Source organism: Tamandua tetradactyla, chromosome X (genome assembly GCF_023851605.1).
Source record: "Tamandua tetradactyla isolate mTamTet1 chromosome X, mTamTet1.pri, whole genome shotgun sequence".
In the NCBI taxonomy this organism is placed as follows: Eukaryota; Metazoa; Chordata; class Mammalia; order Pilosa; family Myrmecophagidae; genus Tamandua; species Tamandua tetradactyla.
This window is the reverse complement of record NC_135353.1, coordinates 68,599,522-68,708,965: the sequence shown is the minus strand read 5'-3', so window position 1 is coordinate 68,708,965 and position 109,444 is coordinate 68,599,522. Positions and strand designations below refer to the sequence as shown.

Below are 109,444 nucleotides of genomic sequence, written 5' to 3'. Positions count from 1 at the left end.
AGATAGTCTCAAAGATCTTTTTGGAACTTAAGGTATGCATGTATGTAAAGTACACAGGATTGCTTTGTTAAAGAAAGGAGCACGGTTTTGTCCTCCAAAGTGTGGAGGAAGAAACTGGGTGAATATGGAAAGTTGTGGAAGATTGTGGATGTGAATTTTGTTTACTGTCGTCAACATTAACAAAATTCAATAAACTTGGCTAGGGAGTGTAGTTTTCTAAATGGCTAGTTTTTTGTTTTGTTTTGTTTTGTTTTGTTTTTTGTCCTCCTTTTTATTTTTATTTTATTTATTTATTTTTATTAATTAAAAAAAGAAATTAACACAACATTTAGAAATCATTCCATTCTACATATGCAATCAGTAATTCTTAACATCATCACATAGATGTAAGATCATCATTTCTTAGTACATTTGCATCGATTTAGGAAAACAAGTAGCAAAACAACAGAAAAAGATATAGAATGATAATATAGAGAAAATAATAATAATAATAATAATAAATAAAAATATATATATAAAAAAGGAAAAAGAAAAAAACAAAAGACACATACAAACAAACAAACAAACAAAAACTATAGCTCAGATGCAGCTTCATTCAGTGTTTTACCATAATTACATTACAATTAGGTAGTATTGTACTGTCCATTTTTGAGTTTTTGTATCTAGTCCTGTTGCACCGTCTGTATCCCTTCAGCTCCAATTAACCATTATCTTACCCTGTTTCTAACTCCTGCTGGTGTCTGTCACCAATGACATATTCCAAGTTTATTCTCAAATGTCGGTTCACATCAGTGGGACCATACAGTATTTGTCCTTTAGTTTTTGGCTAGACTCACTCAGCATAATGTTCTCTAGGTCCATCCATGTTATTACATGCTTCATAAGTTTATTCTGTCTTTAAGCTGCATAATATTCCATCGTATGTATATACCAAAATTTGTTTAGCCACTCGTCTGTTGATGGACATTTTGGCTGTTTCCATCTCTTTGCAATTGTAAATAATGCTGCTATAAACATTGGTGTGCAAATGTCCGTTTGTGTCTTTGCCCTTAGGTGCTTTGAGAAGATACCTAGCAGTGCTATTGCTGGGTCGTATGACAATTCTATATTCAGTTTTTTGAGGAACCGCCAAACTGCCTTCCAAAGTGGTTGCACCATTTGACATTCCCATCAACAGTGGATCAGTGTGCCTCTTTCTCCGCATCCTCTCCAGCACTTGTCATTTTCTGTTTTGTTGATAATGGCCATTCTGGTGGGTGTGAGATATCTCATTGTGGTTTTGATTTGCTTTTCTCTAATGGCCAGGGACACTGAGCATCTCTTCTTGAGCCTTTTGGCCTCTAAATGGCTAGTTTTAATGTGTAAGACAAAACCTGAAAATTTTAGAAAATTTTCACTTTGAAAGTGAATTCTTTTTGTCATAGCCAATGCTGACCAAAAATGTGATAGGCTTGTGTATAATATTTTGTAAGAGCTTTTTGTGTCCAACTATGTATTCACATAAAACTGGAGTTTAGTGTTCTCTCTGCTAAGATAATGCAGATTTTTGTCTCCTCTTAATGAAATGTATAATTCTTCAGAAGTATGACTGCTGTAAGAGCTTACAATGTAGGCCCTAATTTCTTTGTAAGTATTTTCTAAATGAAGCTGTTTCCAGAGATAAAAACATTTGACAATTGACTTATATTGGGGTCTGTATTAGTTAGGGTTCTCTAGAGAAACCATGTGGTTTAGTGTTCTCTCTACTAAGATAATGCAGATTTTTTGTCTCCTCTTAATGAAACCTAACTACCACACATATGTTTAGCAATTGTATAAAATTCCTAAAGACTTGACAATGTTCTCACTTCCCATATTATATCTTAATATTGACATAGATCATGGAAACAATCAAATTTACTTTGTCAGTTATACTGTCTTGCTCTTTGCTTCACTAAAAGTACATGTGGTTAACAAAAGGGGATTTTAAAAGAGAAGCAAGGCAAGTGTACATTTTATATTCTACCTGTTAATTAACATAACCCTGGTATATGTGTAAAGGTGAGAAAGGACAAAACTTCTGCTATGGTTTGCGGTTGATGACCCTGTCACAGTCAGGTTCATGTGTCAACTTGGCCAAGTGGTGGTACATATTTGTCTGGTTGGGCAAGTGCTGGCCTGTCTGCTGCAATGAGGACATGTCATAGAATTAAATCATGATCACATCAGCTGCATCCACAGCTGATTCAATTTTAAACAGCCAAGGGGAGTGTCTTCTGCAATGAGTGATGCTTAATCTAATCACTGGAAGCCTTTTAAGAAGGATTCAGAAGAGACAGGCTCTTCTTCCTGCTTCAGCTGGCAAGCCTCTCCTGTGGAATTCGTCCACACCCTCCATCAGAATCGTTGGCTTCACAGTCGCCCTTTGGATTTTGGACTTTGCATTCCCACGGTTACATGAGACACTTTTATAAATTTTATATTTGCAAGTGTTTCCTCTTGATTTGGTTTCTCTAGAGAACCCTAACGATTACAGACTCCAATATAATTCAATTGTCAAATGTTTTTATCTCTGGAAATAGCTTCATTTAGAAAATACTTATAAGGAAATTAGGGCCTACATTGTAAGCTCTTACAGCAGTCATACTTCTGTTACTTCTAAATTCCGAGATACTGTGTGCTTTTTGTATAACCTGGTAGCTCCCTGGAACTTTGGTTATCTGTGTGATGCCTGAGACTCAGAATCAGAGATCTCAAGCTCTAGAAGTACTGAAGATGCAACAGTACTCCATACAGCAGTGTTAAAGAAGCTGAACTAGATTAGACTTCAATTAGGGGCATTAATGAGGTTGATCTGATTAGGACTAAAGTAAATCAAAATACAGGCTAAAAATGATATTTTCTGTATTTTAAAACTTTAATTTGTTTTGTGACACCAAATGAAGAGAGATTCGTTTTATCGAAAATCTAAATTTTCTTCTGCACACTATTTAATTTGATCTGTCTGGTCAGTTTATTTGAAGAGCCTAATTCAGTTTTATGTGGCATGGAAACTAGGGAATGAGATTTTAGTATTCTGTACAAGCTGATATAATACCCTGTTATATTTCAGTGTTTGGGGCATAAAATGAAAAAGTATTTGCAAGATCCCTGAGGCACTGGGGAAAGGAAACATGGAACTATCAAACTTCCCCACCTGGGGAATTCAAGCAATAGGGGTTCCTAATTTACTCTAAAATATATGAGCCCATACTAGGCATTATACCTAATATGACATGATGCCTAAGAGTTCTCCCTGAAATTTTCCATGTTGTTCAAATATGGTCTCGCTCTCTCTAAGGCTAATGCTGCAAATAAACTCATCACCTTTCTCCCTATGTGGAACATGACTTTCAGTGGTAACGTTCCCTGACACTGTGGAATTAGCAATGGATTCATGGTTTAAGGGGGAAAAAGAAAGAAAGTTTCAGTGCTAAGAAACCTCAAATAGAGTTGGAAGATCATTCTGAAGGTTAATATTATGTAAGTCTCAGCCAGATATTCTTGAAAACCATAAGAAACACCCCTGGTTCTATCTAAAATCTATAAAAGGTTAGTTCTCAAATGTAACCTAGTTATAAATCACCTCCTTCTCTTCCTTTTATTTAAACCTATAGTTTTCAATTTACTTATTAAGTTTATTTTTTAGAGACTTAAAGCCTCCAGATTGTTCCTAAACCAATTAAGCCCTTAAACCAGAGGTACCAGTCTCTCCAAGAATGACAACCAGTTTCATTCCTCTACCTCATAATGTCAATGTCCCTTTTCAGCTTGAAATTACAACAGTCACCAAGATATCCCTCAAGATTAAGGGATAAACAAAAATAAAAGGGAGGAATTGTAAGTGATAAATTAAGAATTAACAAATGATTATGATTACGGAATCATTATATAGGTGTTTTTCTTTCTCTATTGTAGAACAGAGAGAATTTAATACTTGAAATGACTAAAACTCATCTAGTCTCAGCCCTGTTTATACTGTTGTAATGGCTATTCTAGCCTAGTCTCACCCTTATTTATACTTAACTCCTGAACTGATTCTTCTAGCCTAGTCTCAGCCTTGTTTACAGTTACTATTGGAATGGTTTTTATAGCCTTTTCTCAACCTGTGTACACTTATTATTGTAATGTAACAACTCCATCTCCCTTGTTTGAATCCATAAAAACCCCAAACTCCTTAGACTCGGGGAGACAAATTTTTTGGGCAGATGGGCCATCTGATATCCTGCTGTGCACATAGCATTAAACTCTCTCTCTTTGAAACTCCAGTATCACAAATTGGCTATTTTGGGTATTGGGAAGAGAACTCACCACATTTGTTCAGTATCAGGAACTTTTAATTAGGTTATTTCAATTGAGATGGGACCCACCTCATTCAAGGAGGTTCTTACTGCTCTCACTGGAGTTTTTTATAAGAGGATAACACACATACAGAAGCTAAGAGATGAAATTAAGAGAAGCGCACAGAAAAATCCCCCTGGAGAAGCTAAGATACGCTCCACAGAAAGCAGAGAGGAAACCACTGAAGTCAGAAGCTGAAATCGATGAAATATGGACGAGAAGGACCAGAAGATGCTGGCTATGTTCCTGCCCATGTGACAGAGGTGTCACAGATGATGACAGCCTGTCTTCAGAGTCCAGGTATCTTCTGTCAATGCCTTGAGTTGAACATTTTCACAGCCTAAGAACTGTAAATTGTAAATAAATAAATCCCCATTGTAAAAGCCAACCCATTTCTTGTATATTGAATTCTGGCAGCTTTAGCAAACCAAACACTGTAGTACAGATTTACTAGAAAAATTAAGAGAAGGTTAAAAAATACTTTGTCTGTCTCAAACAAGTGCCACACAAAAGAAATATGAAATGTTATTTTTTAAATGTGGGACATATTTTATAGAGAAATGTTTAATATTCTTTTATAGAAATTGCTCTAGTTTGCGAGCTACCAGAGTGCAATTTTTAGAAATGGAATGGCTTTTCAAATGGGAAATTTAATACGTTATACTAGTTTACAGTTCTAAGGTCAAGAAAATGTCCCGAAGCAAGTCTATAAAAATGTCCAAATTACGGCACCAACAAGAGGTTACCTTCACTCAAGAAAGGCCGATTAAGTTCAGGGTTTCTCTCTCAATTGAAAAGGCACATGGTGAATCTAGTGACATCTGCTGGCTTTCTCTCCAGGCTTCTTGTTTCATGAAACTCCCCAAGGATGTTTTCCTTCTTAAACTCCAAAGGTCTCTAGCTACGTAGGCTTTGGTAGTTCTCATATCTCATCATTCTCAAAAGGGACTCTCTTTCCAAAATGTTTCCTCTTTAAAGGATTCCAGTAAACTAATCAAGGCCCACCTGGAATGGGTGGAGTCACATTCTAATGAAGTTTCCACCCAGCAATAAGGAATGAGGATTAAAGGACATGGCTTTTCTGGGGTCCATTACAGATTCAGACCAATACATTCCATCCTTTGGTCCCCCAAAAGACACGCTCTTTCCAAGTGCAAAATACATTCATTCCATAACATTATCAGAAATCCTTAAAACACTTTAGTAACAATACAAATGCACTACAAAGTCAAGAGCAGTATAAAATCTCATCAAAGTCTGTTACAGGCATGGTCTGTTACAAGGAAAAATTCTCCTCTGGCTCTGGACCTGTAAAACACAGGAAAATTATTTGCTGCCACCATACAAAGGAGGAACAGTCATAGGATACATATATCTGTTTCCATAGGTAGAAATGGGAAGGAACGCAGGGGTCTCCAGACCCAAGCAGTTTCAAAAACCTGCAGGGCAAACTCCACTAGATTTCAAAGTCTGAGAGTCATTTATCTTTGGGACTTTAGAAGGCAAAAGTCCCACCCTTTCTAAGGGCCTATGCAGTTGTCCATCTCTCTCCAAATGCAACCTTCGTGGACACTGGGGAGACCACCTTTTTTACCGCTCTGCTCTCTCCAAGTATCAGGGTTGTACCTTGTCTCTCTGCCATCTCTGGGACATACACTCAACCCCTCCATATGGTGGCAGCTAGTCTCTCCCCAATCCCCAAGGAATGTGTGCCACCGTCTCCAAGGCCTGAGGCAGCATCACTCTTCCATTGCAACAAAGTGGAAGGCCCATCCTCTGCCTTTGGAGCAAACTCACCCTCTCCATATGCTTGGGTGGGTCTGCTCTCCTGGCTCGAGGTTTCTTAACTTTAGACTTTAGCTTCCATAGCTCCACCTCGGAAGTTATTTTTCCTCCAATCGGTACCTTTTCTGTCCTTCTCAGTCCAGACTGGCAGTGGTTCTGTTTATACAAATCCCACAACACTCTTGTTGACTTTCTATGTAGTAAGGTCAGATTGTGCCCATCAGACATAAGGAGTTTCCACAAATCCTTCGTGGATAATTCTATCTCCAATCCTGGTTTTCTCTGAAATTTTGGCTGACTGATTCCACATTTGGTCATATCGTCACATGAGGCACCATTCTCTATGATCTCCCATCCTGGAAGCCCCAATTTTTCCAGAACATCAATTTCTAGTTTCTTTGTACCCAAGAGTTCCGCTTTCAGCCTATTTCTCTCCTGTTGCATTTCATTATAAGCTGTGAGGAGAAACCAGGCTGCACTTTCTACATTTAATTTGTAAATCTCTTCTGCCAAATATCCAAATTCATGACTTTCAAAATCTGCCTTCCAGCCAAAGCCACCAGTCAATTTTGCCAGGTTATCTGCCATTTTAAAACAAGGATCACCTTCCTTCCAGTTTGCAGTAACACATGCCTCATTTCTGTCTAGAGCATTGTCAGAGGTATTCCTAGAGTCCACAGTTCTACCAACATCTCAAAGCATTCTAGGCCTTCTCTATCAAGCGCCTCACAACTCATCCAAAATCTTCCCCTTATCCATTTAAAAAGCCGTGCTAATGTGTTTGGTATTTGCAAACCCACAAGATTGGATCAGGATTAAAACGTGGCTTTCCTGGCGTACACAATACTTTCAAACTGGCACACTCCCTCTCCCCTTCCTTGTAGTGCTCTTTCTCCGACCCTCCCTTCTCTCCAGGGCAGTGCCTGGTGGTAGATAGTGTGTTTGGGCATGTCAGCTGGCACTCAGTGTTTTATGTAAGTGGGTAGCCCTGGCATTTTGTCTGTACAAGGGATCACTCACAGTAGCTTCTTACACCTCTTGGGTCCCTGTTCTGGCCTGCCTCAGCTTCCCTCTCAGTGAATTCTAGCCCCTTAATTTTTTTTCTTTAAATAGTTTAATTGAGAAATCTTTACACACATACAGTCCATCCATAGTATACAATCAGCGATTCACAATATCTTCACATAGTTGTGTTTTCATCACCATGATAATTTTTAGAACATTTGCATCACTCCAGAAAAAGAAATTTTAAAAAACTCATATATCCCATATCCCTTACCACTCCCTCACATTGACCACCAGTTTCCAAAACTACCCATTTTTTTACCCCTTATCATCCTAATAGTTATTTTTATCCTTACTCTCTACTCATCTTTCCATATCCTAGATAAAAGGGGCATCACACACAAGGTTTTCACAATCACATGGTCACCTTGTAAAAGCTATATATTTATACAATTATCTTCAAGAATGAAGGCTACTGAAATACAAGTCAACAGCTTCAGGTATTTCCCTCCAGTCACTCCAATACACCATGAACTGAAAAGGGTTAGCTATATAATGCATAAGAATAACCTGCACGATAACCTCTTGACTCTGTTTGAAATCTTTCAGCCACTAAAACTTTATTTTCTCATTTCTCTCTTCCCCGTATTGGTCAATCCCACGATGCCAAGTCCCAACTTGTCCCTGGAGCCCTGTCCCACATTGATAGGGAGATTTACACCCCTGAGAGTCACGTCCCATCTAGGGAGGAGGGCAGTGAGTTTACCTGCCGAGTTGGCTTAGAGGGAGAGCTAGCCCCTTAATCTTAAGGGTTACTGAGGATGAGGGTCTGTCTTCTGTAGCTGCTTGCTGCTTGTCAGAGGGTGTAAGCTCTACCTGGTGGAGTATAGAACTGTTGGCTACCTCATTTAGGTTGAGAGGGGAGGAATCTGGAGGGGCAATTGTAATGGCTGAGTGTCCACACATCAGCATTAGTTTGGTGTGAAAGGCTCCTAGTCTGGAAGGAGTAAACGTTTTTTTAAAAATGCAGGGACCAATCAATAGCAAAAGGAGGATAGAAGTGAGTGAGCTTTGGAGATGCATTAGCCAAGAGAGACTGGAGAAAAGGGAAGGGAGTGACAGTCCTTTAGGTCCAAGAGTGAATTCTAGCTGGGTAGCTCATTCCTGATCAACTGGTGAATGAGAGGGTGCACGTAGCAAGTTAAGGGGTGCAGGAATGAGGCGGTTGATTGGGATGTGACTTTAAGATGAAGTTCTGACTTATAGCTGGCCACATGTACTTTTAAAGAAGCCTAAGAGCAAAGTAGTGTAACTCACAAGTAAATATGGTTATTTTTATGATATGTATCTTTTTTCTAAGAATAATTAAGGCAATGATTCTGTATTAGGACATAACATGGACAGTGAGAATATTGTTAAGTCTTTAGGAATCTAATCTCTCAATATATGACTAAAATATCACGCAGATTTATCTAACAGAAGGATAGAAATTATCTTCTAATTATTAGAATACTTCCTAAACACTTTCTATGTAATATGTTAAATTACTTTTACACTTCACCTTTACAAGGTGAAAGAACAAATTCTTTGTAACAGTCTCCTTTAAGAGTGAGGAGAGTTGTGTTTTGAAATAAAGGATTGTAAGGCCAGCATAAACATTTAGAGTACTCAGAAGGTTAAGAGAGAAGCACTGACACTAGAGTAACTTTCCAGAAACCTAAAACCTCCAGATGGGTTCCTGGACCAGATAAGTCCTGAAACCTAGAAGGCCCAGTCTCTCCATGACATAAGAGGGTTCCATCTCCCTACTCCATATTACTGACAAACCCTTTCAACATGAAAAATTTAAAATGGCCATAGCCCAAACACCCCTAAGAGAGGGGTGAGAAAGATCAAATGTGATGGTGGAGTTATGGTGAGAAGATAGGATTTAACAAAGTAATATTATTACTGAATCATTAAATTGATATCTCTTTTAGTCTCCAGTATCTTAGAGCAGCTAGAATAAAAACCTAAAATTGTGGAATTGTAACCCATGCCAAACTCTGAAATCTGTTCTAGAACTAATTGTGGTGCTGTGCTTTGAAATTTATTGCCTTTATATATATATGTCAGTTTTCACAAAAAAAGAGAAAAAAGTCCATTGTGATGATAAAAAAAAATTTTATTCTTTCTAGCCTCCTATATTCTGGAGCAGCTAGAAGGAAAAATCTGCAAGGTTCATATTGACAAATTCTGGGATCTGTCCTGTAACATTTGTTGAGGAGTGCTTTGAAAACTATTGCATTTTCTTTCTTTGCGTTGTATATATGTTATATTACACAATAAAAAAGTAAAAAAAAAAAAAGAGAGAGAGATGCATTGACTATGGCAGACGGAATTTATTTTCATAAACTCTCTATAATTTTATATATCTATCCAGGGCTTGTAGTTAGCATTGACTACAAGCAAAACTCACTTTCTTAAACTCTCCACAACATTCGGTATCCATCTAGTGATTGTAGTCAGCAAAGACTACAAACAAAATTCCCTTTCTGAATACTAAATTCACTTTCTTAAACCTTCTGCAACTTTGCATATCCATTGGGGTCTCGTAGTCAGCAAGGACTACAATAAACAAAATTTACTTTCATACTAGGAATATGTTAGTTCAAAAAATTAACATATTGCAAGACTGTGCTTTTAGGAGTTGGAGGTTAGTAAGGTCTGCTGGGAAGGCATTTTTAAAGATATGGGGACTATTTTGAAACTCTTGAAGCACCACTACGTTAGCAAGGTGGGAATCTTCTCACTAGTCTTTGTCGTTCAAAAAACAAATAGATATTAAGAGTCAGGGTGAAAAAGGATATGAAAAATGTGTCTTTGAGATTTTGGCTTGAAAACCTGAATGCAAACCGAGGCTTTGGGGATTCTAAGAAGCCTTGATTTGGTAGGGGCCTCTGGGCAAACAATGGGGTAAACGCCAGTCAGTTCTGGCCTTATGGTGGCTCCTGTGGAGTGAAAAAGTTCTCTCCCTTGAACGGGGGCGGGTCATTCAGGGACAGTGAGAAATTGATGGAACACTAGAGTATCCCCAAGCCTACAAAGGAGAGAGGTCGTGAAGATTTGAGTGTTGGCTTTACCGTCAACCCCCATAACCAAGCAAGTTTGGAGTGGAGGTAGCTCCAGAATGGCAGTTCAGAACAGAGTCCATGGATCTAGTATTTAATTTTAAAATTAATAATCTTACCTGCCATGTTGAGTGGTATCCGAGGCTCCTTTAAGTCGTTGATCAGGTGTGAAGTCAGTGGAGCCATATGTGATTTCAGGTACTTTCAGTTTTCTTCACCTGCCATGAGCAGGGCTTGAGAGGCTGTCCTGCCCCCCACCCCCACCCCACTTCAGGAGACAGTGCAGTCCCTGGTCGCAATGCCCATGTTGGTGGCACTTGGGACAAGGCCCCAGTGGGTCATGAGGTCAAGGGTTGTCTCAAGGTCCCCTGACCCAAAGTTGAAGCAAGGCCCTTGAGGCTTGAAACCATGATTCGGGTGACAGCGTGCTTTTAACAATGACTCAAGGAGACAGGGTGCTTTTAACAATGACCGCCACAAGCTGAACCTGTTCTTTGGTTTTCTGCTTCCCTCTCATTGCCTTCTTCTCCTTGGCCTTTTCCCAATTGTTAAAGACAGAAAAGACAGTTTCGAACAGCTTATTAGTGGGAGTTTTCAGGCCCATGGAGAGCTTTTTCAGCTTTTTCCAAATGTCAAGGGCAGACTGGGGGATATAATGGTGCCTGGCAAAATTGGACTTTCCTGGGAATCCAGACTCACATTAGTAAACTTTTTTAGGGCTTCTACTAATTTCCCCTCAAACAGGGCCAGGTTTTCCTCTTCGTCCTGAGTGATCTTCTTTGGCTTTTCACAATTAACCAGCTCAGTGTATATTTTCTCATGCCTTTGAGCAAACAAGTTTTAAAAGGTGATCATTAAGATGAGCTCTTCTAATTGAAGTTGAGATATGGGCATAGCAGAAGATACAAGTCCCTCTCAGGTCCATGTCTAAATAGAAAGCTATAAATATCTGGGCATAGGGAATTTCTGACTACTTTTCTTGTCTTTTACAGACTGGAGGATGGTGTGTAATTGAGAGTTTCATTGGAGGGCTATGCTTCCATACCGTTTAGCTTATTTTGGCTTTTGTCATTTCCCATTTTCTCTGGAAAAGGAAGTAGAGGAGTTTACAGACACAGCAACTTGAACCCTGCCCTTGCCTGGAAAGATTCCAAGAAATGCTCTTGGAAAGCCTCTTTCGTGAGATTCTGGACCTATGCTTCTGAGGGAGATCCCAAACACAGGTCAGGTACTTAAATCCCTCTCTGGAAGAGTTCCAGGACAATGCTCTTGAGGAGTTGGGAGCTCAAACCCCGCTGTTTCCTAAGAGATACCTGGATTTCTGCTTCCTGGTGGTTCCAGAAAACGGGTCAGGGATTTTAACCCCATCCTAGCCTGAAAGAATTCCAGGACTATGCTCTTGAGGAGTCAGAGACTCAAGCCTGGACAGCCTCTTAGCTGAGAGATGTCTGGACCTATACTTCCAGGGAACTTCCAAGCATGGGTAAGGAACTTTAGCACGACCTTTGCTCAGAAGGATTCCAGATAAATGCTCTCGAGGAGTTGTAGATTCAAATGACCTCCACCAGCCCGATGCCTTGGAGACACAGGCAGTGAAGTCACTGGTCATCTCTGGGATGTTCTTCACCATGAGATGTCTAGATCTATGCTCCTGAAGGAGTGCACCCCATGCAAGAGAAGCCTAGAGCAATGCTCTCAAGAATAACTTTGTACTCTAATTTCCTGATTTCTGAGAGTTAAAAAGTAAGCATGTGCTAGAAAAGCTTTATATTCAGCCCCAGTGGATCTCAATAGAGACTAAACTATGAAGACATGGAGGGGAGACACTTCCACTGGAAAATATTCAGTTATCATAAGCACAGATCAGAGGTGACACCCTAGAATGTCAAAGAGAACACCTTGTTTGGTACAAGAATCCTTAGCCCATAAGCTTGTGTTACAAAACATGGGATGTCTCAAAAAACATTGAAAGTCAGACAGAGGAAAAAGAAGGAAACTTTCATGAAGCAGGAAAGAGGACCTCGGAATAGAGGAACAGATTTAGCAGGAGGAAGGGTCTACATCCCCAGAGGAAAGGAGAGGGGGGAGTGTGGGGAAGTTTCAGGGAGCTGAAGAGAGAGAGAAAGAGAGAGAGAGAGTGAGAGAGTGAGAGAGTGAGAGTGAGACTTGACTTGGCATCAATGTGACTTAAAAAAAATTTTTATTAATAAAACCAATCAACATACAATATGATCATTCTTTTCTGTCACATGGTTGTATATTCATCATCATGGTCATTTCTTAGACATTTTCATCAATTCAGAAAAAGAAATAAAAAGAAAACAGGAAGAAACATTCATACATACCCCTCCCTTTCATTGATCACTAGTATTTCAATCTATTAAATTTATTTTAACATTTGTTCCCCCTATTATTTACTTACTTTTAATCCATCCATATGACTCTTGCATGACACAGGGAAAATCCTCCAGTCAGGTTTCAAGGGCAGCATCACCCACCACAATGCGTCTCCTTGGATCTGCACGGTGTGGAGATGGGCTCCTGCCACCTCCAAGGAGGGAGCCAGAGAATTCAAAGTAAACTGAATTTATATCCTGGAGGAGCCGGATCAGAGTCCCCAGATTCCTAGAGACACAGAACTGAGCCAAATGAGAAGCAAAAGCAAAAGCACGTGGCCAAGGCTCCCAGTCAGTAGCCATGACGTACCAATCCAGTTGGTCAGAGAGGAGAAATGTCTTCTGGCTGGCTTGCCAAAATATGTTTCTGGATTTGAGTCTAGGCTCTTGGCCATGCCATGAGAAAGAATTCAAGGGCATAGCACAAAGTAAGCAGGTAGAAAATTTATTAAATATGTATGCAGAGAAGGAACATGTGCGCCCTGTTGCAAACAAAGAGATGAGGGGCAAGAGGCCCTGGCACTGTGGGGTCATCTGCCTTTATTGCTTAGCTTTACTTACTCCCCCTCTCCCTTGTTCAGGTCTTTCTCTTAACTTGCCTACTCTCCAGAGCAGTGCTTGGTAAAAGATAGCGCATTTGGGTGGGTTGGCTACTGCCAGGTGGTTTACATAATTGGTTAGCCCCATGAATGTTGTTTGTGCAGGGTGGGCCCTCCAAACCTTGATTCACATCCTTGCTCAAGGGTTTTATGCTGGGTTGAAAAGCCGTGGTGTTCCAGTTTGCTGGCTGCCGGAATGCAATATACCAGAAACGGAATGGCTTTTTAAAAGGGGAATTTAATAAGTTGCTAGTTTACAGTTCTAAGGCCAAGAAAATGTCCCAAGTAAAACACGTCTATAGAACTGTCCCATCTAAGGCATCCAGGAATAGAAACCTTGGTTCAAGAAGGCCGATGAAGTTCAGGGTTTCTCTCTCAAGTGGAAGGGCACGTGGTGAACACAGTCAGGGTTTCTCTCTCATCTGGAAGGGCACATGGTGAACACGATCAGGGTTCCTCTCTCATCTGGAAGGCAGATGGCGACCACGGCGTCATCTGCTAGCTTCTTCTCCTGGCTTCCTGTTTCATGAAGCTCCCCGGGAGGCATTTTCCTTCTTCATCTCCAAAGGTCTCTGGCTTGTGGGCTCTCTGCTTCTCATGGCTATGTCGTTCTTCTCTGCTTTCTCTGAATCTCCTTCTTTCTCCAAAATGTTTCCTCTTTTATAGGACTCGAGTAAACCAATCAAGACCCACCCAAATGGATGGAGACATGTCGTCACACAATCCAGTTTAACAACCACTCTTGATTAAATCAGGTCTCCAAGGAGATGATCTGATTACAGTTTCAAACATACAGTATTGGATAGGGATTATTCTGCCTTTATGAAATGGAATTTAGATTAGAACATGGCTTTTCTAGGGGACATACATCCTTTCAAACCAGCACACTTTTTTTTTGTTTGTTTGTTTGCTTGCTTCATTCTTTAAAACATTTTAATCTGAATGTTAACAAATTTAAAAAATGCTAACATGTCAACAAAAACGAAATAAATTGTGAAGTACATTGCCACAAGTGAGTATAGAACAGATTTCAGAGTTTGTTATGGATTGCAGTTCCTCAATTTTCTTTCTAGCTGTTCCAAGACACTGGAGATTAAAAGAAATATCAGTATTATTCAGCAGTCATACTCAATTGTTGAATCTGTCATCTCTTTCATAACTCCTCCTTCTCCTTTTTTTTTCTATTTTGTGAAAAATAACATATTTACAAAAAAAAACAATAAATTTCAAAGCACATCACAACAATTAGTCATAGGATAGATTTCAGAATTCGGTATGGGTTGCAATTCCACAATTTTACGTTTTTACTTCCAGCTTCTCTAAGATACTGGAGTCTAAAAGAAATACCAGTATAATGATTCAGCAATCATACTTGTTTGTTCAACTCTACCTTTTCTTTTTACTCCACCATCACCTTGGATCTTTCTTCCATTCTTTAGGAGTATTTGGGCTATGCCCATTCTAAATTCACGTTGGAAGGGGCTGTCGATAATATGGTATAGGGGGATGGAACTAGTTGATCTTCTGGAGAGGCTGGCCCCTCTGCACTTCAGGACTTATCTGGTCCAGGGACATATCTGGAGGTTGTAGGCATCTGGAAAGTTATCCTAATACGTGGAACCTTTGTACAATCTTATACAACTGCCTATGTGTTTGTGCTGGTTGGGAAGGATATATGTACCCTAGAAAAGCCATGTTTTAATCCTAATCAATCTTGTGGGAGCAATGGTTTCTTCTAACCCCTATTCAGTACTAGAGCTAAGAAACTTGATTAGGTTATCTCCACGGAAATGTGACTCAATCAAGAACGGGTATTAAACTTGATTAGATGGAGACATGCCTCCACCCACTCTATGTGGGACTTGATTAGTTTACTAGAACCCTATAAAAGAGGAGACATTTTGGAGAAGGCTGCAGAACACGGGAGAAAAAAGAGAAGCTTTCGGCCTTGGATGTCATGTCCCACATAAGGGGGAGGGCAATGATTTCACTTGCAGAGTTGGGCTTAGAGAGAAGAGTGGCCACATCAGAGCAACAAAAGGGGTCTTCCAGAAGTAACAATTATCCATACCTATAGGTAGGCGAAGCTTCTCTGCTACATACATAGGCTTCACAAGAGCAAGCCTAAAGATCAAGGACTTGGCCTATTGATTTGGGTGTCCCTAATGTTTGACACAGTATGGCTTTTCAAAAGCGTGTTTCTCTGGTGGTAAAGTTTAATAGCTATATATTTTTTCTCCAAGTCATCAAGGGAATTTGCCAAAACTTTTTGATTATCTGTTTAATATAATCTTGGATGCATGCAGTGAAAAGCCATGTTTTATCATCCAATCCTGTGCGGGCAGATGTATTGTTGGATGGGACCTTTGGGTTAGATTGTTTCTGTGGAGATGTGATCCCATCCATTTAAAGTAGGTCTTAATCCATTTTTTGGAGTCCATTAACAGATAGACACTTTGGAGACAGCTATGGAAAATAGAACATAGATGCTTGAAATCAGAAAATGCCCTAGAAGGTGCGAACCTAAGTGATGAAATCCAGAGTTGCCCCAGAGAAGAAAAGAGAGGTGCCACAGATGCCTAGAGAGTGAAAAGCTCTGGAGACACTACGAGAAGACCTGCAGGACACAGAGAGAAAGCCCCTGGAATCAGAACCTGAAGGCAACGAACCAGGAGCAAGTACTAGCAGAGCCAGCCATGTGCCTTCCCTGCTGACAGAGGTGTTCCAGACGCCAGTGGCCTTTCTTCTGAGTCCACGTATCATCTTGGTGATGTTTTAATTTGGGCATTTTCATGGCTTTGGAACTGTAAAATTGTAACTTAATAAATGCCCTCTGCAAAAGCCAACTCATTTCTGGTGTATGACATTCTGGCAGCTTTAGCAAACCGAAACAGGCTCCTTCACAGTATCTTATCTCCCCTCCCAGGCCCCTGTACTATCCTGCTTCAATAGGGCAATGACATCTTGTAATTTACATAACATTTAATCCATTTAGCTAACCTTCACAGTTGACCTGATGGTTCCCTCTTTACAGTTGATGAAACTGAGTTTCAGATCTCTGGCATGACTGAGGCCAAAGCTTCTGGATGACCTTCACTGCCTTTGTGATTTCCTCAGATGCCCACAAGGACCCTATGCGGGAAGGAATCCTCTCCCCACTCCCTGGGTAGGGGACCTGAGGCTTGGGGAGCGTAACTGTCCTCCCCTGCCACATGTCATTAAGAGAGTCCAGAATGGGATCCATGCCTTCTTGACCCCAAAGCCCTTACTCTGTCCACTGCTTCACCCGGCCATGCATTGATTGTTGGATATAATAATTGTATGGGCTTTGTTTCTGACCATAGAGGGATTTGCACTCATGTTAGACAATACGGAAGACAGATTCAAGGATGGAGGGGAAAATTCCATTAACCAACAATCCCGCAACCCAGTCACAAACTACGGTCAACTTTTGGGGTTTCTTTTCTGACACTTGAAAACCATTTAAAAACTAGTTTCAACTTACTGTCACGTTTGCGACAACTGTTTGTCTTCATTTCTACAGTTTTACATCAATTACATGAATATTCTTTTTAACAGAGGAGGAAAGTTAAGTATCATTTATGTTTCAGAATGACATAACTATTGCAAGAATATCACTGCCAAACCCTGGCAGAAACCCTCAAGGAACATTGTTCTTGTTTTCTGAGAGAGTGTTTCATTTTAAAGCAAATTGCCATTACAATCTGCCTTCCAACATATTTACTTATAGATAATGCAGGCAGAAACCGAGGGTAAAATTAAGTTGATTTTATACATGCTCATAGGAACTTGAACAAAATTCCTGAATCTGCCTAATTATGTGATACAGCAAGATGCCATTTAAATGCCATCCATCGTATTCTCAAAACAAATATGCCTGAGTGCAACTCACTCATTTTCTTCCCTTCGAGACAATTAATTTTCAGCTGCTTGGAAAATAAGTGATTTGGCAGAAGGCTTGAGTACAGCCTGTTAGATTAAAGCACAGTGGTGAACGTTCATAATAGAAGGGAAATTGACTTTCTACTGGAGAAAGAATGACATATTCATACTTTACATTGAGCACTAAACAGCATGAGAAGACAAAGTTTGAAAGCTTCATTCACGTCATGATTTCCTCTTTGAAAATCACAGGCATGTGTGATGGTGCACTATATGAACATAAACAGCCACACTTCACTTATCTCAACCCAGTCCTTTCCTGACTGCACAGGCTACATTCTACCTGTTGGCTCCTTTGTATTTTCTTTTTTGTAATGTTTCTTTTCATTGTGAAATATAACATATATGCAAAATAGCTATAAATTTCCAATACACTTTAACAAGAAGTTACAGGGCAGATTTTTAATAATCATTTTAATTGTGAACTATAACACATATACAAAAAAAGCAATAAGTTCTCAACTACATTTGAACAAGTAGGTTAAAACAGATTTTAAAGTTTGGTATGGGTTACCGTCCCACATTTTTCGTTTTTTCTTCTAGCTGCTCCGAGACATTGAAGACCAATAGAAACAGAAATAGAATGATTCAGCAGTCGTACTCATTTGTTAAATCCTATCTCCTCTGTTATACTCCTGATTCTCTTTAAATAACATATAACACATATACATATATATATGTGTCTGTGTGTGTGTGTGTGTGTGTGTGTATACTAAATTTCAAAGTACATCACAAGAATTAGTTGTAGAACAGATTTCAGAGTTTGGTATGGGTTACAATGCCACAATTTTGGCTTTTTCTTTCTAGCTGCTCTAAGCTACTGGAGGCTACAAGAAATATCAGTATAATGATTCAGCACTCATACTCGTTTGTCAAACTCGGCCTTCTCTGTGCAACTCCACTACCACCTTTGATCTTTCTCCCACTCTTTCAGGGGTATTTGGGTCACGCCCATTCTAACTTTTTCAGGTTGGAAGGGGCTGTCGATAATATGGAGTAGGGAGATGGAACTAGTTGATGTTCTAGAAGGGCTGGCCCCTCGGCATTTCAGGACTTATTCGGTCTGTTGGCTCGTTGTTTTACATGGAATAAACACCCCCTGGAAGAAGTGAGTCCTTTCCCCTGTGCCGATCTCATCTGTAAGAGGACAGCACCGAATCTCGGTGGTCAGGACAGAGCACATGAGAGTGAAGCAGATATGGGGTTAAGTTCTGGTTCCATTTCCTCCCAGCACAGTGGTGTCCAAGTTTGCCCATCATGCGCTGAGATATGAAAACTATACAGAAGATCTTTATCTCTGGGTAACTGGTCTGGCCGTCCTCATTGGCTTCATCCTTCATCTACACCTGGCTTTGTCTAGTCCAGTACACTGTCTGTCCCCTTAAGTACTCAGCCTCTCAGGTTTGCTTTGCCTGCCATCCTATCATTCTCCATCATGAATTGGCTTATTCACAGCTGGATGGTACTGTTCTCCTGTTTAACGGAAACCATCTCACAGACACCAACTTCAGGAAAAGTCACTCTGTGACTATAACGAAGCGAGAAAAATACAAGACCACTGTGCAAACCACAAAAATAATCAAACACCCCTTCTCCTGGCTACTGTGAGTGACTTGTTTCTTTACCAAATACATCCTTAGCCTTGCTGTATTCTTCCCTCCTCGTAGATAAAATTCACTAAGATACCCACTCTGAATTATTCTTGCTTCTTGACAACACCACCACCAGAGCACACCTGACTTTCCGGATGTCGCCACGTGCCTGTCCATTTGAGAGAGAAACCCCAAACATCCTCGACCTTCTTGAACCAAAGTGTCTCTCCCTGGATGCCTTAATTTGGACATTTTTATAGCCTTGCCTTAATTTGGACATTTTCATGGGGTTAGAACTGTAAACTTGTAACTTATTAAATCCCCCTTTTTAAAAGCTGTTCTGGTTCTGGTATATCGCATTCTGGCACCTTACTAACTAAACATTGGGACTGTGTACCCAGGTGTTCACCTTTCTAATTGATTGGTTTATAGGTGAGATTGAAAACTGATCTGAAAGTGATAAATGCATTGTTTAAGGACAGGGATTGGACCGTGCCCATTTATATGTTCTCCTTAAGCTCACTGTGAACATTAATAATCCTTGACTCATAAAATGGTAAATTCCCATTCAGTACAACAACCATACCAGAAGTGCAGTGTTATGGGTCTTTAGCACATATTAGATATCTGAGTTTATACTCAATAGAATACATGAAGTGCTTATCACAGTGCATGTTACCAAGTGACTCCTGTCTCCTTCCCCATCTGACCCCAGCCTCAGGTGTCCCTTCTAATTAAATTGAAATATACTTTCTAGGAGGCAAGAGAGCCCAGCTTGATTTGTAAACCTTATTTACCTTCAGCAGATCACTTAAGGCCTCATGTTTTCATTTCATCTCTTTTATGGCATAAGGGAATTGGTCCATATTACCTCTTCTCCAAAGGCTCCCTAAATCTATGATTTCAACTCGAGAGAAAAAGCATCTAGCATACTCCATCAGGACCCACGGGACCTGACAGAGGAGGGCATTTCCCATGTGAATAATCTGCTAAAGCAGCTTTCCTTAAACCATGTTCTTTGGTTGGAAAGAGTATCCTCGTACATGTGCATTCATTTCAAAACCACCAAGAATAAACCACAAGAGCCTCAAAATAATGATTATATTCATTATTTTATTGTCAAATTAGAAATAAAAATAAACTGTGAGAAGTTGCTAGGGCATACAACTTCATGAAGATTATGGAGCAATGGAGGCACCCGTTGTGGAAAGTTAAATGTGGCTTATCCTGTAGGGAGTGCAAGGGCTACAAACACAAAGGTCATTGATGGTGAGACTACTGACAGCATCAACCATCTGGAATTTGCGCACCAATGGGAGTTTTAAAATGAAAGTAATGGAGCGTTGGAACCCTGACCTCTGAGGTAGGAAGTATGGGTGAGAGAACAGAAAAAGATACCTAAATTCTCTAAAAACATGTTACTTTACAAAAAACAAGCCTATAACCAAAACATGCAGGTCATGCTCAAATTTGCTCTTGCAAGGAGACCCTCGGTTTATGATGTTTGGATACATTCTTTCTCCTGCTGGATAGCTGGGGGTGGGGGTGGGGAATAAATTATTAAGAGGGTGTTTTCCTAAGATTAAGTTCAGTTTCTTCAAAAAGAGCTCCCTGCCAAGCAATGGGAGGTTACCATACATGCTTTAAAGTTATAACACCAAAGCACTGCTCACAAATCCTCACAGTGAGCTGTGTGTGTGTGTGTGCCTGTGTGTTTCTTTGGGTGCGTGTTAATCCCCTGAACATTCACTGGAATCTATATCAGCTGTTTTGTAATTTTTCCACAAGAGGTAGACTTATGGTGTTACCATTTTTTCCATAGATTACTCTGAGACTGAGGAGCTAGTTAAGCATTTTCTTCAGATTTATCTATCACTATACAATTAAGAAATTATATCCTTTCAGACAAATTTAACTAACTTTGGAACCCTCAAATATAATGTCATGACAAAAAGCGCCCCTTAGCTTTTGTGAATATACTTTTTCCAGCAGGCTGTAACTCCAGAAAACAAAACTTTTCCCTTGAGCCTGGGAGCCTTGAGTATACCCACGATCTAAACTTGCACTTCCACCTCATCTTCTTATCAGGCAGAGGAAGCAAAAACTACAGTTCACCTGGTTCTTTAGGGATCAGATCACGGACCTCAACTGCTAGATGCAGAAAAATGCCAAACAACCACCAAGTGGAGAAAACTGAGATTTTTCTAGCGCTATGTCCGATGTTTCAAGATAGGTTTTAAGGTGGTATTAGTAATTTTCCAAGAAGGAACTAGGTGTTTTGTCCCCCCATTGCTACTAGGGCCTATTATGTAAGAATCGCTTATATAATCCAAGTCAGAAGACAATTTCATATTTTTAGCTATTTTGTTAAATACAATGCTACTCTAATTATTGCTTACTTTGTCACAAAATTTACTTAGAAGAGTTTATTTACTGAACTTTCACCACTGATTGGCCTTATTAGAAACCCCCGTGACTTAGTTTCCTTCAAGGGGAGAGTATTTTTTCTTCAGTATTAGTTTTCTTCAGTTTTGACCTGCCAAACTTTTCCACTTCGGACAAGTCTGGCTTATCACTCGTCTTTCCTAAAAGAAAAAAACAAAACATTTTTAAAAGCTTAACTGGCATAACTATGCTCAAACTAAGGACTCACACCCAAAATCCTCACACTTGCCATCAGTGTGTATTTTACTTTCTGATTTTCAATAGGAAAATACCAACAGAGATCAGAAAAGTCAGGTTTTTATTAGTATACTTTCAATTCCACATCATCACTCTGCTTCTAACAGGCAGTAGCTGCCTTTTAATCAGGATGCACAAGAAACTAACATGCTCTAGAAACCAGCAGCTAAAACGTCCGACTCTTTTAAAATGACATCAAAGGTAAAATGGAGGTGATAAAAGCCCAAGAGCAGGTAGGGATAAAAAAGAAAATTAAGGACTGGGTTGAACCAGTTAGTTATTAAGCAACTTCACTTTCTATTCAATACTTTGGGGCGGGGGCGTTTTATTACTTGGGGGTAGGGAGCCGGAAATAAAAAGCATGGCTTAAGTTGAACTAGGTTCTTTCCATTTTGACCTGACCGAAGACAGTAGACTAAAAGAGAAACAATAGGACAATAAAAGAGGGAAGGGATCTGATCAGGAAATAACTAATGACATGTCTCACAACAAGGTCCTGGTGCCACTGGCTTGTAACTGCTCTAAGAAATGAACAACTAATTAGGATCAGGCCTGGCACAAGAGCAGAACTGGACAGACCAAATACAGTTGTCTTATTGCACCACTTTCTCTGTCTCCAAAAGCAGAGGCAAGGACATGAGGCTTAGAGGTGCGTGGCCGTCCGTGGTCAGGATGAATGCCTGGTACCCCGGAAACATTCCATTTATCCCGAACTGACCATAGGACATCCTAGAAACTGGAAAGCAGAGGTCTCCTGCGCATGCCTAGCTCCACCCTCGCGGGGTAGGAGCCGTCCAGGGCCCAGAGTAGAATAGAGGCCGCCCAATCAGCTAGAGTCCTGAATATGCCTCCATCCAGTCGAGGTCACCCCAAAATCTCTGCTGAGCGATCAGACTGCAATCTGCAAAGCTAGGGAAACCAGGACCAACCTTAACGACAGGGCTGGTGCAGTGACTTTCAGGAGCAATTTGCATACATCTTTTAATGACTACCGCTGTGGGCGCCCAGCCTAATGGCTTCCAGGGGGAGGGAGAGAGGGGCGGCTTCGTCTTCGCAGCCTCGGAGCTGTAGCTACCGCGGCGGCGGGGTCGGCTCTGGGCGTCCACTCCCTCGGCCTTCCCCGCCCCACCCCCGGGGGATCCGGCTTCGGGGCGGAAGATGCGGCAGGAAGACAGAAGCACAGACTCACCCTGTGGCAGCGCAGATTTCCAAGGCCAGCCGGACACCGGCCCCTCCAGCGCGCGAAGACCCGACACACCGCACCCGCAGCCCCCGGGCGTTCGCCTCCTCTGGCTCCCGGAGGGGCCGCTGGTCCTCACCTGAAGACGTGAACACAGTTAAGAGACAACTGCCCGGTGCGTGCAGCTCCTCACTCTGCGCTAGGGTAGCGTTCCCGCGCAGAGCTCTGCAGTTATAAGTCCCGGGCGGGCACCCTGGGCAGGAACCCCGGGCCCCGCCCAGCTTTCCCTGATTGGCCGAGAGCCCGCGAGCTCGCCTCCCGGCTCTACCTGGACTTTCCTCTTGTGGGCCTCCGCCCACTCTCTCCCCAAAGCTTAAGACCTCACCCGGGCAACCGTGCTTGATGATATCATCAGGGCCCGCCTCCCAGACGCCGCTACAGCCTTCTGATTGGCCGAAGGACCGCGGGAGCACTCCCCTGCCCCTCCCCTTGCTCTGGTGCCGCCGCCTGCCTTCCCTTCATCCCACATAAACTCGTGGGCCACGCTTAATAGTATCCTCCACAATTAGCAGAGACATCTTCTCCGGTTAGTTTTGAGCGTCTGCGAACTCAGATATCCACGCTACACGCGCCGGAGTCTGGCTTTCTTGGTTCCTGTAGCCACAGCAGTAGAAGTACGCCGTGATAACCGAAAAGTCATTCGGAAGCGGTGCTCAGTATCGTCTGTGGTGTTGAAGGAAGGATGCTCATGGCAAGGGATGGGTTGTTCAGGGTCATTCACCCCCACAGGTGGACATTTCTATGATCGTGATGCTCCCTTATGTAAAAGTCAAGTTCTAACTTTTATCAGCCTCTGAACGTGGTAGCACTCATTTTAGGACAATCAGAAGAGTGTCTAACCAAAGATCATCTTTTTATTCCCAGTCCCTAGCGTTCTGCTTGGCTCACAGTCGACTCTGGATAAAACAGGTCTCTAAATGGAGGTATTAAATCCATGCTAGAGCAGAAGTTTTGAACAGCAGCACCACCATCACCTCCCTGCTAGGGAAGAAAAGTGAGGATCCTTCAATAACTTGAAAGGACTGGATGTTCAAGGTCATTTTTCTGGATACTCACTCAGAAACTTGGAGCATTAAGGTAAAATTGGGGTAGGACTATGTTTTTAGCTTGCATGCCACATTTTCCATATGGTTTATGTATAGTTATAGATCTACACAGATCAAGAATCACACTCTCCACGAGGATTTCTCACGCCCTTCCCATATTTCGCATCCACATCACGCCATTCCTTTTTCTGTGATCCTGTAGCCCTTTCTGTTGGTTTGAAAGTTTGGGATATTTTTTGGAGAAACTTTTAAAGCACAAAGATACACTCATTCAACAAATAATATTCACTGGGTACTTATAATGTCCCAGACATTAAATATGATAAACACCAGAATTTCCACCAAATTTGAAGGTTGTTAACATTTAGTTATATTTATTTTGTCTTTTTATTAAATTGTGAAGAGATTACAGAAAACTGGAGGTTTCCTTGACCCTCACTCCGTATTCTTTCACCTTTCCACTTCTGCAGGTGTAGTCCTATCCTTTTCTATCATTACAAATATATGTGATCTGTTACACAGATATATGTGATCTGTTCAAACAGTGTGTTTGATCCAGTGTTCAGGATTCCAACTGCACTCCCCACATCATCTGGGGTCAACAAGAAGCCCCACACACGCACCTCTTCCTATTCCAACATTTAAAACTGTCAACCCTAACCGCTTTGAATCCATCAGAATTCATTTGTAATATGTTTCTCTCCATTTGTGCTGGTCACCACAAGAAACCCAGGGTCCGCAGGACACCCCTCAACTCCTGCATCCTAACCTCATTAAGCCTGTGTTCACAAACAGCTCTTTAGTTTCCTTCTCTGACCCCTCCTCAACTCCTGAAACACAATATGCCTTCAGTAAATCCTCTTTATTCTCAACTCTTTTCTGAGTTCTGTCCTCCCTGCCTTCCCCTGAAGGCCACTTAAGAGGGGCAAATGATTCCCCCCCACCCCCACCATCATCGTATCACAAAGCCTGGGGGTCAGGTAAGTGTTTCCTTGTTTCCTATTGCTTCCCTTAGACGATCCCCACTCCCATCTCCCTAAAACCTTTCAGATTTTGACAGCTTGTGTCACAGCCTAATCTTCACTCTTGATATCATCTGCCAAACTCCAGTTATTCCGTCTCATTTCTTGAGGATATTAGTTCCTGGCACCCGTAGACTCTCAATAGTAGTACTCCTGCCTTAATTCTTGGTGGGTTCAAGAATGACCCCTTCAGTTCTTTGTACTTTTCTCCTCCATGACTTTGTCCTCAACCCCACCTCAGATTTTTACATGGCCATTCCCTCGGTACTGTCATTGCAATTATGGCGCCCCTCCATAATCTCAATTTCAAGCATCCCTTTTTCTGACCATTGCCTCTTCTCTTTCTAACTCATTCGTTTTGGTACTATGACCACACTATCCTTCAACCTTACCAGAATCTGTAATCAATTGATCCTATCAGCTTTTCACCATCTCTTGCTCATTTATTGTATTCTCTCCTCCTTTTCCCTAGCTCAAACATCATGTTCAGTCTTTATAATCACTCCTTTACATATACCATCCACTATTCTGTCCCTCTCTTTGTATTGTTTCCTTGGCCAATTACAGTCCTGGTTAAATTCAACTATACCTCAACATGCCTGCAACCAAACAGCTAAACGTGGCTAGAGGAAAACACACAACCACTTGACTAATCTCACTTTTAAATTCATAACCATGAACTTCAAATGGGCCATTTTTAATGCTGCCAGTTATCACCCTGAAGGTCTCCTGTCCCTTCATTTTCCAACACTTGTAACTTACTATTTCACACCTTCTCTTTCCTCAGATTATCAACAGCAACTCCTCATCCCAATTCTTAGCTTACTTACTATTTCACTAGAAAATTTAACTCATTGGAAGAGAACTTCAATAGCTGTACATCACTACATCACTTTGCCTACTTGCATCTGTTTATTTGCCCTTCCTATTGATATCATACATGAAATTTCCATACATACTCCCCTCTAAAGTCAGGTCCTCTACTTTCCTGCTAGATCTCTTCCTCTCACACCAATTTAATGATATCACTACCATCTTTCTGCCTCCCACATCATCAATGCTGGTTTATCTACTGCATAAATTCTATCAGGATGCAATCATGTTATTGCTCCTGTTCACACATATTTACTCTCATTTTGTATATATATATGCAGTCTCTTGACTCTGTATCTCCCATCTGCTAACATCCCACTTCTTTGCTCCCCTTTCGTGCAGATCTCTTTTAAGATATACATGATAAAATGCAATACCAATTAAAATACCAAAAACTTACTTTTCAGAAATAGAAAACCAATAACCAAATTTATCTGGAAGGGCAGGGTGCCCCGAATAGCTAAAAGTATCCTGAGAAAAAAAAAAAGAAGTCGGAGGTCGCATGCTACCTGACTTTGAGGCATATTATGAAGCTACGGTGATCAAAACAGCATGGTACTGGCATAAAGATAGACATATTGACCAATGGAATCAAATAGAGTGTACAGATATAGACCCTCTCATCTATGGACAATTGATCTTTGATAAGGCTGTCAAGCCAACTCACCTGGGAGAGAACAATCTCTTCAATAAAAGGTGCCTAGAGAACTGGATATCTATATGCAAAAGAATGAAAGATGACCCAAATCTCACACCCTATACAAAAGTTAACTCAAAATGGATCAAAGACCTAAACATTAGATCTAAGACCATAAAACTGTTAGAAGAAAATGCAGGGAAATATCTTATAAATCTTATACTTGGAGGCAGTTTCCTAGACCTTACACCCAAAGCAAGAGCACTGAAGAAAGAAAGAAAGAAATGGATCTCTCCTCAAAATTAAACACTTTTGCGCATCAAAGAACTTCATCAAGAAAGTAGAAAGACAGCTTACACAATGGGAGACAATATTTGGAAATGACATATCAGTTAAAGATCTAGTATCCAGAATTTATAAAGAGAATGTTTACCTCAACAACAAAAGGACAACCAACCCAATTACAAAATGGGAAAAAGACTTGAACAGACACTTCTCAGAAGAGGAAATACAAGTGGTCAAAAGGCACATGAAGAGATGCTCAACTTCCCGGGCTATTAGAGAAATGCTAATCAAAACAACAATGAGATATCATCTCACACCCACCAGAATGGACATTATCAATGAAACAGAAAGTGAAAAGTGCCAGAGAGGATGTGGAGAAAGAGGCACACTTATCCACTCTTGGTGGGAATGTTAAATGGTACAACCACTGCGGAAGGCAGTTTGGCGGTTACTCAAAAAGCTAAATATAGAATTGCCATATGACCCGGCAATACCATTGGTAGATACCTACTCAGAGGACATGAGGGCAAGGACACAAATGGACATTTGCACACCAATATTTATAGCAATATTATTTACAATGGCCAAGAGATGGAAACAGCCAAAATGTCCATCAACAGACGAGTGGCTAAACAAACTGTGGTATATATATACGATGGAATATTATGCAGCTGTAAGACAGAATAAAGTTATGAACTATGTAACAACATGGATGGACCTTAAGGACGTTATGCTGAGTGAGATTAGCTAGAAACAAAAGGACAAATACTGGATGGTCTCACTGATATGAAATGACATTATTGAATAAACTTGGAGAATTTCATTGGTAACAGAGACCATCAGGGATAGAAATAGGGTAAGATATTGGGTAATTGGAGCTGAAGGGATACAGATTGTGCAACAGGACTGAATATAAAAACTCAGAAATGGACAGCACAATACTACCTAAATGTAATACAATTATGTTAAAACACTGAATGAAACTGAATGTGAGAATGATAGAGGGAGGAGGACTGGGGGCACAAGTGAAATCAGAAAGAAAGATAGACGATAAAGACTGAGATGGTATAATCTAAGAATGCCTAGAGTGTATAATGATAGTGACTAAATGTACAAATTTTAAAAATGTTTTTGCATGAGGAAGAACAAAGGAATGTCATTACTTCAGGATGCTGAAGATAGATGGTAATTAGTATTTTAAAATTTCAATTTATGTGTGAGACTAAAGCAAAAAATGTTTATTTGGTACAAAATTTATATTTTGACTAGTGCATTTCCTAATATAACTTATGTGGACAGCTTAATTGAACACCATAAGTACATGGAACCTTGAATAGGACATGAGATTTTGTTGGTTTGTCCAGAATGATGCCTCAATAAATCCCAGAGTGCTTTGAACAATGAATAAAAAAATATTTGCAAAGTCCCCTTCAGGGAATGGTGAGAACGGGGAAAAATTCAACTTCCCCAAGTTGAATTCTTAATATTCTCACAAGCAGTGTGGACAACGAAAGCTATAGACTGAGCCCCCAGTCTTGGGATTTGTTCATATGAAACTTAACCCCACAAAGGTTAGGTCAAACCTACTTAAAATTAGGCCTAAGGGTCACCCCCAAGAGAACTCTTTAGTTGCTCAGATGTGGCCTCTCTCTCCAGCCTCACCACCCTCCCCCTGTCTACATGGGACATGACTCCCAGGGGTGTGAACCTTCCTGGCAACGTGGGACAGGAATCCTGGAATGAGCTGAGACACAGCATCAAGGGATTGAGAAAAACCCTAGAATGAGCTGAGACTCAGCATCAAGGGATTGACAAAACCTCAACCAAAAGGGAGAAGAGTGAAATGAGACAAAGTGTCAATGGCTGAGAGATTCCAAACAGATTCGAGAGGCTATCGGAGGTTATTCTTACACATTGAGTAGATGTCACCTTGTTATTGAAGATGTAATGGAGAGGCTGAAGGGAAATGCCTGAAAATGTAGAGCTATGTTCCAGTAGCCATGTTTCTTGAAGATGATTGTGTAATGATATAACTTTCACAATGTGACTGTGTGATTGTGAAAACCATGCGTCTGATGCTCCTTTTATGTACCTTGTCAACAGATGAGTAGAACATATGGAATAAAAATAAATAATAGGGGGAACAAATGTTAAAAGAAATTTAGTTTGAAATGCTAGTGATCAATGAAAGGGAGGGGTAAGGGGTATCGTATGTATACATTTTTTTTCTGTTTTCATTTTATTTCTTTTTCTGAACAGATGCAAATGTTCCAAGAAATGATCATGATGATGAATATGCAACTATGTGATGATATTGTGAATTACTGATTATATATGTAGAACGGAATGATCAAAATAGGAATGTTTGGGTTTTTGGTGTTTTTTGGTATTTAAAAAATAAAATAAAAAATTATTTTAAAAATACACATGATAAGTTTCAATACACAGTATGAAGCATCATTTGAACAAGTGTTCTTGGTCTAAGATCACAGTCCCCAGTCCTTCTACCCACATCAATCTGGTATCAAGAAGAAGTCCCAGACAACCATTCTTCTCTACCAGCTTACCGTCTCTGCCTGCTCTCCTCCTTACTCATTCTGCTCCACTGTGGTCTCTCTGCTTTTCCTCAAACAAACCAGGCTCACTGTTGCCTATGACATTTGTAATGTCTTTTCCATTGGTCAGGAACTTTTTTTACCCCAGTCATCCATTTGGATTACTCTCTTGTCCCCTTGTAACTGTTGTCTCTATTCGCTTCATATTCTCTCTTCTCTTGTCTCTCTCTTTCTCTCTCTGTCTCGCCCCCTCCCTCCCTCCCTCCTTCCCTCCCTCCTTCCCTCCCCTCCCCAATTGTGGTAACATATATACAAAATAAAAATTCTCATTTTAACCACTTTCAAACATAAAATTCAGTAGCATTAATTAAATTTACAATATTGTACTATCATTCCCATCATGCATTACCAAAATGTTTATATTATCCCCAAAAGAAACTCTGCATCCATTAAGCATTGATACCCTCCTCCCCTATACCTGGTTTACCCTATACTCTACTTTCTAGCTCTATAAATTTGCACATTCCTGTTATTTCATATAGGCAAAATCACACAATATATGTCCTTTTGTGTCTGGTTTATTTCAATCAACATCATGTCTTTGATGTTCATCCATGTGGCATGTATTAGAGCTTCATTCCATTTTGCAGCTTAATTTTCCATTCTATGTCAATATATATGGTATATATATTTTCTATATCCATTCATCTATTGATGAATGCTTGGATTGCTCGAATTTTTTGGAAGTGGGATTGCCAAATCGTATGGTAATTCTATGTTTATATTGTTAAGGAACTGCCAAACTGTTTTTCCATGGCAGCTGTACCATTTTACATTCCCACTAACAATGTATAAGGGTTCCTATTTCTCTGCATCTTTGCAACACTTATCTTCTGTTTTATTTTTAAATAATAATTGTCTTTCTACTAGGTGTGAAGTGGTATCTCATTGTGATTTTGATTTGCATCTCTCTGATGGTTATAGATACTGAGCATCTTTTCATGTGCTTAATGTCCATTTACATATCATGTTTTGGAGAGATGTCTTTTCAAGTCTTTTGCCCATTTTTGTGATTGGCTTGCTTGTCTTTTTGTTCTTGAGTTGCAGGAGTTCTTTATGTATCCTGGATATTAAAATCTGTTCAAGTATATGATTTCCAAATATTTTCTCCCATTCTGTAGGTTGTCTTTTCACTTTCTTGGCAATATCGTTTGTTGCACAAAAGTTTTAAATTTTGATCAATTCCCATTTATGTTTTTTCTTTTGTTGCTTGTGATTTTGGTATAAAGTCTAAGAATCATTTGCCCAATATAAGGTCCTGAAGATATTTCCTTATGTTTTCTTTTAAGAGTGTTATCATTTTAGCTCTTATATTTATGTCATTGATCCATATTGAGTTCATTGTTTTACATGATATGAGGTGTAGGGGTCCGTTTTCATTAATTTGTCTGGGATATTCAGTTTTCCTAGCACAATTTGTTAAGAGACACTTCTTTTCTCATTCAACGGACTTGGCACCATTTGTCAAAAATCAGTTGCCACATTTAAACAATCCAAATACAGGGAGCTCAGAATAAGAATGAGGGCCTTTAATCCTGTAAAACTTAATGTAATTCCTGGTTACATCCCAGAGTATATTAAGCAGAAAATCAAAAAGTATTGACAGATCAAGTCATGATTAAGGTAATTTAGAATACAGGGGTAAGAAAGACATTGTCTGTATTTTAGATCCTCATCTATTCTTTGAGACCAAACGAAAAAAGGTTTATTTTGTCTAGAACCTAAATTTTCTGTAGCACATAATCTAACTCAACCTGTCTGCATAGATCATATAAACACAGGAATCCAAATACAGGAAACCCAGGATAAGAATGAGGGCCTTTAATCGTTGTAGCTTAATGCAATGCAATGCTTGAATAAATCCCAGCATATATTAAGCAGATAATCAAAAGTATTGGCAAGGACCCTTGAGGGTTGGGAGAAAAATATGGAACTATAAAACTTTACCACTGTGGAATCCCCTAATACTGTGTCAAATATTAGGGACACCCAAATCAATAGGCCAAGCCCTTGATCTTGAGTCTTGCTCTTGTGAAGTTTATGTATGTAGGAGAGAAGCTTAGCTTATCTATAGGAATGCCTAAGAGTTACTTCCGGAGGACCTCTTTATTTGCTCAGATGAGACCTCTCTCTCTCTCTAAGCCCAACTCTGCAAGTGAAATCATTACCCTCCTCCCTACATGGGACATGACATCCAGGGGTCAAAGTCTCCCTGGCAGTGTGGGAAAAAACTCCCAGGGATGAGCCTTGCCTTGGCAAATGCCATCCTAACCAAAAAGGGGGAAAGAAGTGTAACAAATAAGGTATAAATGGCTTAGAGAGTTCAAATAGAGTTGAGAGGCTACTCTGGAGGTCACTTGTATTCAAGCTTCAGTTAGACATTTCTACCTATCATAGCTTCCCAAACCCAACCAAAACCATTCCTGCCAATCCTGAAGAATGCCTAAGGAGTTATGTAAGAATCCACAAAGATTCCAGCAATTAGGATGTCTTTCCAGAAACTTACAACCTCCAAATGGGCCACTGGACTGGATAAGTCCTGAAATGCAGAGGGACCAGCCTCCCCAGGATGTCAGCTAGTTATATCCCTCTATCTCACATTATCGACAACCTCTTCCAACATGAAAAAGTTAGAATGGGCATAGTCCAGATACTCCTAAAGAATGAGAGAAAGATCAAAGGTGATGGTGGAGTTATACAGAGAAAGTAGGGTTTAACAAAAGAGTATGATTGCTGAATCATTATATTGATACTTCTTTTAGTCTCCAGTATCTTAGAGCAACTTGAAGCAAAAACCAGTTTTAAAACTGTGGCATTGTAACTCATATCAAACTCTGAAATCTGTTCTACAACTAATTGTTGCGATGTGCTTTGAAATTTATTGCTTTTATGTACATGCTATTTTTCACACAAATAAAGAAGTTGATTGTGATGGTTAATGTACAGCTATATGATGATATTGTGAACCTTGATTGTATACTTTGGTGATTACATGGTGTGTGAATCTATAATATATATCAGTAAAAAATAAATAATTGAAAATAAAAAAATTTCAAAGCAGAAAAAAAAAGTTGGCCATCCCTGAATAATATATGTGAATGTGATTAATTGGGGGCATTTTAGGTAATATGTATGCTACCAGAATAAAAATTAAAAGATAAAACATAGGACTGTATACACAGTGAACCCTGTTGTGCTGGTTAGAAATTGGCGTACCCCAGAAAAGCCATGTTCTTTAATTCTCATTCAATATTTTTGGGTGGGGCCTTTTTAATTAAGTTGTTTTTATGGAGATATGACCCACCAAGTTGTGGGTAGGACATTCATTAGGTGGTTTCCATGGAGATATATCTCCACCCATTTAGGGTGGAGTTGCTTACTGGAATCCTTTGAAAGGGAACCATTTTGAAAAGAGCTTCAAAGGTGACAGAGCCAACAAGAGACCCAGATCTTCGAAAATGCAAAGCCCAGTAGAGTTTGCCATGTGACTGCCCATGAGATGCTAAGCAAGTCAGAACCTGGAGAGAGCCAAGGGAAGCCAAGAGATGAAACCCAGTCTTGGAGAAGTAAAGTGAGGAACCCCCACAGGAAACAGAGGCTAAAAGCAATGGAGCCCAGAAGCAAGGAACCAGCAGATGACAGCCACATGCCTTCACAGCTGACAGAGATGTTCCAGATGGAATCAACCTTTCTTGTGTTAAAGTGACCTCTTTTTGGTGCCTTAATTTGGACATCTTCACAGCCTTAGAACTTTAAACTTCTAACTTAATAAATAAACTTTATAAAAGCCATTTTATTTCTGGTATATTGCATTCCAGCAACTTTAGTAAACCAAAACAAATTTTCATACCAGAAGTGAGGTGCTGCTGCAGTTTGCAAATACCAAACATGTTGGAATGGCTTTTTAAATGGATAAGGGGAAGATTCTGGAAGAGTTGTGAGGATCTTGATAGAGAAGGCCTAGAATTCTTTGAAGAGACTATTGGTAGTAATGTGGACTCTAAAGATACCTCTGATGAGGCTTTAGACAGAAATGAGGTCTGTGTCATTGCAAACTGGAAGGAGGGCGACCCTTGTTTTAAAATGGCAGATAATTTGGCCAAATTGAATACTGCTGTTGGATGGAAGTTAGAATTTAAAGGCGACAGCTGAGGATACTTAGCTGAGGAAATTTCCAAACTAAATGGGGAAAATGCAACCTGGCTTCTCCATGCAGCTTATAATAAAATGTGGCAGGAAAGACATTGTCCTAGTTCGCAAGCTGCTGGAATGCAATATACCAGGAGCAGAATGGCTTTTAAAAAGGGGAATTTAATATGTTGCTCGTTTATAATTCTAAGGCCAAGAAAATGTCCCAATTAAAACAAGTCTATAGACATGTCCGATCTAAGGCATCCAAGGAAAGATACCTTGATTAAAGAAGGCCAATGAAGTTCAGAGTTTCTCTCTCAAGTGAAAAGACACATGGCAAACACAGAGTTTCTCTCTCATCTGGAAAGGCACCTGGCAAACACATTCAGCGTTTCTCTCTCAGCTGGAAGGGCACATGGTGAACATGGCATCATCGGCTAGTTTCCTCTCCAGCTCCCCAAGAGGCATTTTCCTTCTTCATCTCTGAAAGTTGCTGGTTGGTGGATTCTCTGCTCCATCGTTCTGCAGCAGTCTCCTTCTCTGTCATCATTCTCTGCTCTCTCAGAATCTGCCGTCATTCTCTTTTATAGGATTCCAGTAAACTAATCAAGTTCCACATAGAATGGGTGGAGACATGTCTCCATCTAATCGAGTTTAATACCCATTCTTGATTGAGTCACATTTCCGTGGAAATAACCCAATCAAGTTTCCAACCTATGGTACTGAATAGGGATCAAGAAAAACCATTGCTCTCACAAGATTGTTGAGGATTAAAACATGGCTTTTCTAGGGTACATAAATCCTTTCAAACTGGCACAGAGATAATCTGAGAACTGAACTCCTGGGTATAAGAAACCATTCATTGCTATTCTTGAAAATTCTGGGCTTCCAGAAAGTGAGACCCTAGTGACTAGGACCCCACATGCGGATTTAACCAAACATGGAAGCAGTCAGCCATTACAGGACAAACAAAGATTGGAGATGACATAAACAAGAAAGAATGTGTGGTAAGTCCTATTTTCTGGTGGTTATGATTCCTGCATCCTGCATAGAAAACTGACAAAAGTATTGTGGGATCTGCCTGAACAGAACCACTGCCAGTCTGCACTAAAAGGGGCATAAAAGGGACAAATTGAATTTAAAAATTACTTCAGAGGCAGAACCATGGAAATCAAGGTCTGAAGCCAAGAAATCTCAGGCCAGAGGAGTGGAAAGGAGAGCAGATCCACCCATACAGGTGGAGAAGATGAATTTGCCCGGGAAACAGAGGGAAGGCCTTCCACTTTATTGTTCAGGAAGAGTTTGGGTGCCCTGGGCCTTGGAGAATGTGGAACATATAACCGTGGGTTGAGTCTGGCAGTCACCCCACTATTCTGAGGGGTTGTGCATGTGTCCTGGAGATGGCAGAAAGCCAGGATGTGCCTCAATATTTGGAGAGGGTGGAGCCACGAAAAGGTGGTCTCTTCAAGGAGCCCCAGTTTACAACCCTCACCCTAGCATTTGGAGAGAGCAAGGCCACTACATAGGCCCTTGGGAGGGTGCTACTGACAATTTATAAAGCCCCAATGATAAATGACTCTCAGACTTTGAAATCTAATGGAGTTTGCCATGCAGGTCTCCAGAACTCTTAGGGTCCAGTGACCTCTGTTATCCTTTCAAAATTTCCCTATGGAAATGGAAACATGTATCCTATGATTGTCCTTCATTCATATATTGGAAGCAGATAACTTGTTCTGAGTTTCACAGGTCAAGAGCCAGAGTAGAATTCTTTGCCATAGGACAGATCATGCGTTTTACATTTTTTATTTTTTTTGCGTGGGCAGGCACCAGAAATTGAACCTGGGTCTCAGGCATGGCAGGTGAGAACTCTGCCTGCTGAGCCACTATGGCACTGCCCCAGACCCTTCCTTTTAGCTGACTTTGGTGAGTGAGTAAGAGGGAACCATTTTGGAAAAAAACTTCTGAGCGGTCAGAGGCAACAGGAGACCCAGACAATTGAAAATGCAAAGCCCAGCAGAGTTCACCATGTGACTTCCCATGAGATGCCAAGCAAGCTAGAACCTGGAGAGAGCCAAGGGAAGCCAAGAGATGAAACCTAGTCCTGGAGAAGTAAAGTAAGGAACCCCCACAGGAAACAGGTTGAAAGAAACGAAGCCCGGGAGCAAGGAACAAGCAGATGCCAGCAACATGGCTTCCCAGCTGATAGAGGTCTTCCAGGCAGCATCAGCTTTTCTTGATCACCAACTCTTGTTAGTCCCTTAATTTGAACATTTTTCATGGCCCTAGAACTGTAAACATGTAACTCAATAAACAACCTTCATAAAAGCCATTCCATTCTGGTATATTGCATTCCTACAGCTTTAGCAAACCAAAACACCTATTATAAATGACAGACTATTATTTATAGGATGATTAGAAAAGTGTTCTTTCATGAATTATAAAAAACTGTACTACTCTAATGCAAGGTCTTAATAATAGGGGGTATATTAAGAAAAAAATACACTCTAATGCAAACTATGGACTATAGTTAGCACTTCAATTATATTCTTTTGTCAATTGTAATGGAGGTACCACACTAGTGCAGACTGTTAATAATGGGGGGGGGGGTATTAGTTAGGGTTCTCTAGAGAAACAGAATCAACAGGGAACAGCCCCTATTATTTTCTTGTTCCCCCCTGTCATGGTCAGGTTCATGTGTCAACTTGGCCAAGTGGTGGTGCATGTTTGTCTGGTTGGGCAAGTGCTGACCTGTCTGTTGCAATGAGGACATATCATGGAATAAATCATTGGTACCAGGAGTGGTGTACCAGGTAATATATCTTGGTACTAGATGTATTGCCATGGAGTGAGTTGGCAAAAGAGATAGTCAAAATATCACCATTTGATTCCCCTAATGCTTCGCTTGTTCGAAGCCAGGCTCTGGGAGATAATGTTTTTGACACCTTTATGGAGTTTTGTGGAAATAAGAGGTATAGAGATGTTGGCTGGTTGTTGTTAGAAACAACAACAGGAGTGAAAAGTATGGGCTTAAGACTTCAAATGAGAAGCTTAAAGCGCCGTCTGACAGATGTCGATGCTTCTATGAGTATCCTGAAGGAAAATCTTATTTCCTGTAGCCGTAGACTTGAGATCTCCAAAAGTCAGACTCAGAATCTTATTGTTAGAGTAGCAACTTTACAACATAAACTGAAATCTCAATCTTGCGTGGTGTCTGCCATTAAAGTGAGGGCATTGATTGGAAAGGAGTGGGACCCTGGAAAATGGGATGGTGATGTATGGATTGATAATGATATCGGGGGTGAGGTTGAAATGCTAGGTCATACTGAGTCTTCTCTAGATAACCCTGTAATAGTTTGCCCTAAGGACATAATCACCCCACCTCCAGCCTGTCTTGAGGAGTTGGTCACCTAACCTCCTCCTGAAGGGATTAGCCCTAGAGTGATTAATCCTGTTTCACCAGATGAAATGGCAAATGAAGGCCCTGAAGCAAATGGCTTGGAAGATATTTCTAATTATTTTCATGACCCACTCACACCACCCTGCATTTCTTCCAGACCTATAACTAGACTAAAGTCCCAACAGGCCCCTAAAGGTGAGGTACAAAGTATCACACATGAGGAGGTACGTTATACTCCAAAAGAACTGTGTGAGTTTTCCAGTTTATATAGACAGAAATCAGGGGAATATGTGTGGCAATGGATTTTAAGGGTGTGGGATAATGGTGGGAGGAATATAAGGCTGAATCAGGCTGAATTTATTGATAGGGGCCCACTAAGCAGAGATTCTGCATTCAATCCGATACCTCAAGGGATTAGAAAAGGTATTAACAGTTTGTTTGGATGGTTGGTTGAAACATGGATAAAAAGGTGGCCAACATTACCTGAGGTTGAAACACCAGAACTGCCCTGATATAATGTAGATGAGGGGATCCAGAGGCTTAGAGAGATTGGAATGTTAGAGTGGATTTATCACGCAAAGCCTGCTCTTACACCCCAGGAATGTACGGAGGATGTACCTTTTACCAGAACAGTGAGAAATAAATTTGTGAGACTAGCACCATCATCGCTGAAGAGCTCTGTGGTTGCACTTCTCTGTAGGTCAGATGTTACTGTAGGAAGTGCTGTCACTGAGCTGGAATCCTTAAACACAATGGGGATGACGGGATCCCGAGTTGGCAGAAGCCAGGTGGCAGCACTTAATCTCCAAAGACAGGGTAGACGTGGCTATTATAATAGACAGCAAACTCAAAGCAGGCGTCAAAATTATACGACTCGCAGAGGTTTGTGGTCTTCGCTAGTAAATCATGGGGTACCTAGAAATACAATAGAAGGGCAGTCTACTAAATTCTTGTTTGAGCTGTATAAACAAAAGAGTTTTAGGTCAAGTGAACGGAAGTCTAACCTTAATTACATAAACACAGAGTCACAGCCCCTTAATCAATTTCCAGACTTGAAACAGTTTACAGACCCAGAGCCCTTTGAATGAAGGGGAGGCCAGGTCACTTTGGGGGAGAGCCCTGTTACACTGCCACAAATTTATACTGTTAATCTTCCTCCAAGTCTTCCCCAAGGAGACTGATGGCCTTTTACCAGGGTAACTGTGCATTGTGGAAAAGGAAATGATCAGATATTATGGGGATTATTAGACCCTGGTTTGGAAGTGACATTAATTTCAGGGGACCCAAAACGTGACTCTGGTCCACTAGTCAGAGTGGGGGCTTATGGAGGCCATGTGATCAATGGAGTTTTAGCTCAGGTCCGTCTCACAGTGGGTTCAGTGGGCCACTGGACCCATTCTGTAGTTATTTCCCCAGTTCCAGAATGTATAATTGGTATAGACATACTGAGCAACTGGCAGAATCCCCACACTGGCTCTCTAACTCCTGCAGTGAGGGCTGTTATGGTGGGAAAGGCCAAGTGGAAGCCAGTAGAACTGCCACTACTGAGCAAAATAGTAACAGAAGCAATACCGGATTCCTGGAGGGATTGCAGAGATTATTGCCACTCTTAACGACTTGAAGGATGCAGGAGTGGTGATTCCCACCACATCCCTGTTCAACTCTCCTATTTGGCCTGTGCAGAAACCAGATGGGTCTTGGAGGATGACAGTAGATTATTGTAAGCTCAACCAGGTGGTAACTCTAATTGCAGCTGCTGTTCTAGATGTGGTATCATTGCTTGAGCAAATCAAGACATCACCTGGTACCTGGTATGCAGCTATTGATCTGGAAAATGCTTTTTTCTCAATAGCTATTAGTATGGACCACCAGAAACAGTTTACTTTCAGCTGGCAAGGTCAGCAATACACTTTCACTGTCCTACCTCAGGGGTATATCAACTTTCCAGCCTTATGTGATAATCTTGTTCGCAGGGACCTCGATCGTTTCCCCCTCCCAAAGACATCACATTATATTGATGATATCATGTTGATTGGACCTTGTGAGCAAGAAGTAGCAACTACTCTAGACTTACTGGTAAGGCATTTGCATGTCAGAGGATGGGAGGTAAATCCAACAAAAATACAGGGGCCTTCCACCTCAGTGAAATTTCTAGGTATCCAGTGGTGTGGGGCATGTTGAGATATCTCTTTTAATGTGAAGGATAAGTTGCTGCATCTGGCCCCTCCTACGACCAAAAAGAGGCACAACACCTAGTTGGTCTCTTTGGATTTTGGTGACAACATATTCTTCATTTGGGTGTGCTACTCTGGCCCATTTATCAAGTGACCAGAAAAGCTGCTAATTTTGAGTGGGGACCTGAACGAGAGGAGGCTCTGTGACAGGTCCAGGCTGCTGTACAAGCTGCTCTGCCACTTGGGTCGTATGATCCAGCAGATCCAATGGTACTGGAAGTGTCAGTGGCAAATAGAGATGCTGTCTGGAGCCTTTGGCAGGTCCCTACAGGAAAATCACAATGCGAACCCTTAAGATTTTGGAGCAAAGCCTTACCATCTGCTGCAGATAACTACTCTCCTTTTGAGAAACAGCTTTTGGCCTGCTACTGGGCCTTAGTAGACACTGAATGCTTAACCATGGGCCACCAAGTTACCATGAGACCCGAGTTGTCTATCATGAGCTGGGTGTTGTCTGACACACCAAGCCAGAAAGTTGGGCATGCGCAGTAACACTCTACTGTAAAATGGAAACGGTATATATGAGACAGGGTCAGAGCAGGTCCTGAAGACACAAGTAAGTTATATGAAGAAGTGGCCCAAATGCCCATGGTCTCCACTCCTGCCACATTACCTTCTCTTTCCCAGACCAGAGCTATGGCCTCTTGGGGAGTTCCTTACAGTGATTTGACAGAGGAAGAGAAAATTCGGGCCTGGTTTACAGATGGTTCAGCACAATATGCAGGTACCAGCACTACAACCCCTTTCTGGGGTGTCCTTGAAGGACAGTGGTGAAGGGAAATCCTCCCAGTGGGCAGAACTTTGAGCAGTGCACCTGGTTGTTCATTTTGCTTGGAAAGAAAACTGGCCAGAGGTGCATTTGTATACTTACTCATGGGCTGTTGCTAATGGTTTGGCTGGATAGTCAAGGACATGGAAAGACCATAATTGGAAAATTGGTGACAAAGAGATCTGGGGAAGAAGTATGTGGATAGACCTTTCTGAGTGGGCTAAAAACATGAAGATATTTGTGTCCCATGTGAATGCACACCAGAGGGTGACTTCAGCAGAGGAAGGTTTTAATAATCAAGTGGATAAGATGACCCGTTCGTGGACACCAGTCAGCCTCTTTCCCCAGCAACTCTTGTCATTGCCCAATGGGCTCATGAACAAAGTGGTCATGATGGTAGGAATGGAGGTGATGCATGGGCTCAGGAACATGGACTTCCACTCACCAAGGCTGACTTGACTACAGCCACTGCTGAGTGCCCAATCTGCCAGCAGCAGAGAACCACGCTCAGCCCCCAATATGGCACCATTCCCTGAGGTGACCAGCCAGCTACATGGTGGCAGGTTGATTACATTGGACCACTCCCTTCATGGAAGGGGTAGCGATTTGTTATAATTGGAATAGATACATACTCTGGATATGGGTTTGCTTTCCCTGCATGCGATGCTTCTGCCAAAACTACCATCCATGGGCTTACAGAATGCCTTATCCATCATTATGGTATTCCACACAGCATTGGTTCTGATCAAGGAACCCACTTCACAGCAAATGAAGTGCGGGAATGGGCACATGCTCAGGGAATTCTCTGGTCTTACCATGTTCCATGTTCCCCATCATCCAGAAGCAGCTGGATTGATAGAACAGTAGAATGGCCTTTTGAAAACTCAATTACGGTGCCAACTAGGTGGCAATACTTTGAAGGGCTGGGGTACTGTTCTCCAGGAAGCTGTATATGCTCTGAATCAGCATCCGTTGTATGGTGGTGTTTCTCCCATAGCCAGGATCCATGGGTCCAGGAACCAAGGGGTGGAAATGGGAGTAGTATCACTCACTACTACCCCTAGTGGTCCACTAGGAAAATTTCTGCTTCCTGTCCCTGCGACCCTGAGCTCTGCTGGTCTACAGGTTTTAGTTCCAAAATGGGGAGTGCTTCCTCCAGGAGAAACAACAATGATTCCATTGAACTGGAAGTTAAGATGCCACCTGGTCACTTTGGGCTACTTATGCCACTGGATCAAGAAGCCAAGAAGGGGATTACATTATTGTCTGGGGTGATGTATTTCTGTTCTTGGTCATTGAAATGGAGAAAGAGAAGAGGAAGGGCAAAGGGAAGGGCTCTTTGCTAGTATCGCTATATCAAGAAGACAGTTTTAGATTATAACCATAGTTCTATGTGCATTTTTTGTAAAATACTTGTGTTTACTAAGATTCTTTATTTCACATTTAAGCATTTTAGATATATTGTGGTGACAATGTATGATAAGTAATAGAGCTAGTGATTAATGAATTTATAAATATCATTTTATTAATAGAATAGAAGCATCTTTGGCATGGAATTGTTAAACCACCTCTGAGCAATATGCATCAGGACTTGTTCATTAGGTTGGCTGCAGAGGGACAGAAGAAAGTATAGGGAGAGGGATGTATGCAGATGTATTCATATTTTCTCTTTTTTTTTTTTGCTGAGCAGTGGGAGTCACATTTCATTCTTTTTCCATGTGACTGTCCTGTTATCGCAGTGTTATTGTTGAATTTTTTTGAGGGGGTGGGGTGGAGTGGAGTGCATGGGCCTAGAATTGAACCATTGTATGTGCGCATCTCTTGGCTGTACCATAGGAAAATATTTGTTAAATAACTCAATGGAAACATACTTTGCCTTTATTTTGATATAGAACTGACAATGAATTCTCTTAGATGCACTATAGTTTTTGTACTCTTGCTTTATGTCTAGTTTTAAATTTATCATTAAAGGAATACAGTATTTGTAACTGCCAGTATCTATAGAGGCCTGTTACCATTTTGTCTTTTACAAAATTTTTGTTTTTAAGAGAGGCAGGAATACATTTTTTCCCCCGATTGAGTTGGTGTCATGTTTTCTTGTTTACCACAATACTCATGGCTTTGGGACTTTGAATTGGTAAATACTCATGAAAAACATGATACTTTCTGTGTGATCTCAACCACATAAAAATGTATGCACATAAAAGACCTAGAAGGATATGTCAAACTGTAAACTGCTTATGATTCTGGATGGCTTTTGTGTTCTTTGCTTGTGCTTTTCAGTTTTCTATACTGCACAATTAACTTTAAAAAAAATTTAAAAACCAAAAAAAAAAGTCCATCCTTTCTCCACTCCTCTTACAATGGCCCATCTTTCAAATGCCAATTATATATATATATATTTCTAATTTTGCAATCAATTTGATGAGTTCCACAAAAAAATGGGCCTGTTAAGATTTTGATTGGAATAGTATTGGATTTATGGATTAATTTTGAGAAGAATTGGCATTTTAATGACAACTCCCATGCATGGAGTATCAGGAGGGGCTATTCGCCATAGGCCCTGAGTGTACCTGCATGTTCTTACAGAGTATACCAAAAAGATAAGGTCCTGACCACTATTCACCTGGGCTATTTCTCAGAGTTGTGTTTGCGGCAAGCAACCCTAAGAAGGAAACACTTCCCCATGGACAAAGAGCAGGGTTTCTTATGCTTTCTATAAAATCAGGGAATCCTCCAAGCTCATTTTCTCCTCTCCTTTAACACAACCCACTGTGAGTGCAGCCACCCATAATGGGTCCTTTGCACTACCTTTGTGGAACTTAGGGAACATGGGGGAACAGACAAAAACGAACATGAAGTTCTGGCTACTTCTTTTGGTTTGAATAATAGAGTCCTGTGTCTCTGATCCAAGATTCTCATGTCTTCTGCCAGCATCCATAAAATTGTGGTAGGCTAACATGTTAGCTTGTAAATAGAGTAAAATCCTAGACCCTATGCACTTCTTGACAAGTATATTTCTCTACTGTCAGATTTATTAAAAATTTCCTTTAATACAATTTTATACTTTTTTGCATGATTTATGCATCTTTATTAACTATCTTCCTAGCTGCCTTATAGATTTGTGGCTCTTGTGAATGGCTTATTTTTCTCTTGCATTTTTAAATTGGTTATTGCATTCTACATACTTTGTACATGTCATATGGAAAATGTATTGTTTCCCTCAATAGAACATTGAATTCTTTTTAGAGCAGAAATGATGCCATATTCATGTCTGTATTCTTCCAACAAAACATTCAATTCACTAACATATATTGAGCAACTACTATATACCAGATGATGAATAAGATAAAAGAAGTATACAACCATAAATAGACAGCCTGCACTCAAGGAATTTATAAGATAGTGAAGAAGACAGACACAGCCACAAAATATCACCATTAAGAATGTAGCATTACTGTTATCATAGCAGAGATATGAACAAAGTGCTATAGGATCAGGGGTAATTTATTGTGACTTGAAGGGTTCTGGATGTCCTTATACAATAAGTAGTGTTATAATCAGGCCTTTAATGGTAACTAGGATTTAGAATGGGGCAGATAGAGAGCTGGGGAGGGGAGATGATTTCTCATACTATGCCTGGCACTCAAGGCCTTCCACAACTTAGCCCCAAGCTACCTTTCCGAAGCCAGATCCTATGTCCTCAGGAAATAAAACTTAGCCTCTCAAAAAAAGCTCATCCATTAACCATCTTCCATACTCATAATGTTTGAGTTCTCACCTAGTTATTTTGCATTATAGCACAATGACTGGAGCAAAGGTTTTGGAGTCAGACAAATTTGGATTCCGGTCCAAGCTCTAGAACTTATTAGCTATGAGACATTGGGTAAATGAAAACTAGTAATTGTGCTTATCTCATTAGATTGTGTGATAATTAAATTAGATAATTCTTGTAAAGCTTCTGGCACATGGTGTGCTATCAATAAATATTAACTCTCATGAGTGATACCATCACTGTGTCCAATCTCAAGTCTGTTAACACATACTTATTGCATATTCACTATGTGTAAATGATTATGTTAGGTAGTATGAAGAATACAAAGATGAATAAGATCCCATCTCTGTCAGGTAGAAGGTATAAAATGCATACATAGATAATTGCAAGGCAAGGCAGATTAAAAGACCAAAATTCTCATTCTGGCCCTCAATAGCTCCAAGGAAGTTGGACCACATGATCACCAAAACCTTTTCTAAATCTAACTTTATGATTCTGATTTCTATGATTGTCAATGCTACATGGAAGTTGATAAGTGCTAGGGGAAAATGGAAACCTAATTCTACTTGGGAGAGTCAAGGAAATCAGCAGAGAGGAAATGGCATTTGATTTGGGTTGTATAGGATGAACAGTATTTGATAAGGGTAGAAATGGGGGCGAAGGAATGCCAGACAGTGGGAAAAAATAAGAACCAAGGGAAGTGTAGGGCACATTCAGGAATTATCAAGTAGTCTTGTGTGGTTGAAACATCAGGATCTGCGATGTTTAAGTAGGAAAAGTAAGGTGGAAGAGGTAGACTGGTATCAGATCATAGAGAACCTTGAATGCCATGCTCAGTGGTTTGGATTTTATCCTGTAAGCTATTCACAGTGGAAGGTGGCAAGGAACCCACTAAAGAGTTATGGCGATTTTTTAGATATAAAATGATGAGGTGCTGGAAAAGAGTTGCAGGTCTAATAGTAGAAAGGAAAGGAAAGAAGTCTTTGGCTTTTTCCATATATTACTTTCTGGCACTTGCATTGTTGAATATTTTTTAATCGAATGCTTCTTGAGGACAGGAACCAGTCATTCATTCGTTCTACAAATACTTATTGAGCACTTACTATGTGCACAACTCTGTTATGGGCACTGGGATTACAGTAGTGAATCAAGATCCTGTCTTGTTTTAAAAGTATTGGAAAATTAAAACACTGAAAGTGGGAAGACTACGACAAGAACAAGTTGGTAGAAGGAATAAAGAGTTTGATTTTTGATATAGTAAGTTTGGGATGCCTATAAGGTACCACGGTGGAGAAGTCAAGTAGGCAGTTGAATATAAATATTTTGAGCTTCTTTCTATTCCATACAACTATTCTTCTTCATTAAAATAATAATTTAAGGTTTGCTTTTTAATTTTTTTAAAACCTAATGAGTTACTGGCATCTTTATGAATAATTGTATATTATATGAATCAATTTATAATTAGTAATAGTATTATCAATATATTAATAATATGTCAACATTAGGGATCAAAACACATAAACAGATTTCGTAATACATGATATATATTTTGTCATAAAACAAAACAGAAGAAAAAACATAAGAAATTCATTATAACTCCATTCGTGAGAATTCTCTTTACTGTTACAATTTTAAAAAATTAAGTAACCAATAAAAATCTAAAAAAATGTTAGACACTATGAAGAATGTTATGAAACATTACTGAGAAACACTAAAACTAGAACATCAACCATTATTTTTGTTTACATTAACAGTTACTTTTGCTGGAATGAAAATCTCAACAGTAGCTTTTACATAAAATGAAATCTCAGCATTTATTTTTGTAGATGCTGATAAGAATAGTTAAGAAATTCTGAAGGAACAAGAAAAAGGTGGAAAGACTTTCCCTATCAGATATCAAGACTTACTACAAAGCTACAGTAATTAAAGCAATGTTGTACTGGCATAAGGATAGACAAATAGACCAATGAAACAGAACTGAGAAGGCAACAGTCACAAGCATATATGAACATTTGATATTTAACAGAGTTGATATTGTAAATGAGTGGGGAAAAGAAAGATAACTGATACTGGAGCAAGTGGGTACTTATAAGGAAAAAAATGAACTTGGATCTTATTCTCACTTCTACACAAAAATCAATTCCAATTATATTAAAGACATATGTGAAAGGCAAAATCAAAAAAAATTGTAAAAGTTAGTATAGGGAAATATCTTCATGATGTTACAGTAGAGAAGGAGCCCTTTGAAAAGACACAAAAGGCACTAACCACAGAGAAAAAAAATCAATAACTTTGGCTATATTATAGTTAAGAATTTCTACTTGCTAAAAGAAACCATTAAGAAAATTTAAAAAAAGAACAAGCCACCAAATGTAGAAAGATACATGCAACACATATAAAAGACAAGAGATGAGAAAGTATAATATAAAAATAATTATCTACAAATTAATTTGAAAAAGTCATGCAATTCAACTTAAAAATAAGCAAAAGTCTTGAATAGGTGTTTCACAAAGTAGGAAATCCTAATGTCCAACAGGCATGTGAAAAGATGCTCAACATCATTAGTAATCAGGAAAATAAAATTATAAGATGTCATTTTATGTCCACTAAATTGGCAAAAATTTAAATGTCTGATAATGCCAAATATGTTCAGAAGGTGGAGCAATGTCAAACTGCTAGTAAGGGTGTAAATTCATTAGGAAAAGTTAGCCATTAGGAATCATTAGGCATCATCTAGTAAAGTTTAAGATGCCCATACACCATAAGCCAGCTATTCTACTCTTAAGTACACACTTTAAAGACACCTGTGTCTATGTACATTACCAAGAATATTCATAGTAGCACCGTTTTGTAATAGTAAAAACTGGAAACAATGTTCCCTCCAAATTAGAATAGCTTAATTGTAGTATAGTCATACAACGATGCACTATGCAAGAATGAAAATGAACCAGCTACAGCTCCCTGTATCAGCATGGATGAATCTCATAAACAATATGGAGTGAAAGAAGATAGTCACAAAATAATACATACAGACAATTCCAAGCTATATAATATTCAAATATATGTAAAATAAAACTGTTGTTTAAGGATGCTTACACAGAAAAATAAACCTAAGTAGACAAACAAAGATATGATTATCACAAAAGCCAGGATAGAGGTTAAGTCTATGATGGGGGGAGGGCATATCACCAGTGAAGCAGAGGGGAGGGGGGCATTTGGGAAGAGCGGGAAGAATGGGAGGGGGTATCAAGGTGTTCTATTTCTTTTTCTGGATCAGATGTGGGAACTCATGACTTGGGTGATTATTAAATGCATGATAGCTTTAGAAATGATTTTATAACTGGTGGTTCTCTTCTGAATGCTTCTCTTTTCTTAATGAAATAGAAAGCAAGTTCATCAGCTGGGAATGATGATGGGGAGGACATATTAAGGATTTGATAAGTAGGAAGGTGGTATGAAAGAAATAGACATTGGAAAAAAGACGAATAGGGAAATATAATATTTTTAATCTTATTCTTTAATGAAAGCTTTTCAATTTTTCCTCATTTATTATGCTTTTTTCTTTCATATATTATATTAACTTTAAAATACTGTCCTACATGCAGTTATTTCAAACACTTAGTTAAAGTTAGAATGCTACTTGATGTTTAAAAATACTTTTAAAATCATGTTTTAAAATCATGTTTTAAGATTCTCCCATGTCACCAAGGAGTCTTTCACCCCTGGATGTCATGTCCCACGTAGGGGGGGAGGGCAATGGTTTCACTTGCAGAGTTGGGCTTACAGAGACTGACGCCACATTTGAGCAACAAAAGAAGTTCTCCACCCTGGTGGCATGGGAGATGACTCCCAGGGATGAGCCTGGCCCTGGCATCATGGGCTCAACAATGCCATCCTGACCAAAACAGGGAAAAGAGGTGTAACAAATAAGGTATCAGTGGCTGAGAGCGTTCAAATAGAATCGAGATGGGTTAAGTGTTAACAATAGATGAATTCGGGTAAAGGGTATATGAGTGTTCTTGGTGCTTTCTTATGTTTGTAACTTTTCTATAAGTTTGAAAATTATTTCTAAACAAGAAGTTAAAATGAAGAAAAGGGACATAGATTGACAGTTACATTAAGTAGAAATTGACAGTGTGCTTGGAAATAAATGCTTCTCTGGAATAAAAAAAAATGGGGGGAGTACTGATGGTTTATAACCTTCTTTTCAGCTTCAAAACCAAGGCCATAAGCTAAGTTGTGACTTCTTACAAATAATAATAATAGGTAATATTTTCTTCCTTTGGAGAGTGAGCCTTAAAATATAACTACTGGATGTTCTATTTTTCACTTCCTTATGCAGAATCTGTCTCCTTGAATTCACAAGTAGAGTACTGTCCCAATCCATCGATGTCTGCACAGGGATCAGATGTGGGAACTTAGCTGTAGCTATTCTGAACCAGTCACTTTCAGTTGACCTTGCTGGCAGATGCCCTCTGATCTCCTATCACCAACAGCTGTGTGTTTACTTTCAGTGACATTCAGTGAGGAATTCTTACAGCTGGGATCTACAATCAGGTCATTATAATTGAAAATTTTATTTCCGTAAGAAGGTGCAAGTAGATGGCATTATCATATCATCTACAAGGGAAAACTGCAACACATGTTATCTGGGAAATACTCAAAATTCCAGAGTTGAAACAAATGGGACAGTTATACAATGTAATTCTGCTTGTGAAATTTCAGTTCCTAAAGTGGTGCTAATAGCAAATATGTCATCAATAACACAAACTCATCAAGTATTCAAGCTGAAATTTATTTTTATCATCATCATCATCATTAGCATTAGCACAAAACTAAGTCCTCTATTAAAAGAAAATAAACAATCCCAAAGGTATGTGCCTTGCTGACAGAGAGTCAATAACATCTTTATGTAAAAGGGACAGCACCCTGAGGATACAGATCATATCACAGTTTAATAATCAGTTCAACAATTCAACACATTTATTGAGCACCTAGGCACAATGGGGAATTTAAAAATGCATATAAGAATTCCCACTTTCAAGGAGTTTTATAGGCCAGTAGGAGGTATTGAAGAATACCAAGAACTCATGGCCACATGAGATCAGTGACAATGGGATCAGTGCCATAAGAGATGTATGAACTTCTATGGAGAGGGCCATGGAGGAGACTAACATCACAGTCAGTTGGAGGAATCAGAAGACATTTCATAGAGAATGTGTCATCTGGGCTGTGCTTTGAGGAACTGGAAGGATTTGGGCAGACTGGCATGTAAAAAAAGGGTCAGTGTAAGTGGAGAGAATAATGTGGCAAACTCATGGCTATGGGAAAGTTCATGGCATGTCTGGGGAAAGAACAACAGTCCAGGTTGACTGGCGTATGGCGTTTGTTTAAGTGGGAGTATTACGATAAAATGCTGTAAGTTAAATGGAGACCATATTTTGAATGGCTTTGAACAGGAGGCTAATATTTCTGATCTGTAATCTACGTCATGGTAACTATGTTTACCCACGCCAACAAATTATTTGTGAAGAGATATAATCATTTCACTTCCAAATTTCTTTGGGAAACCCAAGTGGTTTCTAGGCGACATTATTACTTTGCTGTCAAAAATGTCTCAGCAGATAACACCAAGCAACCTATACTAAATTTTTCTGTTTTGCATGCAATTAAATCTGTTCTTTGAACCTTTATCCTTTCCATCCAGGGACCATACTTCTTCCCATTTTTAGCTGTACCAGTTTTCGTGACACCTGATCATTCAAGTCCAATTTAGGATTTCCAGCCACAACTATAGCCTTGAAACTATGACCCACAGCCTTAAAAAGTAAGAGTGGTGGTGGTAGGGGTATTGAGTAATGTCATGGAAATGTAGCCATCTGAGACATTCTATGGAATCCCTACCCTATGGATCAAGAGTATTTCTTTCAAATTGGAGCTCCTGGTCCCCCATCCAGTTTAGTCTTGAGGCCAACTGGAAAGGTTCCAGAACTCATAGTGCCTGATTAAGATCATCCTTTTAAGTTTCCTCATATTCTCAAGGAATTCTTTGAAGTAATGATATTTCATCTGGTTACAAGTTATTTAAAGGCCTCCTGGGTCTGAGGCTACCAAAGCTGTGGATAGACTGAAGTGAGTTTCTTTATCTGTCCATTGACTCCTGTTAGACTTTGTCCAACAGGAAGTTCCCCACAGGCTGTACTTGGGAACTTCTCCCAAGAAATGACATTCACAGATGCTAAGGAATAGGTAAACAAGCCAAAGAAGTAAGTGTTATGTAGAATAAACCCAGGAAGGCTTAGAAGAGCAAAGACTCCATTGCCACATTTCCTGTAATTCGTCAGTCTTTCAGCTCTTTCCTGGAGTGAGACCTCCTCTGCAGGAAGTCATGTATAGCAGTGGTGATGCCCCATGTCACACTGGACCTTAGGATGACCAGGGAGCCTCCACGATAGATTAGGAGCACCTTTCGGCCCCGAGTGTCCCACACATCTTGAGCAGAGGCCCACAGGCTTGGCATGCTCTGCCAGCCAATATGGGACTGCATATTGGCAACCAGTACAATCAGAGGATAGAGAACTAGGCAGGTGATTGTTCCATTGACACTACCAGACACCAAGGCAGGAACCCAATGGGGCAGGCCTTGCTCTGCCAAGCCATTCTGGATGGGGTCCTTGAAGGAGAAGTACAGGGCACTCCCAAGGCTGTTTCTCATGAGGACAGGCCAGAAACCACGATAGTAGCCCAGTGACAGCCGCCCCCAAAGCCCATAAGAGTTGAATTCCTTGAGAATGCTGAAGGTACTGGGGAAGCGTGCTTGCTTGCGACCATCCTGGAGCACATTCTGCACCCTTTCGAAAGGACTGAGTGCCACAGCCTCTACCACACCAGACATGAGCCCTGCAGCCCAGCGGTGTCCCAGAGAGTATGGCCCAACAGGGGAGAAAGAACATAACAGGCTATCGTAGGTCCCAAACAATAGAGTACCTTGCAGCGTCTTGGAGAGAAGAGGAGGGTAGATTCCCCTGTAGAAGTATTTAGGGCCTTCATGCCAAAGCTGTCTCACAGCCTCTGATACTGCCACAGCATGGATCTGTTGCCGGAAGACAACCTTATAGATAGGAAAGGTCAGAAAAGTAGACATAAAGTTGGAAACGGCCCCAAGGGCATAGGCCTGAGAGTGCCAGCTTTTCTTTCCTGGAGCCTCTGCTCGTGTCCTTGGCTGAAGCTCCATCCCGGGAGAGTGGTTCTTTGACCCCATGCTGAAGACAAATGGGTGCAGATGGAAGAAACTGGTAAGAACAAGAGAAAAAAAAAAAGAGGTTAAGGTGACCATCTAAATCTGTTGGTGAGCATTTTCATAGCTTAGTAAGAAACAGAGCATTAAGAAGCTCAGCTCTAAGAAAACAAGCAACTCTCTGGGCCAATTTCTGAGAAATAAGCATACACTTAAGAACTAAGTAATTCTTCAACCTTAAATTAAAACAAAAGCAGTTCATTTTTCTGGACAGTCACCTCTACAGTGTTTTGCTACCACAGAAATCTCCAGTATTCAAAAAAGGGTAAGATTAAAGAAAATACATTCAGGAATGGGGGAGGCTCCTAAATCTATTGCATTCAACTTTCACCAAATGAAACTCAGTCACATTTGATAAATTAATAGAATAATCCCATCTCTATTTCCTTTCCAAAATAAATTGGCACTACTCTGTAGAGGCAGAAAGGCATTCAAAAGTTGTAGTATGATGTAGTAACAAAGTACACTGTAGCTAGTTCATGGCAATGCTTACTTCACATCCACCCCCTAACATACAGGCCAAATTGAGGAGAGGAAAGAGCAGTTGCTCCTGGAAGTTCAGCACCTAGAGGCTCAGCATCTGGCAACTTTTAAACCTAACCTTATAGACTGAAGCTATATAATAGATCAGAGTTTCTCAGCACCAGCACTATTGACATTTGTGCCAGATAATTCTTTGTGTATGTATGTGTGGTGAGGGGTGTCTTGTGCATTGCAGGATGTTTAGGAGCATGCCAGTAGCACCCTCTCAGTTGTGACAACCAGATATGTCTCCAGACACTGTCATATGTTCCCTGTAGGAAAAAAACTACCTCAGGTTGAGAACCACTGAACCAGAGAGTACAGCTCAGAACCCCAAGCTATTACTCCCACTAAGAAAGGTCTGAGAACAAGCGGATGGTGTGAGAAGCAACTTGGGAGCCAAGGCACATATAGGAACTTTAGGATCAAGAAGAAATAAATGCTCAGTGCAGATATAAGGACCCAAGGGAGTTTATCATGAAGGAAACAAGGGCTCCATTGGGCTGAGAGACAGGGCGTATAGCAGTAGGAGAGGATGTGTCAGGTGACAGGAAGCACAGAGCTGTATGAATAGCTCAGAGGGGGATGAGGGCACGATGCGCAGGGCACTTACCTTGAGACTGACAAAGACTGGCAGCTTGGTAGGAATCACAGATTCCAGGGTTTCACACAGAACCCTGGGCTGTGTTGTCACGGGAATGGCACAGGTTGAGGGTCACAGGGATGGCTGCTGGGGTTCTAATTACGCTAGAGGCTGATATTTCACTCAGTAGGGACAAACAGGATTCAGAATGATGTCCCTAGGGAAGGGTAGAGGCCAGGTGCTCCAAGAATGCCACTGCAGCCTTCCCTGGGCTGCCATACCCACAACCTGGTCTGAAGTGCTTCTCTTTCCAGAAACACCCCATCAGATTCTTCTTGGCTTCTTGCTCTTGCTCCATCCATGATCCCACAAACTGACCTTACAAAAACACCCCTTCCCCTGGAGCCAAACTTACCTCTTGGTGGTGGGGGAGGGGCAGAGGCTCAGACTTCTGTGCTTGGCTCATCAACACAACCCCCCCCCCACCCTCCACCATTCAATGTTTGTCTTAAACTTCAGAACCCTCAAGGCCAGTAGGAGGCTGGGAGGGCTCCCCTGCCTCTGACCCTTTAGCTGACAAATGGCCAGGAGGAAAAGATTAAAGGGGCGCACTCCTTGTATTCCTCTGGGACACCTCTGGGCCCCTGGAAGGAACTTCCAACTCTCCAGAGTGAAGGGGGACCCTTCCCCAACTCCAGGTAAGAAGCAGTTCCACTCAGGTCCCCAAAGTCACAGGGGCCCCCAACATTCTCCATTTTTGTTACCAAGAATCTTTTCCCCCAAATCTTACTTGCACATAAATAAAGTCAGATGGCAAGGTAAATGTTTGTTCCCTCTTCTACCTGAAAGTGCAATAATGTTGCCCTTCCTCCCTGCTGAAAAATTAAGTTTAATAGGCCTAACATATAGATGTCCACGCTAAGTCCCATGTCCGCAAAACCAAAAACCTAAGCTAGTTTCTACTTCCTGTAAATGCCCAGCTTGCCCAGAAAACCAAATTTAAATACAGTCCATCAATTATCACCAGCTAACTTTCTCATTCTTAAGCAACCACCTGCTCCCCACTTTGTAAGACCTTCCTAAGTCAAATGGAAACAATGTCAGCCAATCAGAACATTTCCTCACTTGCTTCTGCCTTGACCCTATTTGAGAGTCTCCTTTCCACTCCCTCAGGGGAGCTTCCTTCTCCTTTGATTGAGATGCTGCCTGATTCATAAATTGCACAATAAAACTGTGAGATCCTAAATTGCACGAAAAGTATTTTCTTTTATCATTACCCGAGTAGTCTATAAACAGGTGTTGACTGACTACATAAGGCTTGCTGATATAGCAGAAAGAAAAGTGGATTAGGATTTGGGACACCAGCATTCTAAGCACCAGTTCTGCTATTCATTTCCTGTGTGGCTTTTAGAAATTCAATGACACCTTGGGACCTCATCAACCACAGTTACAAAATGAGCAGAAAGGGTGAAATGCTGTCTAGGCATCCTGATACTATTCAGTGCTGCAAGCAGTTGATAACGTGGGAATTTGAGCAAATATTTGGTAGAGGAATTTGCTTTTACACTCCTGATTCCCTCTGTCATTTCTACAGATCATTTTCAGGGGTTAAAGGTGAACAATAACTTAGAAGTACCTTAACTATTTAATTCTTCATTCTAAAACCATATTTTATACATCTAATTCATTGTATTTTGTGGAGATTGGGGAGTGGATGGATCCACTTCTTCCCATTAATTTTTTTGGTGTTTTAGTTAAGATGCCAAGCCTTAAGGCAGGCATACCTGAGGGAGAATTCTGCCTCCATCTCTTACTTACTTAGCTGTGTGACCTTGGGCAAGACACTGAACCTCCATCCATCTCAGTTTCTTCAGCCACAAAATGAGAAAAAATAAAATCTACATCAAAAGGTTGCTGCAAAGATTAATAAAGTAAAATAAGATAAAGTGGTTGAATATGCACACCATGGTGCCCTCGGAAAAAAGTATTTTAAAAAAACATGCTTCCGCCGGTACGGGTGTGGACGGCGTGGGTCGTGGCGGAGCCGCTTCTCGGGTTTTCCCCCCTCCCCTATTCTCCCTCCCTCCCTTTCCCTCCCTCGGTGGCAGTCGCCTGCCGCTTGCGGACTCCCTGACCCTTCCCTAGCCCCCTCCTGACCTTGGTGCCACAGGATTGGCCTCCTTTTCCTGTTTCCCCGCCCAGCCCCAGTCTCAGGGTGGGGGATCTTGAGGAGTCAGATGCGCAGCAGTTCAGGAGAGAAGAAACAACAACGACCCTCAGCTCACTAGCCAGATCCTCAGCTCACTAGCCAGATCGCTGGTTCGCTGCGGCCATGGCAATGAGGCAGACATCACTCACCTGCTTGGGCCACACGAGACCCGTGGTTGATTTGGCCTTCAGTGTATCACGCCTTATGGCTATTTCTTAATCAGTGCTTGCAAAGATGGCAAATCTATCCTATGCCAGGGAAATACAGGAGACTGGATTGAAACATTTTTGGGTCATAAGGGTGCTGTTTGGGGTGCAACATTGAATAAGGATGCAACCAAAGCATCCTCAGCAGCTGCAGATTTCACAGCCAAAGTGTGGGATGCTGTCTCAGGAGATGAATTCATGACCCTGGCTCATAAACACATTGTCAAATCTGTGGATTTCATTCAGGATAGTAATTATTTGTTAACTGGGGGACAGGATAAACTGTTATGCATCTATGACTTGAATAAACCTGAATCAGAACCTAAAGAAATCAGCAGTCACACCTCTGGTATTAAAAAGGCTCTGTGGTATAGTGATGATAAACAGATTCTATCAGCTGATGATAAAGCTGTCCGCCTTTGGGATCAGGCTACTATGACAGAAGTGAAATCTCTAAATTTTAATATGTCTGTTAGTAGTATGGAATATATTCCTGAGGGAGAGATTTTGGTAATAACTTATGGACGGTCTATTGCTTTTCACAGTGCAGTAAGTTTGGAACCAATTAAATCCTTTGAAGCTCCTGCAACCATCAATTCTGCATCTCTTCATCCTGAGAAAGAATTTCTTGTTGCAGGTGGTAAAGGTTTTAAACTTTATAAGTATGATTATAATAGCGGAGAAGAATTAGAATCCTACAAAGGGTATTTTGGTCCTATTCACTGTGTGAGATTTAGTCGTGATGGAGAACTGTATGCCAGTGGTTCTGAAGATGGAACATTGAGATTATGGCAAACTGTGGTAGGAAAAACATATGGCCTTTGGAAATGTGTGCTTCCTGAAGAAGATAGTGGTGAACTGGCAAAGCTGAAGATCAGTTTTCCAGAGACAACAGAAGAGGAGCTAGAAGAAATTGCTTCAGAGAATTCAGATTCCATCTATAGTTCAAATCCTGAAATTAAGGCCTGAGCATCAGGCATAGGCCACAGATAGTATAAACTTACAGACTAAAACAAGCAAGCAGAGAAATACATTAGCCGTCCAGAGTTACTCTCTGCTCAAGGCAAACATGGGCAGTAAATAATGGGGAATATCAATTAGCTCCAGTGCGGGAACTAACTAATGTGGTGTTACCTGTAAGTGAAAACTCTTTAAGAGTATCAGAAGAACGCAGGTGGAGTAATACTCTTATAGTAACGACCAGCCTACTGTCTTTTTGAATGACTATGTGCAAGCCAACATCCAAGTTCTCTTATTAGATTTCTTGTAGCTGCTTCTGTTATTATGGAGAAAAATATATAATGGCCTATTTTTCTGACTTTTCCCTTAGAGCAGAAAGCCTTTTTGCTTTAGTTGTAAAGAAGAGGGAATACATGATAAAGCAATTGGTTTGATTTCTCTTTCATTATATACTGCTTCTGAATAGCTAATTGTTTTAGTAATCTAAATAAAATGCCTCTAAAACAAAAACAAACAAACAAAAAAGATGCTTCCTGTGGTGATTTGAAGCTGTATGTACCCCAGAAAAACATGTTCTTAAATCCAATCCAGGCCACAGTAGCTCAGCAGGTAGAGTTCCTGCCTGCCATGCCAGAGATCTGGTTTTGTTTCCTGGTGCCTGCCCATGCCAAAAAATAAATCCAATCCATTCTTGTGGATGGAAACCCAATGTAAGTAGGATGTTTGGATGAAATGACTTCAGTTAAGTCATGGCCAAGGATGGGTCTTAATCTTATTACTGGAGTCCTTATAAGTGTAATGAAATCAAGAGAGAGAGAGAGAGAGAGAGAAAATGCCATGAAAGCAAGAAGCTGAAATTAATGAAATCCAGAAGAGAAGGGAGAGACCAGCACATGCCACCATGTGCCTTGCCACGTGGTAGAGAAGCCAAAGATCGCCAGCAGTCAGTATTTGGGAAGAAAGCATTGCCTTGATGATGCCAGATTTTGACATTTTCCTGGTCTCAAACTATGAGTGAATACATTCCCATTATTTAAGACGACCCATTTCATGGTATTTGCTTTGAGCAGCCTAGGAAACTAAAACACTTCCCAACCTCACCATCTACCTCTATTGAGTACATGTTCCTGTGGAACACTCTCAGATGCACTAGAACCAGACAAAATGGGTGTGTTTGAACAAATCTTCTGTTTACATGGGAGACAGGGAAGACCTTTCTTCCATAATGTAAAAGTGCTACATAATCAATCCCAGAAGAGCCTGACCCTTTAACATGAATTTCAAAGGAGAAACCACAGAATGGACCTGGAGTCTGTCTTGAGCATAATATCACCTGTAATCTCTGATCCGCCCCCTATTTTACAGTCTAGCAAAATGAACTTAGGAGATTCCAGACTCCCTTGGCCAGTCTAGTCCAAATGGATAGCAGGTATGAACACCCCAGGATTGAGCCCCATATTTATCTGTTCAGTTAGGGCATCCCTCAGCCAATCCTTTGATCAGCTCATAAAAATATACTGATCAGGGGGCCAAGATGGAGGCTTAGTGAGGTGTAGGATTTAGTTCATCCTCCAGCGCACTTAGTAAATAGCCAAGAACAGTACAGAACAACTGCTGGAGCCACGTCAGTGAAGAGAAACACAGCGTACGCCAATCTGGACAAGCTGGACTGGCTGCAAGCCCACGCAGAACCGTGAGTTCCCCAAAACGCAGTGGCCAATGCCCCTCCCCCACAGGCTGTTTCCCAGGGGGGAAAGGAAAGAGACTTTACCAGCAGGAGGGTCTGAGCACAACCAATTAATGTAATACACCATATCAACAAATCAAAGCAGAAAAACCTCATGATCACTCGATTGATGCAGAAAAGGCATTTGACAAAACTCAACATCCTTTCTTGTTGAAAATACTTCAAAGGATAGGAATAGAAGGGAACTTCCTCAACATGATAAAGGGAATATATGAAAAACCCACAGCTAACATCATCCTCAATGAGGAAAAACTGAAAACTTTCCCCCTAAGATCAGGAACAAGACAAGGATGTCCGCTATCACCATTGTTATTCAACATTGTGTTGGAAGTTCTAGCCAGAGCAATTGGACAAGAAAAAGAAATACAAGGCATCAAAATTGGAAAGGAAGAAGTAAAACTCTCACTGTTTGCAGATGATATGATACTATATGTCAAAAAACCCAAAAAATCTACTGCAAAACTACTAGAGCTAATAAATGAGTACAGCAAAGTGACAGGTTACAAGATCAGCACTCAAAAATCTGTAGTCTTTCTATACACTAGTAATGAACAATCTGAGGGGGAAATCAAGAAAAAAAATCCATTTACAATTGCAACCAAAAGAATAAATACTTAGAAATAAATTTAACTAAAGATACAAAAGATCTATACAAATAAAACTATGAGAAATTGCTAAAAGAAATCACATAAGAGCTAAATAAATGGAAGGGCATACAGTATTCATGGACTGGAAGACTAAATACAGTTAAGATGTCAATTCTACCTAAACTGATTTACAGATTCAATGCAATACCAATTAAAATCCCAAAAACTTACTTATCAGAAATAGGAAAACCAATAACCAAATTTATCTGGAAGGGCAGGGTCCCCAAATAGCTAAAAGTATCCTGAGAAAGAAAAATAAAGTTGGAGGTCTCATGCTACCTGACTTTAAGGCATATTATGAAGCTACAGTTGTCAAAACAGCATGGTACTGGCATAGAGATAGATAATACAGACCAATGGAATCGAATAAAGTGTACAGATATAGACCCGCTCATTGATGGACAATTGATATTTGATAAGGCAGTCAAGCCAACTCACCTGGGACAGAACTGTCTCTTCAATAAATGGTGCCTAGAGAACTGGATATCCACATGCAAAAGAATGAAAGAGGATCCATAGCTCACACGCTATACAAAAATTAACTCAAAATGGATCAAAGACCTAAACAGTAGATCTAAGACAATAAAACTGTCAGAAGAAAATGTTGGGAAATATCTTATAAATCTTATAATAGGAGGCGGTCTCCTAGACCTTACACCCAAAGCAAGAGCATTGAAGAAAGAAAGAAAGAAATGGAAACTCCTCAAAATTAAATACTTTTGTGCATCAAAGAACTTCATCAAGAAAGTAGAAAGACAGCCTACACAATGGGAGACAATATTTGGAAACGATATATCAGATAAAGATCTAGTATCCAGAATATATAAAGAAATTGTTCAACTCAACAACAAAAAGACAGACAACTCAATTACAAAATGGACGAAAGACATGAACAGACACTTTTCAGAAGAGGAAATACAAATGACCAAAAGGCACATGAAGAGATGCTCAACTTCCCTGGCCATTAGAGAAATGCACATCAAAACCACAATGAGATATCATCTCACACCCACCAGAATGGCCATTATCAAAGAAACAGAAAATGACAAGTGCTGGAAAGGATATGGAGAAAGAGGCACACTTATCTACTGTTGGTGGGAATGTCAAATGGTACAACTGCTGTCAAAGGCAGTTTGGTGGTTCCTCAGGAAGCTAAGTATAGAATTGCCATATGACCCGGCAATACCATTACTAGGTATCTGCTCAGAGGACATGAGGGCAAGGACACAAATGGTCATTTGCACACCAATGTTTATAGCAGCATTATTTACAACTGCCAAGAGATGGAAACAGTCCAAATGTCCATCAACAGATGAGGGGCTAAACAAGCTGTGGTATATACATATGATGGACTATTATGCAGCTGTAAGACAGAATAAAGTTATGAAGCATGTAACAACATGGATGGACCTTAAGGACATTATGCTGAGTGAGATTAGCCAGAAACAAAAGGACAAATACTTATGGTCTCACCGATATGACCTGACATTAGTGAATGAACTTAGAGAATTTCAGTGGGTAACAGAGACCATCAGGATATAGAAAGAGGGTATCTACCTTCTTTGGGTAACTGGAGCTGAAGGGATACAGATTGCACAACAGGACTGAGGTAGTTAGATCCAGGTGTCAACTTGGCTAGGTGGAAGGTGCCTAGTTCTATTGCTGTGGACATGAGCCAATGGCACATGAACCTCATTTGTTGCTGATTACATCTGCAGTTGGCTAGGAGGCATGCCTGCTGCAATGAATGATGTTTGATTTAATTGGCTGGAAGCTTAAATGAGAGAGCTCAACAGTAGTACAGCCAAAGCAGCTCAGCATACCTCATCTCAGCACTTGCAGCTCAGCCCAAGCTTTTGGAAATGCAGAATGGAATCACCCCGGGGAAAGTTGTTGAAACCTAGAGGCCTGGAGAGAAGGCCAGCAGAGATCGCCTTGTGCCTTCCCATGTAAGAAAGAACCTCACTTGAAAGTTAGCTGCCTTTCCTCTGAAGAACTATATGTTAACTAAATAAATCCCCTTTTATTAAAGCCAATCCGTCTCTGGTGTATTGCATTCTGGCAGCTACTAAACTAGAAAAAGGACTGATTGAAAAAATTCAGAAATAGATCGCACAATACTACCTGATTGTATCACAATAATGTTAGAACACTGAATGAAGCTGAATGTGAGAATGAAAGAGGGAGGAGGCCTGAGGGCACAAATGAAATCAGAGGGAAAGACAGACAACAAAGACTGAGATGGTATAATCTAGGAATGCCTAGCGGGTATAATGATAGTGACTAAATGTACAAATTTTAAAAAGTTTTTGCATGAGGAAGAACAAAGGAATGTCAATACTGCAGGGTGTTGAAAATAGATGGTAATTAATATTTTTAAACTTTATGTGTGAGACTAAAGCAAAAAATGTTTATTTGGTACAAAATTTATATTTTGACTAGTGCATTTCCTAATATAACTTATGTGGACAGCTTAATTGAACACCATAGTACATGGAATCTTGAATAGGGCATAAGATTTTGCAGGTTTGTCCAGAGTGATGCCCCAATAAATCCCAGAGTGACTTGAACAGTGTATTAGTTAGGGTTCTCTAGAGAAACAGAATCAACAGGGAACACTTGCAAATATAAATTTTATGAAAGTGTCTCACGTGACCATAGGAATGCAGAGTCCAAAATCCACAGGGCAGGCTGCGAAGCCGATGACTCCAATGGATGGCCTGGATGAACTCCACAGGAGAGGCTCACCAGCCAAAGCAAGAATGGAACCTGTCTCCTGAGTCCTCCTTAAAAGGCTTCCCATGATTGGATTTAGCATCACTAATTGCAGAAGACACTCCCCTTTGGCTGATTACAAATGGAATCAGCTGTGGATGTAGCTGACGTGATCATGACCTAATCCTATGAAATGTCCTCATTGCAACAGACAGGCCAGCACTTGCCCAATCAGATGAACAGGTACCACAACTTGGCCAAGTTGACACCTGTCCCTAACCATGACAAACAGTGAATAAAAATGTATTTGCAAAGTCCCCTTGGAATGGTGAGAAAGGGGGAAAATTCAAATTTCCCAAGTGGAGAATTCATGATAGTCTCACAAGCAGTGGAAACAACCAAAGCAATAGGCTGAGCCCCTCATCTTGGAGTTTGTTCATATGGAAATTAACTCTGCAAAGGATAGGCTAAGCCTACTTAAAATCAGGCCTAACAGTCACCCTGAAGAGAACCTTATCTGTTGCTCAGATGTGGCCTCTCTCTCTCAGCCAACATGACATGCAAACTCACTGCCCTCCCCCTCTCTACATGGGACATGACTCCTAGGGTTGTGACCTTCCTGGCAATGTGGGACAGAAATCCTAGAATGAGCTGGGACTCAGCATCAAGGGATTGAGAAAAACTTCTCTACCAAAAGCGGGAAGAGAGAAATGAGACAAAATAAGTGTCAATAGCTGAGAGATTCCAAATGGAATCAAGATGTTATCCTGGAGGTTATTCTTGTGCATTAAATAGACATCACCATTTTAGCTAAGGTGTAATGGAGAGACTGGAGGGAACTATCTGAAAATGTAGAGCTGTGCTCCAGTAGCCATGTCTCTTGAAGAAGATTGTACAATGATAAAGCTTTAGCAACGAGACTGTCTGTGTGATCAGACCCTATGTCTGATGCTCCTTTTCTCTACCTTATCGACAGAAAAGTAAAACATATGGATTAAAAATAAATAAATAATAGGGGGAACAAATGTTAACATAAATTTAGTAGATTGAAATGCTAGTGATCAATGAAAGGGAGGGGTTAGGGGCATGGTATGTATGAGTTTTTTTCTGTTTTCTTTTTATTTCTTTTTCTGAATTGATGCAAATGTTCTAAGAAATTATCATGATGACGAACATATAAAAAAAAGTATTGATCATCTACTGATCATCCACTGCCAAATCACTATGGATAAATTACTGAGGAGCTAGAGATGAATAAGTCCTGGTCCCTGCCTTCAAATGGCTTGGGAACCTAGTGTGGGAGACAGGTCAATAATGATCTAAATTATATACTGTAAAACAAAGCAAATGGTGTGGGAATCAAGGTTGGAGCAGAAACACAAGAAAAATTCATTCCACAAGGAACACCTCAAAATTTCCAATGTGATCCTCGACAGATAAGTAGGCCCATGTTAGGTGGTGCAGTGAGGGCAGGCATTCTAGGCTGAGGAAGAATCCAGGCTAAGGCATGAGTGTTGTGTGGGGCTGTCAATCTGTTACTTCCTAGATTTATGACCTCAGCCAAGTCTCTACCTCTCCGGGCCTCAGTAACTTTATCTATAAAATGATTGTCATAAAGGTTACTTGAGACAAACTATATAAAATACTTAGCACAGTATCTGAAACATAAATTGCTCCATAAGCTATAGTAGTAGTTTCATTTAAAAATGAGATAATGGAAAGAAGGCTGAAATCGATCTAATGCACTGGGTCATCTGCAGACTGCATTTTACATTGCTTGTTTGGAAAACAGCAAAGAAGAGCAGTTCATGGGCTTTGGAGTTTGGCAGTCCTGGGTTGGAGTCCCAGGGCCTCAATTTACAGGTTGTGTGGCCTCATTCAAGTTACCTAAGATCTTTCTGTATCTTCAAAATGGGATAACAATGCCTGTCTCAACAGGGTTGCTGAGAAGCCTTATTTAAGAGATGGGAAGTTCCTGGCACAGAGGAGGCAGGCAGCCAAAATCAGCTATTATTGTTTCAACTGAAACCTTTAGCTCCTAACTTTCTGACTTTTAAGGTTAATTTCTTGGAATTGGAAAATGTGGCCTCAATAAAGCCATGGACTGGAAAATGCAACCACACTTGAGGCCAGAGATAAGGGATGCTCTGCATCTGATTGCAATCTAAGCAAATGCTCCTCCCAGCATTTCATGAAGAGGCTGTCTATTTGTTCTAATGACCTCATCCAGACACATTTACACAATCCAATTCCTTTCCCACTTTTTGGTCAGAGCTCTGAGATCTATTCTTTGTCCTATCTGATCCCGCCCCCACCTGATTTGGTGATAAAGCCAATTTAAATGCCTCTGAGAGGCCAGAGTCAGATATTATGCTACTGGGGATCAGAAGAAAGGGTTGGATGGAAGCTCGAGCCCGTGACTGGGTAAAGTGAACAACCTACATTCTCTCTACCTCCAACACACTCCTCATCCACACTCCATTGCCAATCACTTCACCTTTGCATTCACAAAAGAAGAGCCATAATTCTGAGACGGAAGGTGTTTTGTCTCCATATTTGAATTGTTTACGCCAAGGAATTCCAAGTATTGGGCTTGGAAATAAGAAGGTAGAGAGGAGGTAAAGTTTTTGGCAGACTGAAGATCAACTCAACAGCAGCTGAAGGGCATCATTCTCTGTTAACTTGTTTCCAAGCATCAGGAGTCAAGAACAAGAAACAACTCCTTTGCATATGGGCAGTCTAATTGTGCAGTTCCTGCCACGGCCACACCAAAACCCCCACAGGGGCCTCTAGCCACCCGCTACATAAGGGAAGGAAGGCCTGCTCTCCAAGAACCAGAAGTAAGGGAAAATAGAGCAGGTTTCCCAGCCACTGGCTTCACGGCCCATTCACTCTGGACAGCTCTGCATGTGGTTTCCATGGAGTTGCTCCTTCTCTGGGGCCAGTGATGCCAAATCTGACAAAGGAGAAGTCCCTTCAAGAGCTCCCAGAAGGGCAACCTAGCAACCTATCCTTGAACTAGGAAAAGGTAGAGCTATGTTAGTGGCTCAGAGTTGTGGTTCTGGGGTCTGGTCATATTATGTTTCACTTCTCACACTTCTTCAAGTATGAGTTGAAGCAGAAAGATGTTATCAAGACTGTAGAGGAGTTGTTTTTAACCACTTCTGGGCCACAGAGGCATTTGAAAATCTACATGGCTATGGACTCAGAAAATATATAGAGTCCAAAATCTTTACATACGATTTCAGGAAGATCATGGACCCCACGTAGCAACCTCTGCTCTGGAGCTGCATTTCATGATGGATATGCTATGGATAGGCCCATTTGCTTGTTAGCCTCAGCATGAGGTGGAGTTTAGAGAAATGGTTCAGAAACCTCTCTACACTGCAGAATCAACTTCAGCCCAGATTACAGATTCAAAATCACACTCCTCATACCTAATTCTGGTAAATCAGAATTCTCCAGAGGTCAGGCCCAGAACTCTACATTTCTAATGAGCTCTCCAGAATGATTCTGGTGCAGCTAGCCTTGCACCCATACTTTGGTGAGTACTGGCTAATGGCATGGGGTTTGAGGTCAGAGAGACTTGGCCCAAATTTTGGTTTCAACTTGTAACTTCAGGCAAGTCATTTCATCTCTCTCAGCAGTGTCTCCTTTAGGATCACAATCAGTTCAAATGTCATAAAGGTCTATAAAAATAATGCTACTTTTTTTTATAAACAGATAGCTTGTAGTGGTGCAACAAAGTGATATAAAAAAGGGAAAGAAAATTGCCTCCGTTTCCTCTTCTATACAATGAGTGTCATAGAAGTTGTCTTCCTCCTCCCTCACCCCTCTCTCAACCCTTTCTCCATCTCACAGAGGCTGTTACTGAGACAGATTGAGACCATATATGTAAAAAATGATTTCTAGGCAGCACACAGGGCAAAGAGTTTGCAACTGGAGAATAAACCTAGGTGCAAAACCGGATGCTGATACTTATTTGCTGTATGATGTAGGGCAAGAGGCAGAACCTCTTTGTGTCTCAGTTTCCTCATCTGTGAAAAGGAGGCAATAGTCTTTGCTCACCGATTCTACAGAGTCCCAAGTAGACCATCCTGCCCCTGCTGTGGCTACTCTTAAATAACCCTCAATCTAGCAGTAAAGAGGAGTGTTTACAAAGGGCAATCCTGAAGTCAGACATGTTGACTGGGGTGCGGGCTGTAAGGTTTGCACTCCTAACCATACTGCCTGAATGCTTAAGTCCCCTCTCCGTTAAATGGGTACACTGCTACCTCCTTCATAAGGTTGCTGAGAGGAACAAATGCGAAGTTCAGGTAAGCGCATTTGCACACAAAGAGCGCTCAGTAAATGCTACCGCCCCCCCAACCCCGCCTTCGCACAATACAAAGGTGATGAACTCTTATTGTTCACTTGATTTTTGTCCCACCTCGTGCTTAAGGCATGTGGTCTCAAAGCGCGTAGAGCCGAGGGAAGGGGAAAGAGAGAAAAGAAGCGTAGGGGAAAGGAGCAAACTCACGGGTACAATGTAAATCGGCCCGGTCTGTGCGTGGGAGCTGCACTTGACACCGCGCCGGCTCCCGCGCCAGTCTGCCGCAGCCCCCGCCAGACCTGCTCCCCCCTTTCCAGCATTAGCATCGCCGCCGGACGCGGCACCCGGAGCCCGCCCCCGAGCGGAGCTGATTGGCAGCCCAGCCCTGCTCGTCAGCTCTTCAGTCTCAATGGACAGAGGTCAAAAGCTGCCGCTGCTGCCTGGAGAACCCGGCGGGCGGGGTCTGCAGCGGCTGCCGAGGAAACCGCGCTGCCTCTACTCGGCTTCCCTAGCTGGGCGGCGGAGCAAAGCGGCTGGGTCTGGCAGCCCCAGGTCGCTTAGCAACCGAGGAGATGCTCCTGCTTTCCCCCTGCAGAGCCACGGAGACCGAAAGGCAGAATCTACAGCCGTTGACCACGGAGCATCCGCTGCCCACCAGCGAAGCACAGGTAAATTAGAGAGGGGGCGCGATGTCCCACCAGAACTGGGCGGCTCTCTGTTGGGGAGTGCATAACTGCGTGGCAGGGGAAGGAGCACTCCCGTCGCCCGGCTGCGCTGCGGGAGGTCAGGCTCGACTGGATGCTGCCGAAGGGGTAGGATTTGCCTGGATTAATGTGGGGGGTGGGGAGTGTTATTTTCCATTTTCGAGGGCGGGGGCGAAGGGCAGGAGGAATCGCAGGCTGTCTGCCGTGTCCCCCCCACCCCGTGCCTTTCCTCATCTCTTCCTGGGGAGGAGTATGTGCGTGTGCGTGTCTAACTCCTTTTCCCTTTTTCCACCGCAGGCAGTCAAAGCAGAAAATCCAAACTTGAATTCTGCTTGGCGGATTGCAGAGGTGGTAGGCCGACGGTTTCCGGGGAGGAGAGTATTAGAGGAGAGGGGGCAGCACTTTGCTTCGCAAGTTGGTGAGAATTTTTCTTCCGGGCGACAGCGAAGGCGGGGGAGGGGGAAGGAGGGGGGCGGGGCGGGGCGGGGTAAATTTTGAGGCTATTTCTCATCCTTCCCTTCCTGCCCTCCGCTACCACGCAGGCTTGACTCCTTGAGGACCGAGGTGGACAGAGGTCCACCACACCCCCAGGCGAGCCTCCTCACCGAGGGCACCGTTCCGGAGGCTGCAAGTGAAAGAAAGGCAGGCGCTGGTTCCTGAGCTTCTGTAAGAATTGGAGAAAACTTTGAGAAGGGGGTGTAGTTGAGGCCTTAAGGTTAATAAGATCTTATTCATTCTCATAAAATGCTGAGACTTAGACCACTGCGCTCTATCCTGAGGGCCCAATATTGGCTCCACACAGGATGACACCTAAAAGCCGAAGCAACAGTTGCCATCCCTTTTGGAGTACTGGCTGGAGGGGATGCTTGTGGCTCCAGGACGCTCCGCTGACACCTGGTAATTGCGTCTCCTGCTGTTTATTTTTAGGGCATTGGGCAGATATAAAATGTACTGCAGGGTATTCAGGAAGGCAGAGGATGCGGCTGCAGACAGTATCCCTGAAGCCTGCTACTTACTTTTTTTTTTTTTACAGTCCCTGTTGAGATAAAAGGAAGACAGAGCCAGGAACGTTGCTTTGGGGATACCTCCTGCAGTTTAGGCTTTTCTGAAAAGCCTGAGCATCTTGTATTCAGATAAGCAATCATTGTCAATCATGGCAAGCATCATTGCACGTGTGGGTAACAGCAGGCCAGGGAAAGCACTCTTGCTGCCTTAGGCCCATTCCATGCTGACATCCCTGGGGAGGAGTCTTGGTCCTTTAATGGCCAACCTGGCTGACAGAAATATGAAGTTGTTCTCAGGGACAGTAGTGCCAGCGCAGGGGGAAGAAACCTTTGAAAACTGGCTGACCCAAGTCTTTGGGGTCCTGCCAGATTGGAATCTGTCTGAGGAGGAAAAGCTCAAGCGCTTGATGAAAACCCTTAGGGACCCTGCCCAGGAGGTCATGCGATTGCTCTAGGCAGCCAATCCCAATCTAAGTGTGGCAGATTTCTTGTGGGCAATGAAGCTGGTATTTGGGGAGTCTGAAAGCAGTGTGACTGCCTGTGGTAGATTTTTTAACACTGCAGGTGCAAAGAGAGAAAGCCTCACTTTATGTGATCTGCTTAGAGGTGCAGCTCTAGAATGCTATTCAGGCAGGGATCGTATCTGAGAAAGATGAAAAACAGACTCACCTGCACCAGCTCCTTTTAGGGGCTGAACTGAATAGGAACCTGCACTTCAGGCCTAAAGATCTACTCAGGATGTATGCAAATGAGCAGGGGTGTCTTCCCAGTTTCCTGGAAGTCATCTGGATGATAAGGGAGGAAGAGGATTGAGATGACACTTTTATTAAACGGAAGTGGCCCCAAAAATATGAGTTAATAATCATGGAGAAAGCAGCCAGCCCTGTAGCATTTCAGGGCCCCTGGCCAACAGTCATTGGTAATGCTGACAGAAACGTGATAAAGATAGATGATACTCTCAATGACTTAGATGAGGATGTGATCCTGGTAGAGTCTCAGGAACCTCCACTTTCATCCTCAGGTTCGACTCCCTGCAGATATAGGGCCAGACCTCAGGATCATGGGCTGATCACTGATTCCCCCAACAGTTCCTGGATCCAGTCACCCTCCACCAGCAGTGGTTCTAGGTGTAACCACCTAGATAATCGTAGAGCCAGGAAGCGAAAATACACAATTCGCTGTTCATATTGTGGTGAGGAGGGGCACTCCAAAGACACCTGTGACAATAAGAGCAACAAGGCCCAGGTGTTTGAGAATCTGATCATCACCCTGACAAAGCTGACTCATGTAGAGAAGGAGAGGTCAAAAGAGGCCACTGGGGAACACAGTGACCCCTCTGAGCCACAGTGGGTGCTAGACCCCAGCCCTAAGTGAACCCTTAACTATATTCAGAGTTAAGGGTTCAGAGAAAACTGAAGAGGGGGCCTTCTGTTTGCATGAGTTAATCCACAAAGTGGCTTTCTTTTGGGGAGAACAGGTCTTGGATACCAGCCCAAGAGAGGGGATGGTGTGATCTCTGTTCCTGCTTCCTCCCACACTGTTCTTGATGTGTTTATTACTTTGATGACTTTATTTTCTTTGTGAAAAGAGTCTAACTCTTTGTTAAACATTCAAAAGATAAAAATATAAAAACTGAAGTAAAAATTACTTTGAACCTCTGTATAGCTATGGTCAACTCTTTGATAGTGTCCTTCTAGATATTTCCCTTCATCTTCTAGATATATGTATAGGTAAATGTGATCAAATATGTGTTGTTCTGTACTCTATTTTTTCACCAAATAATTTATGTCATGGACTTCTTTCTATGTAAATGAATATATATCAGCATCTATTTTAATGTCTCAGTGTGATATTACTTGTAGGAAGAAATAAAGGAGAAATAAAACTTGTAAAAAGGTACACTGGGAGTGGGCCATGCCATGAGGTGGAGTTTATATCAATTCCATTTTACAGATGAGGGAAAGGGCAAGTAATTATTTCTCAACAAGTTCCTTAAACAACTGACGTGTCTCCTAGGTCATAAAGCCAACTCTGTGTCCACTACTTAATAATACCCCAATGTTTTCTTCTCTGTCTGCTGTATCCAGAGGAGTCATGACTGGGAGTAAGGAGCAAAATAAAACCCTAAAATAAGGATTCCGGAGACTTCGTCCCAAAGGGCAGCCCTCTGTTTTCTGAGTGGATTCCTTAGATTACTGCTGCTGCTTTTTCTGGACAACACCTGGCTGCAATAAGGAATGTGTCCTTTAGGCTAACACTACCCTCTGTCCCCTTTCCAATTAAGAAGAGAGTTCAGCATCAGGAAACTCAGCATCCACCCGGCCCCCCACCAGTCTTGCCCTAGGTATATGCTTGAGGGCACAAGCAATCCAAGCACTCCAAGCTCATCCCTCCCCTGCCCCCAAGAGACAGGAATAGCTGGAGAGGGATGAAAAAGCAATCTGGACATCAGGGTATGTGCAGGAACATGGGAATCAGAAAGCTAGATCCCATTCACCATTTTAGCAGAACTGAAGGCATTAATAGAGGAAAGAGAGGAGAAAAGTACCTTCCCCACCTGCTCCTGCCTCATCTTTTGGCCTCAGATTGGAAAGTGATAAAAGAGGACAGGTGTGAGCTCAGTCTCTTGGGGTCCCATGTTTCCTGTAGGTACATGAGTAGTGGGTGGTAATGTCATTTAAGGCAGGTAGCAGAGAATGAAATGAATGTGCAGATCTGAAGACCCAAGGGAATTTATCATGAAGGAAACGGGCTCCACTGGGCTGAGACAGGGTGTACAGTGGTAGGAGAGAATGTGTCAGGTGAGAGGAAGCACAGAGCTGTATGAATAGCTCAGAGGGGGATGAGGGCATGATGAGCAGGGAACTTACCTTGAGACTGACAAGGACAGGCAGCCTGGTAGGAATCACAGACCCCAGGGTTTCACACAGAACCCTGCACTGTGTTGTCTCGGGAATGGCACAGGTTGAGGGTCACAGGGAGGGTTGCTGGTTCTAACTATGCTAGAGGCTTATACTTCACTCAGGGACAAACAGGATGCAGGATGATGTCCCTAGGGAAGGGTAGAGGCCAGGTGCTCCAAGAATGCCACTGCAGCCTTGCCTGGACTGCCATGCCCACAACCTGGCCTGATGTGCTTCTCCTTCCAGAAACACCCCCATCAGATCCTCCCTGGCTTCTTGCTCCTACTTCATCCATGATCCCACAATCTGACTTTATAATCACCACCTTCCTCTGGAGCCAACCTCACCTCTTGGTGGGGGGGGAGGGGGCAGAGGCTCAGCCTTCTTTGCTTGGCTCATCAACACAACCTCCACCACCCTCCACCATTTGATATTTCCTTACTAAAGGAAAAGTGAGGTCTACATATGTGAGGTGATTGGGCAAACATCAGCAAGTGGCTTGTGTGCCGCACAGAGGATGGAGTCTTTAAGGATCACTTAGTTGACAGAAGAACCCTTTCTACCTTTTTTCCCCCCACTTTCCCTCTGTGCTGCAGCTCTCCCTCCTGCTTCCTGGCAACCACCCTGCCCCCTCGGAGTTGCATCATCACAGTTGGTTCAAGTATCTTGTTTCCTGTCTGTGCTTTAAGTGCACACAGTACTAATTCTCACATATGCAAGAGGAGGCAGCAGCAGAAGGATGTGGGGAAGTGAGGAATTGTTCAATTGGTGATGCTGGGGTAGGGTGGGGTGGGGTGGGGTGCTTAGTTATCTGATTGGAAAAAAAGATCAGTTTACTTTTGCCTCTGACACGAAATATGAATTCCAGATTAATTTGAGAAGTAAATGTGGATTTTATGCAAGTGTGTACTAATTCTTCTTAAGAATACAATTTGTTATTATGGAAAGAATAAAAGAATCAAATGTTCAAAAGCAACTCATTAAAAAGCACAACATCAATATTAAGTCTCTGCATTGAGGAGGACTTTCTGTGGTAGAAAGTGATGAAAATAGTGTGATCAGATGCTTCAGGGCTCCATCACCACACAGAAGGTTTGAACAACCAACAAGAACTGGCAGAAACATCTTTCTCAAAGCCACAGAAAATGTTAAAGCACTGCAGTAACAGGGTGAGTAACAAAGCAAGAAAAAGGCCATTTAAAAGCAGTAGTATCTCATGGCACCCTGGCTAGCCCTTCCCCAACTCCTTCGCGGCATGGAGCCAGCCTGCACTCTCTGGTCCTGGAGGAGACCTGTGCGCATTTACTGGGAGCATGTGTATCTGGCCCAGTCTGTCGGGTGGTGGCCTGAGAAACTTGCTGTCCCAGAACTTGCCCTGCTTGTAGAAGGTGGCTCACTGAGTGCTCCAACAGAACACAGTGGGAGAGCAGTGTGGCTGCCTGGGGCAAGAGGTTGTTGTCTGTAGAATAAACAGTGAGGAAACTGTATCCTAGGAAAGAGGATATTTGTATTCTGTAAACATGGGAATTCCTAGGGCAACATGGGCATGCCCAAGACAAGAGGCATGTACAGAAAGGATCTGGGCAGCCTCTGTACTTTGTTCTGGAGCTGTTCTCTAAATTCATTGTATGGATAAACCCTGAAAGACGGCACTTTCACAGGTCAATCTGCAAAGACTTGGTAAGGTGTTTTCTTCTCCTTTCTATTTTTTTTGTTTGTTTTTGTTAGCTTCTGGCATTCAAGTAAAGCTCTGTCATAACCCCAGCTAGCTACAAGCTTAAGGAAAAAATGACTCAGAATCTAAATTCTAGCAATAACACATTAAAATTTCAAAATGTCCAGGTTTTGACAAAAGATTTACAAAATATACAAGGAGACAAGAAGTGATGGCCCAGGCAAAGGAGAAGATTAAAGCATGAAGCACCATCAATGAGAAGGTCTGGACCAGAGAACGACCATTTTTTTAAAAAAAAAAAAGATCCTAAATATACTTAAAGAACTAAAGGAAAACATGGAAAAAGAGCTAGAGGAGATCAGAAAAATGATAATTGAACACAAAGAGAATATCAAATTACAGAAATTATGTAAAGGAACCAAACAGAGATGAAGACCCTAGGAACAGAAATTAAAACTTCTCTATATGGGTTCAACAGAAAATTGGAGCTGGGAGAAGTAAGAATCAGTGAACCTGAAGATAAGGCAGTTGAAATAATCCAGTCTGAGGAGAAGGAAGAAGAAAGAATGAAGAACAGTGAACAGAGCCTGAGGAACCTGTGGAACACCATCAAGGGTACCAATATACACATTGCAGGAGTCCCAGGAGAAGAAAGAGATAAAGAGGCAGAGAGAATATTCAAAGAAATAATGTCTGAAAACTTTCCAAATTAAAAAAAAGACATGGATATACACATCCAAGACACTCAGCAAACTCCAAACAGGGTAAAGCCCAACAGAACCATGCCATGTCATATTATAATCAAACTGTCCAATGCCAAAGATAAAGAGAAAATTCTGAAAGTCACAAGAGAGGAACAGCATGTCACATTCAAGCGAGCCTCAATAAGATTAAGAGCAGATTTATTATTGGACACCATGAAGGCAAGAAAGCAAGTGAGAAGACATATTTAAAGTGCTGAAAAGCAAAAAATTGCCAACGAAATATTCTATACCTGACAAAACTATTTTTCAAAAATGAGGAAGAGACATTCCCAGATACTCAAAAGCTGAGGGGGGTTCTTCACCACTTGACTGATCCTACAAGAGATGCTAAAGGGAGCTTTACTAGTTGAAATAAAAGGATGCTAGACAATAGATCAAAACTGCATGAATAAATAAAAATTTCTGATTAAGGTTAACAACAGGGATAAATATAAATGCCAGTGCAAAGTTTTGGTTTGTAACTCCCTTTTTGTTTACCTCCTGTAGAATCTAAAAGGCATATGCAAAAAATGTAATGAGAAATCAGTGGGCTTTTGGACTCTGCTCTAGTTTGCTAGCTGCCAGAATGCAATATACCAGAAACTGAATGACTTTTAAAAAGGGGAATTTAAAAGGTTGCTAGTATACAATTCTAAGGCTGAGAAAATGTCCCAGTTAAAGCAAGTCTATAGAAATGTCCAATCTAAGGCATCCAGGGAAAGATACCTTGATTCAAGAAGGCCGATGACGTTCAGGGTTTCTCTCTCAAGTGAGAAGGCACACGGCAAACATAGTCAGAATTTCTCTCTCATCTGGAAAGGCACATGGTGAACACAGTCAGGGTTCCTCTCTCATCTGGAAGGGCACACGGCAAACACGGCATCATCTGCTAGCTTCTCCTCCTGGCTTCCTGTTTCATGAAGCTCCCCGGGAGGCATTTTTCTTCTTTATCTCCAAAGATCGCTGGCTGGTGGACTCTGCTTCTCGTGACTATATCGTTCTGCTCTGCTCTCTCTGAATCTCTTTCATTCTCCAAAATGTTTCCTCTTTTATAGGACTCCAGAAACTTATCAAGACCCACTCAAATGGGTGGAGACATGTTGTCACCTAATCCAGTTTAACAACTACTCTTTATTAAATCACATCTCCAGGGAGATGATCTGATTACAGTTTCAAACATACAGTATTGAATAGGGATTATTCTGCCTTTATGAAATGGGATTTAGATTAAAAACATGGCTTTTCAAGGGTACATACATTCTTTCAAACCAGCACAGACTCATACTGTATAAACAGGTAATTTGTGACAAGAACTATATAAAGGTGAAGGATCAGAGGATTATATGGATATAGTTTGTGTATACTATTGAAGTTAAATTGGTATAAAAGCAAATGAGATTGTTACAGAATTAAGATGTTCAATATAAGCCCCATGATAACTACAAAGACAATATCAGAGAACATGCAAGCTCAGAGACCGAAATTAGAGTACATGTCACCAGGAGTAGGGGAGGCTGGGGAATTGGGGAGTTAATGCAAAATGGGCATAGGGTTTCTGTTCAGGAAGATGGGAAAGTTTTAGCAATGGAAAGTGGTGAAGGTATTGTAACAGTGAATATAATTAATCTCACTGAATGGTATGCTTGGGAGTGGTGGAGATGGGAAAGTTTATGTTGTATATATGCTCCCACAATAAATAAAAAAGAGGAAGAAGAAAGAGCAACTACAGGGACAATGGCAATTAGAGGCAATACATGAACTTGGATGGGATCTAACAAGGGAGAAGAGAAGGTTCAAAAGGGCATTAATGGGACATATGAAAACACTGGAATAAAGGCTGTAAGCTTTATTATCAATGTTAATTTTTTTGAGCTTGATAACTGCACATAAGGTGGATACATAGGTGAATAACCTTGTTCTTAGGAAACATACATGGAAATATTAAGGGTTCGAGGAGCATGATGCATACAATCTAAACTCAAGTGTTCAGAAAATGGATTGATGGAAATTTAGAAGATAGACAGATGGATTAATACATTGATGGACAGGTAGAATGATATGGCAAATGTGCCAAAATGTTAAAATTGCTGGAACTGGGTATCTGGGGGATAGAGGTATGTTGTTGTTCTCTGTGTGGAGATTGTATTATTTTTGTAGCTGTCCTATAAGTTTGAAAGTGTTTCACAATAAAAAGTTAAAAATTTTAAAATGTGATGAAAATATTATAAAGGAAATGACTGCTAATTCATAAGACCCTATTAACAAATAAAAAAAAATCAACAAGCTGGGAAACACTTGCAATAAATAATACAGGAAGGGGGAGGTGGCAACAAATAAAAGAAACAATAATAACACCAAATTTTTATTGTGTTTAAATAGCTAAAATGTATGAAGGTCTTTACAAAAGGCCAGGTATGTTCTAAGAGTTTTAATTGCTTTTTATTAGAGAAGTTGTGGATACAGAGAACAATCACGCATAAAGGCAAAGTATAAAGGCTTCCCATATCCCATCCTATTAGCACCTTGCATTGGGGTGGTATTTGTTACAACTGATGAAAGCAACTTTTTAAATAAATTGTACTTGTACAATTTATAAAATTTATATGTATATAACTATAAAATATTTAGTTATATGTATAATGTAAATGTAAATATAAATTATAATATAAATTTATATAAATATAAAATAATATATATAAATTGTACTTCTACAATATATAAAATTTATATATATAAATTGTTTTTATTAATTGTTCATGGTTTAATTTAACGTTCACTATTTATGTAGTACATTGTTCCATGGATTATTTTTAAATTTTTTATTCTAGAACCATATATAGAACCTAACATTCCCCAAACCCCCACTTTTTTTTTTTTTTTTTTTTTTTTCCTGAATGGGCAGACACGGGGAATCGAACCCTGGTCTCCGGCATACATTTCCCCTTTTAACCACAGTCATACCCGACATGGTTTTTATTTCATTTCATCCTCACAAATAAACCCTGAGGTAGATCCTAATATTGTTTCCACATTCTAAACATTCTTTTTGTAAAACAAAAAAAAACAACAGCGCCCAAAACGTAAACATACACCTTAACAAGTTATTGTAAAGTAAACGGCCACGAAGATCGAGCAAAGAGAACGTCACCGGAACTCCAGAAATCCCAGTGCATCCCTGCCCAATCAAAACGTCTTTCCTCTCCCAGAAAGGAAACCATTCTTATGACCGTTATGCTATTACTTCCTCGATTTTCTTTATAGACCTACCACTCGAATAAAATGCCCAAACATTATAAATTTTTTTGAACTTTATTTAAATAGGACTAAAATGTTAGCATCCTTCTGCATCTGGCTCATTTCCCACCCAATTATGTTTTGAGATTCAATCTTGTTGCATGTAGGTGTAATTAATCATTTTCAGTGTTGTGTTATTGCATTCCACTCCATGAATTCACAAGAAATTATTTCTCCATTCTATTGTTGATGGAAACTTGGATTGTTTCCAGTTTTGAGTCAATTACAAAAAGTGTTGCTGTGTAATGTCTTTTATGTTTCCTGGTGCACATGTGCACATATTTCTATAGGGTATACATCTAGAAATGGGCTTGCTGGCTCATACATTATGTGTGTTTCTTCAACTTTACTAGATACTACCAAACTGTATACCAAAATTGTACCAATTCCAATTCTACCATTGGTGGGTTTGAGAATTCCTGTTGCTCTGCATCCTCACACACAATTGGCAATGACAATAAAGCATAATTTTTGCTGAGGTTTTGGACATATTCTTAAATTTATTTGAAGGTACTTGATTTTGTATGTTATTGTAAATGTTGTGTCTGGTTAAATTTAATTTTCAACATGCTTGCTGAAAATTAAGCACTTTGCTTTTGCTTATTTTTTAATAATTCTAAAATTTTATCTGTAGTTTCTTTAGAATTTTCTTACAGAAGCATGTCTTCTGCAAATAATGACAGTTTTATTTCTTTTACAATCCATATACATTTTTTTCTTGCCTTACTGCACAGGTTAGGACCTAGAGTACAATATTGAATAGAAGCAGGGAGAGGGACATTCTTGTCTTATGCCTGAATGCCAGAAAACCACTTTCAACAATTAAACATTAAGAATGATACTTGCACTGATTGTAAAAATTCAGAAATGGATAGCACAATACTACTGTAATACAATAATGTTAGAACATTGTATCAAGCTGAATGTGAGAATGATAGTGGGAGGAGGGCTAGGGGAACGAATGAAATCAGAAGGAAAGATAGACGATAAAGACTGAGATACAGTCTAGGAATGCCCAGAGTGTATAATGATAGTGACTAAATGTACAAATTTAAAAATGTTTTTGCATGAGGAAGAACAAAGGAATGTCATTACTGCAGGGTGTTGAAAATAGATGAAAATAAACTTTAACTTATGTGTGAGACAAAAGTAAAAAATGTTTATTTGGTACAAAATTTATATTATGACTAGTGCATTTCCTAATATAGCTTATGTGGACAGCTTAATTGAGCACTGTAGTACAGGGAACCTGGTGTTGGGCATGAGATTTTGTTGGTTTGTCCAGAGTGATGCCCTGATAAATCCCAGAGTGATTCTGAACAGTGAATAAAAAAGTATTTGCAAAGTCCCCTTGGGGGAATGCTGAGAAAGGGGGAAATTCAACGTCCCCAAGTGAAGAATTCTTGATATTCCCACAGGCACTGGGGACAACCAAAGCAATAGGCTGAGCCCCTAATCTTGGGGTTTGTTGATATGAAACTTGACCCCGCAAAGGATAGGCTAAGCCTACTTAAAATTAGGCCTAAGAGTCACCCCAAGAGAACTTCTTCTGTTGCTTAGATGTGGCCTCTCTCTCTCTCAGCCAACATGACAAGCAAACTCACTGCCCTCCCCCTCTCTATGTGGGACATGACTCCCAGGGGTGTGGACCTTCCTGGCAACGTAGGACAGAAATCCTAGAATGAGCTGGGACTCAGCATCAAGGGATTGAGAAAAACTTCTCTACCAAAAGGGGGAAGAGTGAAATCAGACAAAATAAAGTGTCAATAGCTGAGAGATTCCAGAGTCGAGAGGTTATCCTGGAGGTTATTCTTGGGCATTAAATAGGTATCACCTTTTTAGTTAAGGTGTAATGGAGAGGCTGAAGGGAACTGCCTGAAAATGTAGAGCTGTGTTCCAGTAGCCATATTTCTTGAAGATGATTGTACAATGATATAGCATTCGCAATGTGACTGTCGGATTGTGAAAACCTTGTGTCTGATGCTCCTTTTATCTACCTTATCGACAGAAAAGTAAAACATATGGATTAAAAATAAATAAATAATAGGGGGAACAAATGTTAACATAAATTTAGTAGATTGAAATGTTAGTGATCAATGAAAGGGAGGGGTTAGGGGTATGGTATGTATGAATTTTTTCTGTTTTCTTTTTCTGAGTTGATGCAAATATTCTAAGAAATAATCATGATAATGAATATACAACTATGTAACAATATTGTGAGTTATTGATTATGTATCAAGAATGGAATGATCATATGGTAAGAATGTGTTTGTACGTGGTTATGTTTAATAAATAAATAAAGAAAGAAAGAATGATACTTGCTACAGATTTTCGGTAGATACCATTTATAAGATTAAAGATGTCTCTTTGCATTCCTAATTTACTAAAAATTGTTTTTTTTAACCATGAATGGATGTTGAGTTTTATCAAATACTTTTTCTGCATCTATTAAGATGATCATATACCCTTTCTCCTTTTATATGTCATTATGGTAAATGACACTGTTTGGTTTTCTAAACACAAACCAACTAGATTCCTGGAATAAAACCACAATGATGCTGATTTACTATAATTCTTATACATTGCTAGATTCAATTTGATTTTTTTTAGTATTTTTGCATATGTCTGTGAGAGACTTGCCTGTAATTTTCCGTGCTTGTAATTGTTCTAGTTTGCTAGCTGCTGGAATGCAAAATACCAGAAGTGGAATGGCTTTTAGAAAGATGAATTTAATAAATTGATAGTTTACAGTTCTAAGGCCGAGAAAATGTCCCAGTTAAAACAAGTCTATAGAAATGTCCAATCTAAGGCACCCAGGGAAAGATACCTTGGTTCAAGAAGGCCGATGAAGTTCAGGGTTTCTCTCTCAAGTGAGAAGGCAAACACAGTCAGTTTCTCTTTTGGCTGGAAGGGTACATGGCAAGCAAGGCATCAACTGCTAGCTTTCTCTCCTGGCTTCCTGTTTCATGAAGCTCCCCAGGAGGTGTTTTCTTTCTTTATCTCCAAGGCTTGCTAGCTAGTGAACTCTCTGCTTCTCATGGCTATGTCATTATTCTCTGGCTCTCTCTGAAACTCTTCATTCTCCAAAAGCTTTCCTTTTTTATAGGACTCCAGAAACTTATCAAGACCCACCTAAGCACAAATGAAATCAGTAAGAAAGATAGACAATAAAGATTGAGATGGTATAATCTAGGAATGCCTAGAGTGTATAATGATAGTGACTAAATGTACAAATTTAAAAAATGTTTTTGCATGAGGAAGAACACAGGAATGTCATTACTGCAGGGTGCTGAAAATAGATGGTAATTAATGTTGAAAATTTTAATTTATGTGTGAGACTAAAGCAAAAAATGTTTATTTGGTACAAAATTTATATTTTGACTAGTGCATTTCCTAATATAACTTATGTAGACAGCATAATTGAACACCATAAGTACATGAAACCTTGAGTAGGACATGAGATTTTGCTGGTTTGTCCAGAGTGATGCCCCGATAAATCCCAGAGTGATTTGATCAGTGAATAAAAAAGTATTTGCAAAGTCCCCTTCAGGGAATGATCAGAAAGGGGGAAAATTCAACTTCCCCAAGTTGAATTCTTGATATTTTTACAAGCAGTGTGGACAACCAAAGCTATAGGCTGAGCCCCCAATCTTGGGGTTTGTTCATATGAAACTTAACCCCACAAAGGATAGGTCAAACCTACTTAAAATAGGCCTAAGAGTTACCCCCAAGAGAACTTCTTTTGTAGCTCAGATGTGCCTTCTCTCTCCAGCCAACACAACAATCCATCTCACCACCCTCCCCCTGTCTATGTGAGACATGACTCCCAGGGGTGTGGACCTTCCTGGCAACGCGGGACAGAAATTCTGGAATGAGCTGAGACTCAGCATCAAGGGATTGAGAATACCCCTAGAATGAGCTGAGATTTAGCAGCAAGGGATTGAGAAAACATTCTTGACCAAAAGGGGGAAGAGTTAAATGAAACAAAATAAAGTATCAATGGCTGAGAGTTTCCAAATAGAGTCGAGAGGTTATCCTGGAGGTTATTCTTACGCATTAAGTAGATATCACCTTGTTATTCAAGATGTAATGGAGAGACTGGAGGGAACTGCCTGAAAATGTAGAGCTGTGTTCCAGTAGCCATGTTTCTTGAGGATGATCGAATGATGGTATAGCTTTCACAATGTGACTGTGTGATTGTGAAAATCTTGTGTCTGATGCTCCTTTTATCTACCTTGTCAACAGATGAGTAGAACATATGGAATGGGGGTAGATAATAGGGGGAATAAATGGTAAAATAAATTTGGTTTGAAATGCTAGTGATCGATGAAGAGGAGCGGTAAGGGATATGGTATGCATAACCTTTTTTTTCTGTTTTCGTTTTATTTCTTTTCTGTTGTCTTTTTATTTCTTTTTCTGAATTGATGCAAATGTTCTAAGAAATTATGAATATGCAACTAAGTGATGATATTGTGAATTATTGATTACATATGTTGATGTTTTATTTGGTTTGTTAAATTTTTTAATTAATAAAAAATTTTAAAAAAATTTTAAAGTTACAAACATTTAAAAAAGTTATGTGGGTCACATGTCCATGGAAACAATCAAAAAGGTCCCATCTAGCAATAATGAATGGTGATAAAAGGACATGGCTTTACTGGTGTACATAATAGCTTCAAACCAGCACATTACACACTTTGCACCCCTCAAAGACATGTTCTTTCCAAATTCAAAATACATTCATTCCATAACAATGGCAGAAAAACTTAAACCAGTTTAGTAACTACAAATAAAATACAAAGTCAGATACAGTACAAAATCTCATCAAAGTCAGCTGTGGGCATGGTCTGTCCTAAGGCAAAATTCTCCTCTTGCTCTGGACATGTGATACTCACAACAAATTATCTGCTATCAATATACAAAGGAGGAACAGTCATAGGACACATATTCCCATTTCCATAGGGAGGAATTGGTAGGAACACAGGGGTAACCAGACCCAAGCAGTTTCTAAAACCTTCAGGGCTAATACCATTAGATTTCAAAGTCTGAGAGTCATTTATCTTTGTGACTTTAGAAAGTGGTAGTCCCACCCTTTCCAAGTGCTTATGCAGTGGCCTGCATCTCTCCAAATGCAACTTTGGGGGACATTGGGGAGACCACCTTTTTCTTGGCTCCACCTTGTGAGAATATGAAGAATTCAACCTGTGGAAGCCGAACCTCCCCAAATTTTGCAAATTTTTCAACTCACTGATCAAATAACTCTGGGATTCATCGGGGCATCACTCTGGACTAACCAACAAAATCTCCTGTTCTACCCAAGGTTGCATGTACTTATGGTGTTCAACCAAGCTATCCACATAAGTTATACCAGGAAACGCACTAGTCAAAATATAAATTTTGGAATAAACAAACATTCTCTGGTCCAGTCTCACGCATAAGTCTCACGCATAAGTTGAAACTTTAAAATACCAATTACCATCTATTTTCAGCACCCTGCAGTAATGGCATTCTTCTGTTCTTCCTCATGCAAAAAGATTTTTAAAATTTGAACATTTAGTCACTATCATTATACACTCTAGGCATTCCTAGATTATACCATCTCAATCTTTATCGTCTATCTTTCTTTCTGATTTCATTTATGCCCCCAGCCCTCCTCCCTCTATCATTCTCACATTCAGCTTCATTCAGTGTTTTAACATAATTGTATTACAGTTAGGTAGGATTGTGCTGTCCATTTCTGAGTTTTTACATTCAGTCCTGTTGCACAATCTGTATCCCTTCAGCTCCAACTACTCAATATCTTACCCTACTTCTATCTCCTAATGGTCTCTGTTACAAATGAAATTTTCTAAGTTTATTCACTAATGTCAGTTCATATCAGTGAGACCATACAGGATTTGTCCTTTTGGTTTTGGTTTATCTCACTCAGCATAATATCCTCAAGGTCCATCCATGTTGTTACATAATTCATAACTTTATTCTGTCTTATGGCTGTATAATATTCCATTGTATATATATATATACCACAGTTTGTTTAACCACTCATCTGTTGATGGACATTTTGGCTGTTTCCATCTCTTTGCAATTGTAAATAATGCTGCTATAAACATTGGTGTGCAAATGTCCGTATGTGTCCTTGCCCTCATGTCTTCTGAGTAGATAGCTAGCAACGGTATTACCAGGTCATATGGCAATTCTATATTCAGCGTTTTGAGGAACCACCAAAGTGCCTTTCACAGCGGTTGTACCATTTGACATTCCCAACAACAGTGGATGACTGTGCCTCTTTCTCCACATCCTCTCCAGCACTTGTCATTTTCTGTTTCATTGATAACATCCATTCTGGTGGGTGTGAGATGATATCTCATTGTTGTTCAGAATTTATAAGGAGATTGTTCAGCTCAACAATAAAAAAACAGCCAACCCAATTACAAAATGGGAAAAAGACTTGAACAGACACTTCTCAGAAGAGGAAATACAAATGGCCAAAAAGCACATGAAAACATGCTCAACTTCCCTGACTATTAGGGAAATGCAAATCAAAACCACAATGAGATATCATCTCACACCCACCAGAATGGCCATTATCAACAAAACAGAAAATGACAAGTGCTGGAGAGGATGTGGATAAAGAGGCACACTTATCCACTGTTGGTGGGAATGTCGAATGGTACAACCGCTATGGAAGGCAGTTTAACAGTTTCTCCAAAAGCTAAATATAGAATTACCATATGACCTGGTAATACCATTGCTAGGTATCTGCTCAGAGGACATGAGGGCAAGGACACAAACAGACATTTGCACACCAAGGTTTATAGCATTATTTACGATTGCGAAGAGATGGAAACAGCCAAAATGTCCATCAACAGACCAGTGGCTAAACAAACTGTGGTATATATAATATACAATGGAATATTATACAGCCGTAAGACAGAATAAAGTTATGAAGTATGTAACAACATGGATGGACACTAAGGACATTATGCTGAGTGAGATTAGGCAGAAACAAAAGGACAAATACTGTATGGTCTCACTGATATGAACTGACATTAGTGAATAAACTTGGAGAATTTCATTGGTAACAGAGGCCAACAGGAGGTAGAAGTAAGGTAAGATATTGAGTAATTGGAGCTGAAGGGATACAGATTGTGCAACAGGACTGAATGTAAAAACTCAGAAATGGACAGCACAATCCTACCTAACTGTAATACAATTATGTTAAAACACTGAATGAAGCTGAATGTGAGAATGATGGAGGAGGGCTGGAGGCATAAATGAAATCAGAAAGAAAGATAGATGATAAAGACTGAGCTGGTATAATCTAAGAATGCCTACAGTATATAATGATAGTGACTAAATGTACAAATTAAAAAAATGTTTTTGCATGAGGAAGAGCAAAGGAATGTCATTACTGCAGGGTGCTAAAAATAGATGGTAATTAATATTTTAAAATTTTACCTTATGTGTGAGACAAAGCAAGAAATGTTTATTTGGTATAGAATTTATATTTTGACTAGTGCATTTCCTAATATAACTTATGTAGACAGCTTAATTGAACACCATGAGTACACGGAACCTGGAGTAGGACATGAGATTTTGTTGGTTTGTCCAGAGTGATGCCCTGAAAAATCCCAGAGTGATTTGAACAGTGAATAAAAAAGTATTCGCAAAGTCCCCTTCAGGGAATGATGACAATGGGGGAAAATTCAACTTCCCCAAGTTGAATTCTTGATATTCTCACAAGCAGTGCAGACAATCAAAGCTATAGGCTGAGCCCCCAATCTTGGGATTTGTTCATATGAAACTTAACTCCACAAAGGATAGGTCAAGCCGACTTTAAATTAGGCCTAAGAGTGACCCCCAAGAGAACCTCTTTTGGACAAAATAAAGTGTCAATGGCTGAGAGATTCCAAACAGAGGTTATCCTGGAGGTTATTCTTATGCATTAAATAGATATTACCTGTTTAGTTAAGTTGTAATGGAGAGGCTGGAGGGAACTGCCTGAAAATGTGGAGCTGTGCTCTGGTGGCCATATTTCTTGAAGATAATTGTATGATGATATGGCTGTCACAGTGTGAGTGTGTAGTTGTGAGAGCCTTGTGTCTGATACTCCTTTTGTCTACCTTATTGACCGACAAGTAAAACGTATGGATTAAAAATAAATAAATAATAGTGAGAAGAAATGTTACCATAAATTTAGTAGATTGAAATGCTGGTGATCAGTGAAGGGGAGGAGTAAGGGGTAAGGTATGTATGAATTTTTTTCTGTTTTCTTTTTATTGCTGTTTCTGAACTGATGCAAATATTCTAAGAAATGATCATGATGATGAATATACAACTATGTGATGATAGTGTGAGTTATTAATTATACACAAAGAACAGAATGATCATATGATAAGAATGTTTGTGTTTTTATGTGGTTAATGTATCATAAATAAAAAGTAAATTAATTAATTAAAAAATTATTTTTTAAAAAAAATTAATTTTTTTTAATCTCATGGAAAACCATGAGAGGTTATCCTGGAGGTTATTCTTACGTGTTAAATAGATTCACCTTGAGGTCAAGATGTAATGGAGAGGCTGGAGGGAACTGCCTGAAAATATAGAGCTGTGTTCCAGCAGCCATGTTTCTTGAAGATGATTGTATAAATGATATAACTTTCACAGTGTGACTATGTGATTGTGAAAATCTTGTGTTTGATGCTCCTTTTATCTACCTTATCAACAGATGAGTAAAGCATACGGCATGAAAATAGATAATGAGAGGCGGGGCCAAGATGGCGGCTTAGTAAGGTACGTGCATCTTAATTCCTCCTCCAAAGGAACTACTAGGTGAACTGAAACAGTGCAGAACAGCTCCCGGGGCTACGGCAGGGAATGGACACACAGCGTACCCCAGTCTGGACTGGCTAGTCTGACTGCGAGATTCGGCTGCGGTGAGAACCCCGAGCAGCGCGCGATTTCCCAAGCAGCAGCAGCTGCGGCGGCTGGAGCTACTCCCTCCCTCCTTCCCGGGCTGGCTGAGAGTCTCGGAGAGGCAAGTTTCCCAAGCGGAGGCGGCCGGCGCCCCGCTTTTGCGGGCGGCTTCTAGTCTTGGCTTCGAGTCCGCGGCTACGAGTCTCAGATCAGAGGGCTATCCAAGCTGCGGTGGCCCCCCGCCCGGGGGCGGCTTCCTGGTCCGGTGGGGAACTCCCCAGCCCGCGGCGGCCGGTGACCGACGCCCCTCCCCCGCGGACGACTTCCTGGTTCGGTGGCTAATTCCCTGGGCCCCCTGCGGCCGGTGACCAGCCACAGGGTCCCCTCAAGCCGTGGCGGCTGATGCCTCCACCACGCGCAGCCCCCTGAACCAACGGAGAGAATTGGATCAGAAATCCCCAGGCCGCGGAGATCGGTGACCAGGGGGATCCATTCCAAACATGTGAGACAAACGTGTGCCACGAGCGCCACCTACTGGGCAGGATAAGAAAAACAGAACCCAGAGAGTTCACAGAAAAATCTTACAACGTTGTTGGGTCCGACACCCAGGGAAATCTGACTAAATGCCCAGACGCCAGCAGCAGAAGATAACGGTCCATGCTCAGAAGATTGAGAATATGTCCCAGTCAAAGGAACAAACCAATAGTTCAAATGAGATACAGGAGCTGAGACAACTAATGCTGAATATACGAACAGAAATGGAAAACCTCTTCAAAAATGAAATCGATAAATTGAGGGAGGACATGAAGAGGACATGGGCTGAACATAATGAAGAAATAGAAAAACTGAAAAAACAAATCACAGAACTTATGGAAGTGAAAGATAAAGTAGAAAAAATGGAAAAAACAATGGATACCTACAATGATAGATTTAAAGAGACAGAAGATAAAATTAGTGATTTGGAGGATGGAACATCTGAATTCCAAAAAGAAACAGAAACTATCGGGAAAAGAATGGAAAAATTTGAACAGGGGATCAGGGAACTCAAGGACAATATGAACCGCACAAATATACGTGTTGTGGGTGTCCCAGAAGGAGAAGAGAAGGGAAAAGGAGGAGAAAAACTAATGGAAGAAATTATCACTGAAAATTTCCCAACTCTTATGAAAGACCTAAAATTACAGATCCAAGAAGTGCAGCGCACCCCAAAGAGATTAGACCCAAATAGGCGTTCTCCAAGACACTTACTAGTTAGAATGTCAGAGGTCAAAGAGAAAGAGAGGATCTTGAAAGCAGCAAGAGAAAAACAATCCATCACATACAAGGGAAACCCAATAAGACTATGTGTAGATTTCTCAGCAGAAACCATGGAAGCTAGAAGACAGTGGGATGATATATTTAAATTACTAAAAGAGAAAAACTGCCAACCAAGACTCCTATATCCAGCAAAATTATCCTTCAAAAATGAGGGAGAAATTAAAACATTCTCAGACAAAAAGTCACTGAGAGAATTTGTGACCAAGAGACCAGCTCTGCAAGAAATACTAAAGGGAGCACTAGAGTCAGATACAAAAAGACAGAAGAGAGAGGTATGGAGAAGACTGTAGAAAGAAGGAAAATCAGATATGATATATATAATACAAAAGGCAAAATGGTAGAGGAAAATATTATCCAAACAGTAATAACACTAAATGTCAATGGACTGAATTCCCCAATCAAAAGACATAGATTGGCAGAATGGATTAAAAAACAGGATCCTTCTATATGCTGTCTACAGGAAACACATCTTAGACCCAAAGATATACATAGGTTGAAAGTGAAAGGTTGGGAAAAGATATTTCATGCAAATAACAACCAGAAAAGAGCAGGAGTGGCTATACTAATATCCAACAAATTAGACTTCAAATGTAAAACAGTTAAAAGAGACAAAGAAGGACACTATATACTAATAAAAGGAACAATTAAACAAGAAGACATAACAATCATAAATATTTACGCACCGAACCAGAATGTCCCAAAATATGTGAGGAATACACTGCAAACACTGCAAAGAGAAATAGACTCATATACCATAATAGTTGGAGACTTCAATTCCCCACTCTCATCAATGGACAGAACATCTAGACAGAGGATCAATAAAGAAACAGAGAGTTTGAATATTACAATAAATGAGCTAGACTTAACAGACATTTATAGGGCATTACACCCCACAAAAGCAGGATACACCTTTCTCTCAAGTGCTCATGGATCATTCTCAAAGATAGACCATATGCTGGGTCACAAAGCAAGTCTCAACAAATTTAAAAAGATTGAAATCATACACAACACTTTCTCGGATCATAAAGGATGAAGTTGGAGATCAATAATAGGCAGAGTGCCAGAAAATTCACAAATACGTGGAGGCTCAACGACACACTCTTAAACAGCCAGTGGATCAAGGAAGAAATTACAAGAGAAATTAGTAAATATCTCGAGGCGAATGAAAATGAAAACACAACATTTCAAAACCTATGGGACGCAGCAAAGGCAGTGCTAAGAGGGAAATTTATTGCCCTAAATGCCTATATCAGAAAAGAAGAAAGGGCAAAAATTCGGGAATTAACTGTCCACTTGGAAGAACTGGAGAAAGAACAGCAAACTAATCCCAAAGCAAGCAAAAGGAAACAAATAACAAAGATTAGAGCATAAATAAATGAAATTGAAAACATGAAAACAATAGAGAAAATCAATAAGACCAGAAGTTGGTTCTATGAGAAAAACAACAAGATTGATGGGCCCTTAGCAAGATTGACAAAAAGAAGAAGAGTGAGGACACAAATAAATAAGATCAGAAATGGAAGAGGAGACATAACTACTGACCTCACAGAAATAAAGGAGGTAATAACAGGATACTATGTACAACTTTACGCTAATAAATACAACAATTTAGATGAAATGGACGGGTTCCTGGAAAGGCATGAACAACCAACTTTGACTCAAGAAGAAATAGATGGCCTCAACAAACCAATCACAAGTAAAGAAATTGAATCAGTCATTCAAAAGCTTCCTAAAAAGAAAAGTCCAGGACCAGACGGCTTCACATGTGAATTCTACCAAACATTCCAGAAAGAATTAGTACCAACTCTCCGCAAACTCTTCAAAAAAATCGAAGTAGAGGGAAAGCTACCTAATTCATTCTATGAAGCCAACATCACCCTCATACCAAAACCAGGCAAAGATATTACAAAAAAAGAAAACTACAGACCAATCTCTCTAATGAATACAGATGCAAAAATCCTCAACAAAATTCTAGCAAATCGAATCCCGCAACACATTAAAAGAATTATACATCATGACCAAGTAGGATTCATCCCAGGTATGCAAGGATGGTTCAACATAAGAAAATCAATTAATGTAATACACCATATCAACAAATCAAAGCAGAAAAATCACATGATCATCTCAATTGATGCAAAGAAGGCATTTGACAAGATTCAACATCCTTTCCTGTTGAAAACACTTCAAAAGATAGGAATACAAGGGAACTTCCTTAAAATGATAGAGGGAATATATGAAAAACCCACAGCTAATATCCTCAATGGGGAAAAATTGAAAACTTTCCCCCTAAGATCAGGAACAAGACAAGGATGTCCATTATCACCACTATTATTCAACATCGTGTTGGAGGTTCTAGCCAGAGCAATTAGACAAGAAAAAGAAATACAAGGCATCAAAATTGGAAAGGAAGAAGTAAAACTATCACTGTTTGCAGACGATATGATACTATACGTCGAAAACCCGGAAAAATCCACAACAAAACTACTAGAGCTAACAAATGAGTACAGCAAAGTAGGAGGTTAAAGATCAACATTCAAAAATCTGTAGCATTTCTATACACTAGTAATGAACAAGCTGAGGGGGAAATCAAGAAATGAATCCCATTTACAATTGCAACTAAAAGAATAAAATACCTAGGAATAAATTTAACTAAAGAGACAAAAAACCTATACAAAGAAAACTACAAAAAACTCTTAAAAGAAATCACAGAAGACCTAAATAGATGGAAGGGCATACCGTGTTCATGGATTGGAAGACTAAATATAGTTAAGATGTCAATCCTACCTAAATTGATTTACAGATTCAATGCAATACCAATCAAAATCCCAACAACTTATTTTTCAGAAATAGAAAAACCAATAAGCAAATTTATCTGGAAGGGCAGGGTGCCCCGAATTGCTAAAAACATCTTGAGGAAAAAAAACGAAGCTGGAGGTCTCACGCAGCCTGACTTTAAGGCATATTATGAAGCCACAGTGGTCAAAACAGCATGGTATTGGCATAAAGATAGATATATCGACCAATGGAATCGAATAGAGTGCTCAGATATAGACCCTCTCATCTATGGACATTTGGTCTTTGATAAGGCAGTCAAGCCAACTCACCTGGGAGAGAACAGTCTCTTCAATAAATGGTGCCTAGAGAACTGGATATCCATATGCAAAAGAATGAAAGAGGACCCGTATCTCACACCCTATACAAAAGTTAACTCAAAATGGATCATAGATCTAAACATTAGGTCTAAGACCATAAAACAGTTAGAGGAAAATGTAGGGAGATATCTTATGAAACTTACAATTGGAGGCAGTTTTATGGACCTTAAACCTAAAGCAAGAGCACTGAAGAAGGAAATAAATAAATGGGAGCTCCTCAAAATTAAACACTTTTGTGCATCAAAGAACTTCATCAAGAAAGTAGAAAGACAGCCTACACAATGGGAGACAATATTTGGAAATGACATATCAGATAAAAGTCTAGTATCCAGAATTTATAAAGAGATTGTTCAACTCAAAAACAAAAAGACAGCCAACCCAATTACAAAATGGGAAAAAGACTTGAACAGACACCTCTCAGAAGAGGAAATACAAATGGCCAAAAGGCACATGAAGAGATGCTCAATGTCCCTGGCCATTAGAGAAATGCAAATCAAAACCACAATGAGATATCATCTCACACCCACCAGAATGCCCATTATCAACAAAACAGAAAATGACAAGTGCTGGAGAGGATGCGGAGAAGAGGCACACTGATCCACTGTTGGTGGGAATGTCAAATGGTGCAACCACTGTGGAAGGCAGTTTGGTGGTTCCTCAAAAAACTGAATATAGAATTGCCATATGACCCAGCAATACCACTGCTAGGTATCTACTCAAAGGACTTAAGGGCAAAGACACAAACGGACATTTGCACACCAATGTTTATAGCAGCATTATTTACAATTGCAAAGAGATGGAAGCAGCCAAAATGTCCATCAACAGACAAGTGGCTAAACAAACTGTGGTATATACATACGATGGAATATTATGCAGCTTTAAGACAGAATACACTTATGAAGCATGTAATAACATGGATGGACCTAGAGAACATTATGCTGAGTGAGACTAGCCAAAATCTAAAGGACAAATACTGTATGGTCCCACTGATGTGAACCGACATTCGAGAATAAACTTGGAATATGTCATTGGTAACAGAGACCATCAGGAGTTAGAAACAGGGTAAGATAATGCGTAATTGGAGCTGAAGGGATACAGACTGTGCAACAGGACTAGATACAAAAACTCAAAAGTGGACAGCACAATACTACCTAATTGTAATGTAATTATGTTAAAACACTGAATGAAGCTGCATCTGAGCTATAGTTTTTGTTTGTTTGGTTGGTTTTTTTATATATATATTTTTTATTTTTTATTTTTATTTTTTTCTCTATATTATCATTTTATTTCTTTTTCTGTTGTCTTGCTATTTCTTTTTCTAAATCGATGCAAATGTACTAAGAAATGATGATCATACATCTATGTGATGATATTAAGAATTACTGATTGCATATGTAGAATGGAATGATTTCTAAATGTTGTGTTAATTAATTTTTTTAATTAATTAATAAAAAATAGATAATAGGGGGAACAAGTGTTAAATTTAGATTGAAATGCTAGTGATCAAGGAAGGGATGGGTAAGGGGTATGGTATGGATGGATTTTTTTTCTGTTGTCTTTTTATTTCTTTTACTGAATTGATGCAGATGTTCTAAGAAATTATCGTGATGATGAATATGCAACTATGTGATGATGTGAATTACTGATTATATATGTAGAACGGAATAATCACATGTTAATGTTTTAGTTCGTCTGTTAAATTTTTTTAATAAATAAATAAATAAAATGAATGTTTGCGTTTGTTGTTATATTTAAAAAAATTTTTAATTAATTTTAAAAAAAGAGTGTTGTTAGAGCTAGCTAAACTACATGAGTTTGAATTCAAACTCTGTTACCTACTAGCTCTGTGATCTTCAGCAAGTTACCTCATCTCGCTGTGCCTCAGTTTCCTCATGCATAAAATGAGGTTAATATTATCTACTGCATAGACTGGTCGTGAAGATTAAATAAGATAATTCACATAAGCACTTAGAATAGTGCCTGGTACATAGTAAGTGCTCACTTTTACCTACTATTTTCAATGCCTGGCAGTTTTACCTACTAAAGAGCTTAGAAATATGCCCCTTCCTTCACAGCCCAAGTGCCATTTTATGAAATCATCCCTCCAGTCTCATTTCTCCTCAGCATCCTCTATAGTGCCTGAACTTGACATTTCTAAAATGCCATGATCTGATTAGATCACTAGAAACCGTTTCATGGCTCCATCACCTACAGAATGAAATCTTAACTCCACAGCCTGGCATCCAAGGCTCTATAGGATGAGAACTGAAATGGCCTTTTGGGTACACCTGCCACCACTCTTTCATCATGCCTCATACCCCACTACACTGAACTATTCTCCACCACCATCCTCTTATGCCCTTCAAAAGTACCAACCATTCTACTCCCATTTTCTCCTTCCTAAACTCTTTCATACTTTGGCTTCTGTGGCTGTTTCTTCTCCATCTTTCTCATGGCCTTCTCATTCCCCAAACCCTCCATAAGGGTTGGGTTTCCCAAGAGTTTTATCCTCAGCCCACTTCTTGTTTCACCTCATGTCATCTCCCTAAGTGGTGCCACCTACTGTCAGGCTTTTAAACTCCAATTATATGCTCATGACTCCCATGACTTTTCTCCTGAACTTTGGTTTCATGCAGGTTGACGGATAATGCCTCCTGAACATTACACAGACACTTCAACATCAGGATGTTCAAACAACTTGTCTTCCCCACCTCAAGTCTGCTTCTCCTTGTTACTCTGAATCTGTTTGTAGCACCACCATCACCTAAGCCATAAACCTGGGCCTCATCAACCTCTTTTTCCATATCTAAAAAATTAACAATCCTTTCCAACTCACATCCTCAATAACTTTCCAATCTGTTGTTTCCTCTCCAAACCCACTGTCATTGCCCTGGCTCTGACACTCATCCTATGATGGACCTTGAAAATGTGTCACACCTTGTCCCTCTGCCTCTAGTTTGTCAAGCCTCCAATCCAATCGGCAACCTGACTTATCTACTGTTCTAGTTTGCAAGCTGCCAGAATGTGATATACCAGAAATGGAATGGTTTTTAAAAGGCGAGTTTATTACGTTGCAAGTTTACAGCTCTAAGGCTGTGAAAATGTCCAAATAAAGGTACCAATAAGAAGTTACCTTCACTCAAGAAAAGCTGATGAAGTTCAGGGTTTCTCTATCAGCTGGGAGGGCACATGGTGACATCTGCTAGCTTTCTTTCTGGCTTCTTGTTTAATGAAGCTTCACCGGGGACGTTTTCCTTTTTCATCTCCAAAGGTCTCTCGCTGTGTGGCCTCTGTTGGTTCTGGTGGCTGTCAAATTTTTTCCAAAATAGTTTTCCCTGAAAAGGTTCCAGTAAGCAACCCCACCTTGAATGGGTGGAGACACATGCCCATGTTAGCCACCTAATCTAAAGCTACCACCCACAACTGGGTGAGTCACATCTCCATGGAAACAATCAAAAAGCTCCCACCCAGCAATACTGACTGAGGATTAAAGAACATGGCTTTTCTGGGTACATAATAGCTTCAAACCAGCATATCTAACTACAGTAAAAACCTTATCATGTCACTGCTCTGGTTAAAACTCTTCATTGGTTCCTGCTGCCCAGTCAGACAAAATTATTCGCTGTTCCCATAGTAGTTACATACCTACTATGTTATGTACCAGGGACTATGTTCGGTATTAGAATACAATGGTGAGCACGAAATGGCCCCTGCCTTTTAAGAAACTTATTGTTTAAGTGGGAAGGCAGATATGTAAATATATAATAATAATAAAACATGAGAAGACCTGTGATAGGAATATTCACAGAGCATTATAGGAGCATGAGACTGAGTTACCTGACAGCAGGAACCTGTCTTTGTAAACCTTGTATCTCCAACATCTTGTACCAGGTCACATTCAATATATAAATTTTTAAATACTTAACAGATTATCCTTTCTGACCCTCAGTTTCCTTCTAACATGACTCAAAGCTCACATATCATATGAATATAATCTATGGAATTTGTTTAGATCCTAATGTGAATAAACCAACCGTAGGCTGTTAATTTTTAGATGAGACAACCAAGTATATTTGAACACTGACTATATATTTGATGATGTTAAGGAATTATTGTTAGTGAGATATTTTAGTGTGACAATTGTACCGTGGTAGTGTTTTTAAAGAGTCCTTATCTTTTAGAGATATGTATGAAAATATTTACAAATGAAATATTGCCTGGTGTGCTGGTTTGAATGTATTACGTATCCCAGAAAAGCCATGTTTTAATCCTGACCCGATCTTGTGGGAGCAGCCATTTCTTTTAATCCTAACCCAGTACTGTAGTTTGGAAATTTGATTAGATTATCTCCAGAGAGATGTGAGCTGCCCAATTGTAGGTGTTACTTTTGATTAGATGGAGATATGACTCCACCCATTCCAGTGAGTCTTGATTAGTTTACTTGAATCCTTTAAAAGAGGAAACATTCTGAAGAGAGTCAGAAATGACAGAGCCAACAGAAACTTCACAGCAGAGCTGACACAGATGTGGGCGTGTGGAGAACAGAGACACAAATGTTTGGAGATGTTTGGAGATACTTGGAGCTCAGCAGACACTGCCATGAGATGTTAAGCAAGCCAGAACCTGGAGAGAGCAGAGGGAAGCCAAGAGATGAAAGCCAGCCCTGGAGAAGCAAAGTGAGGAACCCCGACAGGAACAGAAGCTAAAGGCATCAAAACCCAGGAGCACGGAACCAGCAGATGCCAGCCACACATGATTACCCAACTGACAGAGGTGTTCCTGACCCATCAGCCTTTATTGAGTGAAGGTAACCTCTTGTTGGTGCCTTAATTTGGACACTGTCAATTCCTCTGAATTGTAAACTCGTAACTTAATCAATTTCCCTTTTAAAAGTCATTCCAGTTCTAGTATATTGCATTCTGGCAGCTTGCAAACTAATACACCTGGGATATGGCTAAAATCATCCAATGATATCGGGTGGGGGAATGTGTGCAAGTGAAGCAGAAATGAGATTGGGCACACCTATGTTAATTTTGACGAAGCAATGTGACAGATAAAGTAAATGATGAAATTAATCTTTCAGGGTTTTGTGACAATTAAATGAAGCGATTATATAAACTGTCTGATATAGTGCCTGCTCTCTCTCAAAAAATGTTAGTTCTGCTTCTCTCCTCACCCCTTCTAACTCTCTGCATGGCTTCATAGAGGAGGAAACGGTAGGTATAGGAATTAGAAACCAAAATCCAAACAACTGGAAACATCCTCAGCATTGTTTCTTTCCTCTGCCTGATGATAGAGTAGCCAGAGCACAAGACAGCTCCAAAAACAGACCAGGATAGTAATGTCAGTGTTCCAATGCCAGTGGAACAAAGAGAAAGAAATCACAGCTTCAGTTTTTGTGGAGGAGAGAAAACTGACAGATATAAACAGACCCTTGGTTCCAACAGGCTGGTCTTTGCCTCTACTGCTCAAATCTATTCTACAATACCACCACCTGGTGGCTATCTAGCATCTCTTCACCTAGTTCCTGGATGCAGTTCTGAAAGCTCTGACTACACTGTGAAAATTCTGGAAAAGAAGAGCCCTTCACAGGGAAGTGCTCCCTGATCTGCTCAATGGTAATCATATTGTTCCTTATGCTCTATACTCAAGCTGTTATAGCCCCTCTCACAATTTTATAATTGTTCACTTGTCAGCATTCATTCATTCATTCACTGACTTGATAGCTAGATAATTAGGAAAATGCTCAATATAATCCTTTAGCTGGAAAATGCTTAGTATAGTCTTTAGTAGCTAGAAATGCTTATTATAATCATTTCACTAAAGCAGCTTTGATTCATTGTAAACCTAAAAGTTCTTGCTGGCAAGAATTTGCTGCAATTAATCTCAGCTGTTTACTCTCCATTCTTGGTGACATTAATGAGATCTTTCCCCAGTCCTGCTTGTAGGGATATAACCTAAAGCAGGATGAAACCCAAATGAAATATATATCAACACCTTCCTCCCTTTGACAGACAAGTTCAAAGAGCTGAATGGTTAACAGAGAGAGATGGGCCTACCAGATATACAGGATATGCTGACCAAACAAAATGAAGCAGGCAACCATGACTCAATTTCAATGAATCCTGTTACTTCTATCCAGGTCTTTTTTTTTTTCTTGCTTTCTTCTGGGCCTTTTCCATTCCTTTATCTGTTTGGACTATAAAAGTTAAAGTCACCTTTCTCACTGTGAACTGATCTTGGAAAGATTTTTTTCCCTCCAGTTTCTTGATGATGCATCTTCAATAAACTCACCTTCTCACCAAAGCAGAGAGACTTGCTTCTCTGTTTGATGCAGGATCAGGCAGGCATAACTATATAGGACCGTTGTATGATGGTAACATGCTCAAAAAAATTATAAGCACTTTCTCTAGGACAGACACTGAGTTAGGCATGGGAGACAAAATGGTGAACAAAGCTAGTTGAGCAGAGATATGTAAACAGAATTAAAACAGCCAACCTCCCCTCTACTATAAAAGTGACAGTATAATATTGAACAATTGTTGAGCACTTAATATGTGCCAGGGACTTGTCTAAGAACCTTACATATACATATATTAACTCATTTAACTCTTAGAACAGACCTATTAGATACGTACAGTTATTATTCCCATATTATATATAAAGCAACAAGGGTACAGGAAGGTTAGTTAAACTGCCCAAAGTCATACAGCAAGAAAATGCTAGAGCCCAGATTGAAACCTAGCTTGGGTCCAGAGCCCATGTTCCAGTTAAAAAAAACAAACAAACTACACCCCCCCCCCCCACACACACACACACCAGTCTAGTGTCTGCCTGATGGTCGAACATATAAAAACCTCAGACTGATTGTTTTGGTTTGCTAAAGGTGCCAGAACGCAATATTCCAGAGATGGATTGGCTTTTACAGAGCGGACTTATTAAGTTACAAGTTACAATTCTAAGGACATGGAAATGTCCAATTAAGGCATCAACAAGAGGATACCTTCACTGAAGAAGGGCTGATGGCAACCCGGTTCCTCTGCTACATGGGAAAGCACATGGTCTGCTGGCCCTTCTCTCCTGGGTTGGTTTCAAAAATGGCTCTCTCAGCTCCTGTGGTCATTCTGGATCCTACTGGGGCATTTTCTTTCTTCAAGCATCTGTGCTTTTCTCCAAAATGTCTCTCTCTTAAAGGACTCTGAGTAAGCAGAATAAGACCCATCTTGAATGAGCAGGGTCACATCTCCATGAAAACGACCAAATCAAAAGGTCCCCCCACATAATAGGTCTGTCCCCTCAAGACTGGCTCAAAAGAACATGGCTTTTCTGGGATACATAAGAGTTTCAAACCAGTACACCACCCAAACCTGAGGAGAGAATAGCTCTAGGAGGAGAATCTCCTCAAAGGAGGTTAAGCTGATGAAGAGCCTGGCTCCAACCTTCTGAATTTCAACTAGGCTATGAAAATTCTTTGTCTGATTACACCTCTGTTGTAGAACTGTACTCCCGACCCCCAGAATTAAATGCCCTCACTTTAATGTTGTCTCAAATATAGACAAAGCTACTCATATCAATCTTACTAACATGATGGGGACAGCATGGCATTTTCAAGAGGATGCTGTCAAACCCTAAAGGTTAACAGAACAGAAATAAATCAATTGTAGGGAGCATTCATAAATAGCTTCTATTATGACCATACCTACACAGTTTTCAGGCTTTATGTATTTGGTATCTGGATTTGTAGCTGGACTCATAAATTTACAATACGGAGGCCTTTGCAGAAGGCATCATGCCTTGCACTGGTAATATATTACCTCATTGAATCTTCTCACGAAAGCTTTGAGGTAGGTAGGCATAAACAGAGTAAGAGAGGTTAAGTTGCCTGGTATAATATAGCTAATAAGCAGAAGATAATTCGATTTGTGCTTAAGTAGTCTGACATCAGAACTTGCATTCTTGACCACTATGATATATAGCCCCCCTCCCCGCCCCCCATTTATTTTTCTGATCATTGCCTAGGCTCTGGCTTTCTCCAAGGAATAATAAGCCTGGGATTTATTCTTGCAGTGGCTCATTTGAGGGGAACTAATTACAGATAGCTCAGTGGCTTCTGTTGAATTTTTTTTAAACTTTTTTATTGTGAAATATAGCATATATACAAAAAAGCAATAAATTTCCAAGTACATTTTAACAAGTAGGTATAGAACAGATTTTAAAATTTGGTATGGGTTACAGTTCCATGATTTTTTGTTTTTTCTTCTAGCTGCTCCAAGACACTGGACACCAGTAGAAATATCAATATAAGGATTCAGCAGTCATACTCATTTGTTAAATCCTATACACTCTATTATACTCCTCCTTCTCTTTAATAACATATATACATAAAAGAAATACATATCAAAGTACATTGCAACAATTAGTTGTAGAACAGATTTCAGAGTTTGGTATGGGTTATAATTCCATAGTTTTAGGTTTTTCTTTCTAGCTGCTCGAAGGTACTGAATGCTAAAAGAAATATCAGTATAAGGATTCAGCACTCACAGTCATTTGTTGAACCCGACCTTCTCTGTATAATTCCACCACCAACTCAGATCTTTTTCCCACTGTTTAAGGATATTTAGGCTATACCCATTCTAATTTTTTCATGTTGGAAGGGGCTGGCGATAATATGGGATGGGGGACAGAACTCGTTGATGTTCTGGAGAGGCTGGCCCCTCTGCATTTCAGGACTTATCTGGTCCAGGGACCCATCTGGAGGTTGTAGGTTTTGGAGAGTTACCCTAGTGCATGGAACCTTTGTAGAATCTTATATAACGCCCTAGGTATTTTTTAGGATTGGCAGAAATGGTTTTGGTTGGGGGTTGACAAGTTACGATAGGTACTATTGTCTAACTGAAGCTTACATAAGAGTGACTTCCAGTGTAGCATTTCAACTCTATTTGAACTCTCTCAGCCACTGATACTTTATTTGCTACAATTCTTTTCCCCCTTTTGTTGTTGATCGCACAATGCCAGGGTCAGGCTCATCCCTGGGGGCCATTTCTGATGCTACCAGTGAGACTTTCATCCCTGGATGTCATTTCCCACATAGGGGGGAGGGCAATGATTTCACTTGCAGAGATGGACTTAGAGAGAGAAAGCCCATATCTGAGCAACAAAAGAGGATCTCTGGAGGTGACTCAGGCATACACATAGGTAGGCTAAGCTTCTCTGCCACATACATAAGCTTCATAAGAGCAAGCCTCAAGATCAAGGGCTTGAATTCACCTGGGACAGAACAGTCTCTTCAATAAATGGTGCCTAGAGAACTGGATATCCATATGCAAAAGAATGAAAGAGGACCCATATCTCAACCCTATACAAAAATTAACTCAATTTGGATCAAAGACCTAAACATTAGATCTAAGTCCAGAAAACTTTTAGAAGAAAATGTAGAGAAATATCTTATAAATCTTATAATAGGAGGTGGTTTCCTAGATCTTACACCCAAAGCATGAGCATTGAAGAAAGAAAGAAATGGGAACTCCTCAAAATTAAACACTTCTGGGCATCAAAAAACTTCATCAAGAAAGTAAAAAGACAGCCGACACATGGAAGGCAATATTTGAAAATGACGTATCAGATAAAGGTCTAGTATCCAGAATTTATAAAGAGATTGTTCAACTCAACAACAAAAAGACAGCCAATCCAATTATGAAATGGACAAAAGACTTGAACAGACACTTCTCAGAAGAGGAAATACAAATGGCCAAAGGCATGTGAAGAGATGCTCAACTTCCATGGTTGTTAGAGAAATGCACATCAAAACCACAATGAGGGGCGGGCCGCGGTGGCTCAGCGGGCAAGAGTGCTTGCCTGCCGTGCCGGAGGACCCCGGTTCGATTCCCGGCCCCAGCCCATGTAAAAAACAAACAAACAAACAAAATATAATAAAAACAAGAAAATGTTTAAAAATGTTTCCCTTTCTTCCTCCCTTCCTTCCTTCCTTCTCTGTCTTTCCTTCCTTTCCTCCCTCTCTCTTAAAAAAATAAAAAAAAATAAAAAAAAAAAAAAACCACAATGAGATATCATCTCACACCCACCAGAATGGCCATTATCAATAAAACAGAAAATGACAAGTGCTGGAGAGGATGTGGAGAAAAAGGCACACTCATCCACTGTTGTTGGGAATGTCAAATGGTACAACCGCTGTGGAAGGCACTTTGGCAGTTCCTCAAAATGCTGAATATAGAATTGCCATATGACCCAGCAATACCATTGCTAGGTATCTACTCAAAGGACATAAGTGCAAAGACACAGACTGACATTTGCACAGCAATGTTTATAGCAGCATTATTTACAAATGCAAAGAGATGGAAACAGCGAAAATGTCCATCAACAGATGAATGGCTAAACAAACTATGGTATATACATACGATGGAATATTATGCAGCCGTAAGACAGAATAAAGTTATAAAGTATGTAACAACATGGATGGACCTTAAGGACATTATGCTGAGTCAGATTAGCCAGAAATAAAAGGACAAATACTGTATGGTCTCACTGTTATGAACTGACATTAGTGAATAAACTTGGAATATTTTGTTGGTAACAGAGAACATCAGGAGATAGAAATAGGGTAAGATATTGGGAAATTGGAGCTGAAGGGATACAGATTGTGCAACAGGACTGAATATAAAAACTCAGAAATGGACAGCACAACACTACCTAAATGTAATACAATTATGTTAAAACACTAAATGAAGCTGAATATGAGAATGATAGAGGGAGGAGGGCTGGGGGCACAAATGAAATCAGAAAGAAAGATAGACAATAAAGATTGAGATGATATAATCTAGGAATGCCTAGAGTGTATAATGATAGTGACTAAATGTTCAAATTTTAAAAATGTTTTTGCATGAGGAAGAACAAAGGAATGTCATTACTGCAGGGTGCTGAAAATAGATGGTAATTAATACTTTAAAATTTCAACTTATCTGTGAGACTAAAGCAAAAAATGTTTATTTGGTATAAAATTTATATTTTGACTAGTGCATTTCCTAATATAACTTATGTAGACAGCTTAATTGAACACCATAAGTACATTGAACCTGGGGTAGGACATGAGATTTTGTTGGTTTGTCCAGAGTGATGCCCCAATGGATCCCAGAGTGATTTGATCAGTGAGTGGAAAAGTATTTACAAAGTACCCTTCGGGGAATGGTGAGAACAGGGGAAAATTCAACTTCCCCAAATTGAATTCTTGATATTCTCACAAGCAGTGTGGGCAATGAAAGGCTGAGCCCCCAGTCTTGGGGTTTAGTCATATGAAAAACTTAACCCCACAAAGGATAGGTCAAGCCTACTTATAATTATGCCTAAGAGTCTCCCCCAAGAGAGCCTCTTTTGTTGCTCAGATGTGGCCTCTCTCCAGCCAACACAACAAGCAAACTCACCACCCTCCCCATCTACATGGGACATGACTCCCAGGGGTGTGGACCTTCCTGGCAATGTGGGACAGAAATCCTCGAATGAGCTGAGACTCAGCATCAAGGGATTGAGAAAAACCCTAGAATGAGCGAGACTCAGCATCAATGGATTGAGAAAACCTTCTCGACCAAAAGGGGAAGAGTGAAATGAGACAAAGTGCAATGGCTGAGAGATTCCAAACAGAGTCAAGAGGTTATCCTGGAGGTTATTCTTACGCATTAAGTAGATATCACCTTGTTATTCAAGATGTAATGGAGAGGCTGGAGGGAACTGTCTGAAAGTGTAGAGCTGTGTTCCAGTAGCCATGTTTCTTGATGATGATTGTATAATGATATAGCTTTCACAATGTGACTGTGTGATTGTGAAAATCTTGTGTCTGATGCTCCTTTTATCTACCTTATCAAAAAAACGAGTAGAACATATGGAATAAAAATAAATAATAGGAGGAACAAATGTTAAAATAAATTTAGTTTGAAATACTAGTGATAAATGAAAGCCAGGGGTAAGAGGTATGGTATGTTTAATTTTTTCTTCTGTTTTTATTTTATTTCTTTTTCTGAATAGATGCAAATGTTCCAAGAAATGATCATATGATGAATATGCAACTATGTGATGATATTTTGAATTACTGATTATATATGTAGAACAGAATGATCAAAAGAGGAATGTTTGCATTTGTTACGTGTTTTTGGTATTTAAAAAAATAAAATAAAAATGGACAAAGGATTTGGACGACATTTCTCTAAAGAAAATATATAAATAGCCAAGTAAATGAAAGATGTTTTATTAGTCATTAGGAAAATGCAAATCAAAACCACAATAAGATATTGGCTCATACCCACTAGGATAGCTATAATTAAAAAGAAAAGAACAAGTGTTGGTGAGGATGCAAAGAAATGGGAAACCTCATAAATTGCTGACGGAAATGTAAAATAGCACAACCTCCTACAAAACAGTTTAAGAGTTCCTCAAAAAGTTACCATCTGATCTAGCAATTCTGCTACTAGGTATACATTCAAGAGAAATGAATATATATCCACCAAAAAACTTGAACATGAGTGCTCATTGCCCCATTAGTCATAATGTAGCAAGCAGGCTTTAAAGCAGGCAGGCCTCTCTTTCCGGTTCTTCTTTTGGTTTAGCTGCCTTCCCTGTGGAAACTCCCCAAACCCCCTCTCCTGACCTTCAGGAATGGGTAAAACTGCAGGCAAGCGAGATAAGACACATTCCTGGAATAGAAACCCCCTCTCCTAACCTTCAGAAATGGGTGAAACTGCAGGTAAGTGAGATTAAGACACCAGGGATGTGGACCCCCCCCCCCCCCCGCAACAGCTCATCTGCTTCCGTAACCTGTTTTGTGCCTTAAACTAACCAATTGTTTTTCCTTTAATATTGCTGGTGGCCATATTAAGCTTACCTTATCTCTAGCATGTAATACAGTCTATAAAATCTAAGGTTGCCATTTGTTTGGGGATCAGACTTTCAGAGGCTACTTGGCTGAGCCCAATGGCCATAGAAAATAAAACCTGCTACCTGAAACTATGGATCCTTAGTCTTGGCCTGTCCTAATTTTGTGGAACATTCCTGGAGGCCTGTGGCCTCGTTCCTGGTTTTCACACTACAATAATAGCCAAAAAGTTGAAACAACCAAAATGTCCATCAATGAATGAATAAATATAGATTTATTATTTATTACAATGAAATATTATTTAGCCATAAAAAGGAGTGAAGTACTAATACATGCTACCACATGGATGAACCATGAAAATATTAAGTGATAAAAGCCTGTCACAAAAGACCACATAGTGTATATAGTACCTTCACAGAGACAAAAAGTAGATTAGTGGTTGCCTAGAGCTAGCGGGAGATGACAAATGACTGCTAATGGGTTTGGGGTTTCTTTCTGGGGGATGGAAGTGGTTTATAATAGGGTTGTGGCGATAGATACCCAACTCTGATTATATTAAAGATAAGTGAATTATATATACTCTAAAAAGGTGAATTTTATGGTATGTGGTTTATATTTCAATCAAGCTGTTATTAAAAAAAAAATCTGGCAGACCTTCACATGCAAGCAGCAATGTCTAAAGACTAATGGGTATGGGTGGACTAAGAAGAAAACAATCTCGATCTTACGGCCCAATAAGGGGAGGAGTCTGAGTCACTAAAAAAGCCTTGCCTTCCCTGTAAGAGGGGCAATGCTATTCAGGAAGCTAACCCAACAATTCTTTCACTGCGCTAATTCCGTTCTATCCATTTGTAACTGAGGTTTGTTATTAGCAAAAGATGAAAAGGACCAAGGTAAAAATCCTGAATATACTCTACTAGATATAATTCCTTATGTCCTCAAGTCTGTCCACAATGTTTTGCTTGCATAACTCCTATTTATTTCAGATGTGGGTTGCCACTGATGCCTCCACCCCTCTGGTGGTTCCAACAAAGCATATACACAAGAGTGTCTGTTTTAATTCTTTTAATAATGACAGATATCTAGCATTTGAACAGCACTTACTGTTTGCCAAACACCATCCTAAGTGCTTTAACCACATTCATTCTGCAAATCTCCCTCCCCTGAGAACTCTCAACAGATAAGGAAACTCATCACAGAGAAGTAAGGCAACTTGCTTAGAGTCTAGAGCCTAGATTCCAATCTAGGCAATCTTGCCCCACAGTTTGTGCTCTTAACCTGAGCAAGCTCCCTAACCCATCAGATGGAGGGTTTCTATTAAACCATATGGGGGAATATGGCTTAGGACTGAAGCCAAAATGGGGCTTCCTACTTCCCAATCCCTCCACCAAAGATTTTAAGTCTTAGTAACCATACCTTTAGGCACCAGAGGGAATAATTTTCCTATGTAAATTTGTTGAAACCATTTTTGCTCTGGGGGTGGGAGTCAGGAAGATGTAAGGATGCAGTAGAGCTAAAGAAAGGATACCTTCTTCATACCTCAGAGTGCAGAGGCAAGAAAAAATAAAACACCATCATGCCAGAGGAGAAAGATGACAGGGCAGGGGCTCTCCTTAGTGAGGCTTGAGGTAGAAGTTACCAGGGTGATGATCACAGGCCAGTGAGTGCAGGGGCCAGTAGGGGCTACAGTTTGTCCACCCGATTATTTGTTCATTTTCCAGCCACACCCACGACTCCATAATGGGTTTGTTACTGTGACAGAAGGACCCTAGCCACACTGCTCACTTGTGACGCCAGACAGCAAAGCCAATTAAAAACAACCACAGTAATGAGGTCTGCTTTTGTCTTGCTTTTCTTTCCATTTAAAAAAAAAATTTTTTTTTAAACATGGGCAGGCACCGGGAATCGAACCCGGGTCCTCTGGCATTCTTGCCTGCTGAGCCACTGTGGCCCTTTTCTTTCCATTTTAATGAAATGCCAATTTCCCAAGAATGTTTTTACATGAAATGAAGAAATTTCACCTCCAGCACATGGCATTTTCCTTTTATCAGACATTAGTGCACAAGCTCAATGGAAATTGCCTTGAGGTCCTCAGAACTGTAACTAGAGAAAGAGAGGTGCTTCAAGAAAGCGATGGGAAAATAGAAGAAAAACCTGGGGTTTTTTCACTTTGTTTTTCTGCATTCATGTACCTAGACAATTTTGTAAGAGATAAGAACCGAATGATCAGTAGATGATATGCATGCCCCTAAAAGTTTGCTGTTATTGTTGTTATCATCCAGGTGATCTAGAAGGCTTCAGAAAGAGTGGCATGACTTTAGGTCTTGAGAGTTGGGTAGGATTTGGGTATGTGTGTATGGCTAGGGTAGTTTCCAAGGCAGAATACACAAAAAGAATAAACAATTGCAGGAAAGTGATGATCAAGTCTCCTCTGGTGGAGCAAAAAGTAGTTCAGTGTGGCTAGAACACACTGACAGAGATGGCCAAATTCACATTTATACAATGAAAGAAGAGACTGAGACATTTTGTACTTCTTTCTATAACCGTGAGGTCAATACTCAAAATTTATAGCCAGTATCTTTTAGTGCTCACTAATTAAAGGATTCCAAGTACTAAGATTTCTATTCTTATGGCTAGAATGAGTTATCCAGCAAGAACTACTTATGTGTATAAAAAAATAAAATGTGGACACATTTGAAAACTTTAAAAATGAACCAGATTCTGCCAGATTAAAAGAATGAAACTCACATATATGTCACTGGAATAATAATGTTTTTTTTTCTCCAACCTCATACGCTGATGACAGAAAGGCAAGCAAACACCCTTTACACTAAGTCCTGTTACAAAGTTAGACTGAAGAGCTAAGTCTTCACAGACTCGACCCTAATACCATCACTATGCAAATATCTAAAGTAAAGTATACTGAGGCAAGCATTCATATAACCACAGCAAAATAGAAATTATTTTTTATGAATAACTCAAGAGAATAGACTGAAAATGATTAGAGTGAGTTTCTCAAAGGATTGTCACAATAGGCAAATATCCTTTTAAATTTTGCTATCCATTAGTTTGCTATCAGTTTGATATTAATATTATTAATCTTATAAAAATACCTACTTCTGCTAGTTTTCATCAAGATGTTCAGTTAAAGAAATAATTAAATAGTTCAAGATCTTACTTTAAAAAGAGGTGCAATTATCTACAAAATGTTTGTTTAGCATAGTAGGTCAGTTTTCTTTCTACTTGTCCTTTTTCTGTTCACAGACTTCAAACTTCTGGTCTCTGGGACCCCTCTCTCAGCAGGAGCAAAGCTAAGTACTTTGCTAATAGCTGGTATTCCCTCTACCAACTACTTTCCTTTTACTCCACTCCTTTTAGGTTAACCTAACTTCACACCTCTGTTCCAGATACATTTGCTTCCTAATAAACTAACCTAACACTTATTGGCATAAAATAATAATTTTATTTTAATCTTGGATTCTGAGGTTCAGGAATTGAGGCAGGGATGTCTCGTCTCTGCTCCAAGATGTCAGGGACCTCAGGTGGTAAGACAATCATCTAGAAGTAACTTCAGTTACAGGTCTGTTGATTGATGTCAGCTGCTAGTTGGAACCTCAGCTGGGGCTGGTGATCAGAGGACATATAAGCGACCTTACCTATAGTACCTATTATATTCAAGCAGCTAGTTATTTACCACAGAACTCACAGCCCAATTGTTTTTCTGTTGAGTCATCACTAAAAAAATAGGTAATATTTCCTAATTTCCAGTAATAAATTGTTCGAAGTTAAAAAAAAAGCAGTTGTGACAATCTAATTGACACAAAAATTAGGATGAGGCAGAATTGAGATGTTGTGGCAGGTGTTTTTTTTCTCCACCTTAAATTAATTCCCCCCACCCTCCATCCGGAAGAAGAAATAATCAGTTTATACACTCTATTATTTCTGAACAGAGAATCAAAAATCCCATTGTGCCAGAGCTTAACTTGAAGCCTTCCTTTGGGGATTGGCCTAAATATTCTCCTGGAGGGTGGCAGTCCACAGTTCATCAACCTCCCCACGCAATGCATTTCAGGAGCCCAAAAAAGGACAGCACACATTTTTCAGAAATGTCACAAACCATTCTAGACCCCTGTCGATTGGACAGTCTTTCCCCAGTCTCCTTACAAAACAAAACAAACGAAATCCTGAAACCAAACATGCTGATACAAATGAACTGGCCTTTGGCTATTAGGAGTCTTTGCAGGGGCCACTAAAGACATGGAAGCTGAGGTCTGAAGTCAAGAAGCCTTGGGCCAGAAGAGCTAACCCACCCAAGCAGGTAGAGGGGATGAGTTTGCACGGAAGGCAGAGGATGGGCCTTCCACCTTGTTGCAGTGGAAGAGTTATGCTGCCTCAGGCCTTGGAGAGGGTGAAGCACATTCCTTGGGGTTTGGGGAGAGCCTGGCTGCCACCACATGAAGGGGCTGAGTATGTACCCCGAAGATGGCAGAGAGCATCCCTGATGCTTGGAGTCAAGAAAAAGGTGGTCTCCCCAGTGTCCACCAAGGTTGTATTCAGAGAGAGAAAGGCCTCTATGTTGGTCTTTGGAAAGGGTGGGATAGACACTTTCTAAAGCCCCAAAGATAAATGACTCTCAGACTTTGAAATCTAATGGACTTTGCCCTGCAGGTTTTTGAAACTGCTTGGGTCTTGTGACCCCTATGTTCCTTCCCCCCTATGGAAATGGGTATATGTATCCTATGAATGTTCCTCCTTTGTATGTTGGCAGCAAATAACTTGTTTTGAGTTTTTATTGGTCCAGAGCCAGAGGAGAATTTTGCCTTAGAACAGACCACGCCTGTCATTAACTTTGATAGGAGTTTGTACGTTTCTAACTTTGTATTTCATGTATACTGCTACTAAAATCATTTAAGGTTCTCTGATATTGTTATGGAATGAATGTATTTTGTATACGGGGAACACATGTCTTTTTTAGGGTCCAGAGGGTGGAACGTGCTGGTTTGAAAGGATGTATGGACCCTAGAAAAGCCATGTTTTAATCAAAATCCCATTTCATAAAGGCAGAATAAACCCTATTCAATACTGTATGTTTGAAACTGTAATTAGATCATCTCCCTGGAGATGTGATGTATTCAAGAGTGGTTGTTAAACTGGATTAGAGGACAACATATCTCCACCCATTTGGATGGGTCTTGATTGGTTTCTGAAGTCCTATAAAAGAGGAAACATTTTGGAGACTGAGAGATTCAGAGAGAGCAGAGAACGCTGCAGCACCATGAAGCAGAGAGTCCAATCAAAGATAAAGAAGGAAGACGCCTCCCGGGGAGCTTCATGAAACAGGAAGCTAGGAGAAGAAGCTAGCAGATGAACGCTGTGTTCGCCATGTGCCCTTCAAGATGAGAGAGGAATCCTGACCATGTTCACCATGTGCCTTTCCAAATGAGAGAGAAACTGTGACTGTGTTCACCATGTGCCTTTCCAGATGAGAGAGAAACTCTGAACTTCGTTGGCCTTCTTAAATCAAGGTATCTTTCCTTGGATGCCTTAGATTGGACGTTTCTATAGACTTGTTTTAACTGGGACATTTTCTCGGCTTTAGAACTATAATCTAGCAACCTATTAAATTCCCCTTTTTAAAACCCATTCCGTTTCTGGTATATTGCATTCTGGCAGCTAGCAAACTAGAACACTAGGACAGCCAGTACCTGGATGTTTCTAGGACCTAATAACACTCACATTGCAAGGTAAACTAGTGATCAAAGTATCAGCTCAAAGCATTCAGAAGCTTTAAAAGATTGCTTAGTATTCCTGGTGGGTGCACAATTAAGCCTTGAATTTTGGTTTGCTAGAAAATCAAAGAATGGGCACAAAAGCGTTTCAAATGCTAGAGAGCTTGTTGAGTTCTGTATTGTAACCCTACCCAGAGCCTGCAGCTCCACTTGCAAGGAGAGGCCTTGCTCTAGGCCAGGCTAACTCTCCCACACAGGTCCTCAAAGTGCCATTGTGATGGGCAAATGCTCTCACCAGGAATAAATCACTTTAGTCCTTAAGTGCTTCTCAGTTCTCCAGGTAGTTACACCGGAGTGAAACAGAGAGGGTACATGCTTGGGAGAAATTTGCAGTTTCCCCCTGCTTTTAATCTTCAAGATATATGACAAATCACCACACCAAAGAAACCTTACAGACCCCACCCCCCCACCCCCGAATGAGTTTGGCCGCCCCCAGTATAATACCTGACATCTCTATATCCTGGTACTGTTATTGCCTCTCTCTGAATGCTGATAGCAATTGACCAACTGTAAATATGTACGAGGAAGGCTGTTTAATTCCTCTCCTCATCCAGAAACTGTAGCGTGGTACCTGCACAGAGCAGATACTTGATAATGTGTTCAAGAAAATCAATCAACACACCAAAAGCAGAATCTGAAACCAAGAATTCCAGATCATCCAAAATAAAATCACCCTGTATAGCTGCAAATCAGATGTGCTGGTGTCCGGCCTACAACACATTTTTGCCCTGCAGAGTTTTATCTTCTTCCGCGGCCTCTGGCAAGGACCCCGTCTGTCCCCAACCCCAAATAACCATAAGATTTGCACACCTCAACGTCAACACACATGCGCACGCGCTCACGGCAGTTGCACGCCTCTTTAATACTATACTGACGCCATCAATTCTCGCCACCGGTCCTCACGTCTCTCTGTTCCCACTTCTCACCCCTCTCTCACTTCCGTTCCCCTTCCGCAGCGAAAGGACAGGCAGAACATGCCTAACTTACAGTTCTTTGCTCTCAGCCGATAAAAAATGCTACAAACCTCAGCCTTGTCCCTCAGCCGACAGCCCCTGCCCTGTGGCCACGGAGAGAAGTGGAGGTGGCCAGAACTCTGCCTGCTCTAGTCGCCCTCACCTTAGGACCGGCTGTAATAGAGAGACGCACAAGACATTTCCCAGGCGCCCCTGGGGCGACTTACAAAGGAGTTCCCACAATCCTCTTTTCGGTCCATCCGCAGCAGAATCAAAGCCTTTGCATCCATGTTGCTGTGGCGGATTGATGCCCTCTAGCAGACGGAGAGTTTGGTTAAGAGATCCTGGTTATTCTGTTACCATACAAACGTCGTGGATTCTTCTGCCTGAAGCGCTCAAAAAATAATTCCTGAGACACTGGGATTTCAAAGAGAGAAAGAATTCGTTACTACATGTATAGCAGAAAAACAGACAGCCTAACAGCCCAAAATCTGTCTCCCTGCCCAAAGGAGATTCGAGGTTTTTAGGGATTCTAGCAAAAGGAGATGAGGTCATTTTAGTTAGTCAATTCAAGGCAGAAGTTCAGAACAGAAAAGAAAAATTGTTAAACATTGTTAACATAAATTAACATAAACTGAAAGGAAAGGAGGCAGAGCTATCTAGCTTTCAATGGCAGAGTTTAGCAGATGATTTACAAATGTAAGGGACTGAGGCTAGTTAATGACTGTTTTCCTCACCATCAGGGCCTACTAAGAAAATGACCAGATAAAGAACATGACAGTTTATAGTCACAAAAGCACCAGACAAGAGATAAGGGCTTTTATAATACTTTCAGATGTACAAACAGCTTAATTACAGTTCAGGGCTTCCAGGTACCCTCCCCTGTCCATCCCAAAATCCCAAAAGCAAAAGGAATATTTATATAATGATTCAGTAATCAAAATCATCCCTTAAATCCTGATTTCTCAGTTACAGTTCTCTCCACAAACCTATGTAGTTAAGCAAATCTCTGCCCCACCACCCTTGGAAACTGCAACAGGCCACCCCCCCCCCCATCAAGTGTTAGCCTCATTTTTCCTGAATATTTTTAAATAGAAAATGATAGATCTGAAGAATTGCATGTAAATTAGAACCTAATGTTTAAGTAGGCTGTCAACATAAGGACAAAATATTTAGTGGGTGTTTTAGTTTCCTAAAACTGCTGGTATGTAATACACTAGAGATGGACTGGCTTTTATAAAGGGGATTTATTCAGTTACAAATTTACAGTTCTTTCCCTGTCATGTGGGAAGGCACAGGGCGACGTCTAATGACCTTCCTCCCAGCTTCTGGGTTCAAACGGAGAACCTCGGTTCAAAAGATTTTTCATGGGGCAATTCCTTTCAGCATATCCAAAGTCTGGTC

General features: G+C 40.4%; 2 protein-coding genes, 1 long non-coding RNA gene and 1 pseudogene across 6 annotated transcripts; 2 read left to right on the top strand and 2 right to left on the bottom strand.

The window, feature by feature from the left end:
- Positions 1-21,019: 21,019 nt before the first annotated feature.
- LOC143670287 (uncharacterized) lies at positions 21,020-24,638 on the bottom strand. 2 transcript variants are annotated; one of them, XR_013169317.1, is made up of 3 exons: positions 23,000-24,632; positions 22,681-22,810; positions 21,020-21,394 (listed from the first exon to the last, which is right to left on the bottom strand). It is a non-coding gene; the product is annotated as an uncharacterized LOC143670287 (long non-coding RNA). The 2 variants fall into 2 exon arrangements; XR_013169316.1 differs by lacking the exon at positions 21,020-21,394 and adding an exon at positions 21,420-22,400 and having other exon boundaries at positions 23,000-24,638.
- A 23,670-nt stretch (positions 24,639-48,308) lies between these two features.
- On the bottom strand, positions 48,309-108,443 carry SLC25A53 (solute carrier family 25 member 53). Of its 3 annotated transcripts, none has more exons than XM_077146886.1 (2): positions 108,268-108,443; positions 48,309-50,807 (listed from the first exon to the last, which is right to left on the bottom strand). In XM_077146886.1, the coding sequence occupies exon 2, from the start codon at positions 50,774-50,776 to the stop codon at positions 49,856-49,858; it is 921 nt and encodes a 306-aa protein (XP_077003001.1). In that variant the 5' UTR covers positions 50,777-50,807; positions 108,268-108,443; the 3' UTR covers positions 48,309-49,855. The 3 variants fall into 3 exon arrangements, with proteins under 3 accessions (XP_077003001.1, XP_077003000.1, XP_077002999.1); XM_077146885.1 differs by lacking the exon at positions 108,268-108,443 and adding an exon at positions 108,112-108,197; XM_077146884.1 differs by lacking the exon at positions 108,268-108,443 and adding an exon at positions 64,921-65,012.
- LOC143671421 (serine-threonine kinase receptor-associated protein pseudogene) lies at positions 54,250-55,352 on the top strand (annotated as a pseudogene).
- ZCCHC18 (zinc finger CCHC-type containing 18) lies at positions 65,160-68,253 on the top strand. Its single transcript, XM_077145070.1, is given in 4 exon segments — positions 65,160-65,381; positions 65,715-65,835; positions 65,960-66,980; positions 66,982-68,253. Coding segments are annotated over 2 exon segments (1,224 nt in total). The 5' UTR covers positions 65,160-65,381; positions 65,715-65,835; positions 65,960-66,570; the 3' UTR covers positions 67,796-68,253.
- Positions 108,444-109,444: the final 1,001 nt, after the last annotated feature.

Bases quoted from the DNA above. Each gene is read 5' to 3' on its own strand.
- SLC25A53 (XM_077146886.1), bottom strand. From the start codon at position 50,776: ATGGGGTCAAAGAACCACTCTCCCGGGATGGAGCTTCAGCCAAGGACA.